The sequence below is a fragment of the Ooceraea biroi genome, chromosome 12 (genome assembly GCF_003672135.1).
Source record: "Ooceraea biroi isolate clonal line C1 chromosome 12, Obir_v5.4, whole genome shotgun sequence".
Classification (NCBI taxonomy): Eukaryota; Metazoa; Arthropoda; class Insecta; order Hymenoptera; family Formicidae; genus Ooceraea; species Ooceraea biroi.
Window position 1 is genome coordinate 11,998,916 of NC_039517.1, and position 129,749 is coordinate 12,128,664.

The 129,749-nt window shown below is 34.8% G+C and overlaps 8 protein-coding genes and 1 non-coding gene across 10 annotated transcripts; 6 read left to right on the forward strand and 3 right to left on the reverse strand.

Moving 5' to 3' along the window:
* The first annotated feature begins 11,019 nt into the window (after positions 1-11,019).
* On the forward strand, positions 11,020-12,407 carry LOC113563050. The gene is made up of 2 exons (XM_026974079.1): positions 11,020-11,175; positions 11,253-12,407. The coding sequence occupies exons 1-2, from the start codon at positions 11,020-11,022 to the stop codon at positions 12,384-12,386; spliced, it is 1,290 nt and encodes a 429-aa protein (XP_026829880.1). The 3' UTR covers positions 12,387-12,407.
* Positions 12,408-13,885: 1,478 nt separating this feature from the next.
* On the forward strand, positions 13,886-14,796 carry LOC113563051. Its single transcript, XM_026974080.1, has one exon. The coding sequence runs from the start codon at positions 13,902-13,904 to the stop codon at positions 14,475-14,477; it is 576 nt and encodes a 191-aa protein (XP_026829881.1). The 5' UTR covers positions 13,886-13,901; the 3' UTR covers positions 14,478-14,796.
* Positions 14,797-15,281: 485 nt separating this feature from the next.
* LOC113563021 lies at positions 15,282-18,846 on the reverse strand. Its single transcript, XM_026974012.1, has 3 exons — positions 18,713-18,846; positions 18,233-18,376; positions 15,282-15,400 (listed from the first exon to the last, which is right to left on the reverse strand). The coding sequence occupies exons 1-3, from the start codon at positions 18,813-18,815 to the stop codon at positions 15,282-15,284; spliced, it is 366 nt and encodes a 121-aa protein (XP_026829813.1). The 5' UTR covers positions 18,816-18,846.
* Positions 18,847-24,724: 5,878 nt separating this feature from the next.
* LOC105284314 lies at positions 24,725-31,148 on the forward strand. The gene is made up of 13 exons (XR_003407289.1): positions 24,725-24,827; positions 27,083-27,181; positions 27,331-27,416; positions 27,604-27,822; positions 27,886-28,055; positions 28,127-28,217; positions 28,297-28,482; positions 28,851-29,024; positions 29,108-29,249; positions 29,928-30,061; positions 30,172-30,273; positions 30,551-30,876; positions 30,964-31,148. It is a non-coding gene; the product is annotated as an uncharacterized LOC105284314 (transcript).
* Positions 31,149-50,244: 19,096 nt separating this feature from the next.
* LOC105284307 lies at positions 50,245-52,628 on the forward strand. Its single transcript, XM_026974219.1, has 4 exons — positions 50,245-50,626; positions 51,293-52,209; positions 52,304-52,455; positions 52,549-52,628. The coding sequence occupies exons 2-3, from the start codon at positions 51,838-51,840 to the stop codon at positions 52,352-52,354; spliced, it is 423 nt and encodes a 140-aa protein (XP_026830020.1). The 5' UTR covers positions 50,245-50,626; positions 51,293-51,837; the 3' UTR covers positions 52,355-52,455; positions 52,549-52,628.
* LOC113563098 lies at positions 52,552-54,988 on the forward strand. Its single transcript, XM_026974221.1, has 5 exons — positions 52,552-52,696; positions 52,900-53,106; positions 53,400-53,480; positions 53,987-54,195; positions 54,289-54,988. Exons 2-4 carry the CDS (start codon positions 53,041-53,043, stop codon positions 54,185-54,187), a joined length of 348 nt encoding a protein of 115 aa, XP_026830022.1. The 5' UTR covers positions 52,552-52,696; positions 52,900-53,040; the 3' UTR covers positions 54,188-54,195; positions 54,289-54,988.
* A 33,715-nt stretch (positions 54,989-88,703) lies between these two features.
* LOC105286833 (mucin-5AC) lies at positions 88,704-89,435 on the reverse strand. Its single transcript, XM_011352073.1, has 3 exons — positions 89,426-89,435; positions 88,976-89,313; positions 88,704-88,715 (listed from the first exon to the last, which is right to left on the reverse strand). The coding sequence occupies exons 1-3, from the start codon at positions 89,433-89,435 to the stop codon at positions 88,704-88,706; spliced, it is 360 nt and encodes a 119-aa protein (XP_011350375.1).
* Positions 89,436-104,972: 15,537 nt separating this feature from the next.
* On the reverse strand, positions 104,973-110,054 carry LOC105285476. Of its 2 annotated transcripts, XM_026974225.1 has the most exons (7): positions 109,222-110,054; positions 108,973-109,024; positions 108,738-108,889; positions 107,484-108,516; positions 107,185-107,393; positions 106,783-106,989; positions 104,973-106,634 (listed from the first exon to the last, which is right to left on the reverse strand). In XM_026974225.1, the coding sequence occupies exons 3-6, from the start codon at positions 108,825-108,827 to the stop codon at positions 106,843-106,845; spliced, it is 1,479 nt and encodes a 492-aa protein (XP_026830026.1). In that variant the 5' UTR covers positions 108,828-108,889; positions 108,973-109,024; positions 109,222-110,054; the 3' UTR covers positions 104,973-106,634; positions 106,783-106,842. The 2 variants fall into 2 exon arrangements, with proteins under 2 accessions (XP_026830026.1, XP_026830027.1); XM_026974226.1 differs by lacking the exons at positions 108,738-108,889; positions 108,973-109,024.
* Positions 109,907-110,912, forward strand: LOC105285475 (ubiquitin-protein ligase E3B). Its single transcript, XM_011349708.1, has 4 exons — positions 109,907-109,998; positions 110,080-110,197; positions 110,287-110,398; positions 110,602-110,912. Exons 2-4 carry the CDS (start codon positions 110,093-110,095, stop codon positions 110,769-110,771), a joined length of 387 nt encoding a protein of 128 aa, XP_011348010.1. The 5' UTR covers positions 109,907-109,998; positions 110,080-110,092; the 3' UTR covers positions 110,772-110,912.
* The last annotated feature ends 18,837 nt before the right edge of the window (positions 110,913-129,749 follow it).

Sequence of the window (129,749 nt, forward strand, 5' to 3'; positions counted from 1 at the left end):
TGAGTGCATTCGTTGTTTCTCAATAAAATGCATGTTAGGTTCCTCGCGCAGTGTCGGCGGATAATATTCTTTTTCCCCGACCGCATCCTGTGGACGGACGAGGCCACCTTCACACCGAAACGGGGTGTTTAACTCTCACAACTTCGTACGTTGGGAAGAAGAAAATCCGCACGCTGTTCGACAAGGCGCATTTCAGCACCGTTGGCCATAAATGTTTGGGCCGGCATGATTGGAGATTCAAGTGGTGAGTGCACCTTGTATTTCAGCTAATTTCTTCCGCACTTATTCTACTAACGTTCTTGTATAATTCTTCAGATCCGGTCCGTACTTCCCTCCGCCCAGGCTAACCGGGCAATTATACGCAGAGTTCTCGCAAATCAATTTCCAGCTCTTCTTGAAGATGTCCCTCTCGACGTACGGGCGGAGTTGATTTTTCAACACGATGAAGCTCCTGCACATTTTAGCAGGCAAGTACGGAATCTTTTAGACGCGCGTTTCCGGACAGGTGATGGGTCGAGGTGGCCCAATCATCTGGCCGGCACGGTCGCCTATTTAAATGTACTCGATTATTTGTATGGGGGTACATTAAAACTGCGATAGAGGACCGGCGTGATGGTACTGAACAAGAAGTTCGTGAAGCTATTGTTGCGGCCTTCGATACCATCACGCCGGACATGGCGCACCGTGCGACGCGCAATATTACTCGAAGAGCCGAAATCTGTGTACGAGAAGGAGGACGCACTTCGAACAATTCTTACATTAATTAGTTAGAGTGGATTAGGCCTATTGGGGAAACCACTTAAAAACAACGCGCCATGCTATCTACTGCAAAGTGGTGTGGAAAAGATAGCACGAAAATATTAAATAATACTATGGTGAATAATATTAATCAATATGATAAATAATTAGTAATCATACAATAATTTCTCATCATCTCATTCACGCGCGCGAGTTGCCGAGAAAGTGTTGTTACGTATTTCTTTTGTGATGTACACACAAGTTTTATTTATTAATATTAATAAATAAAACTTGCGTGTACATCACAAAAAGAAATATGTAACAATTATTTCCACGCGTCGTCTCGCTTGCCGCTGTAATCCGATACCCGCTATCGCGTCGCGTCGCGACTCGCGCGAGCGGCTCATCCTATTATTCCCGCCTACCCCGCCCCGCTCTGGCTCGCGCGCACTGACTCGCCGGTAGGCCGGACTAATACCGCGATTTTTAATACTTAATAACTCGTTAACTATTGCGCAGATCGCAAAATGGTATAGGACTTTTTACTTCGATCTGATGTTATCTACCTGTGGGCGAAAGGTTTTTACCCTTGTGTGAAACAACCTGTATATACTACATGTGATAACTGTACTGTGATTACTGTGATTATTTTTTATTTTATATAATTTCAGTTCAGATAACAAAATAATATATTTATATATTTCTGCAAGTTTTTTACGATTTGGTTTATTGTCTTAGAAAACAATATGTTTATATGGTTATATAACATAATTTGTAACAAAATATCATTTCATAATCATGATACAGGATGATCATGATGCAGCCCTCTTCTAATATACTCATACTGCCAAGAAACTTCACCAGGCGGTGTCAAAAAATAATCTGCGAGTTTGTCTCTTTGCTTATATGCAATTGCAGTTGCATTATGCATTGAAGTGGGAGGAATGTTTCTCATTGAAGTTTCAACACTTTGCCGCCATTGTCCAGGAATGCAATTACCTTCTGCATCTTCGGAGTCTACAAAATTAGGAGGACAATATATTTTGTTTTCTCCTTGCGCGAGATCTTCCTCAAATTTTATAAAATTGTGCAGACATATTGTCGCCATGACAATCGTATCCACATATTTCGGATGCATATTAATCGGTTTTCGATAGATCCTCCACCGTGAAGACAAAATACCAAAAGAATTTTCAATAGTACGCCTTGCTCTAGACAATCTGAAAATGGAACGCACAATGGAATTAAGGTAAGTAAAACACTTATCACGCGCGCGTGTATATAACATACATTATTATCCTATTATATTAATATCTATTAATAATAGTAATAAGTATAATTGCTAACCTATAATTATATATTTTTTTTCTTTCATCAAGTAATTTTCCAACGTAAGGTCACATCATATTAATACTAATTGGAAAACCACTATCTCCAAGAAAAAATAACGGCAATTTTACATTGCTTTTAGGAAGATTTACAGTTCCTTTAGGAAGATTTAACGTTTCTTCTTTTAGTGCTGCATAAATGTCAGAAGAGAAAAAAATTCCACCATCGCTATTTCCACCATATGCACCTATGTCAACTAATGTAAACATATATCTGTAGTCACATGCAGCCATTAGCACAATGCTATATGTCTTTTATAGTTGAAGAATAAACTTCCGGAATTTGGTGGAGCTTGTATCTCCACATGTTTTCCATCACATGATCCCAAACAGTGAGGAAAATTTCACTTTTGAAGGAAACCATTACAAATAGTTTTCCATTCTTCCTCTTTAGGTACACGAAGGTAAATCGGTTGTAATACTTTTACTATGACTGAACAGGTTTCATGAATAATGTTCCGTACAGTGGATTCTCCACATCTAAAAGTTAGTGCAATGGATAATATTTGATCCCCAGTTGCTAAATATCTACAAAAAAATAATCTTGATATGTGAATAAAACAAAATACCAACATAGAACATTTACACAATGATGCTACACGTTTGTATCATTCTTTCATTTAATAGAACACGATAAAATAACTAAGTACCTTAGAGTTATGGCCAATCGTTGCTCCGGACTAAAAGCTCGTTTACTTGTTTTAGTTAAAAAAGGCTTTGTCATTTGTAATAGATGGGAGAAAGTTTCTTTTGTCATCCTTACATATCGGAAAAATATTTCGACATCATTATATTTCAATTCATGGAAGAGGTGTTCGAAATCTTCATATAGAGGACGTGCAACATTGATTGGTCTGATCCACCATCTTCGATTTAACCACCTTTTTCTTTCATTCCTTTTTTGTAACAATGCTAATAAGCACAATTGTAAGAGACACAAAATGAAATAATCATCATTTATATCCATAATGATTTATGTATCCAGAAACCATTATATATTACATTCCATTATGTAGGAGCTCAACACCTTAAAATATTAAAAACATATTGATAACAAAAACCTTCGTATATTTTTAAATTATTATATAATAATTATACCCAGATAGCCAAATCGGACAAAGCACGTTTTACAATTGTGTTCTACATTATTATGTTGACAAAACTGCAGCAACAGCTAAGCATGATCTGCCCTCTTAATTAATGTCGGCAGAAATATATCAGAAAACAAGCAGTCTGCGTTATGCTATGCTTAAAAAAATACTATAAAATTTAAGCAGAAGATCTTAACATAAAAAGTTTAGATTTTAAACATTATGTGTTAGCATAATATATCGACAGATAATAAACTGAAAGTGAGCATAACATGACATCATGCTATATTGGCAGAATATCCTCAGAAATCGAGCTAATCTGCAAGCACGACGTGACGGCAGAAACGCGGCAGAAATGGAGCATGCCCTGCTATGTCAAAATATAACAGCACAAACACAGCAAAAATACAGCATAGCTTGTTGCCACGTTTTTACCATCACGATGCGATGCAGATCATGCTCCATTTTTTCTGCGTTTTTGCCATTAATAGCTGATAAGATAGATCGTGTTCTGTCTTTGCCGCGTTTTTACCATTACGATATGATGGCAGACAATGCACGATTTTTGCTACGTTTGTGCCGTATATATCTAATATGATAGATTTTGTTCGATATTTGTTATTTTTCTGCTATCATGACATAATAGTAATTCATGCTTGATTTTTGCTGCATTTTCATTATCAAATTACATCAACAAGATGTGCTATCAGAAACTAAGCTTAATGGGATGCAGCAGATTAGAATCTGCTGCAAAGTCATGATTAACTTTGCTTGCATACTGCTGGCATACTGCTAGCATTTTGCTATCTGGGTAAGTATTATTAGTTTCACAGCGACATACAAAAAGTTGTTGGTACTTGTTAAATTTGCATTAAATTGTAAATGCCAACACGCTTTCATGAAATAAATAAGTAATTAAATTTATATTGTGTTTATTAAAGTGCAATCCAGACATGCAATGTACAAAGAAAGTTGATTAGTTGATATACGATTTTAATGACTGAGAAGGTTAAAAACAGCATGATTGTGTCAAAATAAAATGTTTCATACTCATGATATTCATGATTTTGCAAGAAGAAGGCATTAGAAATGTAAAACTAAATGTAAATACAGCTATTCAACTAATATGGTTAGTCAATTAATCACATTTTCACGGTGTAAGAACACTAATGTCTATCTGATTTGTATTATCAGTAATTATTTGTCAATTTCGAATCTTTCTCATTTACAAAAAGTTTACATAACAACTATTTCCAAATATTAAAATATTTAATTTTAATTCAAAATATCCTTACAAACTTTCAAAACATAAGATAAAACTTATACACATCACGTTTTTAACATATATTACCTTCACAATCGGCACCATTTCACCTCTATCGTCTTAACAACTTTAAGGTTAGAATTTGTTACGGCTGATGCACAGGTTTGTGCGTTGCAGTGCTTTATGTTATGTACTATGCCTTATGCGTTATGCGTTATGCAAAAGTCTGTGCTCCCGCCTATATTCTTTGTTAAAAATCTTTGCTGTGTCGAAACAAAAAGTTTTAAATTTAATAGGATCAATCGGAAGTTGATAGTTTAAAGCAACTAAAATGGTTTTGAAATTTTTAATTAATGTTACGTCAAGATCCAATACCTCAGCTAACAGGTCCGGCTTTTCAAATGCTCTTCTGCTAATGTTTCCAGTAGTACTAGTTCCAGCACCTCCTGATCTTGGTACATCTACTGACATTGAAAAGTTTTCTCGAAATCGTTCCTGAATTAATGTTTTTCTTTTCTTCAAAATATTGTTTGCTTCATTTCCTACAACTTTCCAAACCTTTAATTCAAGACGATATGATACATGTAACAAGCATTCGAAGAAACGAATTCACATATGCAGTGTAGACAAGCCATATTGTAACGTATCTGGCTTCGGTTCAAATACAGGAGTACCAAAATTTTTAATATCATTCATCTCATTTGGCCTGGCGTGACATATTGGGCAATTAACCACTCCAGAAGACTCAGTCAAAACACTCAATACTTTTCCATCTATAAGAGTACAAAAGAAGGAACAGGAGACTATAATTTTTGTATTATTACTTAATTCGTATGTAATTGGACGCAAGTTTTTAATCTGTTCTTTTATTTTCTCACTTGTCGCTCTAATATTTGCTACATTTTCTTCTTTGAAGTCTAACATTATTGGCGAACAAAATCTTATTGACTGCGGAATTCTATTGCACCAATAAATTGCACCATGTTTAGCAATTAGACGTAGTGGGATGGTAGTTGTAGCTATCAAGCTAGCATCCGTTGTTCCACCTGATTCACCTAAGCTAACAAAGTGTTGATTATATGTAGAATGACCACTAGATCCATCAAAACCCCATGAGAATATCAATGTTGCTTCAATACATTGCAAGGATGTTTGTTGCATGTTAGCTTCAATAACTTCTGTTTGCATTTCTATTAGACGCTTAACTCTATGTTCCAGGAAATTTTGAAGTGGAACTGTAGCTGATGTATCTGTAACAATTATCCCTGTGGGATAACATTTTTCTGTTTCCATTCTAACCAATTCATATCTTGGCCATATGTCAGCATTTCGTCGTTTAGATTCCATGTGCATATGATGATATTGATTTTTTGATCAATTATTATCAATTAAATAAGCCAAAACTTCAACAGGAGTGGCTTTTATGACGTTATTTTCAGTGAAATTTGCACGGATCCTCTTAACAATTGCAGAGTTTTTCAACATTTCACTTATAACTGCTGCTAAATCATTATTTTTATTTTTCTTTGCTGATACTTTTGCAGCCATCAAAAATGTTTAAGTACTGTTGTTATTTTCTTCTGCCAGCTTGCTGGCATCTCTTCTCTGAGACTTCAGCGATTTTTCGTCAAACATTTTTTGAGGGCGTCCTGTCTTCGAAGATAAAAGCATCGGAGACTCTTTCGATAGCAAAATATTTTTGGACTTTTGAAGTATACTCTTGGGATAAATGAAATCACTGTTCAACCATTCTTTATACTTAGATTCAAATTTTTTTCGATTTCTACTTACATTATTATAATAACTTTTAGATCTGCTGAATAAAGAATAAACAGTTTTTAAAAGAATTTTTTCTTGCTCCTCATTAATTTTTTGCTCAAGTAGCTCTACAACATATCGGTAACAACCTTGCACGTTTCCTGTAAAGAAGAATGTTTCGATTAAAAATCGCTTCGAAACATTCTGAATTTGTCGTTTCCGCCCAACTGAAACTTCTATTACTTCTGCAATATTATCCGGCGGATCCAACACGGAATTTTCCATCGTGTCCATTCCTATGGAAAAGTCAATATTGCAGCGACCTTCGTTTCCAGAAAGGATAGTGTCACTAATCCAAGAACACGAGCTTGAGCCTGGCAATCCATCAACTTCCAGAGCAATGTCTGGAAGGGTGACCTGATAGCCTGTTCTACTCAAGTCGTGGGAGCTACCCGCTCCAGGGTCCAAGTCATCATCAGTATTTCTATCCATGTGGGTACATTCATCCATTCCCCTCAGTGCTGCCCGTTCATCCTAAATTTCATCGAGTAAGGGTTTATTTACAGCACCGGGGCTCTTCCTTACCCTCTATTTAGGAATCATGACGAGTGGGCTATTTAGCCCTTTACCGGAGATCTTAAGGATTAGGAATGTATGAAATACCCACATATTTACATTATATAAATAATGTAAATTGCACTTCTTCCATATATGCTTTTCACATTAATTCAGTATACCATATTGTATCCGCTATTTTGAATTTCCAATTTTTGATCTCAGGTTCAGAATCAGCGACCTCAAAAACCTCTCGAGTCTCATTTTCTTGCAAAACAAACAATTTTTAATACTTTCGGTCGCCATATTGGATCCGCCATTTTGAATGTCATTTTTCATAATTCCAAATTTGACTTCAAATTTAGATGCAGTGACCCCAAAAATCTCCGAGTGAACATTTTCGACTAAAACCATGAACTTGCCGAGTTGGGTAGAAACAGTCGATTGCAATTTTTAAAATTGTCTCTACTTACAAAAATCATATCTCACGAAGTCGTGCCTATGCGCAAATTTACTAAACGGTTTTAAGAAGAATAGTGTCCTACTTAACACTCGAATCCAAATTTGTCTTGTTAACCTTTGTTACTCAAAAGTTCTTGTCCTTTAAAAACCAGAAAATGATTAAATCATTATTTGTTTTTACTACAAGTAGAGATTTTCTTATCCAAAATAGTCAAAGTTTAATTTATTATTATTTTTTTCAAGCATTAAGTAAGTGCTAAAAATTAGTTGAAACAATGGTGGGTAAATCTTTAATATTTAAGGAGAGAAAACATACCAAAGAAAAGAGTTTCTTCAACCTATTTCATGTACAATTTCGCACAATTTGAATATAAAATGAAAAAAATACTTTGCGTGGAACAAATTGTTTCAAATTTTTTCCTATGTGTCAGTAGGGTTTGTCGAAGCTTTTACAGTTTATAAATGTTACGAAACTTTACTTTGATTTTTGCCACTTTTGGCCAAAAAATAGGTACAAACGTCCCATAGTGTGCCGGTGTCGTCGTCCGCGCAGTCACCTCCGCCGCCGTCATCGTTGCTGCCGTCGTCGACGCACTATTCACCGCTGCTGGTGTCGTCGTCGCCGCTGCCACCGCCGTAGCCGTCGTCGTCGTCAGGCGTAGATCACTGGCAGCCCTTGTCCCTGTCGCGGCCTGCGCTGAGTCAGGCATCGAAGATGGACAGGCGACGTAAATAAATATAAACAAATATATAGGACAATATAATAAAATGTAATAAAATTATATATAATAAAGAGCATTCTCCTTTTTTCTCTTTTACAGCTCCACTATGGAAGCGTGGGGTCGCGGTGGAGGGCGCGGGCAAGGTCGCGGTGGACGAGGACGAGGCGGACGAGGACGAGGCGGACGAGGACGAGGCGGACGAGGACGAGGCGGCAATCAAATTCTCTACATTCGTTTTCACTGATTATTACTTATTACTGAATATACATACTCATATGTACTATAATAAATAACTTATATTTTATTATCTTTCTGTTTTATTGTGCACAATGATACTATACCTATCCATATAGTATTGTCCATTATACATGTGATACCTATCCATAGTACTGTCCATTATATCGTATACGTAAAAATAACAGTATTAACATTAATTGCGTATTTAATTATATTTCAACTTCCACTATCTCTATGCTCTCTCTGATTCTTTTAACTATATTCATGAACATTCATGAACAAATTAAACATCGATAATGAAGTTAGGATTACGACGTTTTCGAGAGACCCCTCGATTATCAGATCTGAATAACGGCGGATCCAAACTTCTAAGTAGGCTCAATGGGTAGCTTAGGTTCGAGTTGTATAAGAAAAGTGTTTTCATTTTTCTTCTACGTGTCCTACGAGCGGAGATATTGTGATGCAAAGTTCGAAATGTAACGATAATGAATTTTGATCGATAATAAAGTTAACATTATCGACTCTACACTTACGAGGCATCTCGAGCCATCTAGCGTCGAAACTACCGAACTGTACATTTTTCCTCACCTTTTCGCGAGCCCCTCTTGCCCTCACTCTACGCTGGAGGAGAAAACGGAGTATCTTAATCGTGAAATCATCATATTCGACTTTTGCATCGCAATATCTCCGCTCGTAGGACACGTAGGAGAAAAATGAAAACACTTTTCTTATGCAAATCGAACCCAAGCTATCCATTGAGCCTACTCTAAACTTGATCCGTTCAGTGGTTATTGAGATCTAATAATCTGAGTGTCTGCGAAAGCGTCGCTTCGCGTAATAGTGTCACGGTGCGGTCTCGCTGTGCGTATACTTGGCGCAAGACACTACCGTGTCTCTTGATCATTAAGACTTTCCTTTCTATCGATCTGACAATGTTTATTGGTACTTAGTTACACGACGTTTCGACCAAATATGCGGTCCTTTTCAAGTGGATACAATAATATTCTCTAACAAGTCATTTTAGAAAGAGAGATATTCCTGATGAACAACAACATTCTCACATCACTGAGGCTGACAAAGAAGTAGCTACTTGTTTGTCAGGCTCAGTAATGTGAGAATGTTGTTGTTCATCAGGAATATCTCTCTTTCTTAAATACTTAAATACTTGGTCGAAACGTCGTGTAACTAAGTACCAATATTCTAAATATTCTACGAAACTCGCGAGATTGTTTTAAATTTTAGATACTCTGAAAAATACTGTGGTGACATTTGAATCTATATCTCTGTTTAATTTAATTATTTTTGAAAATAATTTGCAATGGATACGCTTTTATGTTTCAAATGTAATGAAAGTTTTGCTGGAATTAAAAACTTCACAAAGCATTTTAGACAAAGTCATGGGATAATGGTTAGTAGATCACAAGCATCTAGATTTTACTGTCGACAACAGGAGTGCAATGCGCACTTTTTAAGATATGATTTTTTTATTCGACACTTAAAGAAATATCACATTGTACAAGATAGTCCGAGTATTTTTAACCATGATATACAAGAAAGTGAAGATGTTCATCAACTTGAAGACATCAATGAAAGCCAAAATGTTTGCTTTGATGAATTCACATCAATTGAAAAATTAACGACGCTAGTTCAATCTCAACAATTCCTTGACATATCTTCCAGTGCATTGAGAATGGTAGCCAATTTGAGAGCATCATCTTCATTAACAGGAGCAGCTTTAAGTAAAGTAATACACGCTACAGACTATTTTGTATCAGACATATCGGACTATGCACAAAGTGAGATACTTAATTTTCTAAAAAAGAAAAACATCGAATTAGAAGATTCTGAAGTTAAAAAGTCTTTTAAGCAAGTTTGATTTCAATAATTTATTCAACAATATGGATACTGCTCACGGTCAAATTGAGGCACTTAAGAAATGTTATAATTATATTGAAGCTACTGAAATACCTCTGGGACATAGAAATGATCAACGGCTACATTCCATAAATCAATCCTGGTAGCAAAAGCAGGTTTATGAAACTTTTCAATATGTTTCAATAATATAAACATTAAAGTTGGTTACCTCTCATGAAGATGTATGGAAGTATATTGAGTCCGAATGTGACGTGCGGGTAACTCAAATACACTTTTTGTGAGTACTAATGTTCTTTAATGGTACTTTACATAAAGTGGTCACGTACTTTACAACTAAAATCGTGTTCTTTGTCTCGAAAAATGTCGCGGTACAATCGTTCGCGGGAATCGGAAGTAGAGTCCTATAATCAGAGACTCGCCAGGCGCGAACAGTTTCTTATTGGCTGACAGAATCACGTGGTTTTTCGTCGCCATCTTCTAACCATTTGATGCCTGAACGCAGTGCGTACACACACCGCAGTCGTTTACATCATACAAGGTTACATATGAAAAGGTAAGTTTAATCCTGAGAAAGCAAGTTTTGCGAGCATAATATTGGTATTTTAGTTAATCTTTTATATAAGTTAAGTTATTCTTTTAACTAGTAACGTGAGTTGCTTCCACGATTTCCACACAATCATATAAAAACATACAAGTAATTTCGGAAATTGACTATTGTTTCTCAAAATACTCTAGGTACTGTAAATTTATTTTCGTGCGAAAACTTTCAGAGTTACCTACGTATGTTAAGGCAAATTCTCTTTCTGAAGCAATGAATTTTGGAGGGTTACATTAAGTTTTCATTGTGTCATACACATTATCCTAATTTGACATTTCTTGCAACGTAAACAGTTTGTACTGATAGCACCGATTCCTTTCTTCCAGATGAAATGGTCCGTATGTGCAAAGTCAAGGGGTGCAAAATTCAGCAGGGGCAGGGAAAATTATTATTTAAATTTCCCAAAGATCCCGTCATGCGGAAATTATGGATCTTGAGGACAGGACGCACGCAGTGGAATCCAATGTCTACTAGCTGTATCTGTGAAGTAAATCGATATAATGGACGTAACTCTTATTAATTATGTTTTGGATAACCTACTATTACAACTGATCTTTATTTCAGAATCATTTTGATGTAGCGCAGTGGGAGAAAGTGCGTACAGATGGATCCCGAGTGTTACGCCGTGCTGCAGTACCCTGTTTGCCAGAAATAGATTCCGAAAATATTGAAAATATAACACCTGCGAAGTCACATGACGATAACTATACTTCAATTGCTCGCCAACCCCTGCAAGACATAAGAAATTCCATTTTTGTTGAAGAAGCATCTTCTCCGATATCTATGCCTTCAACCTGTGATAATCAAATATTACTTGATCAGGACTTACCATTCATTAACAATAATACCTCCTCTCTTGAAGAAGTCTCTTTTGACTCACTTTTTGCTTTTGCGAATATTTGTAGTAATATCGAACCACTTTCTGTACCTCCGTACAATACAAATTCAACTTCTCCATCAAAGCAAGAGTTACGAGCACTGTTAAAAAAGCAGAAAGAAGAGATTGAAGCCTTGCAACGCGAACAAGAAACTATAAAGAAAATTGCCATTAAGTGCTCAAAGGACTACTGCGCTATGAAAACTCGATATGACAAATGCAGGTTAAAACTGTGGCGCTCCGAACAGAGCCAGGCCAAGTCTCGGCTTGCACTTTCAACTAGACTGCATTCTGATCAACTTAGAGTCCTCCAGAGACAAAGTAAAGGTGGAGTTAAGTGGAGTTTACAAACTATACAGGATGCGCTTGCTTTTAAAATGAAATGGAGAACTACAGGATTTTCTGACTTTGTTAATTACCTACCCATCTTTCCTTCAATACGGACACTTCAGAGGGCGGTAGAACATATACGCTTCGAGAGTGGCATTTTAGAGGAAGTATTTGATATGTTGCAATGCACAGTGAGTCGTATGACTGAAAATGAAAGGGATTGCATGATTGCTGCTGATGAAATGACAATAAGAGCAGGATATGCGTTTGATCCATCTTCAAAGAAGATATTTGGGAAATGCACTTTCCCTACTCATGTTGGACAGGCCAAGAAGGTCCTCGTCATAGTATGTGCAGGTATTTGCCGGAGATGGAAAGTTGTAGTAGCCTACTTCTTTACAGGGAATGAAAATCCTGAACTCAAGAAACAGAAGGCTAATTTGAGTGGTATTGCTTTCAAAGATATTTTTGGCTCTTCGTGTGCTGAGTAAAAATAAAAGGAGCGGATCGGGTGTAATTAAATGATTATAATATTTGCTCGGTGTATAATGAGCACAGCCCGAATTGTATTCTGAGTCCGAATATACAAAGGCACGTCCGCTCGCGTAGACGATTACCAGTCGAATCCCCTATTTGTCGACCTCTTGGTCGTCGAAAGCCTACTCTCACGAGCCTGTTTGTTTCGTAGGACCTCTCGAAGGTCCTTTTGAATTTCCTACGGGAGGAATCGTTCTGCCTATTTATCGCGCCCTGCTTCTTTCGGTGACCCGCGCCTCCATGACGCGATCACCACACTTTCAGCCGCCGCGCGTATGCCTCGTCACGGTCGTCGGTACGGAATCCCCCGACATTTCGCGGAACACTTGCAAATCTGCAACGGCTCATTGGGGATTCCCTGTCTAACGGTCTAGTCTATTATCCGCTAATCTGTTTATTTTGACGACGTGTTTTTCGGTCTATTTGCCTCGCCTGAGTCTAGCCGCGCGATACTGCCGACCGTCTAGGCGATGACGTATGTGGCCATATAATCGCCACATATTATAATACAAGTTATTGAAAAGTGTGAAACCATTGGGCTCAAGGTTCACTCGTTAACCACTGATATGGGATCTGAAAACCGTGGGTTGTGGAAGGTATACGGGATAGGCTGCAGTCGTGATAGTGATGCTGTAGTCAGTATTGAACATCCTATCAGATTGGATGACAGATTTTTCTTCCTACCTGATCCTGTTCATCTTTTTAAGAATATTCACATAATGCTTAACAGCAACAAGATTATCTTCCTCCCCCCGGACATCCTCTGTTCAGAGAAGCTGACACATCCGACAGTCGAAATGCAGCACATAGATGACGTATTGGAATTTGAACTAAATGTAGAGCTTAAAGTTGCACACAGACTCAAAAAAACTAAGCTTCATTGCAAGAATGGATTCGAGAAAATGAAGGTTGGAACAGCTCGATCCGTATTTAATCGTAGGACTGAGATTGCTCGAAGGAGGTATGCAGAGCACACTGGCAATGCTGCATACAACACCACAGCATTTTTTGTTGGTCTTGTAAGTCGCTGGTTCGATTTAATGTCAAATAGAGCCTTAAAGCTGGCTATCGGTTTGAAGAATGTAGCTGCTTATGAGGAAGCAATTAATCACATTTCAAAGACTGCGCATGTGTTTCGTTTTATGACCATTGGTGTAGATGAGCACTGGAAGCCATGCCAAACAGGAGTAATCATGGCGTGCGAGTGCATGCTCCGCCTGCAGGATTATTTTTTGAAGGAACGTTCCTACCAATTTCTTCTCACTAGTCGATTTTGTCAGTGCTATCTTGAAAATATTTTCTCAGCTGTAAGAGTTCGACAACCTCTTCCAAATCCTTTGCAAGTGAAGCAAAATTTGAGGGTGATCGTACTAAGCCAATTGTGCACCAATTCCATAAATACAAGTTATGAGAACGATGATGCAGATATTGAAGAAATATGATTGGACTTTTTGAGATTTTCAAAAGACATGGCCACAGCAAGGCGTATTAAAACTGCAACAGAAGAACTCATGGAGGCCTCAGCCTTAGCATTACCACGTTTGGAAGATCGGCATATGAACCTGTTGGATCTCTGGGAATGGTACATCATTTATGATATGGCTGGCTATATTGTGCATAGTATCAAAAACAGTAGCATGAAAGTCTGTGACACATGTCTCAGTTCTGTCCAGTGGAAGGCAAGTGGCCATCATCCCTATGCTCGACTTGTTGAATTGCGAAACTACAAAGATAATAGTTTAATTGAGGTCTCAGATGACTGCTTTAGGGCTATTATAAAGTCTGAAATAACATTTAGAGAAGTAAGAGATGACTTATGTGATGTAACTTATATTGATATTATAAATTTCCTTATGATGCAAATGGAATACGTGTGGGAGGGGTGTAGCATTCCTTCTTGCCATTCCATTTGCCAAAAAATTCTGCATAAGTTCTTTACAATGAGATTCCGCTGTTACAGTATGAAACGGTGTGAAGAATTGAAAACTCTTAACACACACGCATACGGCAGTAAAACAATGGCTATGCACACCTCCGTGGAATAGACTCAACAGTGATTTCCAAATAGCTCAGTCTTATAAGTTACTGTGATATTATTCGTATTCAGTTTGTATTACTGTTTGCATTTTATGCATTTTTTGTATTTTATATTTTGTTATTATGTATTTTATGTTTTCCACTTAGTGACATTGTTTGTGATATACCTAAGTTAAAGTAGCTTAGCAAAGTAGTTTTTTGCAAATTGTAATATTTTGTTTTCATTTTTCTATGAAAGTTTAATTACAACAAAAATAAAGAGTACAGCAAATAAGATCTTTTTCTTTTTATTACTCTCTAACAATTATATAAAAATCATTAAAAATTATATAAAAAGTATATATAATAATTATATAAAAATAAGATACACAAATACTTCACATGTAAAATAAAAGCACACTGCATTTCACACAGGTCATAAATCTTATCACCAATATATAAAAAAACATGATCTAAACTAAGGTTGTGAAAAACCATTACACTTATGTAAACGTAGTAAATATTTTACAATTGACAGTGGTACTTTTAAAAAAACATTCTGCTCATTAATTAATAGACTTATTTCACGTGCGTGCGTAGCCGTGGAGAACGCTTATAGATACAGCTACAATGTAAAAGTTGTTCATTACTTTAGGCTTAAAATTATATACAACAATTGATGCTTATTTTCCATACTTAACGCAACAGCATTAGGGACTATATTATTTACAAAACCTGGAGTGTCTCTTCCCATAATTGCATTTCCCTTTTCATCCGATTGGTTTCATACAGAATCCTGTTAATGTTCCTCCACTGTTTTTTACGCTTCAACTTTAGGTGACTGATGGTTGCTGCCGCAATATCACACTTCCTTTTAAGGAACAAGAGTTCAGCATCTTCTGATATTGAAGGACCACTTGTGTTGCTAGGATCAGACCCACTTTCTGACTGACTGGTACCATTACAAGGCTCTTTCATTATGACAAGAATGCTCTAGAAATATATACAGTAAATACATATGATTTACATATTCGGCACTCACAAACATTCGTGCATCAAACAAACGGGACAATCTCACAGATGTATATAATGATACTTTTTTGAACTTTTGATCATACTTACTCTTCAATTTTCTTTAAATAAACTTTATCCTGCACGAGGTTACGTTACACACGCTGACACACGCATCGCTTGCTGACCAGCTGCTCTGGGCCTATGGTTAGAAGATGGCGGTCGCCGAGCAGTGGTGGGGGAAGCCTGGCGCGTCTCTGATTATAGGACTCTAATCGGAAGTAATCGCGCGCCACGCGTGCCAACCCTACTAGCTAACAGCACCGCCGTCGACCAATAAAAACGCTCTTGCGATATCTCGTAATACTAATTCTAACACCGAAAAAAGTGCCTCAGATAATTGGCTCTGTAACTCTAAAGATGGTATAACTTTCAAAACACACAGATATTTTCAAAAATATCCCAATGCACTGAGGATTCAGCTGTACTATGATGATTTAATTGTTAATAACCCTTTGAGTTCAAAGATACAGTCTCATAAAATTGGTGCATTTTATTACATAATTCAAAATTTACCTCTATATCTGAACTCATTTCTTGGAGGGATACATGTTTTAGCTCTTTGTCATACAGCTGATATCGAAAAATACGGAATGGATATGATTTTGAGACCATTTATTTGTGAATTAAGAAAATTGGAAAGTGACGAAGGAGTTCTTATATCTGGAAATGGAAAAGAAAGGATTTTGCGAGCATCTCTTGTTGTTGTTACTGCTAATGGACTAGCTGCTCATCAATTATTTGGCCTAATGAGTCCTGCAGCTCTATATTTTTGTAGATTATGTATGATCAATCGATGTGCTTTTCATGATAATGAAGAAAGTATCCGTGCAATTCCACGGACGAGACAATTGCACGATGAACATATTAAAATAATCAAAGAAAAAGTGACTGAAAAGGACATCGAAAATGCAAGAAAGCAGTGCGGGGTCAAAAAGCAAAGTGTTCTGCACGAAAGTCGATATTTTCATTTAACTGAAAATTACATTTTTGATCCGATGCATGACATTTTTCTAGGCGTTACACCAATGGAGATTAAATTAGTTTTAAATCATTTCATTACTAACAAAGAATATGATCTAAATCTAGACACTTTTAATGGTAGACTTCATTTGTTTCAGTACGGTTTACCTGAGGTTAAAGATAAACCATCGGCAAATTTCACTTTAGCTTCTCTTCGCAATCTAAAAGATTATAAGTTAAAACAAACTGCTGCTCAAACTTGGTGCTTAATGAGAGTCTTACCATTCATTGTATCTGATAAAGTTCCTAAAAATGATAAATATTTGTCTCTTATTTTGTTACTAAACAGAATAACCGAAATAGTTTTCGCTCCAAAATTGACAGTGACTATTTTACCATATTTATCTGAACTCATTGTTGAACATGATGCATTGTTCAGAAAACTCTTTCCTGATATTCATCCACTTAATAAACACCATCACTTACACCATTACCCAGAGTGTATAAAACGTTCCGGACCTATACGCTGGATGAATTGTTTTAGATTCGAAGCTAAACATAGCATTTTGAAAAAACAAGGCAGTGTATGTTGCAATTACAAAAATATCCCAAAAACAATGATTAATCATTGCCAAATTTCGCAATGTGCAACTTGGGGCACAGGTACAACACCGAGAGAGAAAATAAAGTACACTAAATCTGAGACAGTGAAACCCGGTGAACACAGTTATATTAATGTTATATTGCTGTAACAAAATGAAATGTAACAAATAATATTACAAAAGCATTTTGTGTAAGTTACTGGTTAGTTATTATTTCCTACTCATATATATAACATGTTATATTGCTTGTTATGTTACTGTTATGTATGAGACATTTCGTTTGTAATGTGACTGTTATATTGTGATTAAGTGAATGGAATATAAATATTATGTTCTTTGTTATATCTTGCTAACCTTTTATATATATATATATATATATATATATATAATTAGCAAAATAAATAGAAATTTTTATAAAAATAAAAAATTAATGTTTATTTGTTTATTTAAATACATTTAATACACAGTTTTTTAAACTTTTGACATTCAACACTGAAGTTAAATTTATAATATATTTAAACGTATATTAAATATTTATAAACAAAAAGTTTTTTAGTCTTAGACATTCATGACAGAAATAAAATATGTAATGCATTTGAAATTGTGTAGTAAACTTATACATATATAAAAGTAATAGATAATATCATAACAAGCTGTTAGATTTGTTTTTAATTTTAATTCTCCTTTTCCTCTCGATTTTTCCGTTGCTTTGCAAATCGGAACCACTTCGCAGATATTGTATCCAGCTCTTTTTCTGTTACAAGGTGATGTCCTAAAATAACTTCTATAAAAAGACAAAATCCTTTTAATTGTCCATTATGCAATATAGTAAATAAAAAAGAATAGTAAATGAATATACCTTTCATTGCTGTAATCATGAATAATTTTGCAACAGGAAAATTTTGTCTGCGTCCTTTCCAAGAGCACGCCATTGCACATTCGTTAGAAAATACTTTTGTCAAAATATTTCTAACATGTTCTCTTGGAGAATGGCCTCCAATTTTTTGTATAAAAGCTTCCTGAAATAAAACAATTCCATTAATTATGCAAAATGCAGAATCAATTTTTTTTAGGTGTACTTACATATTCATTATAAAAAGTTTTGTCATTTTTTAACTGAACTTCAATTTTTTTAATATCATCAATACATTTTAATGGTAAGAACGTTTTAATTCTGTCTGTATTAGATTTATTTTGACCGTTGCGGATAACTTTATTAGCCAGTTGTGCTGAAACATCATCTAATTGTAGGTGCATTTCTGCTACAGCCCTCATTAAATGTTCAACATTTTCTGAAATTAATATAATTTTTATAAATAATAAAATAATAAATCTGGATAAAATAAAATTATTTATTTTTGCTTTGTAGTTCATTTAATATGATGAATCAATTTTATAATGATACATATGGAAGAGAAGGATGTTCTTTAATGATAATATACTATTTATAACTACTTATAATATACTGTTATAATTCTATTTATACTATTTATAATATTTATAAATAGCATATTTTCTATATTTATAATAAAACATAATAAAAATTGAATTTTTAAATACGTATTTGTACATAGAATTGTTACATTTATCAATTTGGATAATGTTTATAATAAAAAAAAGAACTTTACCGTTAATTCTCTCCAACATATTTAATGCAGTATCAGTTTCTATGCTTTTGTTCGTATTCAACGTCTTTTCGAAAGTACTACTTTTACTTTTATATACTGACATTCCAGAATGGTTTCTACATAACTCACATCAGTTTTCTGCATCGCTGAAATATAAATTTAAAAAGATATATATGTTTTAGGATTAAAATACAAAGAAATAAGAAACTCACCATCGTCTTGATTATTATTCATCATAGAATTAACAATATCGGCATTATTTTGAGAACTCTGTATTTCTGCAGGCCACATAGGAAGAGCTTCATTTATGTTCAGTTCATTCTCCACAAAATTATCTTCAGAATCTTCTTTATTAATAGATGTATTTACTTTTTTTCTACCATAAACTTTCAAATTTTTTTTACAACTATAATTTTTCTCCTTAGAGGTCTCCTTAGTGTTCTCTTCTGTATCTTCATCTTCATCTGTATCTGTATCTGTATCTTTATCTTTATCTTCATCTGAATAAATGAAGCGGTTAGGTAGTTTTTTACGTTGCCCTTTACCCATGCATTGATCATCCGTTGATGTATAATAATCATTTTCTGCAGCTTTTCTGGCTTTCTCCACTGATGCTAAGAGAAAGATAAAAATGAAATAGTGTACAAATATACTACAAACATTTTCATAAACTAAGATTATTCTAACCAAAGTATTTTTGTATTGTCACAGACATTAAGTTCCATGACTTTGTCAGGGTCCACCCGTTTCGATATTAATGTTGATACGTTTTTTACAGAGCTTGGTGGCCACCAGCACATACTTTCATTTTCATCTTCATGTATCTAATTTGTTGGTATTTCCGACACGGAATTATCAACAAAATATACAACTGCATAAGCCATTTTACAAAACAAATAAGAATTGTATCTATGAGACTGCTTATAGCAAAATTGTAGAATTTCTTTTACTTAACCTCTGTTCATTGATATAACCTATCTATATTATCTATATGTAGAAAATTCGTATTACAGCTACAAATATACTCTTTATATATGCTACACTTGCGTAAACGTATGAAAAATACAAAAACAATGCTGCAACTCGTCTACACGTCCTTGTTAGACTCTCGTGTCCTTTGTTAGACTCTCCTCTTCTCTGCTCTTCTTCTTAGTAGCGTAGTAGCGACACTTTTGTTATTCGCGTCTAGTCACGGAATAGCATTCTTAAGAGTCAATTAGCTTCTAATTTGAGGCATAAAATTTGATTGCTGTTTTGGATTATTTTGTTTTTTACAAATAATTAACTTCTATTCGTTATAAATAAAAATACAGTTTAGTTTCTTGTAAATTTTAGAACTGTTCCATTTCTTTTTTTAACTTTATTATTCTATTTATTATTCTAAATATAATAATATAGAGATTAAATAAAACAGCAAAACAAAATTAATATCTTTTCTTGTTTTTCCTACTTTTACAATATACTTGACTTTATTCAACGTCATTCTTTTTAGCATAATTTTGAAAGTATTGAAATTTATAAAAATTATGAAAAATATAAAACATAAAGAATTATTTTTCTTTTAGATGGCGAGTACAAGAGAAAAGAACTTCGTTAAAAAACGTTAAATAAATAAACAGCTTCGCAAAATTAGAAAAAATATTTGCATATGATAAACAAAAAGTTTATAGTATATTAAAATATTTATTTGCCATAATAAATATATAAATATTATTAATTTACATGATGAAGCAATGGAACAATTGCTGACGTTTCTCGTCCTGAATTAATTTTTAAACACTTGTTTTTAACTTCGGAGAGTGAAATTGTCACATTTTCATCACTTGGAGAATTATGAAGTTCACAAATATTAAGTCTTAATGAGTTGCAAGGTTCTATAAACAGCGGCCTAACTGCTGAAAATTGATCACCAATAAGATATAATTCATTGTTATTTATTATAATTTTGCTTATAACTAATATCGTATTACTTTTTAACAAACAACAATTATTCGGGTGTTTGTTTGTAATTGTGAAATCTTTAAATTCAATGCAGTTAATAGCTCCTGTCTTCGTATAATGTTTAATTGGATATGATTTTAATTCTTTTATAACGGGAATTTCATTTTCTTCGTGTAATCTATTATATATCTGTTCCAATGGCTTTGGAGAATTTTGAATTTTTTCTCGTACAGTTTTTAAATAGTTTTCAAACTGAAAACAACTAAATTTATCTAATGGACCAAAAGTTTTAACTTCGTTGGCTAAATGTAATAAATTGTGGATATTATACGACATGAATTGTCGTCCGTATAAAACTTCATAATTAGTGACAAAATGTTTTAATAACTGATGAGCATAATCGTTTAATGCTATACACATATTCGGATCACATAATATCCTTATTGTAATACTCAATGTAAGAAAATGAATATAATATGTAGTAGACATTATTGACTTCAAAATCACTGGGCCTATATAAAGCAAAAATAATCGGAATTCTGTAGCCTTCCATTTATCGACCTCTGTTAAAGTGCGAGGTAATCTTGAAAATTCAGATGAAATTGACGATTTAGTTGCTACAATTGCATCAGACAAATATTTTTTATTATTTTTACTTAAACGAATATTGTTCGGTCCTTTCACCCAGAAAAGAAGAAGACGTTTCGTAACTCCTAAACATATTAAGTGCATATAATCACTTGCAACTTGAGAAACCATATCAATATTCAGTTCCTGTAAAATTGTATCACCTGTATGATGTTCTTCTTGTGTTTTATTACGAAATGATTCGTCAGTTCTCATTGTGAAATTTGTTTCTGGAAAAACTACAGAGTTAATGTATTCTCCTTCCTGAGTACATTTATGACAGCTGAAATAACCAGAATGGCTTTTTGTAGACATAAAAAAAGCCATTGCTGGAGCATCACAAACAATGCCTGCAATTTCAATTAAATATTTCTTTCCGCCATAAAAAAAACCATTTTGTTGAATTTCTGTCATTTCATTAACAAAAGATCGTAAAAATTCATTTGCATTTCTTGGCTTCGAGTATCCGTGATAAATTCCTACAACGAAAGGTTTCGTATAAACCTCCGCTTGGATTGACACTAAAATAAGCCAAAATTGACTTCTGGAACTTTTCGACAAAGACATTCCGTCAGAGTTAATTAACAATTTCACAGAATTTGCAATTTGTTCCAAATATTTTCCAATTGACCGCTGAAGACCGATGACAAGTCCAAAATGTATATAAGAACCGTTACCCATCGTTGTCATTTTATTAATAGTAACACTTCGGGGTGTATGCATTAAAGTCCGGACGTTTTGAGGCAAAGCTTTATGTCCATTATCACGCAATATTGTTAATAGTTTGTTAACAGATCTCTGAGAAACTTTTTCTGTATTTACCCAAGATCATAACCTACTTTGTAAACTGTTCTCACTTTTGTTTTCATCAAAATCTAAATTTTGGTTTTTTATATCACTCTCTGAGAAATTTGAACCTGAAGAGTCAGTATCGTCTTCATAATTGTCAACTACAGGTAAAATACGTGAAAAAGTGGAAGAAGAAAACTCCGAATCCGAAGAACAGAATCTTTCAAAATTGTCATCAATGGTGGTTGATTTGTCGTTAACAACATTAATAAGATCTGAAGAAAAACCAGTATTACAAATATCCGTATTTCTATAGGATTCAATTTTTTGACGAATCAGCTGATTTTTTCGTCTCTTCGACAAATACTGTAGTTCTTTTGGCATATTTTATAATTGTTACTATAGTAAAATCACATTAAATTTTTATATTTCATGAAATAACCTAAAAATATAGTAAAGATTATATAAATTGTTTAGTGACATATATAACCGTCAATATACCTTTAGTTCTCCTTTAGAATATTTGAGGTTATTTAGCTGATTTCTTCTATTTGTAGCCAAATCTTTTCTCCGATAGTTAATGCACTATATTTGCTCTGTACTCTTATTTTACTTTGTTCCAAACCTTATACCGAACTCAGTAATAAAAATAAATAACTAATCAGTTTCTACAGACAAATAAGTATGCACTATCTACAAAATTAATATAAATATCAACGTGTTTCCATATAACGTGTATTTGTAATATTATGTGTTACAAATTACATTGCCGTAATATTATAAATCATCGTATGCAATATTACCTGAATAAAAATTGTTATATATCTACTATGTATTCTAAATGTAATTCTGATAATATTACTTATAAATAACATCTTATATTATTGTTATGTTGTCTAGAGTATAACAGACATAATATTACTTGTAACTTCTCAGTTATATAACTGTTAGAAACTGTGTTCACTGGGAAGTTGTACACACTTCAAGTAAATTAAAACTAAATGAGATAGGACTACAAGACGAAGCTTACGTCATTAAAGTTGACAAAATTGAAATTTATGGTATAGAATATCGAGTCGGACTGTTTGTTGCCATTGACGGAGGAAAAGGGAACGATAATGGAGATCTTGAATTTGGATGGATAATAGAAATATTGTTATTAGAGGAAGAACAAGTATACTTATGGTGTGAGGGATAGTTTTCTCTGTGGCTGGTCGAAGAATTAAATGCTTATTGCGTTGCTCCGAATTCTTGTTTCAAATTAGTAAATACAAATGACTTGTGTGATCTCAAATCGTTATCCCTTTGGACGGATTATAAATCAAGTTTTTATTACATAGTTCTCAGACACATATTTTCATAATTATACGTATATTTCTCATTTTCATGGTATGTATAATATCTTTAACTTTTTACATTTGAGGTCATTTTAAAGGGATTTGGTTACGCATAATTTCATACATTACTTGTAAGACTTAACAATTTAACTTGTAATAATTAACGAGAGGGCTCCGTTTGCCTACATTCCCAATTGCCTACAGCTTCGTTTGCCTACAACATTTTGCCGACAGCTCCGATTGCCGACATTCCCGCTTACCTACAGAGCGAGTGCCTACAAGCGCTATTGCACACATGTAATAATTAAAAATACGACTGTACATTTGCGCACATGACATTATTGCCCACATACATATTGCACACATGACTTTATTGTACACATACATATTGCACACACGACATTATTGCATACAAGAAATAAGAAAGTTGCATTATCATTTTGTACACATGACTTCATTGCGCACATGCATATTGCGCACATACACATTGCACACATGGCTTTATTGCGCAAATACACATTGCACACATTACTTTATTGCGCACATACACATTGCACACATGGCTTTATTGCGCATATACACATTGCACACATACCTTTATTGCGCACATACACATTGCACACATGACTTTATTGCATACATGAAATAAGAGATAAAGTTCCGAAAACGACTTACCTCCGATTTCGATGAAACTTGGTACAAACCTTCCTTTTTGGTCAAAATGAAAGCCCTTAAAAGGATTTTGTGCGACTAATATGGAAAGATCATTTTTCACCATCAAATACCAGAAAGAGTATACGAGACGCCCTAAACGAGTATGACAGGTTTCTATAAAAAATTGAATATTTCTATGCAAAGTAGGATGCTTTTATTTAGATTATGAGAAGATTAAGTTAAAAATAACCTAACCCAACCAAACCCCGATTTTTTATTTAAGGTCGTCCTTCGTCTTGCAAAGTACATGTGTGGATATCGTGTGTTCCACCTTCCCCCCTACGGAGGGGCTCCACTGCTGTTAAAAATAACCTAACCCAACCCAACCCCGATTGTTTATTTAAGGTCGTCCTTCGTCTTATAAAGTATATGCGCGGATACCGTGTGTTCCGCCCCCCTCCTATGGGGGGGGGGCTCCACTACTGTTAAAAATAACCTAACCCAACCCAACCCCGATTTTTTATTTAAAATCGTCCGTCGTCTTGTTCATCTTTTATTGTAAATAATTACCCTCCTTTCATATAATCTAACTCAATTCATAACTTCTTTCATATAACATAATAATAAGAGTATATAACAGTCAAATTCCAGTTTCTAGTATTTGATGGTGAAAAATGATCTTTCCATATTAGTCGCACAAAATCCTTTTAAGGGCTTTCATTTTGACCAAAAAGGAAGGTTTATACCAAGTTTCATCGAAATCGGAGGTAAGTCGTTTTTCGGACCTTTATCCCTTATTTCATTATATACAATAAAGTCATGTGTGCAATGTGTATGTGCGCAATAAAGTTATGTGTGCAATGTGTATGTGCGCAATAAAGCCATGTGTGCAATGTGTATGTGCGCAATAAAGTAATGTGTGCAATGTGTATGTGCGCAATGAAGTCATGTGTACAAAATGATAATGCAACTTTCTTATTTCTTGTGTGCAATAAAGTCATGTGTGCAATATGTATGTGTACAATAAAGTCATGTGTGCAATATGTATGTGGGCAATAATGTCATGTGCGCAAACGTACATTCGTATTTTTAATTATTACATGTGTGCTGTTACGTCAGTAACCCTTCATCTGATGGAAGGTTCTCGAACGATCTTCGAAGGCTCCGGCAGGCAAGCCTGCTAGCCGTAGCGAGCGTTATCGCGAGCCCGGCAATAAATAGTGTAAACATCTGCGCATACCAGCATCTTTCTAGAACCTTCTAGCACTTTCTAAAACCTAAAAATATATATATAATATCATATTATATATATATATATATATATATATATATATGGTTATTTTATAATTTAGGAAATTTTATATTATTATTTTCCTGAATGAAAAGATCATATAGACGGAATTTAATACGATTACAGTCTTCAAAATAAGCATTATTTCTTTTAATACACATATCTTTGGATTAAAAACAGATACAACAACCATTCAAAATCCCAGAAGATCCATTTTGCAATCAGGAAATTAATATCGAGAGGAAAATATTATAATCATAAAGCGAACTACGTAATTAATCAACTTAGGTATTAAGGTTCTGTACAGGGATGTTTACGCGAAGGGCCTCCCTCCACAGAACCGAGATAACCGTCGAGACGAAGACGCGGGCCCGATTTTCCTAAACATTATTGGTGGAAAATCAGTCCCACCATCGATATTTTCAACCACCCGCCTCTTCGTCCACAATATAAAAGGGCCTGTTGAATGCTAGGGAACTCAGTAATAAGTAATCATTTTTCCGATCGTGTACTTTAAAAAGTCTTGGGTATTGAATAGTGTAGAGTCCGATTCTACATTAAGGTAAATTGGAAAATCAAACTCAGATCCGCAACTTCCGTTTCTCGACAATTCAAAGACTCTCGTATTCTTATATTCTTTTGTTAGACATTTGTAACAATTTTCATTTGGTAAAATATATATATATATATGGTATTTTCAAACCAAACGCTTTTCTTAACACTCCCACGCACTCCGCCCATTCTTTGAGTTGGACTTGAATTGCTTTGCACACTGAGTAACAAAGGCACGAGCAGCGTTCTTCCGCACCGGCCTGCGCACTCAGTAAGCCAAGAACCTGTAGCAGCGTTCTTTCGCACTCTCGTTCTCTTGTTTCAATCCATCCTCAACCCCATGAAAAGAAATCGCAGAGGGGGTGTAAAGAAGCGAGCGTGCATCCAATTATTACAATACTTGGGATCAACGAATCAAATTCATTATTCTCCAGACCTCGGGATCGAACCGCAACATTTAGATCCGGAATATGAGAGCCTTTTTACTCCAACTAAATCCGAATATAAATTAATTCCGATTGCTTTCCGACATCCTTGGATGCCACCATTCGAATATCTGCCTAACGATCCGCGATGCACTCGATATTCTGAAATCCGCGCCGAACTTCTCCATACACTCTACGACGGACCGGTACCAGCACACTGGGGAACGGCCGAAAAACCTCTCGAAATAGATTCGGATTAGACTAATCGACGTGTTAATAGATGTGCCCAAGATTTAATCGTCGCCCGCAAAACTCGACTCTCGGTTTCCTCGAACGGGCTGAAATTCTGCATTGCGTTTATATTCCGGGTTACCAACGTCTAACCGACCGCGCTGCGTTCTGTGTCGCGTGCTTCCTCTTTAAAATATCGCCACTCGAGAAACTAAACTGTGAATACCGGGAGACGCATGATTTGTTCCTCGGGAATCAAAAGATATCGCTCACATGCGATTACTGCGGGAACTACCTATCCACTTACAAACCGTACCTCGAATGCCCTGATTGCACAGCAACTCATTTTGATTTCGTCAACCGAACAGCCAACTATCGCGACGTAATCTGGAATCTTCGCGACCCCACCATCATACGAAAGGAGGGAGAACTCATTGCGTTAGATCTAGATGATCGACCACCATCACCACATGATTGATGCACTTTTATTAGTCATTCGAGTCAGTGTTGTGAATGTTTGTAGCCGTGGCTAAATCGGACGTGACATGTGCAATAGCGCTTGTAGGCAATCGCTCTGTAGGCAATTGGGAATGTCGGCAATCGGAGCTGTCGGCAAAATGTTGTAGGCAAACGAAGCTGTAGGCAATTGGGAATGTAGGCAAACGGGACCCCCCCTAATTAACAATTTAACTTGTAATAATTAACAATTTTAATAATAATTAACAAATATAATAATTAACAAGCATGAAATGTTTTCTTAATATGTTGTAGATGAAGAAATAACTCCAAAATCTTTTATTGATCTCACAGAAGATGACTTAAGGAGATTAAATATTAAAACAGGTCCAAGGAAAGAGGTTTGAAGGGTAGTGGCTGCAGTAAATTCAATAATATATGTATAAATCAAATAATAATTTTTTTAAATTTTGTTCGTTTAATTATATATACTTTTACTTTTTACTTCAATGTTTTTATACTTTACTGACTTTGCTTTGACTTTGGTCCGATAGTACATAAGTTTTGAAAATTTATTCACTTTTCCAGAAAATCGTACTTGAACCATCAACCTCTCCATTCGTAATATCAAGTCATGCAAATCTACAAGTTAAAGACCCAAATATCAGCTCCACTTCAATCATTTTAAATATACAGAATGAATATTTAGATAAAGAGAACGACGTAAAAGTTCAAGAGGAAAACAGTGATATGGCAGAGCTCATTGAAACACCGCATATCAGTGGAACAGTACAGAATAATTTTAAGGTAAATTTGTTAAATATATTCCAATATTTGTATTTCATATGTGTTATTTTATATATGCTTTAGGAAGTTCCAACTGTAATGGATGTGAGAAGTTGGGTCAAAAAGCGCGATGAGGAAAATGTAAAAGACGAGTCCCTTGTTAGCATTTTGGATTCTGGTATAGTCAAAGCAACTCATAGACAAGAGCTTGTAAAATTGGCAGTTTCTGGAATGTCACAACTTCACAATACCTTGTAATTGTCATAGGCTACATCTACACACAATTTCTTATATTGATCCAATACATAATTTATTATTATTGTAGATATCCAACAGCAGAAATTAACGAACAATTAACTAAGAATATTATTTTGGCTTTTCCTAAACTGCGTTCAATGCTGACAAATGGTGGTTACGTGAGTACTATTTTGTTGCAATCATTTATGATTTAGCTATTATTATAACTTAAGAGATTACTGATTTATTTACTGACAGGAGCACTTTTATGATCGAAAAACAAACACCGGATTCATTGAATTTCGACTTAAAACTCTTCGACTGAAATTGCCCGCCAAGGATAAAAAAAGGGCAGCAAATATACAACTGAGGAACAAACAAAAGTTAATGAAATTTATGGAAAACGAAAGTGTTCTACTAGATGAGCAAAATTTCAAATTAAAAGTAAATATAAGATTTAAAAATATTAAAAAATATATGATTTGCAAAGGTTTTTAGATAAATTTTGTTAAAAATTAACCTATTCGTAAAACTTAGTAACAATCTTAGTAACTTTAAAATAAAACTATAGTCTCTTATTGCTCTTTTTTATTTTCTTTTTCGTCACGTCCTTTACATTTTTTAAATTTCAATGTCTTAATTATTGACAATTTTTGTCGTCTAAGCTTACGTAATATATTAAACTTTATATAAATATATGAAACTTTATGTACCCTTTTATCAAAAAGTACTGAATGTATTTAATTTCTTACTGTATGTAGTAGATCTTGATATTTTTATGATTTTCAATTTATTATTCATGAATTTTTTAGGTGTCTGAACTAGCATTTAAAATGCCTAATGACACAAATAAGGAACTCATACTGAAACTAACAGACGAAACAAGGGCTAATCGCCTCAATGAAATAAAGAACTCGGATAAACCGATGACGGTGGTAGCAATATTGAAAAAATATCCTAGATTCAAAGATTTCAATGGAGAACTTGTAAGTATTTCAGAGCACTTCTAGTTTTTTAATATTATACATATTTGTCTCCGTTACTTTTTAATATCATATTTATGTATCAGATATCGAGAAAATTTTCTGCAGTCTTTCCAGAAAATGATATATTTTTGGGAACTTTTTCTGCGTTTTACGCACCACGGATTTTGCAGTATTGCAAATCAATAAAACATCATCTTTTGGAATTGGTCAGAGACCTTGAAAGTAGTAAGTACAGTCATTCATTAAGGTGTTTCGCAGATACTTTGGAAAAGAAATTAATTTTTATCGAAGACATTAACATGCAATCACTCAAAATGTCAAATATTAAAAAATTTTACAATTCCTAATGATAATAAACAAAGTTGCTACCGTGAGGTCAATATTTGAAGCAATAAAAATGCTTGAAGTATTTTTACTTTATTGAATTAATAATTTTATACAATTAATTTGTACTTTATAAAATTTTCAAAAACTATAGAAAAAATTTTTCTAAACTTGAAAATTGAAAACTTAAAATATTCAAGGAATATTACCTTTGTTTATAATTTTAAACTGTTTCTTCAAACAAATAAATAATATTACACGAAAAATTAGAATTTTTTAATTTTTTTAATGTTTGTGCAGTTTTTTACGAATCGTCTGAGCTTACAAATTCATATTGGAAGAGCAAAGAACTTCAAGTATTTTTATTGCTTTCAAAATTGTTCTACCTGGTAATATTTTTTTGGGAAACTTTTGTCTAAAACAATTTGTTTTACATTGAAACAGTATCACTTGATAAAATTGAATTTCATGTTTATGATTTTGTTAATAATTATTTCTTTCTCTACCAATTACTGCCTGTGGTATACCATAAATAGTTAGTTAATCAAATATTAAGCTATTTAATCAATGTTTCCTTAGGAATGAATATTTCTATTTTTTTAATCTATTCTCTTATTTATTGTTCACTTTTTTATTTTACAGATAATCTAAAAGCTTTAGTTCTGCTGCCGGAACTGTTACCTAGCTCGAATTATACAAAAAGAAAGACATCTGTAAGTTTATATACTTCAAAATCATGATTTTATATAGTACATAATAAATGTCTATTTCTTCTAATAAATTTCTATTCCTCTAATAAATGTCTATGTCTATTTCTTTATAGGGCAACACAAAGTCAAATTCTAAAACGCCAAAAATAAAAGTAGTTCCAAACGATTTTTCTCAAAAAGTCGTACCAAGTAAAAATTTGCTCCAATTTATTCATGTAAGTAACAACAATTTGAGTGATTCTTTAAATTATTTTTGAAAGTAGTAAGAAAGTCTTATAAAATAATAAATATTAGTAATAGAAAACTACTTTTTTGTTATATTAAAATTGATTCATTACTTAACTTTTTAAAAGACACATTAATCAGATATGCATGTATTGATCACAAGGCAGCATTTATATCATACTTTTACAATGTGCTCAAACTAATGCCAATTTAATATTACTTTAATAATTTATAATTGATTCATTTTATTATATGCAATATTTCCAGGCATCTGATGATCTTTTATTGCATCTCGCCCCTGCGAATCGAGGAACTAGAAATGTTCAACCATGTTTAGTTTGTTCCAAGAGGGGACAAGAAAGAAGAGGGATTTATTACATAATGTCCGATGGCCATTTGATCTAAATTGGAGATAATGCTGTAGTAGCATTTGACATTCTACTGCAATTCTACTATTGTTTTGATGTAGAATTTCCTTCAGATTTAGTAAACTTTTATGATTTCATAACGGGCTGCATAATGAAACTGCATAAACCCAAAGGATGCAGCATTGCACTAGATACAACGTTACAGAATATAACGCTAAATGAAAAGTATGTAATTACTGAACTATATTATAAATATTTTTTATATTCCCGGTACTTAAAAATATACTAAACATTTTATAATTATGTTAACAGTGACGAAGAGATGGAGGAGATAGAGGATGAAATTGATTCTCCCGGCATGATAGCCGCCGATTGATTATTTATCGATTCGTCGTCGTGAGCATTGAATTCGTACGAGAATATTTGGCACGTTTATCCATTGAGTTGAAAATCTGAAACGCCCACTACACACTAGCGGGAATCGCGTGCATTTCACTTTTGAGAATGGAAATAAAAATTATTAGATCGCAGTTGGATAGCGCAGTTTGACAAGACATTTATTTTGTTTCAAATACAAAAATAAAATTTTTATTTTTCTCTTAAAATATTTTTATTTAAGAAATTTATTTTGTACCTTATCTAAGCAATTGTTACTGCAAAGATATAAAATGTAAAATTAAATCTATATCTTATATACATCTATATATATATATATATATATATATATATATATATAGTGGTATTTGGCTTATATATATATATATAAGCCAAATACCACTCACTCACTCACTGACTCATCAACGTGCAGCCCGAACCACTGCACCTATCGACTTGAAGTTTTAAGGGTATATTCCTACTATCACGTAGGTGCTCACTAAGGGAGGGTTTTCCGAAATTCCACCCCTAACGGGTGAGAAGGTGTAAAATGTGTTTTTATTTAATTCTACACATAAATATCGTGGGCGAAGCCGGGACGGGGGATGCTAGTAACTTAAATGCTTTAAAAATACATGCAAACTATATGCTTAAAAAAATTACATTATTTAATAATTCCCCATTCTGTAAATAACGTCTTTTATAATTTGATGCTTCCAAGCTACTTTGTGTATCTTTACAATAGAACACATGAAAAGTATCATATCTAATACTTGTGGACTAATACTATACTTTTCACGCGCTCTTAATAAAGATACTATGAAGTAGCCCGGGAGCATCAAATTATTTAGTGAAATAAATATTCTCTCACTGTAACAGAATATTGAAATCCTCTAAACTAAACTAGAGTGGAATATAGAACTCTTTTCAGGGTGAGGGTTCACTTCAAGTAAAGGGTGCATAATTTTACTTTTTCAAAAAGTGAAATTTCACTCCATTTGGACTGGCAGTATTATCATTATAGCTTGGAGTGAGATATCACTCCAAAGGAGTGAGATTCCACTCCAAAGGAGTGAGATTCCACTCCAAGAAATTTAGAGAGTACGATGCAACACACAATGATAATAACGCACGAGCGTTAAATAACACGGAAAAAAGCAACACAGTTTAAGCGTGTTAATATTTGTGAGTCCTGTGAAAGTGGTGGCGCCACCGTTGGCCGAGCGCGTGGTAATACAAATCGAGATCCTATTTTGTTTCTACAAGGATATTTCATACGCCGGTCAGTTCTCTGCTTGTGTTAATTCTTCATTGAAAAGTGCGAATCTTATGTGAATGTGTCATACATTTTATCGTACAAAATGGAAAAAAGTGTACTGTGTTTTTGATGCAAGTGTATCCGATATATAAATCAACCAAACGAGACAGACGTAGCTGCCGTAAGCAGAGCTTTATTAGCATCGGCAGCTACAGACCCGTTATTGCTGGCGACAATGAAAGGAAAATCCATTGTACTACAAAAACGAGATCCAGATAGGAATAATCGTCTGTGCGACATCGACGATAATGAAGAAATTCCTGATAAAGAAGAAATTTCGGTTCTCTTTATCGCGCTACCTGCAGAACTAACAATAAGTGATTTCGATACATCGGTAACTACTCGCAATAATCTTAGGGAGGAGGACGAGTCTATCACGCTGGACATTCCTATCATATACGAAGAACCTTCGGCGATGATTGAGGTTATACAAACAGCTATCAGCGATGCTAATATTCCGGTAAGATTAATAGAGTGAATAAAATCGACACTAAAATATACACATTACAGTAGAAAAACAATAATTTTTATTAATGAAATGAAATTGTATTAGTTATATAACATTATTCACAAAATTAATACAGCTGTCGAACACGTCTAATTTTGGCGGAAATTATTCAATATAAACACGCGTACAACGTGTAAAAACAACACGCACGATGCATTGAAATAACACACTTCACATGTGTTCTTAATTTACACACGGTAAAATGTGTAAAAAGTGTCTACAGCTAATAACATGCCTAAAATGTATAAAAATAACACACTTGGATTTGCAGTGAGATCGTTTTCCCGCCTTTTTATACTGCATTTTTTGCCGAAATCTTGGCAACCAGGAGAGATATCGCTTTCATTCGAAAAGCACAATATTCTGCATACTCTGCAGTAATATGATAGCCGCATTAGAATTTTGCGAAAAATATATCTTTGATTATTAAAGCGAGAGAGCGCGAAGAAGTCGAGACGCTTTCCCGCCTTGTTTATATTCCAATTTTCGCTTTCATCTCGGCAACCAGCAGAGATATCGATTTCATTTAAAAAGCACAATATTCTGCATACTCTGTAGTAATATGATAGGCGCATTATAAAGTTGCGAAAATTATATCTTCGACTAGCTGGCGCTTGTTCCTCGCGCGCTCGGTATGTTTGGAAAATATAAAGCATAAAGAACGTATTTTTTTACGACGCGTACATTTTTAGAAGTTGCAAGATGATTGCACATAGCCTATGTTACTCAGGAAGATCTAAGCTGTCCACCAGTGAAAGATTTTTTCAAATCGGTTTAGTAATTTCTGAGATTACCCCGAACAATGGAACAAACTTTACCTCTTTATATATTAGTATAGATATAGTATACAGTATACATTACATTCACACAGCTTTCAGTTGTTTCGCTGATTAATAATACGTGTCAAGAACCTTGGGACTGATTGTATGTGCGACAATATTTACTTTTCCGAATTTGTTACATGATAACCAAGTCTTTTCATTCCCAATACATCTTCCGCCTAAAACTTGGCAATCACTAACCATATCGATATCATTCCAAAAGCATATTATTCTTCCTTCTCGGTACTATTGCAATAGCACATTCGAATTTTACATTTGGAATATCTTCGATTATTAAGGCGAGATAATGCACTGAATTTGCGACGTTTATGCGAGTTTCCTGCTTACAAAGTATAGTTTTTTTTTATGTCACGATAACCGTTAATGATATCGAAATTGTTCGAAAAGCACATTATTCTGCGTGCTGTGTACTATTAAGGTTGCTGGGCCCGGAGCCGAGAACTCCGAATCGAAGGTGCTGCCACGGTAGTTCGTGGTAGGACTTGTAACCTTAACCATATAAAATACAAACAACAAAACAATTCATAACGAAAGTATGTACGCATTAATATGTGTTAGAATGTTCCACCTTGTTCCTATTATATATAAGCTGCACTTTGTAACAAAGTTTTATGTAGTATATTGCGGATATTCCGATTTTAACCGAAAATGTCAGTGCAGCACGTCAGCGGCCATCTTTGTTTATGATGTCAGAGGTGAGAAAATCATGCACTTTTACGTTGCGCTTTATATCGTTAATATTCATTATTGTGCGTTACAGTGACATGTGGTGTGTGCAGCAATATCACAAAAATCTCCGGCCACTATAATTAGAGTGTGATATCATATGTGAGACTTAGTCAGTTAGCATCTTTTCTGTCCAAATTAGCCCAATTTCTAGGCTGATTTTGAGGCTACGTATTGATTGTTCCGTTTCAGGCTTAGCGGCCGGATATTTTTACAAGTATGCTGAATTGATCACGAGTGTCACCTTGTGCATATGTGTTTTTATTTCCATACAAAGCGCAACGTAAATGTGCATGATTTTCTCGCCTCTGACCTCATAAACAAAGATGGCCGCGGTGAGGACACAGCAGCCTTAAGATTACTTCATTAGAATTTTACGGTTGTAATACTTTTGATATTCAGGCGGGCGAGCGCGCCAAAGTTGTGACGTTCCTTTGTGCAGTAGCATATTATGGAATGTTCCAGTTTTTATTTTTCCTTTTAATGGTATGTAGTAATATGTTATTAAATAATAACATATTTTATACTACATATTATAACATAAAATATAACATATTATGTAACATATAACATATTATACAACAAATATAACATATAACATATTAAACATATTATAACATGCTATAATGTTATATGGTATGGTATTTGCAAGCGAAATATGAGAGCGAGTGAGTGTGAGTATGAGTATGTGTGCGTTTGTCAGCACGTTTAAGCGCCGCGCTGAGGGGAGCCGGGGCTGCCGTGTTATAATGTGATGCCGCCGTATCCTATTACCAATCGTTTATCAAAGGAAACCGCGGAATTTTCTTTGTGGTTCGCGGCAGTATAAAACTTGGAAGCAGTGTTGCCAACTTCGGGCCAGTAGAGGAGCGCAGATATACACGCGCTGTCTCTTTCTACGTATAGTTAATACTGCAATATAGCTATAGCGGGTTGACAACTGACTTCACGTTCGCTGTTGCCCGCAAAATAACAGTCCGCTAAGCTCTTCTAATACATGTTGCTGCTCACACATGTCTGTCTGTCTGTCTGTCTGTCTCTCTTTTCTTAATATTGCAATAATAAAAATTAATATAATTTTATAAAATTAAATTAAATAAATTAAATTAAACAAAATTAAGTTAAATAATAAAAATTGATGTAATATTAAAGAAAAGAATTTTTTGCAGTTCCGAATGATGGCGACAGAATAGGATAGGTAGAAAGGATAGACAGAAAAAATAAATATAAAGGATAGAAAAAAACGATAGATAGATAGTTAGATAGAAAGCTATCAAGAATAGAAAGGATAGAAAAAAGATAGATAGAAAGATTAGAAAAAAAGAAACGATAGATAGATAGATAGAAAGTTATTAAGAATAGAAAGGATAGAAAAAAGATAGAAAGATTAGAAAAAAAGAAATGATAGATAGATAGAGAGATATAAAGAATCCAATATAGAAAAAGACACGCAATGCATAGAGAGTATGAAAATTATTGTGAAGCCATTTTACACTGAATCTATAATTCACGACAGAAGTCGGAACAAAACTGTTAAAAAAAGAATATTTGAAACATCAGAAGTACATCTACACAAAAAAGTAAATAAGTAAATAAATAACTCATGTAATATACTATCTAATCTAATAAATCTACAATATGTACAATAATGAAGCTACAATATACAGTCTAATAAATAAAATAAATAAATATACTAATAAAATATACTATGCAATATACTCATCTAATATACAAGATATATAATATGTAAAATTATTACTAGAATTATATCCTTGTTCTGTCGCGAATTATAGATTGGATAAAGTGATCTTTACACTACAAGTACTAAATTATTTTTCACCGTTTTGAGTTTTTAAACTAATACTGAATTCGATAATATATTTAATATATATTGTAATATATATTACAATATATATTAAATATGTTACAATATTACTTATGATGCAAATATTATGATTTAAATTACGATAATTCGAGTAAGTTATAGTACAGAAGTAACGCTCGCGTAAACATAGTATATATTATATATTTAAGTTGTGAAGTATATTTGAGAGAATATTATTTAATAACATTTGAGGGAATAATATTTTAATACATTAATAATATGTAATTAATATATTAATAATATATTTCAGTATAATATATTTCATTCTAATTTTATTGAAGAGCGCGCGAAATAGCTAGCGCGACACCGTGTATGCCTCACGTATAGGCGGTGAGAGCATGTGACAATGTGTTTCTTTGTATTGTTACATGTACTTTGGGACAGCATTAAGCGAAGCACGTCGCATAATCTTTCTCTCTCGGTTTTACGTCTCGCGTAGAGGATGGAAGATCGCCGCGACTCCCACCATCTGCGCACTCCATACTCTTCTCGCGCCATCTCTCTACCGACAGGCTTAAAAAACTCTAACTTATCGACCCAATCGTTATGTGTGCGTCACACGGATATACGGACAGCATACCGTCCTGGCACTGAGCGAGCTCAGTCAGTCTTGTGAGAGCTGTAAGAAAGTCAGCGATTTTCGCGAGTTGCAAACATTGTAAAGTTTGTAAGGAGTTTGTTTTATTTGTTAATGACGAGTGCGTTTACCATAAGCAACCTGTACGATACTATAGAGTATAGATATATGCGGGCATCTGCGCTTTGCGAAATCCAGATCCAGTCATTGTTGAACGTCTATTAAGCTGACACAGCCACTTTAGCACAATCAAATAAAACATTCATAGAAATTTAGTGCTCTTTTGTTGCTAATTTGTTGCTCTATTCCGGATTTTGTTGCTGCAGCCATTTCTTAAAAAACAGTGGCTGTGCTAGCTTAAGTTTAACGTTAGCACAGCCATATTAAAAAAATTTTTTTAAATAAAAAACAAGGCAAAATTATTTAGTGCTATTTTGTTGCTAATTTGTTGCTTCATTCACAAATTTGTTGCACCACCCTTATCATCGGAACACTACCCATAACTATTGCACATTTAGCACAACATCCTAGAACTCGAATTTCAGGAAAAATTACGACGGATTATGTCATTTCGATTTTGTTGCTTTACATTTTCGTCAATCCCGATTTTGTTGCTCCACCCCTATGAGCAGAAAGCCACCCCTAGTTACACCTATCCAGCACAACACATTATAACTCGAATTTCAGGAAAAATTACGAAGGATTATGTCATTTCCATTTTGTTGCTTTACATTTTCGTCAATCCCGATTTTGTTGCTCCACCCCTATGAGCAGAAAGCCACCCCTAGTTACACCTATCCAGCACAACACATTATAACTCGAATTTCAGGAAAAATTACGAAGGATTATGTCATTTCCATTTTGTTGCTTTACATTTTCGTCAATCCCGATTTTGTTGCTCCACCCCTATGAGCAGAAAGCCACCCCTAGTTACACCTACCCAGCACAACACATTATAACTCGAATTTCAGGAACAATTACGACGGATTATGTCATTTCGATTTTGTTGCTTCACTTTTGATAGCTGTAGTCGAATTGGACCCCTATTAAGTTGGACCTCCCCCCCCCCCAAAGGCAAATCAAGTTCGGACCTATCAAAAAACTTAGTGCTATTTAGGTGCTAATTAGTTGCTCTAATCCCAATTTTGTTGCTCAAACCGTTTAGCAGGAAATCGCATTTAAAGTGGGGGGGGGGCAGCTTGCCATTAAGCTGGACCCCCCCGTAACGAAAACAATATAAACAGTGGTTTTACAAACAAAACAACTAAACTAGATTTAATTGCTATTTAGTTGCTCTAAGATAGTGCAAAAGAATTTTCGCAATATAACACAATTAACGAAATCACCATATACTCATCACCGCACCGCGGCGCGTCATTGCCACTCACAACAATTAGCACCTAAATAGCACTAAGTTTTTTGATAGGTCCGAACTTGATTTGCCCTGGGGGGGGAGGTCCAACTTAATAGGGGTCCAATTCGACTACAGCTATCAAAAGTGAAGCAACAAAATCGAAATGACATAATCCGTCGCAATTGTTCCTGAAATTCGAGTTATAATGTGTTGTGCTGGATAGGTGTAACTAGGGGTGGCTTTCTGCTCATAGGGATGGAGCAACAAAATCGGGATTGACGAAAATGTAAAGCAACAAAATCGAAATGACATAATCCGTCGTAATTTTTCCTGAAATTCGAGTTCTAGGATGTTGTGCTAAATGCGCAATAGTTAAGGGTAGTGTTCCGATGATAAGGGTGGTGCAACAAATTTGTGAATGAAGCAACAAATTAGCAACAAAATAGCACTAAATAATTTTGCCTTGTTTTTTATTTAAAAAAATTTTTTTAATATGGCTGTGCTAACTTTAAACTTAAGCTAGCACAGTCACTGTTTTTTAAGAAATGGCTGCAGCAACAAAATCCAGAATAGAGCAACAAATTAGCAACAAAAGAACACTAAATTTCTATGAATGTTTTATTTGATTGTGTTAAAGTGGCTGTGTCAGCTTAATAGACGTCATTGTTGATGTATGCCAGCATAAGGAACCATGTAAGTATACATCTTATAAATGTAACATTTATTAGAGTATTGTCGGTTATGTAATGTGTTCGCGTTTTATGTTGTAAGACATCATCTAAGCTAGTGTAATGAAAACTTGCGGGAGAAAGAGTTAAGAGATAAAACAGACAAAGTTAAGTTAAATATTAATAAATTTCACATTTTTATGTATTATGTATATGAATTATACACGACATACGTTATATGTAGTGTCCGACCGAAGATTCGGTTTCGGTTATGGCCAGTTTTGGCCCAAAATATGATGTTCGGCTGAAGTTTCAGTTTTGACTAAAAACAGCCGAATCAGCAAAACTTAGTTTCGGTCGGACACTAGTTTTATGTATTATACATTTATTACAACGTATGTTGTATTATGTATATACGTATGTTGTGTATAATTCATATATAATACATAATCATAAAAATGCACTAGCTTAGATGAAATCTTACAACATAAAACGCATTACATAACCGACAATAATCTAATAAATGTTATATTTATACGAGTTATAACATGATATTATTTTCTAGTTATAAGATCACTGTCTAGAATAAAAAAATAATATAGACATAAATATTATTTCTCTTCATGGATAACTGATCAATTATTTTAATAGAATGCCTTTACTAAATACAGAACATTTTATAAAAAATGATTATACATTATCATTATCAGAGAAAGAAAATATTTTAAAGTCAGTTTTCTTATGTTTAATTTATTGTTTCCTATCTATTAATAAATTTTTAATATTAATTATTTAAATATTTATTTCTACCTTTTATAAATATTGATATACAAATAAAAGACTGAAATTTTCTTCCAGAAATGATGTATTTTTTAGTAAAGTTTGATAATGGAGAACACCATGTGTTATCATCAAAACGAGTTAAGATTATTCAAGGAAAAAACTGTATTATTAAATACAAAAATGGGGCAAAATATAGCGGCGATTTAATTGACATCTCTGGTATGTATTAATATAGTAAAGAAAAATATTACATTATGGTAAAACATAAGATCAAATAGTAAATTAAAATTAGATTTTTATTTAATGTATATAATAAACATTTGTTTTGAAACATTTTCTCTATTATTTCTTAATCTTATATTTTATTATATTAAAATCTATTTATTTTGTAAAAACTTTAATAATATTAACTTTTATATTACTAAAATATTTTAATTATTATATATATAATTATCATTGTATATACATTTTAATTATTATTAGCAAATTTGGTTGGATGCACTAGTGTGCACATTAAAGATTCTTGTAGTAATCAATCTTGTAGTAATCAAATTTACAATATGTAACTAAAAACAATGAAATAATTAATACTACATACATAATTAATACAAATTATAATTATTTATTCGTATTGAATAACAATAATAATATTTGTATTATCTTACTGTTTTAATTACTTGTACTCTGTAAGTTTGTATTTGATAGCTTTTAATGTGCACTAATGCATTCAACTAGATTTGCGTTATATTGTTGCGTCCGGGCGGGCTCCAGTCGTCTCGCGCTTACGCCGCACACGCTCGCTGTCACTCGCGCACTCTCAATGATAACACTCGCGCGTATATAAAAGAACAGAAACTTTATTATTAAGAACTCGTAAGACAATCCGTAAGAATATCCGTAAAACGATTAGAGCGATTCGTAACACGTCCAGCTGTCACCGTAGCTGAGCTTCATCTCATCCCGCTTGTCTTGTTACTTCCTTACTCGGAGACCGAACTGTCTTCTTTCAATATCGATCTCTTGAAGCTGTTCCGTATACCGCATGCCACGCTCGGCACGGGCGCAACAATATTATTCATTTTATGCTTGTTGTATTTCATTGTTATATATTCCTTATTAAACAAAATTCTCACATAACTAAGAAGTAATATTTAGTTAATATTAGAAAATAAGGTGTGTATTATTAAACTGTAATATTTAAATATAATATAGTATAGCGTCAAAGGAATTAATAAAAAATCACAAACTTATTATAATTGACAACTGTGGTTTGCACTTGATAAGGACTCAAATTGTAGTCCAAACGTTGTGCTGTGGTTACCATCAACAAAGTTGCCAGTGTGGTCGAGTATTACTTCATTATTTATAATAGACAAAGTTTATGTGAGTTTATCAGTTATTTCCGCAACTAAATATTTACTATATTCTATATATTCTATATATTTATTATATTATTTTTTATCCTGACTATGGGTTTTTCTAAAAATGTTACACTGTATATACGTGTAGAATGCGAACGAAGAAATTCCACATAAGTTTGAAAACAGTGCCGGATATACATATAGTATAATGAATATTGGGTCGTATGAATTGTGTGTATATGTCCGATAGATTCGTATAAGCTTTGATACTTTACATCATAGTAAATATAGTAATTGTAAATATACTTGATTTGATTCCTTTATGTATCTTAATATTGTATTAGACAGTATCATTTACTTTTATTACATTGATAACATTGTCCAACATTTTTGTAGCACGAGTGTTACATTGTTAAGCTAAAAGTTCACATTCTCACATGGCATAAACGAAATTTGGGGAAAACAATTTGCTGCCGGTGCTACAATGTCATGAAATCCCTCAAAATCATTGTTTTTGGCCTTTTTGACGCTATTTTTCTCAAAATTGTGACGTAATGGCCAAATTTGGACAACGGATTTATGTTCAGCAGGCAAAAGTAGGTACATTAGAAATGATTATTCACACTCGTGTTACAAAAAAGTCATATTTTGTTGGACAGTGTAATTAATGTATCTGGATATAATACAATTTCCATTAATATGTATAACAACGTTTGTTTTTAGAATCCGAAGATGAATTTAAAAAACTCCAAGAAAGAATAGAACTTGAATCATTTCAAAATATCAAAAGAAGAGGATCTCGTCACTATGTTACTAAAAACAATGATGCAATACAATTAATTCCTTGCTCGATTGATAAAGTAACATTGTGAGACCTTCTATTCAAGTATCTGACACATTTGATTCTTCAACTATCAATCGTAATACGAATAATCAAAAAGAACACCAAATCGTTTGCTCTACACCGATTAATAATAAAACATTGCATAATTCTGATATTGAATTATCAAGCATATTAAATAATAAACTACGTGACACTGCCGATAATAATCAAGCTACTAAAACAATAAAAGAGAGCATAACAAATAATAATATAATTGAAAATAATACATTAAGTTCAGCACCTACTGGTATTATAGACATTTTAAATGTTATTGGCGATGATTGGATGACAGATGATGAATAGGATGATAATGATCTTCATCTTAACAACAATTCTAATAATCATGACGATCAAGAAAATAATAAATGTGATCATAGCGATGAGTTAGCAGATGATCCAGATTATTTGTTAAATCAAAATAGTATTAACAATATAGACATTTTAAATGCTCCCGACGATAATTATATGACATATTCAGTTGATAATGAATGTGATAAGAATGATCTTAATCATAATAATGACGAATTAGTAACAGACTCAGATTATTCTCCTAATGAAAAAAGTACCAAGAATAGTACCGACAATACCCATGAAACTTCCAAGAATAGTACCGACAATACCCATGGAACTTCCAAGAATAGTACCAACAATACTCATGGAACTTTACAGTCACATTCAAAAGAAGATTCATCAATGGAAATTTCCGCTCTGCACAATGTACCACCTCTTGATATACGCAAGGTACAAGTTCCATATTCAAAAGACTCTTCTTCAAGAAAAATAGTTAAGAAATATTTTTGTCCATATTGCAACACATTACAAACAAAATTTGCCCGACATCTTGAATTAAAACATAAAACAGAAGATGATGTCCAAAAGTTTATACATATTAAAAAAGGAACTCATATGAACGAGCACAAATTATCGCAGTTATCCGTAATCGTGGCAATTTATTACATAATACACATAAAGAACTAAACATAGGTGTATTTATAACAGTTAGACAACGTCAGCGTAAATATAAAAACACTGCTGAAGATTATATTTGTTGCGTGAATTGTAAAGGTTTTTATTCAAAACGTATAATACGTCTTCATTTTAGTAAGTGCAAACAAACACATAAGAAAGGTATACGTGAAATTACTGTTATGGGGAGACGACTGACAGGATATATTCATACTTCTGCTAATGAAGTTCTTCGTAAAGTTATATTCCCTGTCCTAAGAGATGACGCAGTTACAAGATGCATTAAATATGATGAATTATTAATATTATTTGGCAATAAACTTTGTGACAGATATACAAATGTTTATCAACATGATATAATAAGAGCACACTTACGATTGTTGGGACGTTATAAGCTTGCTATTCAAAATATTAAGAAAGAAATTGATGATTTTCAATTGATTTTTCAACCTCAATATTTTAATGCAGCTGTCGATGCACGTAGAATAGTTGCCAAATGGGACACATCTATAATGTGGTTTAAAACACCTGCTGTTGCTAATACGCTTACTACTTTACTAAAAAAGTGTGCTACTACATTAAAAGCTGAGTGTATAAAAAAACAAGATTATAAAAAAAGAGGCTATCGATGATTTTCTTATTTTGTAGCACGAAGAAGTTCCAACTCTAATAAATAAGAAAGCTATTGAAGATCAAATAAGATGTAAACGACAAAGGAAAGTAATTCTTCTTTCAAAACAAGACATTAAATTATTATACGATTACTTGAAAGAACAATGCGAAGCTTCTCTTCATATTCTAAAAAAGAATTTTGATTTATCAGCATGGAAAAGCTTAACCGAATGTACATTAATATTAGTTCAAATATTTAATCGCAGAAGAGCGGGTGAAATTGAAAGGCTTACAATAGCAGATTATAAAAATCAGAAAACTTTAGACAAAAATGTAAATCCAGATCTTTATGAAAAGCTATCTGAAGAATCTCGATAATATGCTAAAAAATTTGCAAGAATAACAATTCGTGGCAAGTTAGGTAGAACTGTACCTGTTTTACTTAATGCAATTGTAATAAAATCTATAGATACAATTCTCAAATATCGAAAAAAAGCTGGAGTAAAATTAAATAATGAATATATCTTTAGTGTTCCAAACGCAACTAAAGTGAAAAAGAAATATTTAAGAGCCTGTCCTCTTATGAGAAAATTTTCTCACGAATGTGGTGCAACCATTCCATCTTCTTTACGAGGAACCACTTTTCGAAAACAAATTGCTACATATACTGCAATGTTGAATATTGAAGATATTCAAGTTGATAATCTCGCTAATTTTATGAGACACGCCAAAGAAATACACAAAAGTATTTATAGAATGCCGATTCCAATAAAAGAAATGACGGATGTATCTCGGTTATTGGAAGCTGCAATGGGGAATGATGACAACGATAACGAAGCTTGTAACAATAATATCTCTGACACTGATAGTGCATCGCAATTAAGTATCACCTCCGAAGAAATTGCGCAAAAAAATAATTATATTCCAGATTCCGATAACGATAATTTTGATGACGAGACTATAGAGCATTCTAGTAATCACACTGCACGTACATCTCATTCTGAACATTGTAATAGTAAGTTCTTTTGCTTTTGTTTATTCAACTTTCATTTAATATTTATTCAACTTTATATTATTTGGTAGATTTTATATCTTTTATATCTGTTTTTTAATTTCACAATATACATTTATCAATTTTTTATAAAGTAATTGAATTTATATCTTCATTTTATTTAGATTCTCAATTTGAGAAAGCAGAATGTAAGGAGAAAAAAAACAAACAAGTTCTAATCTTCAACGTCGCAGCAGTGAGTTTCATTATTGTATTAATATATATTTAATGGATTTATTTCATGTATTTCTATAACTGTTTTAAATACACTACTCACAAAAATTAGAGGAACATCAAACTTTTCTTAAAAAATAGGCAAACTTCAAGCAGCTGTAACTTTGTTAAAAATGAATGAAATTTAAATTTAAAAAAGGATTTTAAAGCTTGAAACTTCTACTTTCAAACGGTTGCCATGAGTTTAAATTTCTGTGACGTTTGGTAATTTTTACATACAAAAAACTGCGAACTGGACAAAATAAGAAATTTTCTTTTCACTTTGAAGGTCTGTCACGTATCAAAAAACATCTGCGAAAATTCTCGACTTTTTATTGTAAAAGACTGAAGTTTTCGCTACAAAACGTTTTTTTTTTATTTTTCTACGAGTTTTTGTTACTGAGTTATCTCCGATTAAATAAAAATTGGCATTGTTTACTTTGATTGCTCATAACTCCGGTAAAAATCATCGCACAGCAATTTACAAAACGGATTCTTAAAGCTGAAACTTTGCTCTATTGAACGGTATACTTGTCCAAATTTTTTCGAAAACATGTAACCATGCTGAAAATGGATGAATATAACGTAAAAATGAATGATTTTTCACTTTGTTATTTTGACCTTAAAAACAATCGTACAGAATGACAAAAACATTTGTTCTTCACATTTTTTTATACTTTTCAATACCATGAATTTGACAAAAATTTGCCGAATAGCTATAAGATTTGTTTCATGGTTGCCACTGTGGTTTTATGGGACAAAACTAAGAAATTGCTTAATTTCAGTAAGATAAAATGGAAAATAATGTTAATTAATGTTAAAAAATTGATTTCTAGCGCACTATATTAATCTTTATTAAGTCAGCAATAACAAAGTACACACTTTTCTACCAAAAGTTGAAAAATTTTGTGAACCGCCGGCGTTAGTTTTATCCAAAGCGTACCACGTGGAATTGTTGAAAAAAAATATGGAATGTTTTTTTGTTATATTCCGCTTTTCTATGTCCAATTAAAGAAATTTCAGGCTGTTTGAATGTAAAACAAAATAAAAAAACAAAAAAACAGTTTTACAGTCATCTGATTATATTTTCCACAAAGTATAAATGTTATGTTGCTTCACGGACTTTATACGTCCCTGAAAAGTTAGCCAATCACTGCAGCGATGCCAAATTCTGGGTACAGTAGTATGGAGGGGATAATAGTGCAGATGATTCTCGTAAAGCACACAAGCTCTGCTCATTTTATCCCGAGCACTCACTCTGCTAAGTAGTGTTTCATCCGATCTCAAATACTTGAGCGACAAACCAATTCAATCAGTTCTACAACGAAAAATATAGAAAGTTTGTACAAGCACGCACGCACACACAAAACGAAGTGTAAATCCGACCGTGCGACCTCCAATATAACAAAAAAACATTCTATATTTTTCGTTGTAGAACTGATTGAATTGGTTTGTCGCTCAAGTATTTGAGATCGGATGAAACACTACTTAGCAGAGTGAGTGCTCGGGATAAAATGAGCAGAGCTTGTGTGCTTTACGAGAATCATCTGCACTATTATCCCCTCCATACTACTGTACCCAGAATTTGGCATCGCTGCAGTGATTGGCTAACTTTTCAGGGACGTATAAAGTCCGTGAAGCAACATAACATTTATACTTTGTGGAAAATATAATCAGATGACTGTAAAACTGTGTTTTTTTGTTTTTTTATTTTGTTTTACATTCAAACAGCCTGAAATTTCTTTAATTGGACACAGAAAAGCGGAATATAACAAAAAAACACAGAATATAATAAAAACATTTATAGTAAGTAAAAAAGTATTTATTATATGTATAAAGCTTTTAAGTCGCTTACAGCGCCACGTATAAAGAAAAAGAAAAAAAAGTGCTGTAGCGTGTTACGTCCCATTCGACTTTGTGCACTTGAGTAACAAACTCATACAACGCAAGATATAGAAATTTTATACAAGGATCATAAAATTCATTTACTCTGTTATTTTTTATTTTTTACAATGACTAATATTACGGATCTTCCCGAAGATGTGATAGAAAAAATTCTGGGTTTTAACGAAATCAGTGTCCAAGATTTCGTAAACTTTTTCTCCACGTGCAAGCAATACTATCAAATGCTTGAAAACAACAACAGAATTTGGCGGTTGAAATTTGATTACAGGTATTTTCTGTTTCCTTGTAATTAGATTTAATTAACAAGTTTAATTAGTTTAATCAAGATATTTTCGACATCAATTTTTAACAGTAAATAAGTATATAGTATTTATACTGTTTCATTCCCCTTACAAAATCATCTTCATTGAAAGCTTTATAGAGCCGAAATTCTTCGCATGGCAACCACGTGTCTGCATAATGCAAACATGACGGACCTAGAACCACGTGGGCAGATCTTCTAGCATAAAAGTCACTTGCATTTAGTACAGAAGAAAATTTTCTTTCTATTCTGAATAATCTCTGCTAAATGATGTAATTTTGCATAGATGCCGTGATTTTCAGTCGTGTGCGTGTGCGTTTTTCATTTAAACTGGTAGTCCTGCATTGCGACGTACTGAGGATACATACACGTGTACGCACAGCGGCGCTAATGCTGTCCGTATATCCGTGTGACTCCTCACATACACAAACATACAGCGATAGGCGGGAGCGTGTGTAACCCGATCGATGTATGTGTATGTGTATGTGAGGAGTCACACGGATATACGGAATCCGCCGGATTCCGTATTACGGATAGCATTAATGCCGCCGCGCGTACTTTATGATTGTATTATCTATTATATAAAATAGTGGGGCCGTTATTCATGTTAGAATTTTAAGGAGGCCAGGTAAAAGCAACGATTTTTTACGCGAAAAGAAACAAGAAATTGGGTTTATTTAGCAACTAAATGTACAATGTGAAACGCGACTAATTCTTTGAAAAGAGACTCAACATTCGTCCTCGTTGACGACCGCTTGCACTTATTAAAATAACGCGAGTCTCCTCTCTTTAGATATTTTCTTAATTTTTGTATAAGTAATATGTTTAATTTCAAGTTCCTTAAAATTTGTTACTATGAAAATGCTTTTATTTATACAAATAGATATTCAATGATTTGCAAAATTATAGTTTTTTCTTTTAGATGGCCCGGTTTGAAAAACGTGTGGCAAAAAGATATGCGGAAAAGACACTTAAATTTTCAAAAATTGTTTAAAGCACGAGTACAATGTATGAAAGAATTGCGGCATTTTTTGACACAAGTGGGCGGAAAGTACTACTGCAATTCTGATTCTAATGAGTGTTCGGAGTTATATATGGATAAGGACTACAGTAGGTTGGGTATTTTCGATCCTTGGAATCATTACATGGATGTAATTGTCAATGAGGAAGACCTTAACTTATTGCTTCATCCAAATGAAACGACACATCACTTGTATTATTATTTATTTATGGATGAGTTAAAAAGTCTACATGAACGGTCGCAGAGGTGAGATTCAATCAATAATAAATATTTCTAAAAGTTTCTACGGATAATTAAGTGATAATACTATAAGGTATATGTTAAGGAGATAAAATACTTATTGCACAATTAATATACAAAATGTTTTAATGTTTAGTGAACATAGGACTGATCTCACATATATTTATTATGGTAAAGAGCTTCTGGCATATGTGAGGCATCATTGTCTAAAACCCGTATGGTAGGAATTTATGAATCGTCCTGCTGAACAGCAGCTATTTGAAGAGATAATCACTTTTGTCACACAGTGGTTCAATCCTGAGATAGATATCTTTTATTCGGATATGGAAAAGGAGCTAGATCAAATTGCACAAGATGTGATGGAATATCTTAAAATTGAGAATTTCAGACATCCAATATTCAAGATATCTCAAGAGCAGTTCTCAGTTTGGAAACGCAATGATCTCGATCAAGATCAATGGGACAACTGTGATGCAATACAGATTCTAGACATTCTTGTAAAGATATTCTTCCATAAACTAAAGTATCACGAAATTATATTATCTGGAACAGTAAATATCATTCGAAACTATCTTATGTATAAATTACTTAAATTATATTTTATAATACATTACGATCAGATTATGTTATATCTACAGCTTCTTATGTATTGTTCCTTATAAAGGATAATATTTTTGTTTCTTAAATTGTGACAGATTTTAAGAGAAAAAAATGTGTATATCGTACCGGTGGCAATCCTATTCCAGAGTATTGCAAGACGACTCGGTATACGCTGCGATCTACTGTTTTCCTAAACTTGACTTATTGTCGGAAAAGTATTGGTTATTAAAATGGAAGCCAAAGTATGGTTAAACTAATTTTAATTTGGACTAATAATATCCTTCTTAACTTATCATTTTTCTTTCGCACTTATGTATACCTTTTCATTATTTTATTGCAGTAGTGTAACAAACGAGTATTTTTATATTGATATCTTATTCGATAGAATCATTCTCAATGAAAATGACTGGTCCAGAATGTGTGAAGTTATAGGATGTCAGATAAATACTGATATATATCGTAAACTAAATGTCTCAGAGGTAATTATATATAATATAGTTTATAATATAGCAGATCTTCAAATGGAACAAGAATTCTTAAAAGTAACAAGATTCAAATACAATAATTGGTCACAAACATGCAAGTTGGTATAAATATGTTAAATTACTGACACATTCGTTTCTAAATCCAAAACAATTTTTCGTTTTTCAGAATTTTAGTTTAATCTATGAATGTAATGTTTGTTTTAGTTGACGTTAGAATTGGGTGACTATTTTATATCGAGACGAAGTCGTTTTAATACTAATATAATTTATGGTTATATCATTCCATACTTGGATAAAGCAACTCGTTGGTTTCGGAAGCTTGAAGATCTGGTAAAACAAGAGGAAGAATATCTGCCGACCTTAATACGGGAAGAAGAAGATGTAGTTGCTTTCAGAAATAGATTACACGAGGTACCTGAATAAATTTATAAGCAAAGAAATGAGATTCTTGTAGTTTTCTCTTCTTTCTTTTGCGTAAGATTGATTAATATATTTTTACGTAATGAGAATATAGAACAATTGTAATGCTGGTATTGTGTATATTAATAATTTATTTAGGTTTTTACATAAATCTTTTCGTTATAAGTACTGATATGGCTTGAAGTAAGCGTATTACATATTTGTATTACATATTTATCTGCTGGAAGAAAAGTTTTCTAAACAATTCTCGTGTTTCCACATATAATATATTTATTTATATTGCTTTTCATATATTGTTTTCCATAATGATTACGATAACATACCTACCCGAAGAAATGGTACAGACAATTCTGAACTGTAACATTATCAGTTTCCAAGATATTGTAAATTTCTTCTCCACGTGCAAGCATTTCTATCAAATGATCAACGACGAAAATGCATTCTGGCGACAGAAATTTTATAAAAGGTGTTCCGTACTTTTTTATATATCGCTTTTTTTATTATGATTTCGTTTGGGTATTTCGCGACGTCGTACGTCACTGGGCTATTGTCGCCGTTTCGTTGTTTTTCCCGAGTCGCGCGGCGCGAACGCGAGCTCGTAGAGCCAGAACGAGTCCGTACGGGCATGCGAACAGAAGCAGAAGCAGCCCAAGTATATTTTTATATAGTGCGATTAGTGGACCGTAAAAAGTAAAATCGTTTGTGCTCTAAATATAATAAGTAAAACGAAGCTCAAAATATTTTCTCGCCCCACCTGGAAATACGTGGAGACGAGGGCGTCATTACAGACGCGGCGGATCGACACGACACAGGGTCGTGGCTCGATTGCATCGAAAGGTGCGACACCGCGCACGAGGCACGGAAGCTTCACAAAACAAAAGGTATTATCTATTTTTTTGTATTATATTTTCTTTCTTTTCTTTTCTTCTTTTCTTCTATTTTCTCTTTTCTTCTCATTTAAAATAGTTCCGCCGTTGTGATTGATTGTAAATTGTAAGTATTGATGATACATAAATTACACATGTACGTGTACTTCACGACTGTATAGTAAATTATATTATGCATTTATGACACTAATTTTTAATAAATATCAAATATAGTACAGTTTGTTCCGCCAGGAAAATTCACAGTAACAATTTTTTTTACGACAACACTGGCAACTTTATTAAAACGTCGTTTTTTCTGAATTTTAATAAAGTTGCCAGTGGTGTCGTCAAAAAAAATTGTTTAATAAATATGTTTTTTTTGCTGCTTTATTCCTCTTACAAAGTTCACGTTATTCAAACAGCTTAGAATCGAATTTCTTTGCGACCACGTGTCTATACGTGTATATACTATGTAGTACTGTGCCTATTGTAAGCGACCGATCAGTGTTTCTCATCCTAGACATAAGGGGTAGCTTAGTGGACTATACGCATGCGCGTATACTTTATGACTCTCTATTATACAATACGTTTTACTTGTTGCTGCTCAAAAACGTTTAAGAGTTTTATTTTACACGTTATTGGCAAAATTAAGTATACCCTGTTCTTACATTATTATTCCAGTTGGCCTGATTTGAAAAACATTTGTAAAGAAGAGGAGCACAAAGAATGTCTAGACTTTAAGGAATTAGTAGGAGCACGATTAAACTGTAGAAAAGAATTGCACCCTTTTTTGACGAAATTGAGCGAAAAGCATTATTATTGCTTTTATGAATCTTTGTTGAGTGAAGATATTACTTGGCGCATGTGGTTGGACGAGTATCGTTATCGGAGCCACTCGAAAAAAGTATTTGTCGAGGAGAAAGAGCTTGATGCATTAATGCATTCTAATAAAGTGACACATCACTTGTATTATTATTTACTTATGGATAAGTTAAGAAGTTTATATAAACGATCATAGAGGTGAGATTCAATCAATAATGAATATTTTTAAAAGTCTCTACGGATAATTAAGTAATACTATAACGTATATGTTAAAGAGATAAAATACTTATTGCACAATTAATATACAAAATGTTTTAATTTTTAGTGAACATAGGACTGATCTCACACATATTTATTACGGTAAAGAGCTTCTGCCACATGTGAGGCATCATTATCTAAAACCCATGTGGCATGAATTTATGAATCGTCCTATTAAGCAGCAGATATTGGAAGAGGCGGCAACTCTTGTTGCACAATGGTTCCAACCGGAGCAACATATCTCTTACTCGCATGTAACAACGGAGCTGGAGAATATTGCACAACAAGTGATAGAGCGTCTTGAAGTTGTGAATCCTCAGCATCAAATATTCTCGGTATCTCGTGAACAGATCTCGTCTTGGAAATCCAATAATATCGATAAAGATGAATGGAACAACAGTGATGCAAGAGAGATTTTAAATATTCTTTCCGAGATATTATTTCAGAAACAAAAGTTCCAAGGAATTAGAACTTTTGGGAATACAGATTTCCTTCAAAACTACTTATGTGTAAATTACGTAAGTTATAGCTTATAAAACATTAGAATCAGATTATGTATAGCTTCATATTATTTTTTAAACGCTAATATCTTTGTTTCTTAAATTGCGACAGGTTTTAAAAGAAAAGTGTGGTTATATTGTTCTACTGGCAATCGTATTCTAGGCTGTTGCCAGAAGACTTGGGGTATGCTGTAATCTGTTGTCTTTTCCTGTACTTGAAGTTTCGAGGGAAGATTATTGGTTATTGCAGTGGAAGCCAAAATGGTTAAACTAATTTTTATTTGGATTAATTACATCTTTCTTAAATTTTCATTTTTTTCGAACTTATATATATTTTTCCATTTTATTTTATTGCAGTAATGTAACAAATCCTGATGATGAGGTTTTGTATATCGATGTCTTACACGGTGGAATCATTTTAAATAAAAATAACTGGTCCAGAATTTGTGAGGTTGTACAATGTTCCATAAGTTCTGATGGATATTACAGAATAAATTCCTTAGAGGTAATTATGTATAAAATATCATATCTATTAAATGAAATAAGAATTCATAAAATTAACGATTCAAATATAAGTAGTCACAAACACATGCAATTTGGTATAGATTTATTAAATCTCTGATACATCAAATTCGTTCATAATTCAGAAAAACAATGTTTTGTTTTCAATAATTTTAGTTTTATTTATGAATATGATGTTCGTTTTAGCTGACAGCATATTTGAGTTCCTGTTTTGCTGCAGCAGACGATTTTGTTGATTCTGTTTATCATCACATAAACTGGAAGAATGAAGTTTGTTGGTTTTCGAAGCTTCTACTTCTCTTAAAACAAAAAGGAATATATATAACGATGGTAAATTCTGATATGTGGAGACCAAATTATGGAATGCTTGTTACTTTTTGTAAGTTGCTACAGGTACGTCAATAAATTTATACCTAAAGAAAAGAAACAAAAATAAAATTTCTGCAGTTTTCTCGTTTTTCTTTTACGTAAGATTAATTCATGTTTATTGATTAATATATTTTTGCATGATGAAAATGTCTCCATATAATAATGAACTTTATTTAGTCTTTTACATAAATCTTTTCATTACAAGTATCGATATGTTTTGAAGTAAGCATATTATCACATATTTGTCAAGATATTTATAAAATATCTGCTGGAAGAAAAGTTTTCTAAACAAATTTCGTGTTTTTACATATGTGCAGACTGAATACATTATTATACACAATCCAAGCAGATGCATCGATTTTGCACGAGATATAGTAATAACCAGGAGCAGATCTGGGGTATGTGTGTGTGCGTGCTCGTGCATGCGCGCGCGCGCACGTGTGTGTGTGTGTGTGTGTGTGTGTGTGTGTGTGTGTGTGTGTGTGTGTGTGTGTGTGTGATCTATAAAGATTCTATACCATGTGCACATAAAGAAACATAAGCAGAATATTCTGCGGATAATTATGTTATTTTAGTTATTTTACATCACGATGACATTCTGAAAAAGATGATCTCCTTATATAATATAATACAAGAGGAAAAGGAAGCATAAATGTATAAAAATGTAGAAATGTAGATTCTAATCTTGATTGTGCATTAAATTTGAGCAGTTCGCGAGCGTTACTGACGATGGAAACCGCTATTATTATATACTTATGTAGACACCACAAGTCGTTTACTCCAATTTACCTCCTTTCAAAAGATCATCTCTTTTGGAAATGTGTTTGAAGTTACAACAGAAACAGATTACTACAAATTACCAGAAAGATATAATTATTTCGTATCATTACTTTCCACTTTCTAGTCATATGAAGAACATTTCACGCCCGAACCGAAAAAGAGGACACCAGAAATGAGATTCGCGGTTGGTATGGTCGTGAAAAATGTCCAGGTGGATCTGACAGGCGTGATAATCGGATGGCTGGACACAAAAACCTTGGCAAATGTATCCCGATTTGCCAGACGGATGTTATTACATAGTCCTTTGCGAAGACTTGCCACCTGAATTTCAAGGTATAAACACACACTGTATTATATAAATTGTGTTATTCCGAGTTATGTATATTTACTATATATAGTAATATGCATGTATATCTTTTATTTCAGTGACTTTGGAAATGGTAGATAAGCCAGAACCTATCAATACCGATGAAATCGGCAGATACTTTTCCAATTTCAATGGTAGTTTTTATACGCCAAATGAAGTGCTGGCAAAAGAGTATGCAGAAGACGTGGTATACTTAACTACTCACCTGTTACGACAACTTACCCTTAATATCAACCCTTAATATCACGGAAGTATTCTTTTTTAATAATATAATATTTGTATACACATATAACATTTTTAATATTGTTTATCTCGTTTTTAATGATTAGAAAATTATATAAGTCGGAAAAAGTTTGTCGCATTTTCGCTCTGTTGGAACAGATTTAGCTATATTAGGAAAAATCGGTCTCTGTCTGAGGGTTGGTCAGGTAAATCGATATCTATGGTTGTATTGGGTGAAACGATGTCGGTATTTATACCGGGCAAGAACATGCACTTTCCTACCTTGCAGAGTTTTGTATCGGGTTGCATGTGTCGCCGGTGATGGCACAACAAAATGGAACACGGTAAATTCTACATAGCGGGGTTGTAGATTTCAAGATTACGTCTACACGGATTATTTACGTTTAATTTTCTAGATACTAATAGAATGAAAAGAACGAACATGATATTATATTAGAAATATATGAATCTTATGTATGATTAAATATAACTCTTCTGTAAAAAAAATCTTGAATATATAACACAATTGATAAAATAAATATTCTTTATCGAAATCGGGAATCAAAATTAATGTACGTATGACGTTCAGAAACTTTTTGCTCCTTGATATCAATTTGAATTTTTCATTTAATCTGCAATAATCCATAGAAACTGAATAATTTACAAAGAACCCTTGAATAAGAACAATACTTGCAAAGAATAAGACTTTCTTCTCATCAAAATCGCGATTTATTCTCGAAATTTTCAAACCATCTGTCCGGATTCGAATCATATAGGTGCAAGCGTAACCATTAGTCGCATTATGATTCGTGCATCTTTTTATCGTTATCGTTTACCGAGCAGGCGATAACGACGTTCATCTTGACGACGCGACGTAAACGACGGGTTCCTCGTCGAGGAGGCTTAGCTCGCCGCAGACGTAATCGACGGAGAAGAAGGAAGTCCCAGCGTAGAGTGGTTCGATTTCGGTGAGGTGGGATGGGGGGAGGGGGACAGAGATCTCAGCTGGAGAAACCGCGATACGTGATCTTTGCATTGCAGACTGGGCGAAAAAATGTAATGTCCCAAGACGTTACTATATTCGACGACTGCAAATTAACCAACGTGAAACTGTATCTAAACTCGGAATGTTATCCATACGACGACCTGAATTTGGATTTTGAGAGGAACAAATACGCCATCCTGTACGACATGTATTCACGTTTTCGTAGGGCGTATTATGGATGCGACTGCGCCGAGGCATATTTGACCACTACCAACTTTCTTCTTCGCGGTCCTTTCGTGGTTATCGATTGTTCGCGACAGAACGAGTCTATCAAGAGTGCTACCGTAGATGTACGATTAGAGTTTGACTGCAAAGAGAATATGCCTGCGAATACTACCGCTTACTGCCTCATAATGCACGATCGCGTGGTCGAATACAGTCCATTGACCAACGTTGTGCGCAGAATTGTATAAAGTGCATCGTCAGCAGATATCTCTCTTTATAACTACGGACCGTTGCGAGTGTGAGTGATTAGTCCAGGGAAACTCGTCATGTCCGTACCGACATTCGTGGACCTGCAGGGCTTCATCGTCGACAGACACTTCGTCGTGAAGGAGTTTGCAGCTCTCAGAGAGGGATGTGTTCTCTCGCACTATATCTTTGGACCCTACGAATTGTGGTACGATCTCTTAAAATCTGAGAGATCGCAAGTTTCCTGGTTAACGGCGAACCATCACGGACTATTATGGGACGTTGGAACGATTCCGTACCGATGGGCTAGGCGTCTGATCACGAAAGCGGTGGTGGGCACGATGGACAAAGAGGATGATGATGAAACAGTACTCCTCGTGTACGTCAAAGGACACGAGAAACGCGAATGGCTGCACGATTTGCTTCAAGACGATGCGAGAAATGACGTATTCATCGAGACTGTGGATGTGGATTACGAAGATATCGCTCCTTTACATAAATTAGATATAGTAAATACATTTCGATGTGGATACTATGTGAAACATTGCGCCTTACAAAATGTATTCAAACTCTGCAATTGGTGGTCGAACCGCCTGAAATAAACTGCAATCATTATTACAACTTGTGTCTGCGTTTTTATTCTATTCTGTTCTCCCTTTCTTACGGAACTCTCCATGACATCATTGCACACGTCACGGTTTTCGTTGCGGATATTGATATATGAGAATATCAATTTAATCGCGGGGAACGTGCTTTATCTTTGCTGACTATGTTTTCATCATGCTGATAACCCTATCCAAGTCCCTTTATGGGCCTTCATCGCGTCCACTTAATGTTAGTTTCATTCAGTACAGTTTGAATTCGTCGAGGTTCTGGTGTAGTCAATGCAGTTCTTGTATAACTATGCCTCGCGACCAGCGGCCTAGGACGTGGACATGGTATAAGTACAAGGGTATGCTCATTCCGGTGTCACCCACTGCGCAGTCAAAGTATGACGTCACTCGGATAAATTGTGATTGGACAGGACATTAAACCATGGCGGTCCCCTGTTTGTTTTTATGAAGAAACCGGATCCATGAATATTACAATGTCCTGTTCTGTGAAAGGATGTAATAACTATTTTCGGAAAACAAAATTACTAAACTTAGGAAAGACAAATTTATCTTCAAAAAACTTGCGGATAAAATAGAAATTGCGTTAAAACCTATTGAACTGCCAAGAGAAGTCTTGTTATGTCTTGTCAGGACACGAACTTACATTAGGGTACGAGAAATTAATAGAACCATTGCTCTAGAAAATATTGGGTTGGCCAAAAAGTAATTGCGTTTTTTTTATATAAATAAAAGGTGAATTTTTCATGGGAAACAAAAACTTTATTAAACAATATATTGTCCATTTTGTTTGATTATCTTTTGCCATTTTTCAGGCAACTTCATGATTCCGCGCTCAAAAAAGTTTTTATCTTTTTCAGCAAAAAACAATTCCAAGAACGATTTGATATCCTCATCAGCAGTAAAGGTTTTACCATTCAAGGCGTTTTGCAAAGAACGAAACAAATGGTAATCTGATGGTGCCAGGTCTGGCGAATATGGTGGATGTGGTAACACATCCCATCCAAGCTGCAACAATTTTTGACAAGTGACCAAACTTGTATGTGGTCTAGCGTTATCATGGTGAAACACAACACCTTTGCGATTCACCAATTTTGGACGTTTCTGTTTGATGGCATCATTTAATTTATCCAGTTGACGACAGTATACGTCTGAATTAATGGTTTGATTCCTTTCAAGTAGCTCAAAATACACAATACCTTTAAAGTCCCACCAGACTGACAGCATAATCTTTCTTTGGTGAATATCTGCTTTTGAAGTGCTTTGAGCAGGTTCATCACGCTTGCTCCACGATCTTTTTCGTTTGACGTTGTTGTAGACGATCCATTTTCGTCGCCTGTTATCATACATTTCAAAAATGGATCATTTTCCTCACGTTTCAAAAGAGAATCGCAGATGTCAATACGCTTAGTGAGATGAATTTCTTTGAGCTCATGTGGTACCCAAATATCGAGCTTACTAATGTATCCAAGTCGTTTTAAATGGTTTTCAACACTTGATTTCGATATGTTAAGATTCTCAGCAATCTCTCGTGTCGTTAAAGGCCGATTGGAATCGATCAGTGCCTTTATTTTGTCATCATCAAATTCGATTGGCCTTCCTGAGCGTGGTGCATCTTTCACATTAAAATCTCCAGATCGAAATTTAGTAAACCAATTTTGATACTGCCGTAGTTTTAAAGCATCTTCGCCATATACATCAGATAACTTTTTATGAGCTTGCACAGCATTTTTCCCTTTTCGGAAGTAATAAAACAAAATATGAGGAAAATGTTCTTTTTGATTTTCCATTTTGAAATCGACGGCAAACAAACAATTGTTAACGAAATCGTGTACTTTCTTTTTGTAAAACAAGCTTGAACTGTGAGTTGTTAACCTACATAATGAATTTGCGGTTTAGAATGAAGTTAGTTACATTTCAAGACATGTATGTCCATCTATTGGGAAAAAACGCAATTACTTTTTGGCTAAACCAATAGATTTAAGAATAAAAAAAAGTTAATAAAATTCACAAATAATACATCTTTTTCGTAGCATATCTTATATGTGTTATTATTCTTATTTAATCCAATCCCTATCCCCAAAGTAAATTTTAAGTATTTGTTACTTCATTTATTTATTCAATTTGCAACATTCTTTGCTCGTGGGCGCACGAAATGCAGCTTTCGTGACACAGTCTTTCATCTCCACCACGATTGTTAACACGACTTGTTAGAATTTTCACTTCATAAGTTCCGGCTTTCGAAATGTCAGACGAAAAAATATTAACATTTTTGTTATGTTTGTTTTGTAAACTGTTCTATATTTATTGAGTTTGTAATGTTTATTTATATTATATTTCGTTATGGAATATTTATTAATTCATAAACTATTATTTTACAACAGATGTTTTCCTGCAAACTTGCAATTAAAATAATATTTCTGACGAGAATGCTGCTAACAAGCTGTTTGGAAACAACAGTTTTAAATGTACCGCTTATCTGTGACGTCACACTTTGACAATTCTGATTGGTCACGTGCGCAAGAGCATACCCTTGTATTTATACCATGGACGTGGAGGCACTACTCGAGTTGTTTTGCCACTGGCGTGCGGATAACGTATCCGCAAGAAGGGGTAAGTACCGTATAACATTGACACGAATTCATATTCGTTAACACACACACACACACACAATACTTGACACTCGCATCTCTGTACTCCACTTTTTATCACACTTTAATTTGTGTTCTGCACTTTTGTTTTAGCTGCGGCTTCTTTTCCCCGAGACGGTAGATTTTTTTAGCATCGATTAATAACATCTCCTGTTAGCATCGTATAATGTATTTGTTTATTTCTTTTCAGACCGTCTATAGGCAGGATATAGAGATCAACGGATTTATAAAACGTGATAGGCTGAACTTCGTGCGATACTATCGCCGCCAGGTGCCGCAGAGTGATCAAGATTACTATGAAGAGAGATGGACAGTTACATGGGGCCAAGATATTTTTCATCTACGCCGCTTGTTTAATGAGGAGCCATTTAGAGGAGGAGGAAATTTGGTAGCAACATGTAGGGTTGCCACAATTTTATGCGTTACTCATATATATAATGTACATTTGAATAAAAAATTTTCTGGAAAGAATGGAGTCGAATAAGAATATGTTCATATTATAATATAAGATACTAGCATCCCTCATTCCGGCTTCGCCCGCGATATTTATGTGTAGAATTAATAACACATGTGTAGAAATAATTGTAGAGATAATAAGTTTTTCAAGCCTCTATTATAAGTATTCGAGTAAATAGGATGTAATTTTATTTAATTTTGTAACGATGCATATGGTTGCATCGTCTGTATGCCGCCCGCCCGACCATCGGCGGGCGAGGACAACGGGCCTCGAGCCCGAATAAATAGTCGAATCGCCGAACACGGGCGGAGAAAACCGAGCGAGGCCGTAGCGTCGCGCCAGCCGCTTTCCGTACTGGCCGCTCCGTGGACGCGGCGCTCGCGCGTTTCACAAGCCCTCTCCACCGACCCGAAACGCGCGACAAACAACGCGTATCGCGAATAAATAGCGGGCCGAGAAGCGCTCAAGAGGAATCCTGTCTCGTCAACCGAACCGCTCGGATCGACGCTCCCGAACCCTTACCCGCTACAAGTCACGGACAAAACCGGGGGGGTCAGGAGTTCCTGGTCTCCGCCGAGTGCATCTCGGCACCGTCACTCCGAAATGGACCCTTCCTCCCGTTCCCGTCTCCTCGGGGATTACGGATACCAGGGGTGGAGAGTGCTCCGCCTCTGTCGAGTGCATCTCGACATCCGCCCGGTCGCCGACCTTCCCCCCCCCCCCGGCCTCTACGACGGACCAACCCACGGGGTCGAGCGTACTCCGCCTCGGCCGAGTCTTCTCGGCACCTGGACGTCCAAAGCGAGCCGGGCACCCGGCTCCACTTCCCGCACCAGGCCTACCGCGACCGCACCGAGCACCGGGCCCCGCGGGAAGCCCGGCCTCCGGCCGCACGTCACCGCCGCGCGCGCGCCGCGTCGTGAACCGCCACGACAAGCGGGCCTCGGGTCGACAAGCCCGCGCCTCGCGACTACTGTAAATAGCCTGTATATAGACGCCTTGGATTGAGAAATATAAGCTAGTGAGTAAGGGACGACCCAGCTCTCATTTTTTCGCCCTGCACCTACCCCGGACCCTCCGCCACGAACCACATCCGCTACGAGCTATACCGAGTGCCCCGCGTACGAAAGGTCGTTACAATTTACATACAGGTGGAACCAGCGAGTTCCACATATTATACGCGACTGGATTTCTTTCTTTTGTTTTCGTGCGCCCGGCGCAAGCTTTTTCCGCGGGCGAGTCGGTCGTTCCTACGAGTCGTTCGTACGCAGTCGATCTGTCGATGTCATTAGAGAACACATTCTGAATTTCGCTTTCTCAAATATACACGTATTGTTTGTTAACCCGTATAACCGTGTACGTGAGTTTATTATAACCTGCGCAACAATAATAACACATTTTACACCTTCTCACCCGTTATGGGTGGAATTTCGGAAAACCCTCCCTTAGTGAGCACCTACGTGATAGGAATATATCCTTAAAATTTCAAGTCGATAGGTGCAGTGATTCGGGCTGCACGTTGATGAGTCAGTGAGTGAGTGATTGAGTGGTATTTGGCTTATATATATAGATTAATACGATATAATATAAAAAAATGATTTACCTATGCCTGGGATCGAACCTGGGTCGGGCCTGCCACATGACCACTCGCTCGATCACCTAAACCACACACAGGTTCTTGTCACGATGGAATTTAAATATGTTTTTTTTTTACACTAAATTTAGTTTATAACGTTTACTGGACGTAACATCGCGGGGCCAAGATATTTTTCATTTACGGCGCTTGTTTAATGAGGAGCCATTAGAGGAAGAAGAAATGTGGTAGCAACATGTAGGGTTGCCACCATTGTGTGCGTTACTTTATCACCGCGAAACACGTCGCGACGTGTATAGCGAAGAGGGTATCGGTTACGTCGCGCACGTGGATGCTCCTCCCCGCCCGCGGGCCAGGTCAGCGGTAGTGCCGAGATGCTGGATATTGGTTCCTTAGTAACGAATGCTATCATGCACATTCCATCACGCCACCCCTAAGAGTAAAGAACCACAGGAAGGAGCATATCGGTAATGGCGGTAGGCTTTTTGGCTGACGGAAATAGTCATGCAGCCATCTTGAGCGTCCACTTTTTTGGACGTTTATCAGCGCTGCCTGCAGGTATCAAATCAGCAGCTTTTATGATTACGTCTGACTTTGCGTATCAAGCAACAGGTTATAACGAGCGAAGCAATCGAAAATTATTTATTATAACAAACGAGCACCATGGTACATTATCAGATGTGTGGAATTACAACAGCAGCAAATTATGGAATAACATTTCATCGATCCTGACGTAAGCGGTCATCTTGAGCGTCCACTTTTTATATAGTACTTCCGTCAGCTATGCCGGGACGAAATGCTCCCTCCTGTGGTTCTTTACTCTTAGCGCTACCCCGACACATGTTGTGTACAATGGGGTTTCTATTATATCGCGCACGTGGCTCCGGTTGGGTTCGCGAATAGTCCGCGAAAATGTCGCGGTCCCTGCGACCCCCCACCCATCCCGCGAGTTAGGTCCGCGACATCACGTCACCCGCGAAACATGTTGTGTACAATAGAGTGTCTATTACATTGCGCATGTGGCTCCCCCCTTCCCCCGCGGGTTAGGTCAGCAAACATGTCGCGGTCCCCCCCTCCCCCTCCCCCCTCCCACGGGTTTGGTCCGCGAAAACCCCCACTCGCGAATAGTCCGCGATCCCCCCTTCCCCCCTGACTCAGCCCCCCCTTCAGATCCCTGAGTTAGAATCTGCTATCGTATCCTACTGAAGACAATCAGTCATGTATGCGAGCTGCGTTATTTAATAATTTTAATAAGCGTTTAAAACACATGGATGTGAAATATCAATTTGCGTGCGATTTAATTAAGAAAAAGAAAATGTTTGATGTTAGATATCTTTCTACTAATGATCAATTAACTGATATTTTGACCAAGCCACTTGGTGGAATTAAGTTTTGTAGTTTTAGAGAAGATTTGGGTTTAAAGAATTTATAAGTCCTGAATGTTTTGATAACAGGAGTTTTTTGGATTGTTTTTTTTTAAGGATAATTAATAAGTGTAATAAGTTTTGTTTATTGTAATAACAAATTGAGGGGGGGGTGTTGTGATATGCAATTTATTATTTAAGTTAAAGTTGGCGTGATTGGCGCTGCTAGTAAAGTAAGGCGAGAGCGCGGTTAAGTTAGTCTTCTTTTGTTAGACGATAAAAGGCTTGCTGCTTAAAAAGTGTGAATCGTTACGTTTGCGGAAAGTATCCGTCTATTATAGTAAAATAAAAGCGAATTATTTGCAATACTCGTGTTTTAATACATATATCGAGTTGAGAGGTCCGTGAATTTGGAACAGCATGCAAAGCAGAGCAGAGTAAAAAAGAGAATAGAGGACTGGAAAACGCGCCAACGCTTATATTTTCCTTGAAAAATATGAAACAAAATGTTAAAAATTAAATGTAATTATCAAACCCACGCGAAATATTTATTTATTTATTACTAAAATGTTACTGGGAACAAATAAATTATACAAAAAACAGAAAAAACAAAAAAACAAAAAAGTCACATACACGGACTCGAACCAGAGATCCCGCGCTTACAAGGCGTGAGCGCTACCCGCTCAGCCACGCCGCTGCTCGAAAAATCATCCTCCGCACAGTGATAAGTCCCCCTCGAAAATCTTTAACATTTTTTTTTATGAATGCGTGAGAAGCGCGCCCTCTGCTTTTGACAGAATTTTTGTTTCTTATGGAGGACATTCATAAAAAAAATTCGCTCCAATCGGCGTCGGGCACGTCTGAGCCTCCCCTTGTCAATTAAATTACGCCAGTAAATATCACAGTGCCGAAATAAACAGAGTCACAATGACAAATCAATCAGTAACGAGTCTTTAAATTTAAACTTTGCGAGTGGATTATAATTCAGAATTATATCATGAATCTTGTCCCTTATAAGGAACGCAATTGTGTCTTTCTTTCAGAAACTTTATTTGATCTACTTTACTTCTTAAATTTATCAGTTTCCTGAATTTACAAAACTTTGGTCTTGAGAATTTAAAATCTATTTGGAATCTCACGAAGTCGTATCAGTCTAGTGTACAAAACAATCCATGATCAGTCTTACATGTTTACGCTGTCGCTATTTTGTTTTGAAGAAGTTTCTCCTTGCTAAAGTTTCGTCTTCCAAATATTAGTACTTACGCTCAGCTCAAAGAAGGACGGTATCATGGATAAAGAAAATGTAGCCGCAGGAGTTGGCTGCGTTACTTGATCACTACCCAATTTCTACATTCAATTTGCATATACCTGAACCCGAAAGGGTTATCGATGGTAAATGATATGTCTTATCACACTAATAATTTTGTATTCAAAAGACGCTATCTTTTATTGTACTTTAATGCATTGATTATGTTGAAGGGGTTCGCTGTATTTCACATCACATAAAATGGGCTTAACCTGACTCAAATGATCAACGGAATCATAGTGATCAGTATAATGACGTCGTAATAACTGATGTTTTAATAGTACCGAATTTAGAAACGAGTTTAATTTCTGTTAGACGATTGGAGATAAAAGGTTTTAAAATTATATTTGAAAATGGAAAAGGAAAGATTTGTTATGGAAATAAAATCGTTGCTATCGCTTATAGAAAACATAAAATGAATTGCATGTGTCTTTGGACGTTTCTGAAGAAAAAGCTTTAAATAGTAAAGTAGTGGACAATATTGAATTGTGGCACAAACGGTTGGTTCATTTGAGTTATAATACAATTCAAAAATTGGAAACCTTGGTGGATGGAATACATGTAGGAAAGATTAGTGTGAGTCCATGTGAAGAAAGGAAAGCAAATAAAACTACCCCATGATCAACAAAGAAATGAAACCACTAGACCCCTGCAATTAGTACATAGTGACGTAATGGGACCTATAAATCCACAATCTTATGACGATATGCAATACGTCATCTCATTTATTGATGACTTTACTCACTTCACTGTAATATATTTGATGAAATCTAAAGAAGAAGTGTTTAAATATTGTAAGAAGTACCAAGCAATGGCAACTGCTCACTTCAATTTGAAAATTAGTCGGTTTAGGTGTCACAACGGCAGGGAATATATTTCAAGAAAACTCAAGGAAGAATTTGAACTACAAGGAATTCAAGTTGAATATATTTTTCAAAAAAAAGCAAAAAAAGGAGCCAAGTATGCGCGTGGTATGTGCTCGAAAAAATCAATGCAGTAGTTTCTTTAATTAAAAAAATATTAAACCAAGTAATATGTGTAATGATCCTATTCCAATCCAAGCGATAGTAGTTCTAATTGTCTTTAAATATTATTATTTTATAGTATTTTTCAAAAAAAGTTATGAAATCCTCAAATTGCGCCAATTGCAAAGAGGATGTATTACCTCGAAAATTAATTATTGTACAATAATTTTTAAAAAACCAAGTGGTAGTATCTTACCAATTACAAAGAGAATATATGTATATATTGTCTTGAAAATTTGTTATACAACTACTTTCAAAAAATATAAAACTTTGACTGATTAAATAATATTTAATGCAAAATACTTGGCGCTGCTAGACCGAGTATTACAAGAAATCTCTCTTTCAGCGTTTAGTATTTAGTATTAAGTTTAGACTTTAGTATTAAACGCGTGAAATTTGTTAAACTTCTTTTTATATGAATTTGATATGTAAACAAACGGCTTGAGCTTTAGTAGGCGTGTAAGGAGCGCAGACGAGATGCTAGGCGCTGGCGAAGTCTAGCAGCGCCAAATATTTTGCATTAAATATTATTTAATCAATCAAAGTTTTATATTTTTTTGAAAGTAGTTGTATAACAAATTTTCAAGACAATATATACATATATTCTCTTTGTAATTGGTAAGATACTACCACTTGGTTTTTTTAAAATTGTACAATAATTAATTTTCGAGGTAATACATCCTCTTTGCAATTGGCGCAATTTGAGGATTTCATAACTGTTTTTGAAAAATACTATAAAATAATAATATTTAAAAACAATTAGAACTACTATCGCTTGGATTGGAATAGGATCATTGAATGAGAATATAAAGGTACATATTACTTGGTTTAATATTTTTTTAATTAAAGAAATTATCACATTGGTTTTTTCGAGCACATACCACGCGCATACTTGGCGCCTTTTTTACTTTTTTTTAAAAAGGTAATTTTATCGAGATATCATGCATTTTTGTAGTTATATACAGGGTGTCCGGCATGAAGCGGACCAACGCTCGTGAGCTAGTAGAGCACAGTGAACTGAAAAGAAAAGTCCTGTAGCACTTTGCAATTTTCGCAATATTAACGGAGTTATTAATTAATGAATATAAGCGAATGAGGGAGGTGCGTGCAGCGAGATAGGTCGGTAGGAGGGCCGCGTGCTCTTCGATACACCGCGAGCTGGGCGGGCGGCGGGGGTGAGGGAGAATAGGTATCTTAGATACTGACAATAACAAGGGCGCGCAGTCCTCCTACTGACGGCTATCTTGGAGACTGATAGAAACAGCGTGTGACGCTGGGGCCCCGCGCTGAGCGATAATTGATTCATATCCTTTTTTCCAAAATAGTTTATTTTGTGGCAATTTTATTTTAAGGTAAAAGAAATTGTTTTTAAGGCAAAGGAAAGGAAAGCTATCGTTTCCTCACCACCTTGCGGTAGATATTCCGTTTGGTGTGAATGTCGCCTCGTCCATCCATAAAATTCGATCGGGAAATAACAAATTCCACCTACATTGTGCGAGGAACCCTGTTTGCGTTTTGTTTAATTATTATTAATTAATATACTTTGAAAACTATCGCAACTATCGAATGAAAATAATTATAGTACCTTCACAAAAATAGATGCGTTGTTCTGCATCCCTCGGAAGGAGCTGTTGAACTCGCTGAAAATGATACGGGTACAACGCGTTCTGACGTAAAGTACGGTGCACCACGTATCGCGAGTAACCGAGCGCATGAGCTGCACGGCGCACACTGTTTCCTGGATTTTCTTCGAACATCCGCACGATCCTTTCTTCGTCATCGGCACGTATATGTTGTCGTGCATTACACATATCATTTCTTCGCGGCTGAAGAGATCCTGTTTCTCTCGCACGTTGTACACATCGCATAATTGTATTTTTTGATGGATGTCGATCTCGCTCGGGAAATCGCTCCGCATAAATGCGTGCCGCTTCACGAGAATTCTCTTCGGCCATCCTGTAACAAATAATCGTGTCAGTATACTCTTCAGCCGTAAACGCCATCGTAAACGATTAACGAACTATTAATGAGGACACTAACACGATTTATCGCGACACGAAACTCTTTCGTAAACAAGAGAAGAAACACAGAAATAAATAACAGCGGAGCGATTTCCCGAGCGAGATCGACATCCATCAAAAAATACAATTATGCGATGTGTACAACGTGCGAGAGAAACAGGATCTCTTCAGCCGCGAAGAAATGATATGTGTAATGCACGACAACATATACGTGCCGATGACGAAGAAAGGATCGTGCGGATGTTCGAAGAAAATCCAGGAAACAGTGTGCGCCGTGCAGCTCATGCGCTCGGTTACTCTCGATACGTGGTGCACCGTACTTTACGTCAGAACGCGTTGTACCCGTATCATTTTCAGCGAGTTCAACAGCTCCTTCCGAGGGATGCAGAACAACGCATCTATTTTTGTGAAGGTATTGTAATTATTTTCATTCGATAGTTGCGATAGTTTTCAAAGTATATTAATTAATAATAATTAAACAAAACGCAAACAGGGTTCCTCGCACAATGTAGGTGGAATTTGTTATTTCCCGATCGAATTTTATGGATGGACGAGGCGACATTCACACCAAACGGAATATCTACCGCAAGGTGGTGAGGAAACGATAGCTTTCCTTTCCTTTGCCTTAAAAACAATTTCTTTTACCTTAAAATAAAATTGCCACAAAATAAACTATTTTGGAAAAAAGGATATGAATCAATTATCGCTCAGCGCGGGGCCCCAGCGTCACACGCTGTTTCTATCAGTCTCCAAGATAGCCGTCAGTAGGAGGACTGCGCGCCCTTGTTATTGTCAGTATCTAAGATACCTATTCTCCCTCACCCCCGCCGCCCGTCCAGCTCGCGGTGTATCGAAGAGCACGCGGCCCTCCTACCGACCTATCTCGCTGCACGCACCTCCCTCATTCGCTTATATTCATTAATTAATAACTCCGTTAATATTGCGAAAATTGCAAAGTGCTACAGGACTTTTCTTTTCAGTTCACTGTGCTCTACCAGCTCACGAGCGTTGGTCCGCTTCATGCCGGACACCCTGTATAATACAATGACACAATAAAAATGTCGTCTATGAAGCTGGCACGACGTTCTACGAATATCGAAAAAATATTAAAAGTTCTAATAGCACTTTTCATGGTTCTACAGTTCTTGATAAAAATTAAAGAGTTCCGCATTCCTTCTATTGAAAAATCAAAATTGAAACAATGTGCTAACTTCGTGAATCTAGCACGACACTCTCCCCTCTAAAGTACTAAAACGTGTGGAAAATTATTTTTGACTATAGTTCCCGATAGTTCTAATCTTTATATAGATAGTTCTCGATAGTTCTGCAAGAGTTCTACACAATAGAAGTAGTTTCAAGAAGAGTTAACTATCGTTAAAACTGCTGAAAATCATTATCACGACGCATTTTCACTAACAAGGGAACCTTCACAACTATCCCTCACCGATTTTGATGGACTTTGGATATGTTGTAGAGCATCGAAAAATATTAGACCCCTATTTTTTTTAGCGGCGTATCTCAACGTTTAGTGGCAACAATAAGGGGTGGGGGTGGGGGTAAATTAAAAAATTTGACATTTTCGAAATATGTCAATACACCGTTGTAAAGAGTATAAAATGCTATAAAACTTTTGTATAAAATATTTTTTCATATATCTTATATTTTCAAAGATATTCGCTAACAATGAAAATATTCATTATCTTCGAGGGGCTGTTCAACCTCTAAAAGTTGAAATACGCCGCTAAAAAAAAATAGGGGTCTAATATTTTTCGATGCTCTACAACATATCCAAAGCCCATCAAAATCGGTGAGGGACAGTTGTGAAGGTTTCCTTGTAAGTGTCGTGCTGTACGCAGATATAACAAATTATTCAAAAATTGTTAATTGGTGGAATATCGATCTGAAATTGTGCATATGTGTGAATCTCGATTAGAACTATCGGGAACTATAGTCAAAAATAATTTTCCACACGTTTTAGTACTTTAGAGGGGAGAGTGTCGTGCTAGATTCACGAAGTTAGCACGAAATTTTTTCAATTTTGATTTTTCAATAGAAGGAATGCGGAACTCTTTTTAATTTTTATCAAGAACTGTAGAACTATGAAAAGTGCTATTAGAACTTTTAAAATTTTTCGATATTCGTAGAACGTTGTGCCAGCTTCAAAGACGTATAAAACTGTCTAATCGCGCTTTATCACAAATTAGTGTATACAATTATTATATGGACATAAGAGATATTCCCGATCTAAAAAGAAAGTTGAGTTACATATTGTAATCCGGTAAGTATTCAGTTTAGCGGCCTCATTAAGCTCTTTCGAGACGTTTTGCGCGAAACGAAAGAATTAGGCAGAAAAAAGCATTGATTTGCCCCGCGAAGCAAGATATCACTCATTAAAGTAGACCACTTTTTAAGTTAGGAAACCCGTCATTATATTTAGTAATGTATTTGACAGATTTCCTAACCTGAAAAGTGATCAACTTTAACGATTAATATCCCGCTTTGCGGGGCAGAGCGACGCTTTTTTCTACCAGATTCTTTCGTTTCGTGTAAATCGTCTCGAAAGAGCTTAATGAGGCCGCTAAACTGAATATACTTACCGGATTACAGTACGTAACTCTCACGAGACGAGGGTTCGAGACCTACTGATGTCTCGCTCTCGGATCGCTATGCGCTGCACGCATAGACGTATAATATATCACTCGCCCTCTCGTTCGCTCTCTCTCTCTCTGTCGCCCTCTCTCTCTCTCTCTTTCGCCCTCTCTCTCTCTCTCTCTCTCTCTCTCACTCACTCGCCCTCTCGCTCTCTTATTCACTCACTCACTCATTCTCTCGCAAATATATCTTTTCTCACTCCAACTTCTTGCACTACATCGCGTCGTACACTTGTCGTACACCGACCGGCGGAGATGCTGTCCGTATATCCGTGTGACTTAAGCCTATTACACAATGCAAAGGAACAGGCAACATGAACAGGGAATAACCAATCGCGTTACACGATTTGAGTACGGATGACCAAATCGAGCAACGCGATTGGCTATTCCCTGTTCCTGTTGCCTGTTGCTTACCATTGTGTAATAGGCTTTACACATAACGGTCGGGTCGATAAGTTAGAGTTTTCCCAGCAAACGCAGATATATAACTATAATTGTTCCGGATTCCAATTACAATTTATTATTTCAAAGTTCGAGAGGCGAAGTATCTCAGAACCGCGATCGACTCATCGTGTTTTGAGAAGTACGTTGTTTTCGCGACCGCGAATATAGATCTAATTATAGATCTAAGACAATAGACCTCGCTTTAATTCAAGGCCGAATCGCGATAATCAGCTTATTTGTCATGGTCCTTTCGTCGATCGCCGAGGTTCTAAATTCTAAGCTTCTGTCCGTATACACTACTATCTATCAGCACGCGTTCAAGTTCGGATCTCAGGCAATCGATTTAGACGGGTCCCGTTCAAATCTAACGTCTCGGCTTTTCGCCGTGAACGCTCTCGGACGGCACCGTAGTCAATCGCATCACCGACTTGTTCTCGCTTCAACCGATTCGATTTCTCAATCTTGTTTTTTTTGACGAATTGTGAGCAACGCAGTCTACGACTCGAAACTACGGAAAATCGCGCGGTAAGATTACCGAACCGCCACGGAAGAAGACTTCCGACCTGCGCCGATCCTCTGACATCCGGAAGATTTGTCGTACAGTGACTGTTTAACTCGCTGCAGTGAAGTTGTTAGAAATAAAGCCAGTGTTCAACGAATCCGCCGCTGTACTTTCACTGACGTCATCCTATCCTTCCGTCGGAATCACCAAGGGTTCCGATTGCCCGATCTCGCGCTGAGCTCTGAGCGATCCCGGATCTCATACAAAAATATTGTAGTTATAAAACGGAATATAACGCGCAATATAACACGAATGTACTAGGTTATATACAGGTTAGTAGTAATTTCCTACTCATATAAATAACATATATACAACCTGTATATAACATGAAAGTAACGTGTAACATAATCGTTATGTTACATGAGTATAACACCTTTATAACATGTTATTAAATCTTGCTATACTTCAACTTTGTTATTATATAGTTACATTATTGAGATAACTTCAGAATTAAACTTTTAACTATTATATACTTGTCTTTCATAAACGTTAACTCAAAAGATATCAAATTCATAAATTAATTACAAGCACAAATAGATAAAACTCGATTTATCTGTACTTGAAATTAATTTAGAAATCTGATATTTTTAACATTTACGTTTATGAAAAACATGGTAATTATGTACTTTAACGGACCCAGCCCCGATGACCTTAACCTTGACCTTGACATATGTTGTCAAGGTCACCCTCCTGAGTGACGTTGAAGAAGTTTTAGCCGTCGCTCGTTGTTTGTTAAAAAGTTATAAACAAAGAAAGTTTAATGATTTCGCACGAATTTTTAGCTGTCCACGTGAAGCAAGAACATGATACTGACATATATTACAAAGGTTACCTTCCGGAATAACCCGCCCTAGGTTTTAGTCATTGATTGTTGTTTATGAAAAAGTTATTACAAAAGAAATTTCGAAAATATAGTAGTTATTTTGAAAGAATATTGAATATTGTTATAAGAAGGCTTGCGGCTCGCTCGTGAAACTCGCGCACATAATAAACCACAAATCCATTAAACATTAAAAAGTGTATATTTGAATAAAATCTTCACAGCACAAATATAATTCACAATAACTCCGTAACCGAACGCGAACTGAACTTTTATATAATTATTCGGCGGAATGTGAAATTACGAAGACGTCGGTGACCGGGCGATACGTGTGAAATCTTCACGACGACTCGACTTGAACACACGAATCGGTCTTTTTATAATCTGTGTGGTTTCTAACGATCTCCGTTTAATCAATAAAACATTCTATTAGATACAAACGAACAGAAGATCTTTAAAAACAAATCAGCTGTCAACTCTATCGATCGGCGAGCTGACAGTTAACGCAGCTGACGTCACACCGCTCACTCGCGGTTTTTCTGCGTATACCGCGCGTTCGCGACAAATATTGAAAGATATAAACGATGAATATGTATATGAACGAAGAAAGGAAAGTCATTTAAAGCAGTGAATTGTTAATATATAGAATAGTTTCTTTTAATATAAGTACAAAGTATTCTTCACTTTAACCAAAAGCACAAACAATTAAATACAAAGTATTCTCTGCTTTAACTTAACCTAACCTAACCTAACCCAAACCTATTTCTGATTTAAAGCTAAAATTCCATCAAATATACTCTTTCGTAAACGTATATGGTATCGTAAAATTATGCTTTATTCATTAATCATTTTTGTTAATAACTTTTTAACAAACAACGAGCGAAGGGTGAAACCTAGTGCGGGTTATTCAGGAAGGTGACCTTTGTAATATATGTCAAACTCAAGTCCTTGCTTCGCGTGGACAGCTGAAAATTCGTGCAAAATTATTAAACTTCTTTTGTTAATACCTTTTTAATAAACAATGAGCGACGGCTAAAACCTCTTCAAGGTCACTCAGGAGGGTGACCTTGACAACATATGTCAAGGTCAAGGTCATCGGAGGTTGGTCCGTTAAAGTACATAATTACCTTAAAGTTTATTGGACATATAATCTGTGTAAAAAATAGTAATATAAACAGTCCAAACATATTTTAATATATTATAATGACGCAGCTTTTTTAGAGGAAAGGGAAAAATATAAATATTTAATCATATTATATTTTGCACTCTAAACATATACATATAAAATATACATAGCGTGTTATTATTGCTTGTTATGGAAGCATTCTCTTTATCCAAGGTAATCTTTTCTAACAGTAACATTAATATTAAAAGTATTCAAAAGTATTATATTATAAAGAAAACTAAATATTTCTACACATAATTTTACCAGTATTCTTTAACTTATTACAGTTAATCTATGCATATGCAAAATGGTAGTAGATGCAAAAGTCGTATTGCAAGAATGCAACGCCGAGTCATTTCCACTTCTACGGAGCATTTAGAAATACTTAATTTCATTATCAATCTTTAGAGTTTTGTACATACATTTGCTAATGATAAGCATTTCTAAATGTTCCGTAGAAGTGAAGACGACCCGGTATTGTATTCTTGCAATGTGACTTTTGCATACATAACCTACTACACCATTTTACATATGCATAGGTTAACTGCAATAAGTTAAAGAATACTAGTAAAAATATATGCACAAATATTTAATCTTTATAATAATACCTACTTATTGTTAATCAATGTTAGAAATTAAGGATTACCTTGGATAAAGAGAGCACTTCCATACTACGCAATACACGCTGACACGATGAAAGAACCAGCAAGAACTGAAAAGAACGCAAGGATGCCAACAACGAAAAGAGGAAACATTTTAAATATATATGTTATATTCATGTTATAATATATATAATATAAAATGAATATAACATCTCTATATAAAACGTTGTATAACATCAAAGTAATAATAAAATAGCATTTGTAATATCATGTGTTATGTTCAATTTATATTGCTGTTATATTATTATAACCAGGAATTAACACAGTTATAATAAAGTTTTAAAACAAAGTAATATTACAGTTATAAAAGGAAATTATGTAGCCTCAATATTAATAGTGTATAACAACTGTTATATTACGTGTTACTTCTGAGATATATAATAGTTATATTCTGTGTTTACTGGGTTCTAATATAGAGCCTCTACATATGATTGTATGTGTGAGTCACACGGATATACCAACAGCATTTCCGCCGGTCGGTATAAACGGAGCTGCTGCCATCTCCACGAAAAAGAGCGAACTGTACAAACGACGATGACGACGACGACGACGACGACGTTTCTTAAATGAAATTTTCCAATTTCAGACTTTGCATCGCCATATCTCCGCTCGTAGGGCACGTAGAAGAAACATGAAAACACTTTTATTATATAATTCGACCCCAAGCTATCCATTGAGCCTACTCTGAACTTGATCCGTTCAGCGGTTATTGAGATCTAATAATCTGAGTGTCTGCGAAAGCGTCGCTTCGCGTAATAGTGTCACGGTGCGGTCTCGCTGCGCGTATACTTGGCGCGAGACACTACCGTGTCTCTTGATATCAGAGAACTCTAGGCAATATAAAAAATAATGATATCAACAACTCAGAACTGTTCGGAAAAAGAAAAAATTTCTAAGGGCTAGAACTTTTTCATTTCTGAGTTTACGGTATTTTCAATATCAGAGAACTCTAGGCAATATAAAAAATAATGATATCAACAACTCATAACTGCTCGGAAAAAGAAAAACTTTCTAAGGGCTAGAACTTTTTCATTTCTGAGTTTACGGTATTTTCAATAGCAGAGAACTCTAGGCAATATTATAAATAATGATATCAACAACCCAGAACTGCTCGGAAAAAGAAGAAAATTCTAAGGGCTAGAACTTTTTCATTTCTGAGTTTACGGTAGTTTCAATAGCAGAGAACTCTAGGCAATATAAAGAATAATGATATCAATAACTCAGAACTGCTCGGAAAAAGAAAAAATTTCTAAGGGCTAGAACTTTTTCATATCTGAGTCAAGCGACGCGGTAGCGTCGCGACGCCAAGTACGTAAAAAAACAAGGTTCCGAGCAATAAGCATCACTGCATAGACGTCGAACGTTGCCAAATTCATTGCATAAACGTCGAGCGCTACCGTATAGCTTATCCGGAATTTCATGCCAAATTCAGGTCAAACAAACTTTTGATTAAAATATCTCAGGAACTAAAGCCTTATTTAAAAATCTACCGGCACTTTAATAATATAATATGGATGCAAGCTTTCGATTGCGACCAAGTCGAATAAGATTGGTGCAGTCTATTCTGAGATATTGTAACTGAATGTTAGAATTGTGACGTTTCGTTTTCCTCCGTTTCTGAAATTAGGTTCAGACTCACGTACGTATGCTCGCGCATACTCATGCAAAGCAATTTTGTCACTCAAGGTACGTTCACAGATGCACGATTTAATTTATTATGAATTAAAACTGATTTTAATACATGGAAAATATTTTATTTTATGATCAAGATATAAATCGCAAAACCTATTTTATAAAAAATTAAAAATTACTCGTTTTAAATGAAATCATCGTGATAGCGTCGCAATGATAAGGAAATAATTCTTCTAATTTTGAAATATATATTATGACAATTTAAGATATAAGTTGGAACATTTTATACTCATAGAATGAAACCGAGAAAAAAAGAGAGAGGGAGAGAGAGAAAATTTTAAATTGTCACAATTTATATTTGACAATTAGAAGTATTAAGAAGATTTGCACGATTAGATAAATCTTTATTATCCAACATTTTTTGTTTGATGAGATCTCACAACAGAAATAAAATGACATATTATTGTGGCAATACAAAAATACATAAAAACATTTAAAATTAATGAAATGTAAAAAATGTTTACAAAAAGTAATGAGATACCTCTAAAAAACCTTACAAAGGTAAAAAAATACGCCAAGTACATAAAAAAGCAAAACTAAATATGATGAAATCCATAGTTAACTAGCCAAGTACCTAGAAGCAATTCAGTTTGAGGATTTGTAATTTGAAATAATACTTGGCGTGCCCGGGTCGCATTAAAACGTACGTCCTACCTATAATTTGTGTAAACTCTATGTGTAAATTATTTGTATTGAGTGAGTAATGAAAAGGGATATTTATAATCACTCCGCTAATGTGCAAAACTGTAAACGTATTTGTTTTAATATTACCAAATACAAAGATTTACGAGTCAATAGTGAAAATACTCAAGGCAGTACTAGAAGAATGCATGTCCAATGCGACCCGGGCACGCCAAGTATTATTTCAAATTACAAATCCTCAAACTGAATTGCTTCTAGGTACTTGGCTAGTTAACTATGGATTTCATCATATTTAGTTTTGCTTTTTTATGTACTTGGCGTATTTTTTTACCTCTGTAAGGTTTTTTTAGAGGGATACATATATATATATTTTTGTTGATGACAAAGGCTCTAGCAGGGTATGTAGGGTGAATCGGCCCCAGGCGTAAATTTTGATGACACTTGGCTCAAAGTTAGCTCCCTATATGAGATTTAAGTGCACCAAGTTTCAAACATGGGAATCACTGTTTTTAGAAGTTATGTTAATAAATGTGATTTCATGATTTTTACGAATATCTCAGTGGTGTTTAGAGATATTTATTTATAAAAACTGGTAGATGCAGGGCCTCAAGACCAATAAAGGACTATATATCAACTGGATTTTGGCGTGAAATTCAAATTTTTTAAAAATATTAAAGTTTTGAAAAAGTTTTTTTGACATGTTCCCTTAGAGCGACAATCATAAGTTTTTTTCTATACAATGCTCTACTACAAACCTACCTATCAAAAAATCAACAGCCATGTATCCGTGGTGCAACAGTATGAAAAAAACCATAAACTAACTTTTTCGTTTTTTTGATGTTATTATTCATGAAAATCACATAAAATACATCCGCAGGGTCTATATAGCTTTTATTAGTGTCATATAGTTATATGGTTAATTAAAGATCGCGAAGGATTTCAATTTTATTATAAAGTAATTGTAATCACAACAAAATTACCTTTTTCAAAAAAGGTACAAAAAAGCGCCAAGCATATGCGCCCGAAGAACGCGTTCAAAGATGACCTCTATAAAACTAATGATATCAATAAATTGCGCCAATTATAAAAATGAGTATTTATGCAAACCAAAAAATCTATTACATTTATTCTATTTGTTACATCTATTATATTTTTATACCACTAAATATTTTAATACATATAAATATTTCAATACAAATAAGTGTTTTTTCAAAATACTTGGCGCTGCTAAACCGATTCAGTAATTGTCTTAGTATTTAAATAATCTAAAGATTACAATAATTTCTTTACACTCTAAATTACATAACACAATTCGCCGAAATACGTAAAATATATGTTACAAATGTAGTTCTACTTATTCTATACTTAATTCTAATGTCTTACACACACACACGCACACGCACGCATTCACGCATGCACGCATTCATAAGACAGAAAGAAAGAGAATAAGGCAATTAACATATTGATTCGGTTTAGATTTTGATACATTATCAGAAATATAGGGAATGAGAAGAATATTTAAGTATTGCCGCTATGTCGCCGTTCATCGTTCCGCCGCAGCATACGTCACATTCTTGCGTACGGGAGCCCCGTACGAGTGTAATTACAAGTTTGACCACGAGATATCGCATTATAGCTACGCTTTCTCGCAGTTAGAATCGTTCCATAGAAAGCATATAAGACAGACTCACGCGCTGATTAGTCAATCGTGGTATAGCTATTAGCCATACTGTTGCTTTTGATTCTTCGGTTACGGTTTTGATTTGGTATTGATTTTGGCATTGATTTAGGTTTTGATTTGGTATTGATTTTAGTATTGATTTCGGTTTGTTATTCTCTATACGTCATATACTTTTGTGTTGAGATTTTCTCACTCCTCCTGAAGGAAGAGATTAGGAGGAGCTTACCAGTTCCTAAGATTCGTTCTCGCTCTCACGCTGGAATTGCCTCTCTTTTCGTTAAGAAAGAGATCGTTTTTTGAGTTATTCGCACTTTTACACTGTATTTATTACGATATTTAGATTTACAATGCCGAGTGAAAAGTGTGCCCTATGCACCCAATGGTTCTTGAACCGGCCTTTTGTGTGCGTGCGTGCACACTATTCTACTTTTAGTATAAATACATATATGTACATATATATGTATATAATAGCGAGTTAAGCGTATCGAATAAAAATTATATTCTTAAGTAATATGTAATATTAATGTATATGTATATGTAATATTAATGTATATATGTAATATTAATAAGTAATATGTAATATTAATATGTTTTATATGAATTTTATTTTTTTATTCATGTGTCCCTTACTAAATATGTTTTTCTAATGAAACATTGACGATTTTAATTAGCAAAATAATAATTTAAGGCATGCTTCAGGGTCCACTGCGGGAGGGTTAGTTCCCCTGGAGTTTGTTTATATTTTTTTCCGACGGGGATGCAAATGGAGGGTGCTTCGCTGAAGGCCAATTTAATAATATATTCATATACATATTCATGTGTCATCGCTTACTAAATGTTTTTCTAATAAAACATAGATGATTTTGACTTGCAACAATTTAAGGTGTGCTTCTTGCGAGAAACGATTCATATATAGTTATAATAATATGCAGAAAATCCTTAATGCATTGTTATTCAAAACAAACATAACTTAAAAAAGTTCGGGTAAAAGAACTTGTAAGGAATTGTTCACGGAAACTTTGGAGTTTTTAAATAAATCGAAGAGGAACGTTGGAAAAGGGAAATTCTTATTATACAGGGTGCCTCAATGACCCCGTGCCACCCGTTAATGACGTATTGTAGTTTGGACTTAGCTGAAAAGTCCAATATCATTTTGCGATTTTCGCAATATTAACGGAGTTATATGAATATAAATGAATGAGAGGGCGATTCGTGCAGCAAGATAAGTCGGTAGGAGGGTCACGCGCTCTTTGACAAACCGCGAGCTCTTTATCAGTATTTGTTATTGTTAGTATCTAACAATAAGATACACACCCTTTCTCACCGCGCACCGCCCGCCCAGCTTGCGGTCTATCAAAGAGCGCGCGGCCCTCCTCTACCGACCTATCTCGCCGCACGAACCGCCCTTTTTCATAAATATTTATTAATTAATAACTTAATATATAGAAGACTCCCAAATAGATGAAACACGCAAAAATTGTTTCATCTTTCACTTGTTTTCGCTATGTAAACTCATAAGCTTCTCGCGTTTTCGAGCGACCACAGCGACTGTGTTTCATTGTCAGAACGTATTCTATTGTGCTTTCGTGTATCAAAATGGATAACAGTAGTGTGAAGACAATTACGATATTTGATAGATGTGCTTATAAAAACTGTAATAATGTCAAATCAGAGAACTGTAAACTGTTTCGCTTTCCACAGAAGACTGATAAAAGATTTGACATTTGGATAAGAAACTGTGGTAAGTAAAAATACAAAATTCATGAAAGTACCAAAAATATTTGACGATAATAAATTTAGATAAAGGATAAGATTAAATTTTGTGAAATACAGAAATGCTAGTTAAAAATTTCAATTAATTTTCTTTAATGATTTAAATTTTTTAAAGTACACTATAATAAAGTAACAAGCATAATGTTGTTCAAAAATGTTGCCGTTTTTATTTAGAAGTTTTGTTAGTACTGATTTAGAGTCCATAACATATAATTACGTTATAGTAATTTTTAAATTCCATTTTAAATGTAGCCTTTATAAAAAATATTAAAAATTATTTGTTTCGGACAATATTCATTTGTATTAACATTTGTTTTGCAAGATCTTTTTCTTCTTTTGTATATTGTAATGTTCTCTTGTATAGTTGAAGTTGTATCATGATTCTCGCTAGTGGTTTTAGACATTTCTTTCCATGCAAAAATTCATTCACACTGTGTTTGCAAACGTTCCTTTTTTGAGCTTCATTATTGCGACGTAATTATTACTTGTTATTTAATTAGAAATAAAATTCATTTACGCAATGTGATTGGAAATGCGTGATATTTTTCTAGTGTATGAACTATAGATTTATTTTTAAACAGGTAATGAAAAGTTACTTGAGTGGTCCCCAGCATCAATTCAGAAAGCAGGATTATGTGCAGATCACTTTAATAAAGAAGATTTTATAAGCCGTAAGAAGTTGCATATTAGAAGAAATCCCATACCATGGATGTCAAAGGATACTAGGATTTCTTTTGTCGAAGATAATGATCAAAATATTATAGAACAAGAATCTAGAACCAGATCTGTTGAAGAAATTGTTCAAGAAAATGTCGTTCACCATGATTCAGATCGAGATTACACTCCGATGGAAGTCGATACTCATATTGATTTTCAAGTAAATAATGCGGAGACCATCAAGAACAACACAAATGAAGAAGTCGCTACAGTAACAAGGACAACACCAAAGAAGTGTTATCCTTCTGGAAAAGAACTTTTCAGTAATTTCGGAGATGACTTGGCAGACGATAATGAATGGCTCAATAATGAAACTCTATTTCCACTATTTCTGGATAACTACTCTCAGGGAGAAGTAGAAACTAAAACAAAGAAACTAAAAATGCGAAAAGAAAAACCGCGAAAGAAGTCTGTCCCCCCAAAAATGTATAATGAAGATGAATTGTTCGAAATCGAAAAATTAAAGAAAGAAAATTTGAGATTGGAAAAACTTCTTATGCAAAGGAAGAGAACAAAAAAAAATATTATTGCTATGTTGAAACGTCGCAATAATGAAGCTCAAAAAAACAGGAACGTTTGCAAACATAATGTGAATGAATTTTTGGATGGAAAGAAGTTTCTAAAACCATTAGCGAGAACTATGATACAACTTCAACTACACAAGGGAACATTAAAATATACAAAAGAAGAAAAAGATCTTGCAAAACAAATGTTTTTTTATTCCGCAAGTGGATATTCACGGATGAGAAAGGCTGGATTAAATCTCCCATCAGAATCTTGTGTCCGAAATTGGATTTCTGAAACAGAAATTCGACCAGGATTCTGCGAGGAAATATTTTCTAAAATTCGAGAAAAATTGTTTAAACTACCATCTTCTCAGACAGTTTGTTGTTTAAAATTTTATGAGATGTCGATAAAACAATTTGAAGAATATAGCCAAAAATATGATATCATTGAAGAATTAATAGTTCTTGGACCCCTGGGACGAAGCAATGAACCAGCGGTAAACGTTTTACTATTTTGTCTTGATAGTATTAATGCAGAAAATCCTTGACGGCAAATAGTAGCATACTTTTTGACCGGAAAAAAGTCTACGCATAAGGAGATCGTTCAACTCACCGAGATATGCTTGGAAAAACTTAAAAATGTTGGGGCAAATGTAACATTGATTACATGTGACCAAGGTGGACCAAACAGAAAAGCTTTCAGTAATTGGAACATTTCACCACATACACCGTTTTTTTCATTTAACAATGAAACCTACTTTACTTCCTTTGATTGGCCTCATCTTATCAAGTGATTAATTAGCCAGTTGAGATCGCATAAGTATATTTATGTGAATGATGAAATAATTATGTCTTTTCACGATTTATTTGCAACGTGGCAATTTGACAAAAAGTTAAGTACTTCAAATTTATTGGGTTACATTACCTACGCGCACTTTTATCCAAACAATTTTGAAGCTATGAATGTCAAAAGAGCTTTTCAAATGTTAAGTGCAAGATTCGCTGCATCAATATTGATAGCAGTAATGTTTTGAAAAGTACTTCATGGAAAGCATCTGCGGATTTTGTTTACAAAATGAATAAAGTAATAGTTATGAATGTATACTATTTAAATGATTGGAAAGGAGAAAAGGGACCGTTATCAGATGTTAATACAATGGCTGAAGAGTTATTAATGTCTTTTATTGAATGGTGTTCGAAGTGAAGTACTTCCCCCAACAAGATGTCAAGGCCTCCGTGCTTTGATGGAATGATTACGACTGTACAAGCAATTTTATCAACATATCATTCCATCAAACCACACTATGCAGAATTCAAGCTCGCCACTGCACTGTGTAACCAGGATTCTGTAGAGCATACATTTGGAAAAGTTAGAGGACGCGGAGGATTCAACCGTAATCCCACTGCGAGAATGATATGGTTAACATTGCGTCATATTTTATCAAGTGGAAATATTTACGGAAGTGATAGAGGCAACGTAACTTGTCTAGAAACGTCTTCATTAATGGATGGTACGTCGGTAATCCGTGGTGAAACTAGCAATGTTCCCTCAGAAAAAGAACTCACTTTTCCAATTGAAATGGATAATGGCGACTGTAACGATAATCTCATTGCGACAGTTTTTGAAGAAATTACTAGATATTCAGATCATAATTATTCCGACAATCTAGAACTGACCGACAAGAACAACTTTAATTCACCAGAGACATATGAAAAAAATTCAATTGCATATTTCGCAGGATACATTGCTCGCTACTGTTACGAAAATACAAAATGCGACAGCTGCCGTGAAACAACTTTGAAAACACCGATGGAAGGATCAACCGAGAATGAAATCTATATTCAACTACGTGAATATGAACACGAAGGCGAAGATGAACCTGACGTTAAATGGCTATCAAGGCCAACGGATGCATTTTTCAATATTATCGCTCTTCAACTTGAAACAATGAACTCATGCTACAAAAAATATTAGCATTTTAAAGATGTAAAGAAAAAGCTTCTTGAGATTTGTGTAAAGTACGTCCAGCATGCAGACGAACATTGGTTTGGCCAGAGCAATGAGTGTTATCCACACCGAATCCAAATGTTGGACTTTATGTTAAGAGTCAAGATATATGCAATTACAAAAAATAATAACAATAGTGGAAGAGAAAAAAGAAATACAATAGCATCAGGAAGATTAAAAGAAATAAAGACAAAATGCCAAAAACTAAGGAATATAAAACATATGTAAAATCGTCTATATTCGCCTGTGTACACACACACACTTTTTTGTGTCTCGGATATATATAATATTTCTAACAGTAAAGTGAAAAAAATATTTAAAATAAGTTCTATTGCTATAACTATCCTTTTCTATAATGTTTCTATGTTTCCTTTTTAATTCTATATTTAATATATATACTAATTTTTTCATGCAATATTAAGAATAGCATACAATTTACATTTATATTTGTCATCTTCCTAAGAGCAAAACTTCGTGCAATTACGCTGATATGCGACTATTTTGCAACAGAGAAACTATATCTACATTTTCTGAATTTTCATCATGAGTAATGACAGAATTCACATTTAATTTTGATTATTCTCATTTAATTTTAAAAGATATAGGATGTTTTTGATATTTTTTTGTTTAATAATATGTATGTCCATTAAGTAAGTTTTGATTACCCAGCAAACTATATGTGCTTTAATATATTTATGTTTCTACCAAAGAACATATGAGTCCATTTATTCGTTATACCACTTCATTAAGTTATTAGCAAAAATGTTTAATATATCCAAGATAACAGAGAGAGTTCAAAAAGAATTCACTTGTATGTCACCAATTCTGAATTCATTTTCAAATGCAAGAAGAATTATTCTTGCATTTGAAAATGAATTCAGAATTGGTGACATACAAGTGAATTATTTTAGAATTCTACTAGAAAAGGTCCTAATACACATACGTCCGATATCCGATTGCGACATACGACGTATTAATTGCAGAATAGGCCTAAAAGCGTTTTTGTAACACCTAACGTTGCGTTCAATACCGACTACATTATTTATAGCTATATATGTAACTTTGGGTAAAAGTTCAGAAAAGGGGACCACCCTCCAATGACCTTGACCTTGACATATGTTGTCAAGGTCACCCTCCTGAGTGACCTTCAAGAGGTTTCAGCCGTCGCTCGTTGTTCGTTAAAAAGTTATTAACAAAATAAGTTTAGTGGTTTTGTATGGATTTCCGACTTTTTATACGAAGTAAGGACTTGAATTTGACATATATTACAAAGATCACTCCCGAGAATAGTTAAAGTTATAGAATAGTTAAAGAAACTATTCTATATATTAACGATTCACTGCTTTAAATGACTTTCCTTTCTTCGTTCATATACATATTCGTCGTTTATATCTTTCAATATTCAAAATAACTACTATATTTTCGAAATTTCTTTGGTTAATAATTTTTTCATAAACAACGATCGACGACTAAAACCTAGTGTGGGTTATTCGGGAAGGTGACCTTTGTAATATATGTCAATATCATATTCTTGCTTCACGTGGACAGCTAAAAATTCTTGCGAAATCATTAAACTTTTTTTGTTTATAACTTTTTAACGAACAACGAGCGACGGCTAAAACCTCTTGAAGGTCACTCAGGAGGGTGACCTTGACAACATATGTCAAGGTCAAGGTCATTGGAGGATGGTCCCCTTTTCTGAACTTTTACCTAACTTTGCATTTCAGTTATGATACTTAACGTAACGTGTCAAAGGAAAACTTGTGGTCCTGACATTACCAGTGCGTGGCTTTATACATCGCGCGCGCGAGCGCGCGTGTGTGTATGCGTGCGTGCGTGCGTGTTGCGATAGGAAAAATCGGAAGGAACAGGTAAGAATTAAAAAATTTAATTTATGTTTTATAATTTATATATTTTAAAAATTTTACATATAATATTATTTAATTATCGTGTTTTCCACGCGTCTTTCGTACGGAAAATTGAGTCCTTGCTGGGAATACCTGCTAGCACGCAATCACCCACGTCCTCTCCCGCGTCGTTCCAATCCTAAAAAAATAATATAAAAAAATAGTTTAATAGTGTCCAGATATTACACATTTAATAGACTATAATATGATAAACATTATATAGAAATATTTATTACTAATTTGCTGCTGCTATGCCTCTTGGGCTGAGAACGCAGATTGAGGCTGCTCTGCCATTGCTTCAGCAGCTCTTTATTTTGCAGCAACAGCGATTGTTGCTGTCGCTGCTGTTGCTTTCATATTGTTGCTGTATTTCTTGCAACTTCTGCCCTAAGGAAGTGACATCATCTTCCTCCAAAAGCATCCGCTCTGTCGCATTCGAAAGATTTTCATCTTCTGAAAAAAAGATAATAAAATATTGTATATAATATAGTAGACTATATTGAAATGCGTGGTATAAAAATTGTGTCACTAAAGCTTATCGGTGACCATAGAACCGTATTTAAAAAAAGAAGGAATAATTCGTGAGATGTGATAAATAAAAGTTATACATAAAACGTTAAAACCTGTCAGAAAATAGCTAACAATTATACTAAAAATATTTACTATGTTTTAATAAAATTTATACGTAAAATATGTATTCAAAATAAACATTATTAAGTAATACATTTTTATTGTACATATCACATTTATGTTATATAATTTCAGGATATAATGAAAAGTATAATGTAAATGGAGTGCTTTTTATAATGCTGGTCCCCATAGCATGATTAAATATCGGGTGCTCGTTATCAATTATGTGCACGGAAAGTAATATGTAAAATATAAAACTTCTTTAAACTTACGGGACATTTTGTTGTCTTCTAAATAAATGTCTTCTCGACATATGTCTTTTCACGTGTTCTCGATACGTATTGCTTATGAAGAGAAAAGTATTAGGAGAAAAGTAGCATAAATGCTACCACCTTATAGAGAACACACGCTTGGACACTTATTTTTTAATTTTAAGCATCGATACAGTCCATCATCGTATTAACGACGTGACGACTTATCGACTTCATTCGAAAATGCGACTTGCTTTATCTTAAGAACGTAGTTACTGCATTGACCACTACCACGGTATGGCGCTGAAATCAGTGAGAAATGCTGGTCTCGCCTTAAGGGGAAGCTGGAGTCGTCTGTATTACCGATAATCTGGGGAAATTTTGAGGAATTACAGTTTCGAAAATTCTCTTTATTGCTTGTGCAGAATAAAAAATTCTTTTCCACAAATGAAGTATAGATAGAAAGAAAGTCCGCTCAACAGGACTTTATATTCAAAATGGAAAAAAGTTAAAAAATTGCAATTTACTTATTGGCTTGTTGACGCACCTCGTAAATTAATTTGTCTAATACGAAAGTTATGGACTTTGTACGCACAAAATCGCTGTTGAGCGGTGTTTGGACACAATGAAGGAATACGAGGATGCTTTTAGAAGTAAATTTAGAAGTGTAAATAAAAAGAATTATCGAAACTGTAATTTTGTGATAATTTTTCCTGTCCATCGTGTCCAAGAGCACAAGATTAGTTGTACGATTTTCCGAGGGATGGAGCTGCAATATGTCCGTGCCTAGATATCAGAGGTGCAAACTGGTATCCTCTTTCCATTTGGTCCGCCATCTTGAAGCACATGACAATTCGCATCGTTTGGAGCATCAAGTGGACCGCACCCTATTCCATGTCGTATCTTCTTTCTCTTGATTGGACGCACTCTCTCTAATCGTTCGCTCATTGCAGTGTATAGCTGTTTCATATACCCGTATTTCGTTACATGTCACCCTTCCTTCTCTCTCTCTCTCACACACACACACACACACACACACACACACACACACACACACACACACACACACACACACACATATCTTTTTTCCATTTTGAAGTTTCTACATGTAGTATATATGTAAGAAGCTACAAGGCTGCGGAATGTAATTTTTTTTTGTTTTATAATTATAAATTGTATCAAAGTTATATTTTATCTTCTTATATATATATATATATAATCCTTATAACCGATATCTCCCTGATAAAACATTGCAAAATAAAATGTAGGAATATTTTGAGTTATTTTTGTACATTTTTTCTAAACATTCTTTTGCCAATAGTGTATTTAACATTTGCCCGCAGAAGTTGCTATAATACCGAGCTAATTATAATAACTATACTTTACAAGTAGATTGTGATTACACAAATACATTCTGCAATCAAAACTTACTTGTTGTGCAGTAGAGTTAGAATTAGCTTATATTATATCATACTTGTGCAAGCAAATGTTTTAAATTAAACTATTGACAAAAGAATGTTTACAACAAATGTACAAAACATAACTGAAAATATTCCTACATATCAAATTTTATTTTACAATGTTATATCAGGAAGATATCGATTATAAGGATAATAGAAATAAAAGCATATAAAGTGTTTCTGCTCAACAATATTACAACAGGAACAAAAGAAACAACAATAATGAGCAAAGCTGGATGTCGTTGCTTAATCCTTATTTATTAGAGTCCAAATATATATAAACGTTTCAGTCCCTATGTTGGACCATCTTCAGTATAACAAACGCAATCAATGCCAAGGTTGAAGTGATATATCAATGATTATAATTCTGTCAAATAAAGTTATTCCGTTATAAAACAAATATAAATTGCAAAAATATAAGTAATTACTTACAGATGCCAGTCAAATTACAATCGTAGTCAACTCATTGGAACAAATAAAAATATGAAGAATAAAAAACATCTTTTATTTATTATATTTTGTTTTTTGATTATTTTGATCAGCTGTTAAACGTCCAATTTGAAAATGATCCGGCTGTCGAAAACTTAGAAGTATATACGGCGGAACCTTTAATCGACGAACCGACGGCGTTAGAAACTAAAAACGCAATTAAAAGACTCAAAAATTACAAAGCTCCGGGTATAGATTTGATTCCGGCAGAACTATTAAAATTGGGGGGAAATAAGTTAACGAACGAAATTCATAAATTAGTTAAAATTATTTGGAATAAAGAAGAGCTGCCGGAACAATGGACAGAATCGTTGATAGTTCCGATTTTTAAAAAGGGGGACAAAATGAATTGCAATAATTATCGTGGAATTTCTCTTTTATCAACTTGTTATAAGGTTTTGTCGAACATTTTACTCACGAGATTGACATCATACGCGGAAGATATAATCGGGGATCATCAATGCGGATTTAAGAGAAATAGGTCAACTTCGAATCAGATTTTTACTCTTCGACAAATTTTAGAGAAAAAATGGGAATTTGGTCAACCAGTCCATCAATTGTATGTAGATTTTAAAAAAGCATACGATTCAATTAACAGAGCGACACTGTTTAAAATTCTGGCCTATATAGGGGTACCCAAAAATTTAAATAGTTTAATTCAGGCTTGTTTAAAAGAGACAAAGGGTAGAGTAAAAGTCGGTAACAAAATCTCAAACACTTTTGATATTCATAGTGGGCTAAAACAAGGCGATGCATTATCCCCTCTTTTATTTAATTTAGTTTTAGAATATGCAATTAGAGAAGTACAGAAGAGTGGGTATGGCCTGCAGTTGAACGGTAAAACTCAAGTTTAACATATGCGGATGATACTGCGTGGCTAGGCGACGATAAGGAAACGATTATAAGAAATGCGGAATTATTGATAGATTATGCTAAATATCTCGGTTTACAGGTTAGTGTGGAAAAGACCAAATACATGGTAACTAGTAGGGATCAGGATAACGATAATTTACAGGTTCGCGATAATATATTCGAAAGAGTAGACAATTTTAAATACTTGGGAACGATTATTAATCAGGGAAACGATACTGGGGTAGAACTTAAGAAAAGAATCAACGCGGGAAATGCAGCCTTTTATTCGGTCCGTAAATTACTTGAGTCGCGGTTATTATCTAGACGTTTAAAACTTAGAATATATCGAACCATTATTCTCCCGATAGCTTTGTACGGAAGTGAATCGTGGGCACTTACTTTACAAAGTGAAAAGAAATTTAGGGTTTTCGAGAATAAGGTATTACGGAAAATTTTCGGGGCGAAACGCAATGAGGAAACGGGGAAATGGCGGAGGCTACACAACGTTGAGCTGCATAAACTTCATGATAGTCCGGATATAATTAATGTAATTAAATCGCGCAGATTAAGGTGGGCGGGTCATGTCGCGCGTATGGAAAAGGATAGAACTGCGTATAAAATTATGACGGGTAGACCAAATGGCAAGAGACCGTTAGGTAGACCAAGACGTAGATGGGTAGACAATATTCAGTCGGATCTCAATGATATAGGCGCCGAGAGTGGGGATTGGGAGGCAGTAGCTCAGGACAGGGATCGATGGCGAACTTTGGTAATTGCAGCTATGAACTTTCGAGTTTTTAATGCCAGCTAATAATAATAATAATGTATAACATACGATTCCGACAAATTTCTTATCTAGAGACGCTCCTGAGAAAACAGTATCACACACGCGATCTGTCCGTGCTTGAAGGAGCAGCGGGGGGATAGTAGGCGTCGCCTCAGAAATCGGGCCAAAATATACATCTAATTCCGAGCACTACGATACTCGATTCCATTTGGTAGCATACGGTAGTATTTTGTGTCACTCTCGCTCGACTCAACTTGTCCGAGCGAGAGTGACACAAAATGCTACCGTATGCTATCAAATGCGCGGAATCTGTGTATGTATTCATAAAAGTACGACTTACCTTCTTCTCTGTATCGTACGGCATACCAGCCATCTGAATTTTGTTCCGCGGCATCCCACTGGCTTTTAGGGGGGACGTCTGAGTTGCCGCCGTCACCGTCACCGTCACCATCGTCATCGTCGTTGTCGTTGCAGTCGCCACCTCCTCCGTCGCAGTCGTCTCCGTCTTCGTCGTGATCGGCGTCGTCTTCGTCGTGATCGACGTCGTCTCCGTCGCGGTCGTCGCTGTCTTCGTCGCGATCATCACCGTCTCTGTCGCGGTCATCGCCGCCTCCGTCGCGGTCGTTGCCGTCTCTGTCGCGGTCGTCGTTGTCGTGCAGCTTTTTCTGCTGCTTTTGGCTGCAACAAAAATTGAAATAAAAATAAATAATCTCATTTAGATAGGAAAAAGGAAAAAAAATAAAAGTCGTGAAAGAGAAAGAAAAGTGAATCGGACTGCAGTCATACTTACATCTTGCCATTGTGGAAGGTCAGCTCGAACTAAGGATTGGTCGGCGCTGCTAGAAACAGGCATGGTCGCGCCTCGCGTTGCGCAGAGATGCCAATTTGCAGCCGCGGCCCAACGGCTCACCGTAGGAGAGGGCGACGCACACAAGCGAAAACCGCGTACGTGTGCGCTACTACCCGATTTCTTTCACTCATGCTAACGCGCACAGCTTCTATCAATAACTGAGGCTTTGTTGACACAACATGATTTCGACGATTCCGCGCGGTCTGTCAGATGTATATAATCTTTGTTGACGTATCATTTTTCTCACAAGATCGCAGGAACACCGCAAGGCGGTCGTGGCTATTTCGTATAATGTAATATAATATTAATATAATATATTTTAATTCTCTTATAATGTGTTGCGATGGTATTAATGAATTAATAACATTAATGTCATTACAATTATATTACATTTAACATGTAATTATATTACATGTAATTTTATTACATGTTTCATGTAATGTAATTGTAATGATATGAATGTTATTAATTCATTGGGAATGGGTTTAGTTTTAATTAAATAAATGACATAATGTAAAATATTATTATGCATTACAATTTATTGTTGTGTTGCATATTTTCCAATCCGACCGAATCATGAATTACTTTAAAGTATACGCAACAGATAATAACAATTGAAATTTACGTTTCATGATATAACTGATATATGAAACACAATATTACCCTTGGCCCTTATTAGCCCTTAGGTAAATTGTTTAAAAAAGGAAGAAATTAGAAATTGCATTACTTACAGACAGAAAGCAACATAAATAAAAATTACATAAAACAATTAGAAAGAAGCACACAGCAAACAGTAAGAGTGGCAACCATGATCTTCGAGCAAAGCTGACAATACTATGTGTTGTTCAAAATACCGCTGACTGGTCAAAGCAAACAGATGTTATGTATTTTTAAAAATAGCGTCATATGTACAAGGCAAGTTATCTGTAATAGCGTTATCATATCGTTTTATATAGAACATTTCAGCTATTTCTCTCTTTTTAATATGATTTTCTTGATGAATAATTTTCATGTTATACCAGTAAAACTCATGGTTGCAACATGTATGCTTACTTACGACGAAGTGATTATCTACATGCTGTCAGATATATATGTTCCTTGATACGCGTTTCTAAATGCCTCTTCATCTGTCCAATGTAACATGAATTACAATACTGTAAATTCAGTAAACAACTCCCGTTCTTCGCTTATTCGTTAGCATATTTTTCCTCTTTTTATAATACAATCCACTTCTTTCGGTATAGTTAAAAGAAACCGTTTTTCTTTATGTTCTTCCTGACATTTTTAACATATGTACTTGTAAAAAGATACAGATAACTTGCTTTGTATATATGACGCTATTTAGAAAAACAACATCTGTTTAGACCAGTCATCAGTATTTTTAACAACACAGTATTGTCAGCTTTGCTCGAGAATGTCACTCTTACTGTTCGCTGTGTGTTTCTACTTAATTCTTTTATGTAATTTTTATTTATGTTGGTTACTTTATGTCAGTAATACTATTTTATAATTGCTTCCTATTTTTTCGTAACTTTCGAAAAAATTTTTCGTAACAGACATAAAATATTACTTTCAGAAAGCGATGTTTTGCTGCAATTTACAAAATCACACTTCATAATTACCAAAAAAAGTAGAAACGTTATGACGACGATTGATTTGTAATGTATTGCCAGTTATCTCAACAAACATATTGGACTTATTATTGTATGTACTGGAGAAAGATGTTATTGAATAATTTTTAAATTCATTGTTATTCTTACATTTAATGGAACTTACCGTAGTCGTTAATAAAATTCAATGTAGACATACTGTGACATGTAAAAATAACAATGGAAACATTATTTAAAACGTGTTCTGGAAATTTATATATATAAACAATTTTTTTCTATGAAATGTGAAATATATGACATAATAAATATACACAGAAACATATGAAATATCTCATTGCTCAAGCAATATTTGTTTGAAAATAAGTTATAATGCGGAAGCAGTGAGCCGCGAAGCCAGCTGATTCGCGCAAACATATATATGCATATGTGTGCTGATACGAAGTGCGGCTATACATACTCGCAGTCACGCAGGTCAGGTAATTCACACATGCGCTGATGCGAGCTCCGACTAGCGCTCGCGAAACAAAATAGCGCTACATAACTCGACCGTTGAGATACTCGAGCGTTGCACGCTACACTCATTGCAGCGCGGAAGAAATTGTACTTTGTGTATTTACATAGAGTGAAGTAAGGTGTGTAAGGATTGAAGTAAGGTGAAGTGTGTACGTGCATATCATGCCACACAAAGGTACTAAAAAATCGTTGCCCTTCTCTATTCGGAGACTTTCCCGCAAGAAAACATGTATGAAACGGTAAGTCATTATTAATAATCCTACGTTTTTTTTTATCTCTTACATTTATTACACATTTCTATATTTGAAAGCTTCTACACCTGATTTCTAATTATTGCATTTGATTATCATATACAGATAGATCGATGGATTGATTAAATTTATAGTCATTTACTTAGCTGCAGTAGCTACTACGATATAATCTACCTAAATCAAAATACACTCTTATATTGCACTAATTCTATTTTATTGAGCAAATAATTCGGGTGAAAAGTAGCAAATATACATTATAATCAATTCTTCTATTTACATATCTTTTTTCAAAAAGGAAGGCAGTCTTTTGTTCATTATTATTTTTATGAAATGAATTATACATGTGTATCAATAGTTTTCAGTGTCAGATACCTCGTGGGCTGACATGTACGACAACCAGATGTGATTCATTTCTAATTTCTTATAAGAAATGTTTCACATCACATGTGTTTTACACTTACATTGTAATTACAAAAATATATAAGAGGTAACAATGTTTCAAAAACATTTTATTCATTCTACTATCTGTACTATCTGTATATGGTTTTGCACTACGTATTGTATTATACAAGTATTTATGAGAAAAGACTTTGTGTCATACTGCAGACTTTTCAAAATAATCTTATATGAAGAAATGCATAATATGAAATTTATGGTATATTATTTAAATAGGTAACAGAGTAATGAAATATGTTTTTCCTTCTTAGGAGACAACTAATGAGGGCAATGGAGCTAACATCTAAAGACTCCAGGACTGCAAATCTAGGCAGCAATATTTGGACGACAAGATGGAATCCAAAAGTAGTTCCGCAGTCAAACAGGGATGTCTGGAGTCAGCGTCAATTATAGGTATATCTACCAGTAATTTGAAACTTAGCGACGATGACAATACTGTTGTCGAAAGTGACCGCCTGGATACAAATTGTATCCAGGAAAGCACGCGTGCTGGTCGCTGCGTTGTGAAACCTCGCAGCGATGACAATACTGTTGTTGAAAGTGACCGCCTGGATACAAATTGTATCCAGGAAAGCACGCGTGCTGGTGGCACTGTGACGCCTCATGAAGATGACAACGATTTGCTTGTCGAAAGTGGCGGTCTGGATACCGCGTATTCAGGAAAACCTGCCTGAAGGCCGTCGCATTGTCGACATTTCTTATATGTGGAATGAAATCCACAGAACATTTGATAAGCATGCGCGAGGAATCGAGTGCCAATTTAAAGATTGGAAACTCATAAATTCTAATCGCCGTGGATTAAGGACGCAGTTGTTCTTCAAATGCCAAATGTGCAATTATGAAGACTACATCTGGTCGGAACCCACGGAACCGCATGTATTAGATGTTAATACAGCTGCTGTAGCAGGAACTGTTACAATGGGAATTGGTTACGCCCAGCTGGAAGAATTGTGTGCGGCTGTAAACATTCCTTGTATGTCCGAAAAGACATACATTAATCGTCGAGAAAGTTTAGTCGACGATTTCCAAAAAACTGCCATGGAAAGCATGAAAATGGCAGGCGAGGTTGAAAAGCAACTCGCTATAGAAAGGAATGACATTATAAATGGCATTCTATATATAACCGTTGTAGCGGATGGGAGTTGGATGAAGAGGTCGTACGGTTCTGCGTACGATTCATCTTCCGGCGTCGGTGCCATAATTGGTTACTACACGAGGAAAGTTCATCGGTATCCGAAACAAATATTGCTCGCTATGCGCCATGGCGGAAGAACGAGGTGTCCAGGTACGAAAGCATAAATGCTACAAAAATTTTGACCGCAACGCAAGCTCGACAAGCATGGAGAGCGATGCTATTGCGGAAGGTTTTAACAGTAGCCTGGAAATGCATGGACTGATTTATAAAACAGTTATTGCTGATGACGATAGTAGTGTATATCAGTCCATCATTAATAATGATCCGTACCGCGAGATGCATGTGATGGTGCGAAAGATTGAATGCACCAATCATTTGCTTCGCAATCTATGCAAAAAGCTGAGAACTATAGCAGAAACGACTCAGCCAAGCATGCATAGGAGGCGTAATTTTGAACAGTTACGAAATGTTGTGAAAAACAATATTTTGAAAATACGCAAAGAAGTGTTGCGATTAGCCGCTGTGCAAAGAGAACGATCGCAACCTCACCATATGAAGGTTACGGACTTGCAAAAAGCCATATTAAATGTCCCTAATCATATTTTCGGTGAGCATAAGCGATGCAAACAACATAATATAGACGAAAGCAACTGTAGCAACAAAAATAATTATGTGCCATCTTTGCAGTTCTATGGTCTATATCAAAAAGTTGATAGTGCTGTCAAGTGGCTGAGCGCTTATTCTGACAGTTTGTTAGTAAATTTAACAAACAATCATACAGAATCGTTCAATTCCTTCATCTGCAAAGAAATTGGTGGAAAACGCATTCATTTTGGCAGACGAGGTTCATATAATGCCAGAATTGCAGGAAGTGTTGTGCAGTACAACACGCAACAAGTTCTTACACAAGTGCATGACAGCATGCGTAAGAATGTTCCTCCTGTTGTCGCTAATTTAGAAAGACGACGACAAATCATAGTTGCGCAAGTCAAACAATACAGAGAGGTGGAAGGGAGACAGAAAAGGTTTAAGCGAGAGGCAGGGCCAGATTCTTATTACGGCCCACAATCGCAAAAACCAGATCTTCCACCTCATGTGTTAGAGCAATTACAGCAAAATCATGTTGAAAGGTTGCTCGAAAATGCAACAAATCGTGACCAAATTGAATGTCAGACAAGAGGTCAAAGTGATCGTGAATTGTGGCAATCATTGAGACGCGAAATGTTGACGGCATCCAATTTTGGAATCGTATGTCGCATGAGACCAACAACGTCTTGCGCAGCGACAGTGAAAAGCATTTTGTTTCCTCCCTCCATCGAAACCGTTGCCATGAAATATGTACGCGAGATGGAGGACGTCGCAAAGAAATAGATTACTGCAAAGTTAAACAAGGACATTAGACCATGTGGATTGTTCATTGATGAAGAAAATCCATGCTTGGGCGCTTCTCCTGACGGTCTTATTGATGAAGACGGTCTCCTGGAGATTAAATGTCCTTTGTCAGCTGAAAATTTGACAACTGATGAGGTTGTACAGAAATTGCCTCAATTGAAGACCGTGTTTGACAAAAAGAATCCTGATGAAATGAATCAGAAACATCGATTCTTTTACCAGGTTCAAGGTCAATTAAATATCACACGGCGAGATTATTGCATCTTTGTTGTGTGGACGCCTAAAAGCTTTAAAATAGTGCGTGTCAGCAGAGATGAAAGTTTTTGGAAAAATCAAATGCTACCTTTGCTAATACGTTTCTATAATGAAAGCATGCTGCCGGAGATATTGGACAGTCGCCACAATAGGCACTTGCCAATAAGAAATCCGCAGTACATACTTGAAGCTAAAGAACGTAAAGATGCATGTAAAAGGACAAAAAGTTCAGTAGTTGATCGAAAAATCTTCTTGAAAGATGAAACTGCTGAACAGATTAGTTCAGTAACACCATCTGCTGTTTCTCAGTGTGAGGAGCAAGAAGATGATTGCATCATTATCAGTTATTCGAACAACGGAGAATTAACTGAAGAAGATGCAAGAAGAATGAAAAACACTCTCGACGATACGATTGTTCCTTTCTCTTTGCTGGAGCAGAATATTTTACCTCTGCACAGCAAAGTGACTGATGAATCTTTAGATGCATTTTTACGCATCGTCAGAGAGACGTCTCCTTTCGAGACACAAAGCGTGCAGTACCTGGAATCTCCTCAGCTCATTGACGCTAGTAATAGCGTCATGAGCATTCAAATAATTGAAGGGAATTGTACCGATCATTGGCGGTGCATTTTCTTTGACGGTTCCAAACTGCATGTGTATGACAGCATACCCGGCTGTACATACCATAAATTAGCAGCAAAGGAAAAAGATTATATTCGCAAACGTTTCCCACAAATAACCGTGAGCGATATGATTTTTGAAAAGGTGCAAACACAACCGGATAGTACGAGTTGTGGTATTTATGCTGCCGCCTTTGCTACTGATATAGCGTTGGGAAAAGATCCATGCGAGGAAAAATATTCCAATGACGTGAAGCGCATGAGACGTCATTTTCTTACTATTTTGCAAAGTCAGGAACTGACTCTTTTCCCAACATAAAAACTGTACAACAAAGCCAGATCAATTCGTGATCTGACATGTACAAGAAAGCCAGATGCGAAAATTTCTGGCATAAGAAATAAAGCCAGCGATTTCCAATGACGTGAAAACGTCGGCATGAAACGTCATTTTGTTACAATTTAACGAAATAACAAACTGACGCTTATTCCGAGTTTAAAAATGTTTATGCGTCATTTTCAAAGGCATCACATACGTGGCATTGACTTTATGTCATAAATGTATGGTAATACATTATTGCTCGATGAGTGCGTTATTCAAACGAACGCTTCTTGCAAATAAATGCATTACTGCTCACATGCCTCGTATGAGCAATCGGAGAGACGAAACAATATATTGGTTGCGTTCTTACGGGAATGGGCGTTGGAGGGGCCCATTCTATTTCACTAAATTTATAAATATTTTAGATATGCCTAAAGGATATGTAATTTGTATTAAACATATATATATGTATAGAATATAAAATATATAAAATACTTGCAAAGAAAAGAGTAAGAAAAAAAGCAATGTTTTACTTTAGAAAAAAATTCTGAACTAGTGCAGCAATAAAAAACGGACCTACTGATTCGGTTTAGCAGCGCCCAGTATTTTGAACAAAATACTTGCAATGAAATATTTATTTGTATGAAAGTATGTATTCGCATAAAAATATCTGCGTCATTATCATTTCCTTCATTTCTTTTAATAAAATCTTTTATTGATTTAAAATACTGATTGTCCGCATCTTCAAGAATTTTTGAAAGTTATCTGAAACATATTTATAATCACGTTTAGTTATAAGTAGAATGTTTAATTTTCTATAGATTTACATTTTACATATTTTTATAGTTGGCGTAATTTTTTATCGTCATTCCTTTTATACAGGGAGGCGTATACTTTGGGCGCTTATACTTGGCGCTTTTTTCGTACCTTTTGTTAAAGAAAATATTAAAATATTATTTAATTATATTGTTTTTTCAACAGACCAGAACACAAGTCCTGACAAAATAGTTGCATGAACGTTTGGCGAACACATAGAGCAAGTACATTTGAATTTGTCAACTTTTAAATTTTTGCAAACACAGGAAGAGACGGCGATTTCAAGAAGAATAAACGCACTCATGGAAAAGGTCAACAGACAAACGGAACGAGAACGCTCGTTACAAATGCTGTATGTTCAGTTATAAGACCAGTTGCATCAGTGTTGATAATATATTATCTAAATATACCATAATGTTTGTTGAATATTATATAGCAAGCTTTATTGCAACATGTATTGTTTTCCAGACTATATTTTTCTAATAAATACTATATTAGTGTCATTTTCAGATTTATTTAGTTTATATCTTTATATGCTCCCATCACATTTATTCAAAATCGACGGAGATTGCGTTATTAAAAGTAATTCGAAGTATTTGCCACATTCACAATCATTTTATTAACTTATGTAATCTGGCTCTAGATTTCAATATAAATATTGTAGCGATGTTTCGGTGAATTTAGTTTTATGTTTTATAAAGGTCCTATAAAATTCTCATATACGAGAAGCTACAAAATAATGATTGTATGAAACAAAAATGTTATTGCAATGTGCATATGCAGATTTGATATATATTGTATTGGAATTACCTTTTTTAAAAAAAGTAAGTTTGTTGTGATATACATCACTAAACGATATGTAATTTTTATATTACATATATATATATATATATATATATATATATATATGTATAAATGAATACATTCTACAAAATAAAATTTTCTCGTTATTATATGAAATAAAAATAAATATCAACAATCAACAAATATGTTGAAAATTTATTATACACGGTACACATAATGTAAAATGTAGTATACATCTTTTTGCATTAGTCGCATACATCACATTTCTCAATTAGTCTCAGTTTGTATGCACTATAAATATTACATTGAGAAACTATTTTTTATGCATGGCAATGAGACCATATGGAATCATAGCTATTTTTTCAAATTATCAATATGTAAGAATATAATACCTTTAGCAATCTTAAATATTTTCGTGTGTTACAAATATTTTCAGTAAACTTTTAAAATTTTTTTAAAATTACACAAGAAAACAATGCTATTTATAAATTGCGATTATTTACTTTATATTATATAAAAGAAAATTTTTAAGATATATGATATTTATTATTAGTCTATATATATTTATTTTTATTTTATATAATAACGATAAAATTTTATTTCATAGAATGCATTCATTTATTTATATATGTATATACGTTTATACATATGTATACATAAAATATTTGTTTTACATGTATCATTTGTACCTGTTCTACTTTTCGTTGTAACAAAAAGGAAATGACACTGTGTGCATTACCGCATTTATGGAAATAATGTTGCGAGATTGCCTACAGTCCACTTGACGTTCCAAATGCTTCAGAGTTTTGAAGCATTCAGTTCCCGACACATGTCGGTAATTGTCAAGTCTGTCGGTGGTGTTACTAGCGGACGGTCGCTGTAACGAGAGCTAGTGAAAAAATAGTTCACTAGCAACTCCAGCTTCCCCTTAACCCGGGCCTTTGGCTATCTGTCTATTAATCTGTGCTGTTGGCATATCCGTGTGACTCACACATAACGATCATATGTAGAGGCTCTACATTAGAAAACTCTAACTTATCGACCCGACCGTCATGTGTAAGTCACACGGATATACCGACAGCATCTCCGCCGGTCGGTGTACGACGCGATGTAGTGCAAGAAGTTGGAGAGAGAAAAGATATATTTGCGAGAGAACGAGAAATCGAGAGAGAGAGAGAGAGAGAGAGAGAGAGAGAGAGAGAGCGAGTGAATGAGAAAGCGAGAGAACGAGTGAATGAGAGAGCGAGTGAGCGAGAGGGCGAAAGAGCGAGTGAATGAGAGAGTGAGGGCGAATAAACGAGAGAGCGAGAGGGCGATTCGATATATATATATATATATACAGGGTGTCCCAGACCTACCGTATAAGCCGTGAATGGTAGGTTCCTGAGTTCATTTGGAGACGAAAATTCTAATGCCAAAATGTCAAGGGTGCTATAGTTTTTAAACGGGAAAGGTTTAAAGTTTACCAATAAGCTTGTCAAAATTTCGCGCGCTCAGGGATATCGCATATCAAAAGAGCCCTTCCACATCACTTCACTCAACTCGATAGAAACATGTTAATGTGTCCGAGTGTTAACTCGAAATTATTATTCAAATTATTATTCACTTTCCTTGTACATTGTTCACAAAACCGACGAATATCAGGATGATAATAGTTTATAAATTATCATACGGAAACGCGATGCGCGTCGAACTTTCAAAGCATTCGTGCGAAGCGTGCAACGAATGACGTTTCTTCTGTGATGACAGAAAATCAATACAATAGATATGAAGTTTTCTGCATGAAATGTCGCTAAAGAAAATTGATAAGAAAATATTAACAGTATTTTTTATTAATTTATTAATTTATTTAAAAGAGCAAGTATCGTACTGCGCTCGAGTACATCATTATCTAGAATGTAGAAAAATCATTTACAACGATAATTTACAACGATAATTTTGCGATTACTGCATCGCGCGTGAGAAACAGGATTTCTAACGCCCAACAGACGAATTGGTGCCGTCGTTGAACGTCGCGCTCGTACGGTACAGAATGAAGAAGCAATCTTGCAAGCCGTGAACGATACACCAACTACCAGTGTGCGCGAATTGAGTCAAGAATTGGCAATATCAAAAAGCACGGTTCAACGAATATTACATGAAAATCGTTTCCACGCGTATCATTTTACTAAAGTTCAGAATTTGTTGCCCCGAGATTATGAATCAAGAATTAGATTTTGTACGTGGCTATTAAACAAAGAAGAGGATCAACCCGGATTTGTAAATAACGTCTTATTTACCGATGAATCTTGTTTTACACACGATGGTACTTTTAACTGGTAGTTGGTGTATTGTTCACGGCTTGCAAGATTGCTTCTTCATTCTGTACCGTACGAGCGCGACGTTCAACGACGGCACCAATTCGTCTGTTGGGCGTTAGAAATCCTGTTTCTCACGCGCGATGCAGTAATCGCAAAATTATCGTTGTAAATTATCGTTGTAAATGATTTTTCTACATTCTAGATAATGATGTACTCGAGCGCAGTACGATACTTGCTCTTTTAAATAAATTAATAAATTAATAAAAAATACTGTTAATATTTTCTTATCAATTTTCTTTAGCGACATTTCATGCAGAAAACTTCATATCTATTGTATTGATTTTCTGTCATCACAGAAGAAACGTCATTCGTTGCACGCTTCGCACGAATGCTTTGAAAGTTCGACGCGCATCGCGTTTCCGTATGATAATTTATAAACTATTATCATCCTGATATTCGTCGGTTTTGTGAACAATGTACAAGGAAAGTGAATAATAATTTGAATAATAATTTCGAGTTAACACTCGGACACATTAACATGTTTCTATCGAGTTGAGTGAAGTGATGTGGAAGGGCTCTTTTGATATGCGATATCCCTGAGCGCGCGAAATTTTGACAAGCTTATTGGTAAACTTTAAACCTTTCCCGTTTAAAAACTATAGCACCCTTGACATTTTGGCATTAGAATTTTCGTCTCCAAATGAACTCAGGAACCTACCATTCACGGCTTATACGGTAGGTCTGGGACACCCTGTATATACAGGGTGTCTCGATGACCCCGTGCCACCCGTTAATGACGTGTAGTTTGGACTTAGCTGAATAGAAAAGTCCAATGTCATTTTGCGATTTTCGCAATATTAACGGAGTTATTAATTAATAAATATAAGCGAATGAGGGCGATGCGTGCAGCGAGATAGGTCAGTAGGAGGGCCGCGCGCTCTTTGATACCGCGAGCTGGGTGGCGCGCGGTGAGGGAGAATGGGGTGTCTTAGATACTGACAATAACAAGGGCGCGCGGGGGGTCCTCCTACTGACGGCTATCTTAGAGACTGATAGAAACAGCGTGTGACGCTGGGGCCCCGCGCTGAGCGATAATTGATTCATATCCTTTTTTCCAAAATAGTTTATTTTGTGGCAATTTTATTTTAAGGTAAAAGAAATTGTTTTTAAGGCAAAGGAAAGGAAAGCTATCGTTTCCTCACCACCTTGCGGTAGATAGCACGGAGCGTTTTTTTAGGGCCGGTTTTTCAATCATGGTTTAAACGTAGATCTAAGTTTAAACCATGATTGAAAAACCGGTCCTTAAAGTGGTTTCTCCAATAGACCTAATCCATTCTCATTATTTAATGCAATAATTGTTCGAAGTGCCTTCCTCGTTACTTTATGCAGAGTTCGGCTCTTCGAACAATGTCACGCGTTGCACGTTGCGCCATGTCCGGCGTGATGGTATTGAAGGCCGCGATAATTGCTTCACGTACTTCATGTTCTGTGCCATCACGCCAGTGCTCGACTAAATTCTTTATGTAGCCCCAAACAAAATAATCTAATACATTCAGATCCGGCGATCGCGCCGGCCAAGCGATTGGGCCATCACGGCCCATCCACCTGTCCGGAAAACGCGCGTTCAAAATTTCACGTGCTTGTCGCGAAAAATGAGCAGGAGCCCCGTCTTGCTGGAAAATCATCTGCGTTCGTAAAAGTAAAGGAATATTTTCCAGTAATATTGGCAAATGATTTTCCAGAAAATCTGAATAAATTTGCCCATTAAGTCGTGGCGGGAAAAAGAATGGACTAATCTGAAAATCAAAGACAAGAAACTTAGGTAAAATTGCAACAAAAAATCTTATTTAACTCATTTACTCAAGCTTACTATTTCATTTCTGATGATTCCTGCCTACACGTTTACGCTCCATCGATATTGGAAAGAGCTAACGCGAATAGCATGCGGATTTTCTTCTCGCTATGTTATAAAGTTACGAGAATTAAAAATTCCGTTAGGCGTAAATGTAGCCTCATCGGTCCATAGAATTTGATCGGGGAAAGAAACGTCTCGCCGATGCTGCGCAAGGAATCCTGTGCATGTTTCGCCAATGATTAATAATATACGAAAATCGCCAATAGTTAATAATGTACGAAAATCGTCATTAATGACGAAGAATAAAAATACCTCCACTAAAACATATTCGATGTTCATAGTCTCCCGCACGAAGTTGTTGTCGCCGCCGCGGGACCTATGCGAAACAGTTGTCGTACGAAGGGAGAACACCCTCTCTTACATGTCTTGCAGTGAAGCTCCTTTGGGCAGGCCGACCCGCGACGGAGGGACCCGCGACGGAGGGACCCGCGGCGGTGTACGTAAAGTTAGCACCCCCTTTTTTGAAAATGGTAATTTTGAAAGTTGTTCCAGATTTTTCTAACTTTGTACTACATTGTTCCAAAGTAATATTATTTTATTTCAAATAGTTTTTTAATAAAACAAAAAAATGTTTTTTTAGCTGTACCCCCCTTTTTCAAAAATCAAATATTTCTTCATTGTTATAAATTGTTCTAATTGTTCCAAACATTGTTGCAGAAGAACAATTCCGTAAGTCGAACCGGAAGCCCGGAAAATAAAATAAATGTTCCACCTATGACTCCAGGACCAAGAGTAAACCTACGCTTCCTTTCGTGTTCCAATCTATATCTTTTTGTTCTGAGTTGTTCTTGGGCTGGAAAACATAGTTCTGTGGTATGAATATCGTATCGTCCATGGTTTCCTGAAAATTTGAAAGAGACGTTGCTATCCCTCCTCTTTTTGCTAAATCGAACATTTATTAATATTTATAGATGTGTTAGTTGTAAATTATTCCAGAAGATCAATTTCGTAAGTCAAACCGAAAATTCGAAAAATAATAAAAAAAATGTTGTAAGAGTAAATATAGTTTTCCTTTCGTGTTTTAATCGATAGTTTCTTATTTTGAGTCATTCTAAGCCTTATAAAAGAGAAAAAGGTGGAAGAGGTAAGGATGTGATCATGGAGAAAATGTCATGTGTTACATATAAGAGCAGAAGAGTTCACGTAGCGTGTTAACATCTAGTATTAAAATAAAAACATGTTTTAATAATATTATAATATATTTAGTAATATATAAATATGTAGCAGTTAAATATGATAATATAAATATAAGAATATAAGAATATAAATAATAGTATCATCTTCGCGTACTTATATAAATATTTTATGTTTCGACATAAATGCACATATGGACGTTGCCTTTTGGTTTAACGCATGCCTTCCTGGGTTTACGTAACAAGTCGTCATATTCAATCCAATTGGTACCATTACGTATATACGCAGTATAATGCCCAACTGACGTTATAATATTTTGTCCGTGATATATAACGCATCCAACATGAGTGTAATGCTGCTTATTTAATTGGATTGATAGTGGAATGTCATCCAAAGCGATTGTAATCGAAGACTCGATAAATAACTGTGCACCGTATGTTACACTCATGTGACGTTCCTCATTACATTTATGACATCGAAGCTTCAAAATTTTTCCCTCCTGTATTGCGTCAATAATCTTCGTGTAACCATAGTTTTCTAATATTTCAGCATTTACGGGTAAAATACATTTCTTAATCATTTTCATATTGTGACATTTTTGACATGTAGATACTTCGATGTAACTATAATTTTCGGAGAATACATATTCGCAGAGATTCGCAATGTTAGATACAACGTTTATTGTTATTGTATCAAAACTTTGCGTTTTTTCTAAAGAACTAATATTTTTTAAAATTTCTGCTCTCATTTTATAAATTTTTTTTGTCGGACCTAATTGTATAAAAAGTTTTATAAATTTAAAAATATCTGTCGTAGCTGTATCGACAGTTTCCTTAAATTTATCATGCACGCAAGCCGCAGCGAGAATTTGCACAATGCTGTCAAAGCCACATGAATTTTTGATAATTATGTTATTAGATCCTATTTTTAATATAGACGATATATTGCCATTTTGTAGCGCACTTAAAATTACATGTTTTTTATTAATATTAAAGGTGTCCCAACCAGGACATGCATCTAGATAAACACGTTTAGCTTTTTTATCGTTTTTATTTCTCCAATTATGTTCTGCTGCTAAGTCACACGGTTCTTCTTCTGATTTGTCAGAATGTATGGGTATTTTTGTATCCATACATTCGAATTTTGGATTTGTGACAACTTCTGTTGAAATTTGCATTGATTGCTCGTGATCCGTATTAATGTTTGACGTAGATGTAGATATAGGTACTGGTCTATTAATTTCCGACATAGCTAACTTTGCTTTACCGGAGAAAGATTGGATATGTACTGTTAAAAATTTATCTATTCGCATTGATTGCGAACTGTACTTCAATAGTCTATGCTTAATATCATTAAATTCAGATTCGACAGTAGATGAACTTGCATTTATTTTGCCAATTCCAAATTTGGATGTCATTACTCCGGAGTATAAGGGAAAATATGGTAACAATAATTTAACTTTTTGCGCCATTGCTGGACAGTAATATGGGTTTATATCAATACCTTCAGGAGCATTACGCAAATCGTTAATACAATTGTTGAAAAACATATTTACCCAGGCAATCATTGCATTATTTTCAGCAGAATTAAATTCATCGCTATTCTTATCTCCTTGGTTATTATCTGACAATAGCAAATCTGACTCGTCTATATCACGACCAATTTCAGTACCTCGATCAGCAAGTACGTTCACATCAGGAATTCCTCTAATTTTTTTACATAAAATATTCGAGCTTTTTCAGCTAAAGTGTCTTGTTGATTCTCATCTTTTCCAACATTTTCGCTAATGCATAGAATAATCGCAGCTCGCACAATTTGTTGTAAGTCAGTGAAATCTGTTGTCTTTGATAACAAACACATAACCATTATATAAAATGTTTTAATTTTAGGATGGACAGATGTAAAAATTTTCCATCTACTGATAAAACTAACATAATGCGAAATATCCAAACGCAAAAAACTTTTTGGCATTTTCTCGTTTCTATTTGTAAGCAATAAATAACATGTTGATAAATATTCTGTTAGATTATTACAATTACCGAATGCTCTTGCAATAGCATTCATTAATGCTCTATCAAAATCACAAACTATATGTACTCTACACTCTATAGCGATCGCAGGAACACTGCTTCGCCGATGCGAGCTATAGACAAATGAGCGCGCTATAAAGCGCGTTTTTAGACGGAAAATATTAATACTAATCGAGCGAACGAAAATAAACTTATAAATTTATAAAAAAGTGGAACATTTAAACGAAAAGTTCTATTTTCAGTGATGTAACAAATAATAATAAAAATGAAGGATTTGACAATGAAATGTCTTAGACAAAAAATACTGAAATTATAAATTTCTGGGTTTCTTAGTTGTCAACGATATTTCTTTTTCCTGCACATAAATTCCAATATCAGCCAAAGCCTTCGTAATTGTTCCTCGGTTTATATCGTGATCCTCCAAAAATATATTATAAAAACCTTGTTGTATCAATTGCCATACGTGCTTGCTTTCAGGAGGGTAATCGGAGTGAAAAACATGAAACAATTTAAAACAAAGTTCCACGGCCTCCACAATGTTTTTACATGTATATAAAACTTTGTCTACAATTACGTGACTATGACTGATATTATCCCAGGTCGGACCTACCGCTAAAACATAAGGTTGAACAGATGTAGATATTTTAACTTTTTTTGCTATCTCCATCTGTTACGAACGCGAGGTATCACGGGACGGATAGCACAGCCACGAACACACAAAAGAAGAAAGCGTCTGTTGTAACGGCACAAAGTTATATATAACTGAAATAAATTATGTACACTATATATAAGTTCAACTCGCCGTTTTAATTCCGCGAGCGACGGAAAGTATCAACGTGGTGATTCCGCAAGCGACGGAATTATCACCGTGACGATTCCGCGAGCGACGGAATTGCACGCACTGAAAGAGACGGACTTTGCGTTTAGTTGATTGCCAGAAACTTTTGATACTTTGCAGACTGACTGTGAAGTGGGTCCGCGGATCGCTTGGAGCTCTATTTGTAGAACCCGTGAATTTTGGCTAGGCCCAATCGATTTCAAAGTTTTGGGGGTGACCCCCGCGTGCCGCACGCGATTGGCACATGGTTGGGCCTCACGCAGCCCGGTGATAAGGAACATGCGCGGAGCGAGCCGCAGGCCGAGCGATTGGCCGTCGCCGTCTGACGTCATCTCCTCGCGCATGTCTCCTGAGAAAAGTCGCGAGTGAACGGTTAAATTGCGGTTGATGTTTGTCTCAATTTTGCGGGACAAACAGCGTGGGAAGAAAATATTTGTCCCAAATTTCCTTCTCGATTTCAATTCTCGAAACTTCTCGAATGACTTTATGAGACAAACATCACCCGCACAGCTATTGAATGATCAATTTCTCAATCGATTCGGTTTCCGAAAATTCCTTTAATGCAATTCCGAACACCATCAATGCTTTACGTCGACGTTCAATATGTTCTTCAACTTCCGTTTCACTGCAAACTCTCGCGACGAAAGATTCAACAATATCTATCCTCGTTGGTCTCCACGTCTTGTGCACATAAACGTAAGGAAATATAAAGGGAAGGAGCAAAAGAGTTCCAGTCACTCTAAGTATAACATCTGAATCGTCTGAAAAATAAAATTATCACTTTATATCTAAAAGTATATTTTCCTAGCATACATCAAATAGAAAATTGAAAACATTGTTTATTTTTGTTTTTCTTTTTTTTGGACTCTATTATTAACGTTCGGTTATATAAGGAAATGTTTTACTTACGTTTAGCCAAGTTCAAGAACGAAGTAGCTATATCCTTTTGCTTTCGTTGGCTTGTTCTTTTTATTTTATTTTATTATATTTTATTTTAAGTACTGAAGCTGTAGCAATAATTGCAAGCCTGTATTTCTCACAATTTTTGGCTAGGTTCCCCGAGTACCTCGTTACAGGATCTAAATTGGGACAAAGTTTTTCGAAATCCTGTTCAATCTGCACATGAAAATATTGTAAGTTAATTAAAATGTTTACGTAAATAGTAATACTATAATTCAATTTTACAATAAATATTTCTTGTAAATATTTTATACTAATACATATTTTATACATATTTTATAATATTAATATAATATTTATAATTATTTGATATTATTATATTATACTTTTGAGTTTACAAGGAAAACTTACTAAGACTTTACCAACTTCTTCAATTTGCAAAACCCTGTATTCGTTCAGATAATCCCACACTGTTCCTGACTGATGTAAGAGTTGGTTCCGTCTATATGTAAAAGTAGCTTCCCAGGAGGATAGTAATTCTGAGGTCAATTTGTAGTGCAATTCGTTCCGCAAATAATTAAGATGAGACTCTATTGTTGGATCAGTCTGTGAAAGAGACACTAATACAACAAAATTAGTTACAGGCACAAAAGATAACATATAAGAACATGTAAGCAATTATTATTAACATTAAAAAAGAAATTAAATACCTTCTCTTGGAATTTCAGTTCTAGATTGAATTTCTCCTTCTGATTGACTGACAGATCTCCAAGTTTTTGTGATATGAGATATGTTTGAAGGACACGGACTTCTGTCCCTGCCGGTTGAGACTGACGTACTTGGCTGCCTCAATAGAACATCTCGGTTTTCCTTAAGAAGTTTTCTCCTCTCTTGAAAGAGTTGGACCTGCAACACTCCTTGCGCTCTCTTTCTCTGAAGTATGATGCCGTCTGAACGTCTATATGGCTCGTATTTAAAGGCATAAAAAGCGGATGTCGGCGTCTTTGGAAACAGACGTTTAAAATATTTACTCCATCTTATGAGAGTACTTGTTGGTATTTTCCGTAGTGGAGGAGTGGCTAAATTGAGGAGATGTTTGGCAGTAACTTTTCCTATCAAGTTGATGTCAGATCCCACTGGTACTAAATCTTTACGGTGGATATTGTGGATAAGTTTTTGAAGATGGGATCCGTTTTTATGCAAGAGATTAAGCAGCGGAGTTCTACCTTCAGCATTTGCTGTATTAAAATTTGGAATTGGTGATTGCCTTTCTTGTTCCTTATCGCTTGACGTTTGTACGGGAGCAGTTGTAACGTCGTCGAAATCTTTCAACTCATCCTCTAACTGTACACTTGTTTCTGTGAGGTCTTCAAGGTCAGGTTCGTTTGTGCCAACATTAACATAAAAACTAACAGTATCTTCAACGTTTATGCCAACATTAACATCAAAACTAACAGTATCTTCAATGTTCACTATTTGCAGATCTGAAATATCTGCAAGCTCTTTATTCTTTGTTTCAATTTGCTCGCTGCTCACAAACTCGTTGAAATCTTGCGAAAGCAACAATGGGCTCTCTGAAAAATTACTGCTGCAGCTGCTGATGTTTGTAGACAAACTGTTCGATGAATCTCTTTTGGGAAAATGGATCAACTGCAATGATGCAACTTCGTTTGAGCTCTTCGCTGAAACAGACTCCTTGTTATCTGTGTCAACAGTGTACGCTGGTTGCATATCACCGTATGCCTATAAGAAAAGAAATGCCAAACTAGTTTTTAGCAACATAACTATCAGTACAAAAATATGCATGCTGTATTACATAAAACAATATGCTATATGGTCATTGCACATGCACGCACGTACAGTTCATATGGACTACATATACTACAGATCTATATCTAAAGAATTTGTTTAGTATGACAAAATGGAAAAAATATACATTAAAGAATTTAATCAAACGTATATACCGCTAGTAGTTCGGGATCTATCAAACAATTATGCAATGACATCCATTTAACTAAAGTTCTACCAAACCTCCTCCTTGGACCATATTTCATAATTAATTCATCAAGTTCACGCTTTCTTAAAGTTTTTAAATCTTCCACTGAAATATTTTCCTCTAGTGCAGAACAAAATAAAGTAAATTAGATCGCGGCAGACTAATTACGTGACATAAAATGAAGCATATAACCTAATACATACATTGAAAGTGTCTTTCCAAAAGAATAATAACATACAGGAAGACTTATGTAATCTAAACACACGTTATATATCATATATATATTGTACAAGTTGTTCCTTAAACTCACAGATATAAAACCCAACAAATTCTTATAATAAGTTACATACGACGTGACTTATTGACGAGATGGTCATCAATTGATCAATTGATGTTCTACGTTAGTGGCAAGACAAGAAACTGTTTATGTTAGAAGTATGAAATGTACTTACTTATTAATAAATCAATGACTTCTTCTTCTACAGCCATTTCTTCTAATGTACGACGTATGTCACACATTATCGCTATTGTAAATCACAATTGTATCGGTTCTTATCGATAATTTAAAAGGAAAAAGAACTATAATAATCGAAATAGTTAATCGCACTTTTCTTCTTCTCTTTTGTGGCACTCGGTTCCGATGCGGTCACGGTTAACACTCGACGTGATCGAACGTGCACGCAGAGATGTTAGATTCTGTGGAGGGGATGACGCACACGTGCAAGCTACGTGTTACGTCCACGTGCGCTCGGGACGGTTTCAAGTAATACCACTTACTAACCAGAATCTGGCATCTCCGGGGTGCGTTACAAAATTCAACCTTGGTTACTAAAATTTATAGGTTATGTCACGTCTGCGTTTGATATAACAAATAACTCAACAATCGCGCATACTGTTTCCGCGACTCGGGTATATTCGTTCCTCTTTGGCAATATTCGTTGCGATTATCCGATTAAATCAACATGAATCGGAAATATTCGTTCCTCTTCGGCAATATTCGGGTATATTCGTTGTATAATTTTCAGCGGTTATCATCTTTCATCGGATAATACATGATCGGATATAACGTGATCACTCTCTTGCTTATCCGATTAAAGTGTATATCCGATCTTATCATCATTTTATCCGATCTTTTCGTCGTTTTATCCGATGAAAATTACAACGAATATATAAAGGGCGACTAATTTTCCGACCTCATTTCATCGGTAACTGCATTTCATCGGATGAAGGTATCCATCATTTAATCAGACAGCAAAAGTAACAATCGGAAACACTATTTAATCGATTTATCCGATAAAAATTTTTCTCAGTGTACGAAGGCACATGCAATATTACGGCGACTTTCATGACAGTCACCGAGCGGTGTGTTGGCTGTGGGACATCCTGGAAAAGGACTTTACGGAAGAGGAGAGAGGCTTGTTCCTCAAGGTACGATCGATGAAAAGAACAAGTAGTAATTTCTTCATTTGACGACCTTATAAAAATCATTCTACTGTTAACTTTTTTCGTGATAACAGTTTGTGACGAGTTGCTCGAAATCGCCGTTGCTGGGCTTCGCACATCTTGAACCACCCTTCTCCATACGATGCGTGGAAGTCTGCGACGACGAGGACACCGGAGATACGATAGGTACGATTATCATGAAGAATCTTCCAAATTTCTTTATTTTCTTATATTCTCAATTTGGACCTCTTTATCATCAAATTTATCAAGTATTAACTTTTTGAATGAGAAAGAGTTTTCAACGTTCTTCCGACTAGTTTCTCGATTGCTTTTTTCTCGAACGTAGCTCATTTTGCCGATTAAACTTATTCGAAATCTTTGCAAATCAGGCAGCGTGATTCGCGGATACTTCACGATTCGCAAGAAGGATCCGCATAACCGACTACCGACTTCGTCGACGTGCTTCAACCTGCTCAAGCTGCCGAATTACCAAAAGAAGAGCACGCTGCGGGAGAAGTTGCGTTACACCGTCACCAGCAACACCGGCTTCGAGTTGTAGATCCTATCGACCGGACAATTTTTTTATTGTCTGATAATAAAGTAAATAATATTGTCTGTGTGAAATATCCAATTGGTTGAGATTACATAGTAAAGGTATTGTATAAATTAAATGTATTTTAATATAATATGATATCATGGATTGCAATGAATTAATAATTAATAAATATTTTTTTATTTACAGGTTACACGTTGAGAACGTATAATAATAAAATTATAGCGGCTGCTCTCTGGCGCTGGGTCTCGGCTGCCATAAGCGCTGCAATAAACAATCGGCTGCTTTTAGCGCTGACTCTTGGCTTAGACGCCTTGCATTATTGTTATTAAAATTACTGAATATTATAGACAATTATAAAGTATTGATTACAGTACTGGCTACATTCTTCGCTTATCTTACAACAAATAGTTATTAAGAGAGAGGATATATATTTTATATTATTTACATACTAATTTGTGCAATAATTATACAAAATGTCTGAAAAAATTTTATCAACTGAACAAAAACGTATAATTGTCGAAGGTGAATGGTTGACTGATTTACATATGGAACATTTTAATCATCTTTTAAGAAAGTATTCAAATTATAGACCTGTCGAAACATGGCGACTATATTTTTTGAATGAAATCCAACCTGTACCTGAAAATAGTAAACATATACAGATATTATATAGTTCGTCAGGTCCAGATTCATCAGATGGACATTGGGTATGTAATTATGACAGAAAAAACTTATACATTTATGACTCGTTAAATAATAAAACATTGCATGGTGACCATAAAACATTTTTAAAGCGATTGTTTCCAACATATCCCTTTCACAAGTATTCTGTTAAATTTCCTGTTGTGCAACATCAAATGGTAACGATTGCGGTGTTTTCGCAATTGCTTTTGCAATCTCATTGTTGTTCAATATTAAACCAGAAAAAGTAAAATATGATCATACCTTAATGCGTTCATATTTGATAAAAATATTTGAATCAAACATAATTGAACATTTTCCTCAAGATGACCAATATGGTGTTCCTCAGAGAGTACTTCCATTAGCAGTAATAAGAACAAGAAAAGTCGAAGCGGCCCGTATATGTATAAAACGCCAATATGAAAAAGAATATGACATTAAATCAATTAAAAAAAATCAAAATTCTCAGCAATGTATGCATAAGTTGGAAAATAATCATGCTAAGAGGAAACAGCAGTATATACAGAATTTAGAGAATAATCGTGCTCAACAGCGGCGTCGATATGAACAAGATTTAAAGAATAATCGTGCTCAACAGCGGCGTCGATATAATAATAATTTAGTAAAAGGACGTGCGAAAAACGAAAACGTTATTTCACAAATTCTGAGCGTGAACGAGAAAGACAAAAAGAATTATCTTCTGATAGTAAGTGGCTTTATAATAAGCAATATTATCAGAAAAGAAAGTCTAATTCGATACTTGAAAAGAAAAATTATATTGCCGAAAATATTTGTAAAAAATATGTCAAGATTCGAGCGAGGAATTTTATAAAAATTCGCGATTCTCCGGAAGTATTCGTAAAAAATATTTTAGACAAGCTCAATATTACAGATTGCAGCAAAGGTTATATTGAAAAAAGATTAGAAGTTGAAAAAGTTATACGCTGGTGTATGCATCTAAGAGACAGCTATATTCGTAATATACATAAAATGTTAACTCTGCTTAAAAACAAATCAGAAACATGTTTGACTGTTGTTGCAGAATGTTCTACAGTTGATGACAAATTACGTGCGCTCTGTGGTATATCTAGATATACAGCTTCCTCCGAAAATTATTTTATTGATTCTACTAATCACGATATAATTTCATCTGAAGTCAATATAACGAAACCTTTAATAATAAATATGAAAGGACAGACTGAAAATGTATTACCCTTGATGGAAGCACGAGCAAAAAAATCATGGTTATGCAGTTCCTTATGTAAAATTAATAATCCGCTTCTAATTTTCCGATATCAAAAACTTCTAGAAGCTATAAATATGTGTACTTTAAAGAACGTATCAAAACTCATGCAAAATATTTATGAATGTACTGTGAAAACTGCAAATGATAAATTAGGCCATACGCATAGCTGTTATATTGATTTAAATCTTTGTAAAGCGATGTTTGTTCCAATGCAGTTATTATCGCCTCATTTCCCCAAAGTAAGAAATATTAAACGTTTTATATATCAACTTAAGAATTTTTATCAAAAATTATTATATTTGGACGAAGCATTATATTCTGCTGATTTGAGTATATTAAATGAAATTTTAACTTCAGCACAAGAAAAAGCAAATATGTACAAGCATCAGCAAACTGAAATAATTTTGAGTGATGATGATATTATTTCTAAATATCATAATGCATTTACGGTTTTGAAAAAACGTTCACTGGACACACCGCGATATATTTGTATATCGTGTCAGAGACTTTGTTATAAAAGAAATGTTTTTAAAATTAGTACAAAACTTCAAAAAACACGGAGAGATAATCCAATTTGGAAAGATTTTATGGCATACGTAGAGCAACAAAAAAGTAATCTGCAATACATATGTCATTATTGTAATGGGAAATTTCGTAAGGGTGTGATACCTGCTTACTGCATTCTAAATAATCTCTCTGTAAATGATGTACCTGAGGTAATATCGTCTCTTAATGAATTTGAGAAGTTGCTTATACAAAGAGCTAAAGCTTTTCAAACTGTTGTTAAAATGGGAACAGTTGCTAATAAGAAAATACCTGAAAGACAAAAGATACAAAAAGTTAAAGGTAGAACATTTCATTTACCACTTCCTTTACAACAAACTTTGAATAAATTATGCTCTAACACTGATCCAATAAACCTAAATCACGAATTTATTTTACTTCGAAATGTTCCAACTAAATCAAAAATTATTTGGGAAGATTTAGTGGATATTAAAAAAGTATTCGAAGCTCTAACATGGTTGAAAAATAATAACCCTTTATATTCTAAAATTGTGCTGCCCGAAAGTCACAATAAACTATTTTTAGGGAATTTGGATAATGTGGAATTTGAAATGAAACAAACAGAAAATGATGTAGAAGTTACATTAGATGACCAACGCAAGGCAATGCTGACTCAAAAAGATAAAGATGATAGTTATTACGAGCACTATACTATAATTCCTCTACATGAAAATAAAGAAAATGAAACTGCGTGTACCACATATCAAGTGGTAAAAATTGAGGATTTACCCTTGGATAATAGTTTAAAAAATTTGGATGTGATGTGTTTTCCACATTTATTCGTAAAAGGTCGTAATAGCCAATGTGATGAAAGTAGACCGGTGAAACTTCAGGCATATGAATTTATTAAATGTCTTTTGACATCTATGCAATCGCGATTTAGAGTAGAACCCCAATACATGTTTTTCGAGTTAAATAGGGCGAATATTCGTCAGTTACGTCGTGGAATTTATCATAAATTGAATATACCTGATGCAAAGAGTCGTTACACGGCTGCCGAATGTTTAGATACTATATCGAAAGAAATTTTGGAGTCCGACTTAAATACAATGTTTTCTTCACTTCGAAATACGGAACAATATTGGTGTAGACCGAGAAGTGATTTGTCTTGTATGACACAACATTACGGACCTGCGACATGGTTTCTAACATTAAGTCCTAGTGAATGGCTATGGGACGATTTAGATAAATATATTCGTGAAGTAAATGGATGGCAAAACTCTTCATTGAGTACCAGTGCACTTGTTGCTAAAGATCCCGTATCAACGTCGAGATTTCTTGATAATAAATTTCGGGCAATACTTGATTTTATTTGTTCCAAAGATTGTCCGATCGGTGAAGTAACACACTATTTTTGGCGACGAGAATATCAAGGTAGAGGTATACAACATTTCCATTTACTAATTTGGATTAAAGATGCACCGATTTTCGGTGAATCTTCTATTCAAGAAGTCTCTAAATTTATTTCAAAATACATAAGCTGCAAAATGCCAGATAAAAATATTTCGCCATTATTGTACAGACGCGTTGTACGCATCAACGACACAAACATAATGATTATTGTCTTCGATCTAAAAAAGTAGGACGTAAGGTTATTCGTAGGTGTCGGTTTGGATTTCCTCGTCCCGTTACTGAAACACTAAATATGAGAAATGTGCCAACTGCAATAGCAGGTAGAAAACAATTAAAACATAAAAGCAGATTGTACGATCTTCCTCGAACAAATAATGAAGTCGATATTAATTATTATAATTCTGCTATTCTTACTGCATGGGAAGGAAATATGGATATATTGGGTCATTAAGTATGAAACTTTACAAATAGAACATAAACTTTTGCATTTTTTGGCACATGGACATGATTTATTTTCAATCGAAGTATGCACCCATGTTATCTACACACTTCTGCCATTTTAGTGGTAGTTGGTCTATGCCTCTACTATAGAAGCCAGGAGTACGGGAATCGATGAAGTCGCGGAAGGCTGATTCGACTGCCTGTTGAGAATTGAAGAATTTTCCCACCAAGAAGTTGTCCAAATTCCGGAAGAAGTGATAGTCGGTAGGTGATAGATCTGGTGAATATGGTGGATGACGGAGAGTTTCCAATTCCAACTCCTGTAGCTTTGCCATGGTCAGTCGTGCAGTGTGCGGTCGAGCATTATCATGCAACAGGATTGGCATTGACCGATTGACCAATTTCGGTTGTTTAATAGCAAGTTGTTGCATCATTTCGTCCAGTTGCTTGCAATATACTTCAGCCGTTATCGATGTACCAGGTTTCATAAAGTTGTAGTAGATAACACCTGACCTGGACCACCAAACAGTCACCATAAGCTTCTTCTGTGTAACGTTGGGTTTCGCGTGATGTCTCGGTGGTTCATCAGCGTTCAACCACTGATGTGAGCATTTACGATTGTCGTAGAGTATCCACTTTTCATCACAGGTCACAATTCGATTAAAAAAAGATTCATTTTTGTGACGGGAAAGCAAAGAAGGGGAAGCCTCTAGACGTTGCGCCTGCTGCGCATCGGTCAATTCGTGCGGGACCCATTTGTCCAACTTCTTTATCTTACCAATTGCAGCTAAATGAACAATATGGTGGGTATAGAAACATTGAATATCGATGCCAATTCACGTGTACTTTGAGATGGATCGGACTCTACTACGGCTCTCAAGTGATCATTATCCACCTTCGTCTTTGGTCTTCCACGTGGCTCATTAGCGAGGCTGAAATCTCCATCTCTGAAGTTTTTGAACCAATTGCCCACCGTTGCTTTAGTAGTTAAACCTTCACCAAATACAGCGTTGATATTACGAGCTGTCTCCGACACTGTGGTTCCACGGCGGAACTCATATTCATAAATCACACGAATTTTGGACTTTTCCATAGTTCTATAAAAAAGAATCCACCAATAAAACTAATGAAGATATTTGAACAAACAAATATGACATTTGAAGAGCGAACATACATCTATCACACTAACCTAACCTGATACTGACGTCTGGCGCCAAATTTGAGATAACAAATGTTAAAGATGGCGCTTTTACATTTGTAAAGTTTCATACTTAATGACCCAATACAATTTATTGGTGAAAAGTCGACATTGCTCACTTGGTACGTTACCAAATATTTGAATAAAGCAGCGAAAAGTGAGTTATCTGATTTTGATCTTGCAAATTGTAAGAATGATAAAAATAAATCATTGGCAAGTGTTCTTTGGAATTTTGGTTTACGATCCATAAGCAGTAGAGAATGTGGAGCTCTTGAAGCTGCTGATACGTTGCTAGGTATTCCTTTATATGGGACTGATCGCGATACAACGATTAAATGGTTAGATGTTAATTCCATACGGCAGAGGAAATTAAAAAATCGTAAAGAAATTTCAGCTCTTGATGGTGAATCTACAGATATATTTTATCCATCTGTAAGAGATAATTATTATCCCAATAGACCGGAAGAATTAGAATCTGTGTCTCTTTATGAATTCGTACAATGGTATGATATCACGACAATCGAACCGCGAAATAATATTATTGAATACTATAAAATAGATAATAGTCATTACCTTAAACGGCGACAACGTGCATGTCTTATTAATCACTATAGACATAATGTTAGTAATCGACCGGAAGAATATTTCTTTTCTTTACTGCTTATGTTTAAACCATGGCGGAAATTAGAGGATCTTAGAGATAGTTGTGATACTTATGCAGAATCGTTTCATAAAGTAAAACTGCATCTTACAAAGGCATTGCAATACCATGAAAAACTAGAAGAATTAAAAAAAGCATTTGAAACTGCGGAAGAGTTAGTTCGGCAATTACTAGATGAAGAATTACAAAAAAACGTGTCTCAGGATGATCCTGACAATCCGATAGGCGTTCAAAATATAGAATCTGGCGAAGCAATGCAAGATTTTAAAGATCTTGGTAATAAAATAGACGAGAAAATTAATGTGTCTCAAATGATAGCAAACTTAAATATGGATCAAAAAAGAATATTCGATAGTGTCATTGATACCGTAAGGTCAGATAATTCAATATTACGGTTGTATGTTAGCGGAGAAGGTGGAACTGGAAAGAGTTTCTTAATTAAAACCATTAAATGTTGGATAAAACAATATCTCAATAAAGATACCGCTATAGCGGCACCTACTGGCATAGCAGCGTTTAATATAGACGGTTTGACAGTTCATAGATTGCTTCAATTACCTGTTGAACATGGTCATATTCCAAAGTATAAACCATTGTCTGATCATGTGTTAAAAATTTTACGAGCAGATCTCAAGGATGTTGTTCTTTTTGTGATTGATGAAGTATCAATGATATCTAATTTGACTTTAATGTACATACCATCTTCGATTGTCTGAAATATTTAATACTAACGATTGTGAAGACGGTTGGTTCGGTCAAAAGCACATTCTTTTATTTGGCGATCTGCTGCAATTACCTCCTGTACATGACGATCCTGTTTTTGTACGATTACCAAATGACAAAATTGATAAATGTATCGGTTCTTTAACTGCTGTTAATTTGTGGACTACATTATTTGATTATGATGAGTTGACGATCAATATGCGTCAGCAAGGGGATAACTCTTATCGACAGTTGTTGTCAAGAATTCGTATTGGTATATTGACAAATTCTGATTGCGAGATTCTTGAAAATAGAAAAATATCGTTTAAAGGTGATTCTTTTGAATCTAGATTAAACGAATTATGTAATTTCATTAATGATTTTTCGTCGGACATTGTTTGTTTATTGCCTACTCGTCATATGTGTGATGTTCTTAATGCTGCAATGTTAAATCGCATTGCTTCGAAAGAGATAGTATTAATTGCCGAAGACACGATTGACTGTATTCCATATGTGAGAAAGAAAGTATCGAAAGTATTATCGAATAATGATGATGATAATTCTAAAACTGCTGGACTTTCAAAAGAAATTGTAATTAAGATTGGAGCAAAAGTTATGATAAGGCGTAATATTGATGCTACCTTAGGTCTTGTAAATGGTACAATAGCTGAGGTAATTTCAGTTGTACAAGATACGTCTACCGATCGTGTAGAAAAAATAAAGCTTCTTTTACCATCAGGATTAGAATATTTTATTGAAAGAGTGAGCGTTAAATTTGAAGTGGTGGATAGAGCGTTTGTTACTAGAAAACAATTTTCATTGTGTCTGAGTTATGGAATCACCATTCATACAAGTCAAGGATTGAGCTTACAAAGTGCTATTATGGACATAGGCAACTCTATATTTAATTGCGGTCAAGTTTATGTTGCATTATCACGAGTAACGTCTCTAAAAGGGTTGCATTTAATTAACTATGATCCTTCATCAGTAACAGCTGATGAAAAAGGTATTAGGGAATATAATCGACTAAGAAATAAGTACAAACCAGAAGCAGAAATAATTACTGTTGCAAAAGAACGCTATCGCAAAGTGAAAGATGTTCAATGGGCATTGTCAAAAGTAATTGCTTCAATTCAAGAGAATTGTCAAAATAAAAAATTACGGCAAAATGTTGCTTGGGTTTTACATGGTTTACAAAATACAGACAATGTTTCGTGTTATGCAAATGCAGCATTACAATGTCTAATGCATTTAAGTCCTATTAGAAAACAATTGGTGAAGTGTAATAAATCAGATGTTTTAAGAATGTTGATGCATCGATATCAAAATGCAATGTGCAATTTGAATACATATGCAGTACGGCAATATTTAGGGGAACCGTTTTCAATAAATGTAAAACGTGATGTGTTCGAGTTTCTTACAATCCTGTGCACTAAATATGATTGTATAAGACAACTGGTAGAGCATCAAGTAACTTCTACTAGTCGATGTAAATCTTGTGATTATACAAAGGAATTTACTTGTAAGGATGTAGTTATTTCAATACCTATTAACAATTTGGGGAAAAAAAGCTATACTCTTAATGATTTATTAAATGTTACATTTTCACATTGGTGTCAATCAGATAATGGGTTATGCGAACAGTGTACAGGAAATGATATTTTGTTTAAGAACGAATTAACAGTAACGATAGATATAGTTATTATTCGTTTAGTATTATTTTCATCCCAAGATGATAAAATGGTGAAAGCAATACGTAAATTTAATATATGTACTATTCCTACAACTAAAGTTTTAATAGCTGGACAAATGTATAAGTTTATGAATGCTATATTTCATAGTGGTTTATGTATTGAGGATGGGTCATTACACGAGTATATGTAGAGAAGGAATGTCTAGTAATTGGATTGAAGCTGATGATGCACAAATTAAAAAAAGACAATGGCCTAGAAGTGCTAAAGATATTTATATATTATTCTTACAAAAACTTGATAGTAAATACATATATATTTAACGCATTGTAGATAATATAGACATATAAGTGATTATGAATTAAGGAATTTTAATAAAAATCTGATTGACATCTGATCATGTAATAATTATAAATACTTTCACCATTTTTACATACATCTGTTTGCTATTTGATGTATTTTTCATATTATATGTCATTTCAGCAAAATAATATTCCGCACTAAATTATTTGGACTTTTAACAAAAGACAATGGCCTAGTAAAATATGACAAGAATGGTGGTGACATCTTTCTTGTTGAATATATTTAAATTTATTTATTAAACAAAATAAAAAACCACGGGGAGGAAGAACTCTTTCTTCTTGAATATATTGACTTCTGTGGATAAATGCACTCAATATAATTTTATATTTTATGAACGTCTAGATTAATAATTTTAAAAACCTTAACTGACAATACTATGGGGGGCAGGGCTCCGTTTGCCTACATTCCCAATTGCCTACAGCTTCGTGTGCTTACAACGTTTTGCTGACAGCTCCGATTGTCGACATTCCCGACTGCTTACAGAACGATTACCTACAAGCGCTATTGCACACATGTAATAATTAAACAAAAAATACGAATGTACGTTTGCATACATGACTTTCTTGAGCACATACATATTGCACACATAACTTTATTGCACACAAGAAATAAGAAAGTTACATTGTCATTTTGTACACATGACTTCATTACGCAAATATATATTGCACACATGGCATTATTGAGCACATACACATTGCACACATGACATTCTACATGACGTAAAAATCAAAAACATAGAACTATTTGAACCCATGTGGAATCGTACTGATGACTCGACAGTGTTTGCGTGGGGCGGGTAATGCATTCGCCAAAGGTGAAGCCCCTCCACCTGCATCTCCGCCGAAAAAAATATAAACAAACTCCAGGGGGACCTACCCCGTTCGCGGTGAACCTTGATTGGCGTGGAATGTCGAAGCCAAGGACCTTGTCATGCGTGCAATATGTATGTGCGCAATGAAGTAATGTGTGCAATATGTATGTGCGCAATAAAGTCATGTGTGCTATATGGATGTGCGCAATAAATCATGTGTGCAATATATATGTGTGCAATGTATATCTGCACAATAAAGTCATGTGTGCAATATGTATGTGCCCAATAACGTCATGTGCGCAAACAAATATTCGTATTTGTTTGTAATTATTACGTACATGTGTGCAATAGCGCTTGTAGGCAATCGCTCTGTAGACAGTCGGGAATGTCGACAATCGGAGCTGTCGGCAAAACGTTCTAGGCAAACGAAGCTGTAAGCAATTGGGAATGTAGGTAAACGGGACCCTCCCGTACTATGGCTTTCATCATCTCATATATTACAAAAACGAATGATACTTCACACTACAAAATGTATGAAATCACAACACAATTACCTTTTTAAAAAAAGGTACAAAAAAAAGCGCCAAGTATACGCGCCCAAAGTTCTTCCAAAACTAAAGTTCTTTCAAACCCAAAGTTCTTTCCAAAAAGAACTCTACACACCCGAAGTTCTTTCCAAAAAGAACTCTACGCGCTCAAAGTTCTTTCAAAAAAGAACTCTACGCGCCCGAAGTTCTTTCAAAAAAAAACTCTACGCGCCCGAAGTCCTTTCAAAAAAGAACTCTACAAAACTAATGGCAAAAAAGAACTCTACAAAACTAATGATATCAACAAATTGCGCCAAATACAATAGGTATTTATGCAAACCAGAAAACCTATTACTTTTTGTTATTACTCTTTGGTCGATATTCATTGTTAATTCTTATTTAAGACCATCTTAAGTACAATCATAAGATATTTGAAACCAATCACACAGTCGTATTAGCATCTTAAGACATTACTTCAGATCGTTTGGAAATAAGAACGGACTATGAATACTGGCCTTTGATATTAAAGTGCTATATCCAGTGAATAATATGATTCTGTAATGACAGTATTGAGCATATATTGTTTCACATTACATACAAATACATATTTTAATATTATTATCTCCTAGTCCGCACTTATCTCTTAGTCCATTCTTATTTCCAGACGATCTGAAGTTATAATGTCTTAAGATGCTAATGCGGCTCTGTGATTGGTTTCAAACATCTTATGATTGTACTTAAGACGGTCTTAAAGATTTTATTTGAAAAAATAAAGAAGATAATAATATTAAGCAGATATATTTTTATACGAATAAATATTTTAATACATATAAATGTCTATACAAATAAGTGTTTGGTAAAACTTCCGAATAGCTCCCCCTCCGATTTTCATGAAAGTTTTAGGATATATAGAGGTAGAGGTGAGGAAGGTGTGAGTGGAAGGATTTTGTGCGAAAACGCCTCCTAGCGAAGAAATTAATAAAAAAAGGTTTAATGATTTTGCACGAATTTCCAGCTGTCTACGCAAATCAAGACCTTGACCCGGATATATGTTGTCAAAGTCAATGTCCTGAGTGACCTTCAGAAGGTATTAGCCGTCGCTCGTTGTTTATTAAAAAGTTAATAACAAAAGAAGTTTGATGATTTCGCACGAATTTTCTGAAACTGGAGCCCCGAACGTACACGCTCGGTTTTCAGTCCGCTTCGCAGGGGGGGGGGGTGATGAGGGGAAAGGGCAAAGCCCCTCCACCCCGCCGGGATACCTGCCGTGTACCAGGTGATCACAATCTGTACGGTGAAATCTGTTACATCAGCTCCGACGAAGCCTCTCCCCCCGCGAAGCGGGCTAAAAACCGAGTGTGATACTTCGTTGGTTAATAACTTTTTAATAAAGGTCAAGACCTGATCTGACTTAACCTAACCTAACCTAACTAACCTGGTTAGTCTCTACACACATCAGTATATTATGTTTTGACCACTAATTTTAAGTAGTATAGTTTTCAAACTTCTTTTGTTAATAACTTTTTAACAAACAACGAGCGACGGCTAAAACCTTCTGAAGGTCACTCAGGAGGGTGACCTTGACAACATATGTCAAGGTCAAAGTCATCGGAGGTGGGTCCCCTAAACAGCAGCATTACCAATATTTGTTAACACAAACGCGAGCAGAGATAACATACTAAGGTCTGTTAAGATTACATATGCGTGCAAAATCCTTAAACTTCTTTTGTTAATAACTTTTAAATTAATAACGAAGGAGAACTAAAACCTTCTACAGGTTACTGAGGGAGGTGACCTCTATAATATATATCAAAGTCAAGTTTTTGATTCGCGTAGGCAGCTGGAAATTCGTGCAAAATCATTAAACCTTTTTTTGTTAATTTCTTCGCTAGGAGGCGTTTAAGTAAAAATTCCTTCCATCCACACCTTTCTCATCTCTACCTCTACATATCCTAAACATTTCATGAAAATCGGAAGGGGGGCTATTCGGAAGTTGAGCCTAAGTGTTTTTTGAAAATACTTGGCGCTGCTAAACCGAATAAAACATTCGCACTCAATATGTTTCTTTCTCTCTTGTGAATGTGTGTGTGTGTGTGTGTGTGTGTTCTGCACACGTGTGTGTAACATTACAATTAAGTATAGATTAAGTGTATTAAGTATAGATTAAGTTTAACTACATTTGTAACCTACATTGTTTAATGTATTGCGCTGATTGTGTTATGTAAGTTAGATATGTGTGTGTGTGTGTGACATTAGAATTAAGTATAGAATAAGTTACTTAATTATATTTTATGTATTTCGGCAAGTTATTGCGTAAATTAGAGTCTAAGCACATTATTGTAATCTTTATTTAAATACGAAGAGAATTTTTTATTCGGTTTAGCAGCGCCAAGTATTTTCAAAAAACACTTATTGTATTAACATACATATTTATGTGTATTAAAATATTTATTGGTAAAAAATCAAAAAACACTTATTTGTATAGACATTTATATGTATTAAAATATTTATTCGTATAAAAATATATCTGCTTAATATTATTATCTTCTTTATTTTTTCAAATAAAATCTTTAAGACCGTCTTAAGTACAATCATAAGATGTTTGAAACCAATCACAGAGCCGCATTAGCATCTTAAGACATTATAACTTCAGATCGTCTGGAAATAAGAACGGACTAAGAGATAAGTGCGGACTAGGAGATAATAATATTAAAATATGTATTTGTATGTAATGTGAAACAATATATGCTCAATACTGTCATTACAGAATCATATTATTCACTGGATATAGCACTTTAATATCAAAGGCCAGTATTCATAGTCCGTTCTTATTTCCAAACGATCTGAAGTAATGTCTTAAGATGCTAATACGACTGTGTGATTGGTTTCAAATATCTTATGATTGTACTTAAGATGGTCTTAAATAAGAATCAACAATGAATATCGACCAAAGAGTAATAACAAAAAGTAATAGGTTTTTTGGTTTGCATAAATACCTATTGTATTTGGCGCAATTTGTTGATATCATTAGTTTTGTAGAGTTCTTTTTTGCCATTAGTTTTGTAGAGTTCTTTTTTGAAAGGACTTCGGGCGCGTAGAGTTCTTTTTTGAAAGAACTTCGGGCGCGTAGAGTTCTTTTTTGAAAGAACTTTGGGCGCGTAGAGTTCTTTTTGGAAAGAACTTCGGGTGTGTAGAGTTCTTTTTGGAAAGAACTTCGGGCGTGTAGAGTTCTTTTTTGAAAGAACTTCGGGTTTGAAAGAACTTTAGTTTTGGAAGTGATAAATTACTTTAAGTTATTGATTTTATTCACTTTGTAATATATTACCTAATTTTTATATTATTGCTAGTTTGTTCTAGTATAGAATGTTATCTGTTAAGATATAAAATTTCATATTTTATATCAACTTTATAAATTTACTGAGTTATTTGAGAAATTTTTTGCTCAATTTCTGCTAGCACTTCTGTACCAAAGTTTTTGAACAAACAAAATCGTGCATGAAGATCGATGTCGTCGAATTCTTAAATATAATCATTGTTTTCTTATAACTTTTGGGCATCGATTATTATGAATAAAACTTTCAAAATCTTCATTTTGAGATGAAGATATCATGCTAAAGCCAAATTTGTCATCAACAAAAATATATATATATGTATCCCTCTAAAAAACCTTACAGAGGTAAAAAAATACGCCAAGGACATAAAAAAGCAAAACTAAATATGATGAAATCCATAGTTAACTAGCCAAGTACCTAGAAGCAATTCAGTTTGAGGATTTGTAATTTGAAATAATACTTGGTGTGCCCGGGTCGCATTGGACATGCATTCTTCTAGTACTGCCTTGAGTATTTTCACTATTGACTCGTAAATCTTTGTATTTGGTAATATTAAAACAAATACGTTTACAGTTTTGCACATTAGCGGAGTGATTATAAATATCCCTTTTCATTACTCACTCAATACAAATAATTTACACATAGAGTTTACACAAATTATAGGTAGGACGTACGTTTTAATTGGCTAGTTAACTATGGATTTCATCATAGTTAGTTTTGCTTTTATATGTACTTGGCGTATTTTTTTACCTTTGTAAGGTTTTTTAGAGGGATCTCATTACTTTTTATAAACATTTTTTACATTTCATTAATTTTAAATGTTTTTATGTATTTTTGTATTGCTACAATAATGTGTCATTTTATTTCTGTTGTGAGATCTCATCAAACATAAAAATGTTGGATAATAAAGATTTATCTAATCGTGCAAATCTTCTTAATACTTCTAATTGTCAAATATAAATTGTGACAATTTAAAATTTTCTCTCTCCCTCTCTTTTTTTTCTCGGTTTCATTCCATGAGTATAAAATGTTCCAACTTATATCTTAAATTGTCATAATATATATTTCAAAATTAGAAGAATTATTTCCTTATCATTGCGACGCTATCACGATGATTTCATTTAAAACGAGTAATTTTTAATTTTTTATAAAATAGGTTTTGCGATTTATATCTTGATCATAAAATAAAATATTTTCTATGTATTAAAATCAGTTTTAATTCATAATAAATTAAATCGTGCATCTGTGAACGTACCTTGAGTAACAAAATTGCTTTGCATGAGTATGCGCGAGCATACGTACGTGAGTCTGAACCTGATTTCAGAAAAGGAGGAAAACGAAACGTCACAATTCTAACATTCAGTTACAATATCTCAGAATAGACTGCACCAATCTTATTCGACTTGGTCGCAATCGAAAGCTTGCATCCATATTATATTATTAAAGTGCCGGTAGATTTTTAAATAAGGCTTTAGTTCCTGAGATATTTTAATCAAAAGTTTGTTTGACCTGAATTTGGCATGAAATTCCGGATAAGCTATACGGTAGCGCTCGACGTTTATGCAATGAATTTGGCAACGTTCGACGTCTATGCAGTGATGCTTATTGCTCGGAACCTTGTTTTTTTACGTACTTGGCGTCGCGACGCTACTGCGTCGCTTGACTCAGATATGAAAAAGTTCTAGCCCTTAGAAATTTTTTCTTTTTCTGAGCAGTTCTGAGTTGTTGATATCATTATTTTTTATATTGCCTAGAGTTCTCTGATATCAAGAGACACGGTAGTGTCTCGCGCCAAGTATACGCGCAGCGCAAGACCGCACCGTGACACTTTTACGCGAAGCGACGTTTTCGCAGCACTCAGATTATCAGATCTCAACAACGGCTGAATTGATCAAGTTGTAAGTAGGCTCAATCGATAGCTTGGGTATGATTTACATAAGAATAGTGTTTTTAGTTTTGGCCTACGTGCCCTACGAGCAGAGATATTGCGACGCAAAGTCGAAAATCTCGAAATTTTACGTTAAGAAACGTCATCGTCGATGGTGTCTCTCTAGTTGATACTTTTGCCGCGAGAGGCACTAGCGGTATATCTAGATATATTACAATTAGTAATTTCCGGTTTTATAGAGGTCTTATTTTAATTATAATATATAGGGTATCTCACTTTATCTTATCTTATAATATATAGGGTGTCCGATTTTAAGTGATCCATTCCGAAACACTTGTATTAGTGATTCTAGAAAAATTTGACACAATAAATTAAACTTTATTTATTCCGATGATTAATTATAATATACTAGGTGACGACTTTCGATTATAATATATAGAGTGTCCGATTTTAATTGATCAACCCGAAAAACTTGTATTTGTGATTCTAGAAAACTTTGACGCGATAAATTAAACTTCATTTATTCCGATGATTAATTATAATCTACTGGGTGTATACTGTTGATTATAATATATAGGGTGTCCGAGTTTAATTGACCAACCCGAAAATCTTGTATTTGTGATTCGAGAAAAATTTGACACGATAAATTAAACTTCATTTATTCCGATGATTAAAATGTAAAAATAACATCTGTTGAGCTATATTAATTCGCTTTCCTTTTTTAACTTTCTTATTACTCAATTATATTATAATATATAGGTCTCATTTTAAAATATATGGTATCTCACTCTATCTTATTATATTATACAGGGTGTCGACTTTTGATTATAATATATAGGGTGTCCTATTTTAATTAACCAACTCGAAAAACTTGTATTTGTGATTCGAGAAAACTTTGACACGATACATTAAACTTCATTTATTGGGATGATTAAAATATGAAAATAAAATCTTTTAAGCTATATTAATTCGCTTTCCTCTTTTAACTTCCTTATCACTCAATTATATTATAATATACAAGTCTCATTTTAATATATATGCTATCTCACTCTATCTTATTAATCAAGAGACACGGCAGTGTCTTGCGCCAAGTATACGCGCAGCGCGAGACCGCACCGTGACTCTTTTACGCGAGTACGCGAGCTGCGAGTACCCGAGATTATCAGATCTCAATAAGGGCCGAATTGATCAAGTTCTGAGTAGGCTCATTCGATAGCTTGGATGCGATTTGCATAATAAAAGTGCTTTTATATGTTTTCTACGTGCCCTAGGAGCGGAGATATTACAACCCAAAGTCCAAATCCCGAAATTTACATGTAAGAAACGTCGTCGCCATAGTCCACCACGAAAATCTTGTACAGTTGATACTTCTGCCGCGAGAGAGCGCTAGTGATATATCTAGATACTTTGTAGTTTATTATAAAATCCAGGTCTCATTTTAATAGTTTTAATATATAGGGTATCTCACTCTATCTTATTTTTATTATACTGGGTGTCGACTTTTGATTATAATATATAGGGTGTTATATTACACAGGGTGTCGACTTTTGACTATCATATATAGAGTGTCCGATTTTAAGTGACCAACCCAAAAAACTTGTATCTCTGTTTCGAGAAAAATTTGACACGATAAATTAAACGTTATTTATTCCAATGATTAAGATGTGAAAATAAAATCTGTTAAGCTATATTAATTGGCTTTCCACTTTTACCTTCCTAATCACTCAATTATATTATACCATACAGGTCTCAATTTTAAAATATAGAGTATCTCACAGTATCTAATTATATTATACAGGGTGTCAACTTTTGATTATACTATATAGAGTGTCCGATTATAATTGACCAAACCGAAAAACTTGTATCTCTGTTTCGAGAAAAATTTGACACGATAAATTAAACTTCATTTATTCCGATGATTAAGACGTGAAAATAAAATCTGTTAAGCTATATTAATTCGCTTTCCTCTTTTACCTTCCCTATCACTCAGTTATATCAAGAGACATGGTAGTGTCTCGCGCCAAGTATACGCGAAGCGAGACCGACCGGGTATCTTTACGCGAAGCGACGTTTTCAGAGACGCTTAGATTATCAGATCTTAATAACCTCTGAAAAGATCATTTTCAGAGTAACCTCAATGGATAGCTTGGGGTCGAATTATATAATAAAAGTGTTTTTATTTTTTTTCTATGTGCACTACGAGTGCAGATATTACGATGCAAAGTGCAAATCTCGAAAATTTCATTTAAGAAACGTCGTCGTCGATGGTGTCTCTCTAGTTAATACTTTTGCCGCGAGAGGCGCTAGCGGTATATCTAAATATCTTATTGTTAGTAATTTCCGGTTTTATAGAGGTCTTATTTTAATTATAATATATAGGGTATCTCACTTTATCTTATCTTATAATATACTGGGTGTCGGCTTTCTATTATAATATATAGAGTGTCCGATTTTAATTGATAAACCTGAAAAACTTGTATTTGTGATTCTAGAAAAATTTGACGCGATAAATTAAACTTTATTTATTCCGATAATTAATTATAAATACTGGGTGTGTACTTTTGATTATAATATATAGGGTGTCCAATTTTTATTGACCAACCGAAAAACTTCTATTTGCGGTTTTATAATATACTGGGTGTCGACTTTGGATTATAATATATAGGGTGTCCAATTTTTATTGATCACCCAAAAAACTTGTATTTACGATTTTATAATATACTGGGTGTTGACTTTTGATTATGGTTTACACGCGATATCTCGCGAACAGAGCGTCCTAGAGGGTTCGTTCAGGGCCCATTCGACGGGGAGTTTCGAGCCGCGTTGAATGCTGCCAGAAACAACCCTCTATCTCTCATAGTTTCCGAGATAGTTGCAATTTTCTTTGATAAATAGTTTTTTCGCGATATCTCGTGACCGGAGCGTTCTGGAGGGTTCGTCCAGGGCCCATTCGACGGGTATTTTCGAGCCGCGTCGAATGCTGCCAGAAACAACCCTCTATCTCTCATAGGCCGGTATTCATAGTCGGATCTTATATTTAAGACCGTCTTAGGTTTATCTGCAGATGTTGTATAGATCATTTCATTGGCTACGGAGTATTTGAAGATACACTTAAGACTGTCTTAAATATAAGATCCGACTATGAATACCGGCTATAGTTTCCGAGATATTTGCAATTTTCTGTATAAATGGTTTTTACGCGATATCTCGCGAACGGAGCGTTCTGGAGGGTTCGTTCAGGGTTCAGGGTTAGTTTTGTAGAGTTCTTTTTTGAAAGAACTTCGGGTTTGAAAGATATCAATTTTGTAGAGTTCTTTTTTTTAAAGAATTTCGGGTTTGAAAGAACTTCGGGCGCTTATACTTGGCGCTTTTTTATACCTTTTTTTAAAAAAGTAATTTTGTTGTGATATTGAAAATACCGTAAACTCAGAAATGAAAAAGTTCTACCGCTTAGAAATTTTTTCTTTTTCCGAGTAGTTCTGATTGTGAGATGTTTATATTGTTAATTGGCATATTGCTTAGA

Coding starts and splice junctions, on each gene's coding strand:
- LOC113563098 (XM_026974221.1), top strand. CDS start 53,041: ATGGTAAATTCTGATATGTGGAGACCAAATTATGGAATGCTTGTTACT. Junction 53,107..53,399: donor CTTTTTGTAAGTTGCTACAG/GTACGTCAATAA, acceptor ACATATGTGCAG/ACTGAATACATTATTATACA. Junction 53,481..53,986: donor TAACCAGGAGCAGATCTGGG/GTATGTGTGTGT, acceptor TCCACTTTCTAG/TCATATGAAGAACATTTCAC.
- LOC105285476 (XM_026974225.1), bottom strand. CDS start 108,827: ATGAAATATGGTCCAAGGAGGAGGTTTGGTAGAACTTTAGTTAAATGG. Junction 107,394..107,483: donor AACTGAAATTCCAAGAGAAG/GTATTTAATTTC, acceptor TTGTTGTATTAG/TGTCTCTTTCACAGACTGAT. Junction 106,990..107,184: donor AAGAAGTTGGTAAAGTCTTA/GTAAGTTTTCCT, acceptor TTTCATGTGCAG/ATTGAACAGGATTTCGAAAA.
- LOC105285475 (XM_011349708.1), top strand. CDS start 110,093: ATGCAATATTACGGCGACTTTCATGACAGTCACCGAGCGGTGTGTTGG. Junction 110,198..110,286: donor AGAGAGGCTTGTTCCTCAAG/GTACGATCGATG, acceptor TCGTGATAACAG/TTTGTGACGAGTTGCTCGAA. Junction 110,399..110,601: donor GGACACCGGAGATACGATAG/GTACGATTATCA, acceptor TTTGCAAATCAG/GCAGCGTGATTCGCGGATAC.
- LOC105284307 (XM_026974219.1), top strand. CDS start 51,838: ATGTGGCATGAATTTATGAATCGTCCTATTAAGCAGCAGATATTGGAA. Junction 52,210..52,303: donor ACTACTTATGTGTAAATTAC/GTAAGTTATAGC, acceptor AAATTGCGACAG/GTTTTAAAAGAAAAGTGTGG.
- LOC113563050 (XM_026974079.1), top strand. CDS start 11,020: ATGGTCCGTATGTGCAAAGTCAAGGGGTGCAAAATTCAGCAGGGGCAG. Junction 11,176..11,252: donor CTACTAGCTGTATCTGTGAA/GTAAATCGATAT, acceptor TCTTTATTTCAG/AATCATTTTGATGTAGCGCA.
- LOC113563051 (XM_026974080.1), top strand. CDS start 13,902: ATGGCCACAGCAAGGCGTATTAAAACTGCAACAGAAGAACTCATGGAG.
- LOC113563021 (XM_026974012.1), bottom strand. CDS start 18,815: ATGTCAGTATATAAAAGTAAAAGTAGTACTTTCGAAAAGACGTTGAAT. Junction 18,377..18,712: donor TATGTTGGAGAGAATTAACG/GTAAAGTTCTTT, acceptor TATTAATTTCAG/AAAATGTTGAACATTTAATG. Junction 15,401..18,232: donor AACGTTCTTACCATTAAAAT/GTATTGATGATA, acceptor TAATGGTACCAG/TCAGTCAGAAAGTGGGTCTG.